Source organism: Carcharhinus amblyrhynchos, chromosome 1 (assembly GCF_965287045.1).
Source record: "Carcharhinus amblyrhynchos chromosome 1, sCarAmb.v2.hapA, whole genome shotgun sequence".
Taxonomy (NCBI): domain Eukaryota; kingdom Metazoa; phylum Chordata; class Chondrichthyes; order Carcharhiniformes; family Carcharhinidae; genus Carcharhinus; species Carcharhinus amblyrhynchos.
Genome location: NC_137324.1, coordinates 61,231,522 through 61,344,789, shown reverse-complemented (window position 1 = coordinate 61,344,789; position 113,268 = coordinate 61,231,522). Strand labels below are relative to the sequence as shown.

Genomic DNA, 113,268 nt, shown 5'->3' with positions numbered 1-113,268 from the left:
TTTAGCAGTCCTCAACTCCTCCAGCCAAAGAGAATTGGAAAATAATTTGATTTGATTTATTAATGTCACATATATTAATATACAGTGAAAAGTATTGTTTCTTGCATGCTATACCAAGAAAACATACCGTTCATAGAGAAGGAAATGAGAGAATGCAGAATATTACAGTCGTAGATAGGGGTGTAGAGAAAGATCAACTTAATGCAAGGTAAGTCCATTCAAAAGTCTGACAGCAGCAGGGAAGAAGCTTTTCTTGAGTCGGTTGGTACATGACCTCAGACTTTTGTATCTGTATAGGAAGAAGGTGGAAGAGAGAATGTTCATGGTGCATGGGGTCCTTAATTATGCTGGCTGCTTTGCCGAGGCACTGGGAAGTGTAGACAGATTCAATAGATGGGAGGCTGGTTTGTGTGGTAGATTGGGCTACATTCACAATCTTTTGTAGTTCCTTGCGGTCTTGGGCAGAGCAGGAGCAATACCAAGTTGTGATACAACCAGAAAGAATGCTTCGTATGGTGCATCTATAAGCATTGGTGAGTCGTAGCTGACATGTCAAATTTCCTTTATCTTCTGAGAAAGTAGAGGCATTGGTGGGCTTTTTTAACAATAGTGTTGGCATGGAGGGACCAGGACAGGTTGTTGGTGATCTGGACACCTAAAAACTTGAAGCTCTCAACCCTTTCTACTTCAATGATAGTCTGAACTTTCACTAATCCATAACTTGGTTCTCTGAGCAGCCAGGGAAACAGTTCAGCCAGGCCTATGATTTATCTACCTTCAAAAGTTCCACATCCTTTAAATATTCCTTCCTTAGTATGTTTATCCTATTCAGTATTCCACACTCCTCCCTAATTACAATGCCTTTTGTGAAGACAGATGCAAACGGTTTATTGAGAATCATGTTAATGTTGTATGCACAGGTTCCCTTTCTGATTTGAACAGACCCTCCTTACTCCTTTGTTATCCTATTCTTCTTTAAGTATGGAAAATTCTTTTCCTTGAAAGAGTTCCATGGAATCACTTGCATCCACCTGAGAGAGTAGATGGTGCTTTAGCTTAACATTTCATCAAAAGACAACAGAACTGGAGTGTCGGCCTGGACTTTCTGTATTAGGCTCTGGAGTGGGACTTGAATCCTTAACTTTATGAGTAAAACCACTAAGCTGCATAGCTTTATGAGCTAAATGTGTTTAATTACACTTTTCCTTTTGGCTAAGATCAAGTGTAGTGTCAACATGCTGTGCTTGGTTGAAGTCGTTAGGTTACATTTCTGCTTCATTTGAAGCAATTTTTAAAAGCAGCATCTAGGCCTTTTGGCTAAGATGCAAATGAGATCAAGCCTTGGAGTAGGAGCTATGCCTACTCCAATCAGCTTGGATCATGTAGATCAAGCCCAAGACAGGAGGTGAGAGCCCTGTCTTGTCAGCTTGGATTGGGAATGTCTCAACCTGTTGAGACTCTGAATTGAACTTGATTGGATTGAATTGGAATTAAAAAAAAATGATGCTCACTGAGACAATGTTATTATAACTTTACAAAATACCAATAAAATATTGAAAGTATAACACATTAGTATATACTTTGTTTAAGTATCAAATTACGGTATGGATGCAAAATAATTCTTTCAAAATATTGGATTTTTGCAAGGAACTTGAAATTGATTTCAGCATGTATGTACCTATTTGGAGCAATTAGACCTTGCAGCCTTAAAGATTGTGGTTCTACTTCATAAGCAGAAGGATACAATAGAATGTTCTGTCCTTATAAAGTAGTTCAATTTATCATAAAATATGTCAATGCGATCAGTTGCAGTATATTTGCTCTCTCTCTGGCAACTATCTGAAGTAGAAGCAAACTGTTTGCAACCTTGGTGTCGTATTTGTTTTTGCATAGAACTCATAACCAATTCTGGAATCTTCTGCACCCCACCTTTGGCAGACGTGCTTTCAGTTGCCTAGGCCCTTAATTCTAGGATTCTCTCTTTAAACCTCTTCACCTATTCAACAACAACTTGAATTTATATAACTCCTCTGACATTATAAAGTACAGTAAGAAGTCTCACAACACCAGGTTAAAGTCCAACAGGTTTATTTGGCAGCACAAGCTTTTGGAGCACTGCCCTTCATCAGGTGACCAATGCCAGCATCTCTACGCTATAAGATACCACAAGAAGTTTAACAGAAGTGTTGTTAAGCAAAATTTCATACTGAGTCACAGAACGCGATATTAAGTCAGAAAATCTAATATATTTATTTATTAGTGTCACAAGGAGCCTTACATAAATACTGCAATGAAGGTACTGTGAAAATCCCCTAGTCACTATACTCCGGCACCTGTTTGGGTATACTGAGGGAGAAGTTAGCATGGCCATTGCACCTAACCAGCACATCTTTCGGAGTCTAGGAAGAAACTGGAGCACCCGGAGCAAACTCACACAGACACAATGGGAACATACAGACTCTGCACAGATAGTGACCCAAGCCGGGAACTGAACGCAGGACCCTGGCATTGCGAGGCAGCGGTGCTAACTACGGTGCCACTGTGCCGTCCAATAGTCACAAAGGTTGATTTTAAGGAGCATCTTAAAGGACTGAAGAAAGGTAAAGAGCTGGAGCGGCTTAAGGAGGGAATCCCAAAACTTAGGGGAATGGTAGCTGCGGACAATAGTGAGCAATTCAAATCAGGGATGCATGCATTATGAAAGAAAGCGATATCTTAGAGGCTTTTCAAGGCTGGAGGAAATTATTATAATATTAGAATGAAGGCATTGCTCACCTAAGACCACTGTCATTCAGTGGGCACAGCGTTACAGGTGGATGGGACTTGGGGCAAGTAAGGACATAGGCAGCAGAGTTTTAGGTGACTTCAAGCTTACAGAGAATAGAAGAACATGGAACATTGGCAGAATTGCATTGGAATAGTCAAGTATTGAGGTAACAGAGGTATTAATGATATTTTAACAGCAGAAGAACTAAAATAGAGTGGAGTCTGGTGATGTTAGAAGTTAGAAATAGGTCACTTTGCTGAATGAACTAATATATGATCGAAAACTCATATCACACCAAGATTGCAAACTGTCTGGTTCAACTCAGATGGTTGCTCAAAAGAAGAATGAAATCATTAGCTAGGATACACAGTTTGGAGCAGGCTTTGGTCTTCCCAAAATTTAATCAGAGGACATGTCTGCTCATCCACTACTGTATGTCAGCACTGACAACAGCCTGAGAACTTAGAGGCAATAGGGGACTTGAGGAAGATGATGATGAAATAGAGCTGACTGCATCAATGTATACATGGAAACATTATCCTCCTTTATTTAGAATTTTTTACAAGTTTGGATCCTATTCACTCAATGCATGCAAATGTTGGCATGTGTATCAGTTTCTCAGTTGTTCATTCAATATTGATTGAACATAGGCCTCGATATTCTGCCACACAAATGCACAACTTAAGAATAGGTTCAATTTTAAAATTTCTTTGGTAGGAGAAGATAAATATCTTGCAAAATATTTACAATCTACTGTTGTTTTCATATGAAGAGAAAAACGTCACATATCTTAGTTCTTCCTGTGAAGTTAATAGCTTATTTCCATCTTACCAAATGGCAATCACATCATTTTCATTGTATGAGAGGGAACCCAGTAACTAAATGATTTCTAATTTAGGTACAGACAAATATATGCAAGTGTGCATTTGAGAGGTAGCTAAATAAATACTTGATATAGAAAGGAATTTGATGTTTAGTTGATGGGGTTAGATGAAGGTGGAATGAAACTCATGTGATGCATAATAAAATGGCCTCACCTAGAGAAATCTATTTAGGACTGTTATTTGACAACTGAAGAAGGGTATTACATAATAAATCAGAATATTTATTGCCTTTCAATGATTCATGTTCGTCCTTTTGCCAAGTAAGTAGTTTGTCTTAATATCAAAATGCTGAAGTTATGCATATACTGGAAATATGTGTAAATTGTAAGAAAGGTCTGAATGCTCCAAATGCAAAGATTTTTGTAGATCATAGCATGTGGCTTGGTTATATATATGATAAACTTGCCTGGATGAGTGCAGCTCCTACAACACTCAAGAAGCTTGATATTATCCAGGACAAAGCAGCCAGCTTGATTGGCATCCAATCTGCAAATGTTCGCTCTTTTCACCACCCATGAACAGTGGCAGCAGTGTGTACCATCACTGCAGGATCTCACCAAGGCTCCTTAGACAGCACCATCCAAACCAATGGCTACTATCATCTAAAAGGACAAGAATAGCAAATACCTGGGAACACCACCTGGGAGTTCTGCTCCAAGACACTCAGTACCCTGACTTGGAAATATATCTTCTTCACTGATGAAGAAGATATATTTCTTCACTGTTGCTGGGTCAAAATTCTGGAACTCCTTTCCTATCAGCACTGTGGGTGTACATACATTACAGGAACTGCAGTGGTTCAGGAAGAAGTTCACCACCACCTTTTCAAGAGCAATTAGGGATGGACAATAAATGCTCATCTAGCCACTGACACCTACATTCCTCGCATGAATAAAAAAAAGTACAATATATATCCAGTGGGTACATGTTCTGAGAGAAGTTGCACCGAGAAAGAGAAGAAGTGAGGTTCCCCAAATATATAAATAGGAGACAAATGTAAATACTTGAACACTTGCTCCAAAATTGCAGAGAGTAGCATATACAGTTCCTGTTTCCTACTTGTATCTCATTTCACAAATAACATTAAATAAGAACCTTCTTAATATTGCAGAAAATGTGTATTTCCTTTTTGATCATTTGAAAACTTTATTTCTTTTAATGGAATAAGTCATATGGGGAAACAGCATAAAGAGGAATCTCTCATGGATATTTTTAATTGTTTATTCATTATCTATTTACAAATCCACGTTATTACTTTTTATATACATTACACATTTACATGATAGAAAAAGTACAAAACTATATATTTAGATGAATTTAAATTTGTCATGTTCGAAAATATAAAATTGCATCTGCAACATAATATTTTAAGCAAAATGAAAAACCTGAACTGTTTGCATTGTATTAAAGCCTTTAGAGAAACAAACCACTAAAGTCAATCAGATTACACACGGCCAGAAAATGATCTGCCACACAGCTGCAGAGCATTTCAAGTTGACAACAAGTTCCAAACGCAGCACATTTGGTCAGTTATATGGCACGCTGTAAACAATATCTGAAGCTTTATTTACATCAATGTGTAACATATTCCAATAAATAAATAGACAAGGTAAAACATGCAGATAATATAACTAAAAATTTGTAGTAAAAAAAATGACCAGCCACATTTACAGCTACCACAATGCAATTTACAGTTTGCTGGAAAATGTGTACTTTACAAGCATCATACGTCACAATAAATTAACGATAACACTGCTCTCTTGATGAATATATTTCCAAAACAGGTATAGTTAACCAATTTTATGCATAAATTATAAAACATGACAGTATAAATAAAAATCTACTAAACTCAACTATGTATACTTCTTTAAAATAAATAAGCGTACACTTATTTACAAATAAGTACAGCGACTCCTTCCTCTTCCAACAGGTGAAGGAAATTACCAAATCGAAAATGTAGATTTAGGAAAAGTGTTATTTTCTTGCTCGTCTTCTTCATCTTCATCTTCTTCAGTTATGGCTAAGGGGGAATATATGGTAGCTGTTGTATAAATAAGGATCACAACAGCGCAGAACCTCAGTGCATGTTTTCAATCTCTCTGGATAGCCACAATAGTTTTTGATATGGCATAAGAATGAAGTTTGTGACATTTGTTATCATGAAATAACTTTACGTAATACCATTATTGCAGTGAGTTCTGAAGAATCAGTGAAATGGCTTTATGGCAAATTCCTGGAATCACATAAAAGTGTTCTTGTGTTCTAACATTTATGTTGTATTCAACCGTTGCATTCCTCAGTGCTATTGAATTAAACCACGGACTATTTTAATAGCTTTAAGGTCCAGAACAACAGTGGTGAAGCCTTTGGATGATCGCTACTGATAAGATGGCATTAACTTCAAAAGGCATAGATATTTCAATCTATTACTATTATGGTATTTTAATCCCTCACAATATCTTCCTTCTCTCAATGTGAATAGCATTCACTTCAGGTCACATGGTACTGTTGTTCAAGATAGCTTTCACTATTTATTAACTTTAATATTTATTTAGATTTGAATCCAATATATAACTACATCACATTTTTAAGTCATCCTGTCCTAATTTTAAGTGAAATGGTGATACTCTGAAGCCTAGTTATGTCATCTTCACACCACCATCACTGGATCCTCAACAAAATATACTCCCTCAGGAAGTAAGCACATGGTGCTTCCAAATAAAAGCAGAATTGTATAAAACAGAGTTGCTTTGCTACACCAATATTGGCAGCATTTAATAAGCCTACCTATATTGGAAATGGAGGTATGGGTAATTCTGGGCAATGAACCCACAGGAATGGAAGACTGAGATTGCCAGAATGTGCAAATATGCTTTATCTGCTCCACAGAGGAAGGTAAATACCTCTACTGCTGCCATCACATATCTCATGGCAAATTCCCAACCCACTTAAATGAAAAGTCCTTTTCAATGATTCCAGTGGGATGAGGGCTAGATTTATCCTGCTACCAATGTGTGGCAAAATCTGAAACACATTTATCATTAACAAATTTATTATCTGACTACACTTAGAACACACAGCACATCTTCCACCACTGTCCCAATAGCAGCATGGAAGATCTGCAAATTCTCAAGTTGACGGATATAAATTGCGAGATTTTATTTGGTACTGCCAAATGTGTGGTGAGCTAATAAAGTTAAATCTTTCATAGAGAAATATGGCACAAACAGCGAATCTTATTTTTGGGCTAAAAGTTACTTACAATTGCACGATCCTGTATGTTTGATCTCCAGGAGGGTGCCAGAGGAACAGGCTGAACTTTTCATTGCACACTCATTGGGGTAGGTGGTGTTATCAGTGGCACAGACTGGCTCGTCCGAGCGTCCACCCTGACACACATTGCAAATTGCACACCGACCCCTGCCGAGCCGGCTGTCCCACAGACACTTCTTTCCAGAGCTACATTGTATATCATCACACGATTTGGCTTCTGAAAAAAGGAGAACCCAAAATACATTTGTAAAGAGAATAGTCCCTTCAGTCATTAACAACGCCGATTTGGAGCTGACAATCAATTCATTTCTGCAATCAACTGAAACTCATGAATGGTGATAATTTGAAAGTCAGAATTCAAATCTATATTAGCTATTGATGTAACTCACATATTTATCATTTAGATTTTGACATCTTGGGCCTTAATAAATACAACAGCTATAATGTTTGGTGTTTGTAATTGGCGTGTAAATACAGAAAACACACTCAAAGATGTCCATCATGTGCTGGTATGCCAAATTATTTTTTAAATAGCTGTAATTAAATAGTTTTACTTTGTTTCATGACTTAAGAGGCAGCATGGTGGCACAATGGTTAGCACTGCTGCCTCACAGTACCAGATTCCCAAGTTCAATTCTGGCTTCAGGTCACTGTCTGTGTGGAGATTGCATGTTCTTCCCATGTCTGCATGGGTTTCCTCTGGGTGCTCTGGTTTCCCCTCCACAGTCCAAAGATGTGTGGGTTTGGTTGATCGGCCATGCTAAATTGGCCCTAGTGTCAGGGGGACTAGTGGGGTAAATGTGTGCAGTTATGGGACTAGGGTCTGGGTGGGATTGCTACAGACTCAATGGGCTGAATGGCCTTCTGTACTATAGGGATTCTAAGATTCTTAAGTCAACATTTGAAAGCATCTTCTAGAAATACATTTTAAATTAAAAAGCATGAGTCGAATTGCATCAATATGTAATCCAATATCAGAGCTATACCTTTGCTCCTATTGTAAGGTGAGCAAATGCACAGTCCACCACTGGGGTTGAATTTTTAATCTGGCAGCTGGGTATTGAAGCATTGGGAAAAGACTGAATCAACCAGACATATAGCACATAGCAATAAACACGTTAACCTCTGAAAACCTCGAGGAAAGATGAAGTCCCTCGACTTTTCCTTTCTTCCTAGGACAATAGGATGGGAGGAATCATGCCTCTCAGCGCTAAACTATTTTAAAAACGAATGGGAAATTAGAAGTTCAACATCCTTGAGTTTCTTGCGATTGCAAGAATTTTAGTTACAGTTCAGCAGCCCATAAATAAAAAGGAGCTTGGAAATAAAAAAAATTTTGCAGGCTTGACAACTTCATTTCTCAGCTTTAAGAACAGGTTCAAAAGATACAATGAACAAATTGGGCTGATTAATAAAGATGATCTTTTCTCTATCTAGTGATTTAAGCAATATCAATGTACTGTATAAGCCATAAATCTGAACATCCGAAAGTGCTTTGTTAGGTCTGATTTGGACATTTATCCATTACACCCTAATTATACTGACAAAAAAGGGAAACTCCTCCCACATTGTATTTGCACTGGTTTCCTGACTGCATGATGTTATGCAGTTTATACTTTGTACGGTCTGGGGTACGTACTTATACATTTCCCTTCATATGCCACTCCAATGGATCTGCCCATCAAGCAGGTGGCCCGTCTGATATGGCAGGCGCTGGCGTACGTGATCCCATCATTGCCGCACAGATACTGTTCGGGGCTCGAAGGTTCAGGGCATATCCTCGGGTTACACATAACACAATAGGCGCTGTTCGTCTGATCTACCACACACACAGAGCTGCCTGGACATAAGACATCCCTGCACGTTTCTGTAAAACAGAGACACCAGCAAAAATGTGAAACGGGCACCTGTTGAAAGCAATCGTTGGCAATATAAATTGGCTGATCTTTGTGAGGCCCGAGCTTGTCTTCATATAAATGCAGATTTATTTTAAATTTGTAATATATCTTTGATAGGCATGAACTTCAACAATTAAGATATCCTGGTAAAATAGTCAAATCCATACATTTCCCAATTGCAGGCAAATACTTAAGACAATTTGCTTTAAAATCAACAATGTAGAGGAAAATACTTCTTAACACAACTTAATTTAAAATGAAAGTGTAATATTCAAAAACAGACACTGCAATTGAATTTGTAACTTCGCGCTGGGGGAGATTGGAATGCAAACATTTTTAATGGAACGCCCCACTTCCTCTGAAGGTTCTCGCTATAAGCATGTACTTGTTGCACACGTACTTCTGCATTTGCCTTGGTATTGGACCTCCAGTTCGGGATGTCCTTTGCATCTCGCCTTCAGAAGGACACATTCATCTTTGTATGTTTTCCCATCGCTCCCACAAACGGAACCCTTCCACGTGACGTTCGAGCAGTCGGGTGCACAGACACATCGAGGTTTATTCTTCTTGTTCATTTTGCACCTTTTACCTGGCCCACAATCGACGTTATCGCAAGTTTCTATCACAAGAAAGAAACACACATACAATTTCCTGGACTCTGCTTCCAAGCATCAATTAAACATTCGGAATTTCAGGGTAAATTGTCACATGAACTGAATGCATAATCATCACATGACAGAGGTTTTGTCGTTTTATATAGTTTTCTTCCCCCAGAAGTTTAATTAAAGGTTTGCTAAAACCGCGCAGACTCAGTCGCCATCTTAATAAAGCCGCCCAGTGAAGCCGTGACATTCAACCGATTCTCTCTGAAACTATCCATAGTTTGATGAGTCGAGACTGAGAGCGCAGTTAGCGAAATCAGGGCACATTGGAATGTTTTAGCATGCGATTTGCAGGACTGAATGAAAAGGCGAATACAAACAATTTCGATTCGAAAAGACTGGGTGGAACCTGTACCTTTGCAAGGCGTGCAACCAGGGGCTCCGCCGTTAAAGATGATCCATCGGAAAAGGGTACTGGATGGCACATCATCTTCTGTCCACGCCGTGCTCAACCTGCCGCTTTTGCAGCATTCTTCCCGACTGACCCCGGTCATGTACAGGACCTGGCACTTGCCATTCTTGGCTTGCTGTAACCAGCAGTTCCCAGCTGCAACACACATAGTCATATCAGTGTCAGTTTCACGGATCCAGACACAACACGTGAACTTTGTATTGACGTTACAAGAGTGTTTACTTCAAGTACTCTGTCTCAGTCTGCGCCAACGGCTGAAGCTGAAATTAATCGACATTTCCCCGAAACAGTCTTCCTCGTCGTGGACAGTACCCAGGTTGCCCGAAATGTACATTTTGTGAACCCATAAACCATTTGTGTGTGTGTGTTTGGCGACGCGGGGGGAGGGGGCGGCGTTATTTTGAATAAGGCTTTATCATGCTCGCTAAGTTATTTGGCTCTGCCCCAAGACAGCGCAATCTGAAGTATTGTAAACGCGTGCAGTGGAACAAAAAAAACACAGCCAGCCACAACTCACCCTTCCAACGAAACAACAGAGTGCAAAATCCGCAATAAATACATAAACGTGTGGCGTGCTACTTGTCTTAGACATTTGCGAAAATAATCTGTAGTTGACAGTTTGACAAGCATCTGTATTTAGCCACGCTAACTAGAGCGCCGATTCTCTGTAAACCGTTTCCCGTTGATTTTTGTATCTATTCACAGTCACTCAGGAATAGAAACATAGGCTATTTTTCTGTACTACTAACTCGTTCCAGAAATGCCTGAACTCTGCTGCCTCTTCTGGAGGGTCTAGACTCCTAGTTGGTACCGCCTGATATAAATCTATATATATATCGAGTGCTCAGTTACATGGAGGACATTTATTTTAGTTAGCAGTATAGAACAGGCTAATTGGAAAACACACGTGGCAATTATTTCCACTGGAGCAAGTAATTATACCAGCCTCTAAATCTTGCTTCGTTTGCATAGCGGCATAGTGTCCCACGTCGATCCGGCATTACATGTCGATTCATTTGAAACATCAATGAGGCGTTCTGTCTATATGTAACTTTCCTTTGATCCTAGAGATCGCTATAACACCTAGAGCCACAGGATCAAAGCACGGTTCATTTATTTCCTAACTAGCTCCATGAATTGCTAACAGGGAAGGCTAATTGCTCCCTAGACTTAATTCTGCACCACAGTGTTCTTGGAAATGTGAATAAAGTACAGAAACACGTGTGCGCAATGCAACTTGCCACATCGGATTTTGACCTGAAAACTTTTGCTCAGAAGCAAGCGATAGAAAGCGTGGTGCTGCCTGAATCAGCTTTGGGCTCTTTCAGTATCTTCTCCCCCAGAAGATAACATGCAAGGCATGAAAACATGAAACCAACAGTCACATCCACAAACGTAGAGACATCAGGCAACACGTCCCCAAACCGCTTTAACTTACCCTGCACTCGTTGGTCTCCAATAGTGAGGAAGATAAAAAGTGAAAGTGTCAGAAACACAGCCCTGCTATTTAGCATCCTTAGCATTGTCGCACTCAGTTTCCCGCTGGTCTAAGTACTGATCTGAGAGCACCAGTCAAGTCCGATCGCTGTGTTGAATGAACGTCAATCTGTGAATGCACTCACTCTTAAATATTTTGGCTCAAAGGGGTCTTGGCTGGTCTGTTTGGTGGGCGGTCTTCTGATGGCATGGTGATGTGTTTGGCAGGATGGGGGAGGAGGAAGTGATCAAAAATGTTAAGGTGGACGGAAACTTAATCAGGTGACATTTCGCCGCCTCCCTCTAAACTTTTCCGCCGAAATCTCAGGCAATATCGCAAAGACAAAATATACGTTTATGTGAAACAGAGCAGCCCGGTTCCAGGTCACAGTGTCAATTTCTTTGCAGTCGACAAGATTGCACACATTGGGGTGGACGAAAATATCCTTACTGCTATTATTAGGCATCTGAAGGCTGCTTTGGGATTTTCTTCCATTATCGGGTCACCTTTGTCCTACACCTACAATGCAGCAAATATTCATAAACTGCTGAACCTGTAAGCAACTTATATCCACAAAACACTGTAAAAACTAAAAATCATTTGTGGACGAATATAACCGCCCCATTATGTACAGGGAAATACAAAAAGATGGCAAAATAATGGGATCCAGCCTTTCTAGTCCAATTCCACCGGTAAAGCAACGACTCCCCCACCCCCAATTTCCCATAACCTGTACATGTCAATGTCGATATTTCCTCCAATGTCTACTATCAAGAAGGGTAGATTATAGGGGGGAGGGGGGAATGATTTTCATAACTCCGTTTAAAAAAACACACGGAGAAACATTGAAGTGTTCGGTTACAGACCGGTGTTCAAAGTTTGGATTCTCCGTTTATACCGCTGATGTCTTGCCATTTGAGCATTTCGGGAAAATACATCATTGTAATAAAGAATATAGTGCACAAACAGAATGAAAATCAAGGGCATTGACACCGCGGTGTGTGCATTCAGCCACGAGGTATTAGAGGAGCATTTCGATTTAATACCCAAATCTGGCAAAGTTACACGTCTATTACTGGAGCAGACTTCGCACGTCTATGAAATGCCGTAGGGCGGTCTCGTATTCTCCATTTAGGAGATTGTGACATCGAAAGTCGGGTTTTAGAATTGCTCAATGAAGTGACTCCTGGCAGCGAGAGTAAGTACGTAGGCGGTCTGTCGCCACCTATCACAGGGAATACGCTTGCTTGTTTAATTGTCGCTTTGGCGCAATCACGTTTTGTCCGAAACCTCCCTCCAAGAAAAGATAAAACGCACGGTCCGGCTTTGATGGTAATCAGCCTGAATACCCAGGAATAATCAGGCAACTTTTTTTAGTTTTGATAGGTGTGCCCATTTCACTGGAAATAACTCCGCGATAACAGACATTTTCCACCAGCTGAGGGATACAGTGGTAATCCTTTAATAAAGACTTATTACAATAGGCTCTTAAGGTCTCTGTAATAATCGCCAGAAATGCAATCGCTCTAATATTAGAAGAGACAGTTGTTTGGGTGCTTCAGATTGGTCGTAGTATTTCACGCTATTTAGCGTTCAAAATAGACATCACAATAAAGGCCATGTTATTACGCAGTAGGAAAATTAACTTAAACAAAAGACGTGAATTATTTTCGTTTTCAATGCCGCGAAACTGTGCTTTGTAAATCCACCCTGGGCTGTTATTCCACAGAATGACAATTGAGATCTGATATATAAAAAATCTAATGCAGCCCCCTAACGATTGGAACAAGGTAACTGCAGCTCATTGGTGATCTCCAGTTTGTCTGGCAGTTTGTCATAGCGACTAAAGAGACTTTCCCTTCTCGCCAAATCTGTGTTTTGTTGGTTGAATTAGGAACAACGAAAAAATGCTTTAATGTCTTTTTATGTTTTCGTACCACTACGCTGGCAGCGGAGGCTTGGGTTTTGAGAAGAGACCAGCAAAACAACGAAGAAGTATGTATATGAAGTCTGGACCGACCCATGATTCCTAAATCAAACTTAAGATCAATAAGTAGCAACATTAGGCAGACACAGGAAATATCATGACGCTCATATTTAGCTTTTTTAAAATAAAGCCGTCGCTAGTACCAATAATAAACTATTTAAACTGCTATTGTACCTTGTGTTTCTTGACAATGTCGTTCACATTATTAGTTTCTGAAACAGTCCCCTTCTGCCAGGAATTGCACGTATTCGCTTTCTTCTTTGTTTTAAATACAAATCAGTATTGCATTAGCTATTCAATTTTGATACTGGGACAAAAATATTTATTGCAGTTTTGAAGAGGAAGAACAACAAACCAGACATAGCACTGATATCCACGGCGAGGAATACCGATTGCTGAATCGGCAAATTAAAGCAATTTACATCCGCAAAAACACAGGACGGTAAAGGAAGTTTTTTCAAAACAATACCTGGACATGAAAGTAAAGGGGTAATAATGGGAGACTAACTGGGGATTATGGGAGAACTGGATAGAAAATCAATAATGGCAACAAAAACAAGATTGAGTCACGAAAATCATGCGACAGGAAAGGGAAATAAAGGAAATAGAACATAACGAAGCGAGATAATATCAGGAGATAAAATACCGGGAGAGAAAAGGAAACGGCGAGGACAGAAACTTAGAAAGATGAGAAAGAGGAGACTGTGAAATGCAGTTCCTGCACAGGTCCGGTGAAAAACTAAAGTGAGACCTCTGCAGGACAAAAGTTGCATGTGCTCACTCACGTTCCTGATGTGGCTGACAGTTACTTCCAGAACCCGGCAGGTACTTGAAGTAACTTTTCTGAATGTTAATGATTTACATGATGCACCCGAACAATCAGGAATTTTCAGTCAACGTGATCATTTCATACAACTAGCAATATTTTAATATGGCAATCCAAAGCTTCAAGGCAATCCATTATTTCAATCCTAAAGATATCTTGATAAACGCATAGTTCCAGCACAATATTTAAAAACAATTAATGCGCAGTCCAGAGGTATTCATAACTCTACATCCGGTGCCTTGTATCTGTGGATAATAAATCATTCCGCATGCCGAATGAGTTTTCTTTCTTGTGCAATTCGATTTTGTTTTGATACGAAAACGGTATAATTTATCAATGTATTAACCATCTAAGTTAAAGTATATAAATCTACCCACAGATGCTCAAATACAATCAAGCAACATAAGCCTAATCAATGCTGATAACATGAGTTCCTATCCATGCGCAACACAGTTTCGTTCATGCCAAGATCCCAATACTACATATTTTATCCATTCTTATTCGTCGTCAACTTTAAACAAATTCGCCTTATTCGGCCGTGCGTTGTTATTTAACTACTAATTTGATGCATAGAAATAACATTCTATCAACAATGAGAAGTTTTGGCATTTAATCATTGGATAGTATTTAAAATTGAATTGAAAGCAACGATTTTGTTTTGTCTGTCTCTCGGAGGTAAACGCAAAACGTGTCAGTTTGTGTTCGTCGAAAGCCAATGACTTGAAAGATTGCAGGGAGATCTTTATTCATATATATTCACAATGAAACATTTCTTACTCAATATTGAATCATCCATTAAAAAAAAGCAAAACGCAAATATCAGAAACGGTTCATAAATACAGGAAATGTCGGAAAAAAACACGGCAGGTCAGTTCGCATCTGCAAAAACGGTTCTTGTGTGTGAGTGAGAGAGATCGGTCCTGACATCGGAATCTTTTCGTTTTACAGATATTGACAGGTATGAAATGACTAATGTTTGTTTTTGCGTACCTGAATTGTCCTGTAATGGCAAAGTGAGAATGTATGAAATGAACATGTCCATGAAGATTTCAAACAGGGTATCAAACAATTGATTTTGCCTGATCTGGAGAAGGAATAAGTATTATAACTAAAAGTGACGCACTTGTCTGATATTAATGAATGGTCACCAGTCGAAAAATGATACGGCTCTTGGAAAGCACCCCACCCAGTACATTTATTTCAACTTCAGCGTGAAGATGTAATTTAATTCACTCAGATGCAGAATAAATTAGCAGTGCTGCAAATTACAAATTCTTTGGTCTAACATCCAATTTTATTGAATTTGTCGTCTTCCAGACTCAGAAGCATCCCAAAAGAGTCAATAGTTAGGTACATAAAAACTTTATTTAGTTCTTGAAAACATATTATTGAACGTTCACAGCTTATGTAAAAGCGTTGGTGATTAGTGCGCATCGAGAGGATCACTACATTTCCTACTTTCAAATATCTTATTAAGGATTCTTTTTAAAACAGAAAACGGACAAACAGAATTGATAGCGTTAGGTTCAGCGAGTATTTTTAAAAATTCTGGTCTAAATTGGAATTTATTACATTCCATTCATTAATGCGATCAGTAGAATACTCAGGTGCATTAAAGGGGAAAGGTAAGACTACCGTTTTGTGAATTATCAGTAGTCCTGACTGTTTAATATGACCATTGTCAATAGATAAGGTTGACCGAAAGCCCAACAGAAATTGTATTATTTTGCTATATGCAAAAAAAATGTAAAATATATTAACCGAGCAACACAGTTTAATTTTATTTAGTGCCTGTATTGTTCTATTTATTAAGTTAACAATTCAACAATGCTGACTTTAATGTGTAAATGAATACAATCACTAACTTTATATTTGTCATTAATTGACTTTAGTGCCACAGATTCTGAGTCCTCCAGTTGAAATACAATAACTGCATCTGCAAGAGCAGAAATGTGATTTGGTAGCAATTGATGAGGGAAGTCAGGACCTAAAGGAACTGATTGGCCATTGTCTAGCTGTTAACAGAAAACTGGATATAGTTTTCTGGTAGCCTTCAGTTTTTACAATTATGATCCTTTCAATTGCTTCATAAGCATATGCGCTCTCATTCCTATGCATTTCCACTGAAATGCTATGTACTTACAATGCCACAGAAACTAATAACGTCAACTTTTATTTGATAGCCCTCCTTGGGCGCCTTAAAGGCGCTATATGAATTCAAGTTGCTGCTTTTATTAATCCTCGATACATTTCTTGGCCCCCTGTCTTTAAGAATCATCATTTTTTTAATGTGTGATATTTAAAACAGCGATTATGACTTCAGCGAAGATACAAGCGAACGGTCCATTAAATCATGGAGCCAAGGCTCCATCAGTGGCTTCAGCAAACAGATCATGAACATTGCCGGAACGCAACACACCAATTATGCAATAGATCAATCAGATGGAAGGAAAGCAACCCAGACCAGGCTCATCAGATATACAAAGGTTCGACTGCAACACAGACGATATAGACCTTATTGCAATCACACATAAAGGAAGCCATCGGCTTGGGCAGTTGGTTTCATGGAACGCAATCACTGGTACAATCGAAGAATCCTGCTTAATGATGAAATAAATAGACATTCAGCCAATTTAGCGCAATAATCTTCATAATGAGCAAAATGATCGCTCCACATACACTAGGCATCGCCCCTTTCCCGTCACATGGAAAAATTGATCGAATCTCGGAATACAACCAGTAAATTTCACCTGTAATCCCACATTATAAAAACAAAACTTGATTTTTTTTTCATTCATTATAAACCAGTGATCTTGCATGTAATTATTATCATCGAAGGGTTGGCTTTTCAGTGTTTTTGATGGGAGGTGAGATGGAGGAAAAGAAACTTAATACTTAGCCTTGCTTTATTCAAATATATACAAAGACATTACAAATACATATATAATACTGCAGCTACAGAACCTGTCACGGACCTAATCGTTTACCACTCAGGTACTCATTCAATATTACTCTTACAATCGCTTGGTAATATAAAACTTGAAAATTACTGACAAGAGAGACATGTTGCTGAAGCGTTGAACCTTAAACTCATCAGGACAAATACAAGAATGCCAAATTTCAGATCGTCACAATAATTTATTCTCCAGGTGAAAAGTATGCTCGTTGGTTGGAAAGTTGATTTCAATTGGCCAAAGTGTTGCCATGGCAAAAGCAACTAGGAACTATAAACTCCCAAGTTTCTATGCCATTCAAATGTGCAAGGCTTGAACATATTTCTTTGTTTGTACAAAACAAGTTCCTGTTTAATATATGTTGTTTCTAACAAGGATAAATGAACTACATTATGAGCAGAATTGATTATCTTAGTTATTGCAGCCATTAACACACTCAAAATTTTTAAGTAAGTGCTGTCAAAATTGCAGAATCACACAATTGAACAACATTGTCAATGAATTTCAATGCCAGTTTAATGCCAGATACATAAACCATATATTCCAGTCATTGGCTGATTGAATCAAACAGTATGTTCTTTCTTCAGTTCATAGAAAGCAGAGTACAGACTGTATTCAACCAGGCTATGCTTTCAAAATCCAAACAAAACATCTACTGTTCGATGTGATTGTGCAATTGGGAATTACTTACTGAAAAACCCTGAGTGTGATAATAGCTAAACCAGCAATGTGCTAAAGATAATCATTTGCTCTCATAGTATGGCTCATTTATGTTCACTAGAAGGAATATACATTCACACACAGGGGCCTCTTTTTGTGCAAATAAAATAAATATATTCAAGCCTTGCACCTTTTTTTGAATCACTGGGGACCTTGAGAAGCCTATTGTTGCCTTGGCAATGTTCTCCATGGCAATGCCTCCACCAATCAGAGTTGACTTGCCAACTGATCAGCATCCTTTCTCCTGAAGTATAAATTGTAATTATCAGAAATTTGGCATTCTTGCATTTGTCCTGATGAGTGCACGATGAAAAACTTTAGCAGCGTGTCTCTCTTTTCGGCAGCATTGCTCTTATTTACAAAGAGAAATAAGCTATCAGAAAGCATCTCAATATTACAAAAGTGACCATTGTGACACACACAAATCTGACCTAAACTAACATTTTCAAAAACTCGAACTTGAAGCTCAAGTTGGAATCATCTGTGAAATGCCAAGTAGGGAAATACGGTTAAGCGACTAAATGGTACAGGACGTACAACACAAGGCACTTTATTTAATTTTTAATTATTAATTAGTCACAAGTAGGCTTACATTAACACTGCAAAGAAGTTACTGTGAAAAATCCCCTAGTCGCCACACTCTGGCGCCTGCTCGGGTACACTGAGGGAGAATTTAGCACTTGAACTGCGATCAATGCTTTACCATTCAAAATCATCGTCAACGGTCAAGCATTCTCGCTACCTGACGGATATTTTGCACTACGATGGGATTCTAGCATTAGCACTGTAAAAGGTAATCCAATAAATGTTTCACTGACGTGTAGAACTGTCGCGTTCTTGAAGCACAGGAAGCCTCTTTGCGCCATGCCAAGCGCACTGTGACATATTTGCGTTTAATGCACTACAACACACACACTTCGGCTATGGCGCTGACATCTATTTGACCTTTTCATTGATAGTGTATTAATATTTGTTGATCGTAACTAATTGCCGTCTCCCCGAGAGCATTCTTGTCCATGACACAGCAGCTAGATGAGTTTCACTCTGTTGATACTGCCAGCGCCATTGATGAACCAGTTCCATTGTCATAGATGAACTTTTCCCAAATAAACGGAATAATTAGGTTATAAAGTCAAATTCATGCATAACAATGCCACCAATGGAATGTAAAAATGTTGGATTAACAAACGTAACGGTGACCAATGTAACCCTGTCAAAGGTTCTTTTTTTAAAAAAATCACCAAAGATACCCATATAGTGTGAAGGGCTTCACTTTACCACAGTAAGTCAGGTGAAGATCATGTCAAAGGCGAGTTCGGTCTGCTGGAACGTAGACTTCGTAGCGATTTTCTCAAGGAGCTGTAAGATCTTTCAAGTTTCATTTTGGCTGTGGTGTGGTACTGCCGGAGTTTCCACTTGCGAAACGCTTTCTGGATGGTCAAGGCAGCCTTGAACTCCTTTCGAATCATCAAGGTGGTTGTGATCGTCTCCATGGTGCTACGGATGGGGAATACCTTCATGGACATTTTAAAAACTTCCCCACTCAGCTTAGTGAGGGGCTCTGACTCTGTCACTTTCCCAACGATCACCGCACTGAGAGCTTCCAGCACGTCCAGACAGTGCAGCATGTTGCCGTTGGTCAGCGGGAGGTTGAGGGCTGCTATTTTCACCGCGTTGGGCTTTGGTATTCGCAGAGGGGATTTGAGTTCATTGAGGAAATCAGAGAGCTGATCATATGTGATGAACTGTGTCGCCTTCACGTCGTAGTTACTCCAGACCTCGTAAAACATGTCGACATCTTCATCAGTCACTCCAGCCAGTTCTTGCTCCTGGGCTTCATGGAAGTTTTCTAAGATGACAGCCACGTACATGTTGATGATGACGATATAGGCGACCACGATGTACGAGGTCATGTAAGTGAATGACACAAACTGGCGCTGCACAGGAGAGTTGATCATCACGTGGAGAATCTCATTCCAGGCGGCGGCTGTGGTCAGCCTGAACAGAAGCATCATGCTGTTCCCAAAGGTTTCGAAATTCACCATGTCGTTTATTGGGGAGTGTCTGGGAAGGTCCCGGAACAAACTCATCCCCAAGATGGAATAGATGAACATGACCAGGCCCAGGAGCAGTCCAATGTTGAAGAGAGCCGGGATCGATATCACCAACGTGAACAGCAGCTTGCGAATCCCCTTTAAAGACCTGACCAATCTCAACAATCGCGCCAGTCTTACAATCCGGAACACTCGTAAAATAGTGGGTGAAACGCCTTGCTTTTTGGATGCGGATGAGTCCAACAAAATTCCTGAAGGAATGAGCACAGCAAAATTATCAGTACAAAAGACAGGGCGGTTAAACACCCAGTTATCTTAAACACCCACTTGAGTTCTCAATCCGCATTACATTAGAGTTGACTCCATCCGAACAAACCGATCCCCCAAATTAACATCCTGGTCGAAGAGTGGCGCGCACACACACAAATATAGTTTACGGATGCAAGCTGCTCTTCCTTATCTTTGGACTGTTAAATTGAGAAAAAAATGGATGCACATTCTGCAGCTGTCTAACAGAGCGATTGTAATGTTGAAAACAAAAGTTTTTTTTTAGCGAAAACCCCCAGTTCCTAGATGACCCTGCATTAAAAAGACGCACAAACTAATCAGCCGAATGTGAACCAGTTCAGGACAGCAGAGCGCCTTCGGAATTTGCAATATTGAACATTGGTTAGTGGAACTAAAACGAAGAAAACCATATCTGAGGATTTTTGTTGCGGGGTGCAGTTGAAAAACGTTATTTTTGAAAAAGAAGCGCTTCCAACAGTTTTGTTCTTAACGTTTTTAAGATATCGCTTGTTAAATGATTGTTAGTCGCACTGTACAATACCACACTTTTTCACTTCATTATCCGCCGCCCAATATCCTTCAGCTGACTATTCATCCTGCTGTTTCATGAAATGACTCTGCATTTGTAATTGACTTTACTTCATTCCAACATAATGCATCTTACTAAAATCATTTGCGAATATATAAACACTACAATGAATCATGGACGTGTTTTCATGTCTTTATAATCCTATTTTTATATTGGATGTAATTCTAAACATAATGCCATGATGTGAAATAAAGACTTTTAAACAGTATTCACACTGGAGTAAATTTCAAATGTCACAGAAAGTGGTTAACTGTTTCGATGAAGAATCACATTGGACTCGAAACGTTAACTGGGTTTCTTTCTCCACATTTGCTCCCAGACCTGCTGAGCATTTTCCCAACACTTTTCGTTTTTATTTCAGATTTCCAAGATCCATAATATTTTGCTTTTATAATAACTACTCTGTTCCCTTAAATTTTTTTGCTTTGTAGAGAGATATAATGAGGACCAGTACAAAGACTAAAGTTAATTCCTTGCACACTACAGAGTGATCATATCCACCTGTGTTATTATGAAAATAGATTTATCTTCTTAAAAATCGCACATATCTTAATAATTATTAACATTACACCAACTGCCCATCTGATGAGTCAAACATATTCACAGTTAATTTCATATCATTACATATATAACCAAGGCTAGAATCAAAGTTTTCATCTTATCTACTAAAACATCAAAGCAAACTTCTTTCATGTCTTAAAAAGGCTGTTAGTTACATTATTGCTTTGAATTTGTTTATGATGAAAGATGGATGTAATATGCTTTTGACGTGGGGGAAATGATACAAGTTCTAAAAATTAGGACTGAATAGAATTATTTGAAAGTTTTCTTTATTTTAGAGCACTTCACTTCTGTAATTGCAGTATAAATTTTTTTGTAGCTTTTATAGAGGATTGGTCAAAAGCAGAAATAGATTGTTATGGGTTATTGGGAGTACTCAAAATTTGATTAACAAAAGACCACACCAAAAATTGTAACAGGAAAGGAATAGCATATTTAAGACCTCAATATCAATGACACCCAAGATTGCTGAGAGTGACTGGTGAGGATATTAGTGAGGCACTAACAACAATTATAATTGAAATCAAAGGTTAATGTGGTGATAAATCAATAGGTTAATGTGCTGACTAATTAGGCATAAGCAGTTACATATATCCATTGGTCTTACTTCATTTCTATGTAAAATAATGGAATTGATTTGTAGGAGGATTCCTAAGGACTTTCTGTACTACAACAACCTGGCAAACAACAGGTACCATGGCTTTAGGTGGGGAAACTGCAGACTGACTAAATGCCCTGATTTGTCAGGAATTAACAATCCAAAACAAAGATGGTAAATTTACAGTGCACCTAGACATTAAGAAAGTAGTTATTAAATGTACATATGAGACATTATTTATTAAGATCAAAGTTGTAGGAATTCAGTGAAAGATTTGCATTTATATAACACAATTTTTGTTTCAAGATGCCCCAACATGTTATAAGTCAGTTAAACACTTTTGAATTGTAGCTGCTGTTGTCTAATAAGAAACATTGCAGCTGATTTATTCATTCATGAGATGTGGGAGTAGCTGATAAAGCCAGCACTTGTTGCCCATCTTAATTGCTCTTGAAAAGAGCTGCTGCTGTCCTCATGGTGCAGGAACACCCAAAATGTAGTTGGGAAGAGAGTTCCAGGGTTTTGACCCAGCAAAAGTGAAGGAGGCAGATAATCTGTTTTCAAGATATTAGCTGAGGGGTAAATATTGGCCAGGACAACAGGGCCAATTCTTCCCCGATTCTTCTTCGAAAGGTCGGGTAGATAACAATGATTATTGGTTAGGACAGTCATATTGCCTGCAGATACATACTGACTAAAGTGTGGCAAGAGTCATTGTTAGGATCACTAGTATTTTTAATTTCCAGCAATGAATTGAGCTTTTAAACTGTGCAAATTGGTTAAACTTGCAAATACCACTGCTGCTCCAAACTAGGATGGGTAGTAGTGTCAAAACAATAAATTTTAAAGGGATTAAGGGATATAGGGGAATGGTGGGGGCGGGGTGGTCAGAATATTGAATTCAATTATCAGCCAAGATCAAAATGAATGGCAAAGTAGGCAGAATGGCCTACTCCAGCTTCTGGTTTCTATGTTAATTTGGAGTATTAAATAGTTAACATTGGTCATCTTGACACTATAGGTCAGTATCTATTCTTGCATCTTTTTCTTCCTGTTGGGAATAATGGATCCAGCCAATAGGCAACTTAGCTAGCACTGCTGGATTGCATTCTGCCTACTGAAATGAATTTGTCGGATTGTATTGCAGTTATTGTAAATTGACACTTCCTGTAAGACTGCCTGAGGAACAATAAAAAATGGGTCAGAGACAGGATCCATCCCCTAACCACTGTACTGTAGCACCTACTTTACATGCTGCAAGCAACAACCCTGGGATATCTGCCATGGGAATCAGAATTAGAACAGACAGCACGGAGCAAAAGATTCAACATGATTGAGGAAGAGCAGCAAGATGTTGAACAACAGCAATTTCTTATGTCTTCAATGCATGGCCCTCCCAAGTGCCAAGTATGAACCCACAATCTGTACCCTCACATTGGCCTTTAGCTGCAATGCAGAACTTCAACTCCACCTGAGGTACATAGCTCCTCAATGGCACCTGCAGGGAAATTCCTTTAACAAAGTACATAAACACAGCAGAGGCTCTCTCAAGAACACCATATAATGCTCCAGAAATCTTTGGCTCCAGAATGGCCAAGTGTTACGTGAAAAATTTTTGATCAGTTCTTTATCATTGTTAACTTGGAAATTGATTTATTAAGGGACTAAGGGATTATAGCGCCAATATTTAATATCTGGATGACGCTTCATCAGAGTTGTACTCTTTTGAGCTCTGACGAAGGATCATCCAGACTCAAAATGTTGGCTCGATTGTCTCTCCACAAATGCTGTCAGCCTTGCTGAGTTTCTCCAGCAATTTTTGTTTTTGTTTCAGATTTCAGTATCTGTAGTATTTTGCCTCTACCTCAGAAATTATGTTCATTATAAGCTGTTGAATTTCATTAATTCATCCAAATTGTTTATTATTCTCCAAGCGAAGTCAGCAGGTGTTATAACAATGAACAGGAATGATGTCATGAAGTTGAGGCATGGGTGCAATGGGGCTTGATTTTGGAACAATATTCAAAATTTTATTTGATTTACAATTTTTGATTGCTATTATGAAGATTTTCGTGATTGGGAATCATTGTAGTGCAAATAATGTTCAAGGATTAGACCCAATCAGACCTCATCCAGCTAAGGTCCGCTTCAATTGAACGATACAGAAAATGTTAAGTGATTGATTGTAATTTACAAAATTATCAACATCCATCTTTCAATGCAATATGAGAGGTGCAAGGAGTACTTTATCATTTCAATTTTATGCTTCTAACAAAGAGCCCTGCCCTCCAGTAGTATCTGCAAGAATTATAGGCATTAGTGCACATGAATTTGCAACCATTTAAATGGATGGGCAGAAAATTAGTCTTGCAATGTGACTAAATTTGCTCCCAACAGGCAAAACTCCTGCTAAGAACATGATTCAAAAATTAATTCTATAATATGACCATTATAGTGGTGCAAATTTATGTTTTAATTGATCAGGTTATTTTTCTTCAAATAAAGTTGCCTTTAATCTACAACATTAACAATCCTATTTTGCATCATGCAAAACAAAAATAATGCCATTTGAAGAAAACATCTGTGGCCAGCTTTTTAAAAATGTTTTACTCAATCCTTAAAGTTACAAAGCCAATACTCAGAATGGACCAGGTAAACTCAAATCCATTTCTTGCTCCAAAAACCAAATTCAAAATCCAATTAAATCCAACTCATGGTCCCGTAGGAGAGACAAATAAAATCCAAGCTGACAAGATAAAGCATTGCACCCCATCTTGGGCTTGATCCAGTGATGCTTGATCATGAAAGATAGCTCCCTGCACATTACAGAATACTCAATGCATGGAAGTGGCTACTCAATGCAAGGTTTCAAGACAAGCCCTTCCAATATTATTGTGAAACTAACACTTTACAAAATTAATCTTGCAAATAACTAACAAGATTCAATAGTTTTCCCCCTGCTTTTAGAAAAAGACAAACTTTGCTCATTTAAACAAATTAATCATGAAGAAACTGCCTTCAATGTTATTTGCATATTTGGTGCGGAGGGGATGTAGATCCATCCTATGTCAATCTTCATGGATTGATTTTAGGTTTCTAGTTGCTTGTTTCAGCTAGTACTGTACTTGAGTCTGTCTCCTCTAAGTTGTTTCTCCTTCCCTCCCCTAAGCAATCTTTCCCTAAAAGCGATTTTTATGAAATCAAAAGGAACAAGAGTAAATTGGGACTTACCTACAAGGGATAGAACGACGACTAGGAAATCAAAGACATTCCAAGCTTGAGTGAAATAGTATTGGCGTTGGCCTAATAGTTTTAAAATAGCTTCAACTGTAAATATTGCTGCAAATATTAGGTTGAACCAATTTAAAACTAAGGCGAACAATTTCGTCTGCCCATAATGATCACAAGCCATCACCAGCACATTCATTGTTATTAAAGCAATGGTTATTGGTTCAAACCATTTATGGCTCACCAGCCTGTAGAACCTGTAAAGTATCTTATTCTAGGGAAGAGAAATAAACAAAAATGAACAAAATATCACATGAATGTATGTTATATATTTATAACAATTTTTGGTTTGTAATAATTGCAATCTAATTAAATTTTATCTGACATTAGATCAAGAACAAAGAAAAATTCACAAGCAAGTAAAAGGCAATTTTTCCATCTGATAATACTCTTTTCTGCTCTGTACAGGAAAGTAAATTTATTCATTCACGAGTACTCGGCCTAGAGATAGGTTCTTGGTTGATTGTCTGCTGATGCTTTATTCTGAGTGATTGTCTTTGCAGTTTTTGTCAGTGATGGTTTGCCATTGCTTTCCATTCTTAGGGGCAGGGAAAGGAGACAGATCCCCAAGTCCATCCCTGCTAAAATGGGAAATGAACCACTGCTGTTGCCAGTATTTTGAATGATGCACTAGCCATTTAGCCATTGAGCTAAATTACTTGCTTTTCTTGATAAGAATGTAAATGAAGTAGACCTTGGTGTACAGTGCACAATTTCAAAGTTTGCAGATGATACAAAATTCAGAAGTATTGTGAACTATGAGGACAATAGTGTAGAATTTCAAAAAGACATAGATAAGGTGGTGAGATGTATGGCTAGGTGGCAGATGAAGTTCAATTTGAAGAACTGTGAAATTATTAATTTTGATGGAAAGAACAAGCAGAGACAATACAACATAAAGGAGGTGCAGGAGCAAAGGAACATGGATGCATATATGTATAAGTTATTAAAGGTGGCAGGACAGGTTGAGTGCTTGTATGGTAAAGCATACAGTATCCTGCATTAGATTAATCGGGGCATAGAGCACAAGAGCAAAGCAGTTATGTTGAACTTGCATAAGTGATTAGTTAAGTCTCAGCTCGAATACTGTGTCCAGTTCTGGGTACCATACGTCAGAAAGGATTGTGAAGGCATTGGAGAGAATTCAGAAAAGATTCCTGAGAATTGTTTCTGGATCGAGGAACTTTAGCAATGAAGATAGATTGGGGAAGTTAAGATCATTTTCCTTAAAGAAAGAAGAGATTTGATAGAGGTATTCAAAATCATGAGGAGTTGGAACACAATAGATAGGAAGAAACTATTTCCGTTTGTGACATGATTGAGAACCATAGGGCACAGATTTAAAGTAATGAGTAAAAAAAAAGCCCGTGTGAGGAAAACCTTTTCATGCAGCAAGTGGTTAAGGTCGGGAATGCTCTACTTGGGAGTATGGTGGAGACAGTTTCAACTGAATAATGCAGATGGGAATTTAACTCCTATCTAAAAAGAAAGAATGTGCAGAGTTACGAGGAGAAGGCAAGAAAATTGAACTAGGTGTGTTGCTCATTTGAAGAACTGGTGCAGACATGGTTGGCCAAGTTGCCTCTTTTTGCATTGATTTCTTCACAGGTAGTTTCAGGCCATTAGTGTTTACATCAATGCCCAGTCTGGGCTAAAGATTCTTTGATTGATACCTGAGTTTGGCACAAAAGACATTAGTTGAGATTGTGATAGGAATCAGTACCACTCACTCTTTGTGATCCTCCTACAATGGTCTAGAATTTTCAGGTATGGTTTATATTGGTTAGTCTACAGCCAAATTCTAAACAGCTGATCTAAGCCAGAAACTCTACAGTAGCATTTCAGCACATGAAAAGGGAACATCCATGTTCATGGTTCAATAAATGTGAAGAAATATTTATGGAGATGTGCCATTATTGTTTTGATAAGTCAAATAATATACATTTTATTATTCTATGTGAAATAACATTCTGTTCATTTATAATCTGAGTGTTGGTTTGGTGGTCCTGTAGATTTTGTATTCAATTTATCTATCAAAGAATTATGTGATAGTATGTGATATATTCCAATTCTTTGTCACAGTGATTACTATTTGTAGCAGACCTAGCTGAAACAATTAAAAGGATGACGCAGAAATGCCACCCAGCAGGCATTGTATCACAAGATAACAGTTATCATAAAATCATAGCATCACTGAATCCCTACAGTGCGGAACGAGGCCATTTGGCCTGTTGAGTCTGCTCTGACTCTCTGACAGAACATATTACCCAGGCCCTCTCTCCCGCTCTCCCCCTGGAAACCCATGCATTTTACCATAGCTGATCCATCCAACCTACACATCTTGGGACATTAAGGGCCAACTTACCATGACCAATCACTTAACCTGCACATCTTCGGAATGCGGGAGTAAACTGGAGCACCCAGAGGAACTCACACAGACATGGGGAGAAAGTGCAAACTCCACACTGACAGTGACCCAAAGTCAGATTTGAATCAGCATCCCTGGCACTGTGAGGCAGCAGTGCTAACCATTGGGTCACCCTGCTGCCCTTGGGTACTTGGTTCTTGGATTCTTCTGAACATAATGCCATAACTTTATGTGAAGGTTCTTCTGGTGTTCAATGTGGCTTTGTCAGAAACTTGAGAAATTTCCAAAGAATGTTAATACATTTATGCCATTTCTCAAAAGTTTCTGCAGTCATTCACCAAAGTTAAGCTTCACAGCTGGGAGAATACCCACAACAATTCCATCCCAATATACTCAGAAACATTACCCATATTGCCAAATAGAACATTTGTTTGTATTAATTAATTTAAAAGTTTCTTTGGTAGTACAGACCTTGAGTATTACTGAGAAAAGGCACTTTGTCAAAGCTTTTCATTTTTCATTCTTCAGGACAGTCGCCAGAACATCAATGTCATGGGAAAAAATAATTATATGAGAACAGAGTGCTGATTGGTTGGCAAGTGGATACCAATCGGCAGAGGCATTGCATAGAATTAATGGTGACTGACAGTTAACTGCCAAGCATTGCCTGAAACAGTAAACCAGGTAGCTTGAATTAAATTTTTAAACAATGCTTGGCAATTAACCATCAATCACCAGTAATTGGTACATTTTTCATGGCAATGTCTCTACCAATCAGCATTCACTTGCTACCCAATTAGCACATTCTTCTCATTTAGTATAAAGTAGTAGTTTTTCCTGACACTGGTATTCATGTGATTGTCCTGATGAATGCAACACAAAAACCTTCAATAAAATGTATTTTTTCAATGGTATTCATAGTTTCTTTAATTTGGTATCTTTCCACAGTTCAATAGTGCTCATTTCCTCTTATAACTGATGTAAAACTCTACATATTTCATTGACATAATAATCTTGAGGCTAAATATTTGCATGACAAGCAACTATGCCAGGTATGTGCCTCACAGGTGCCAGCACTAGGCAATGATAGACTTCGTAGGAGTTTGTCTCATTAACATTGGAAACTCCAGAACAAGGTTGGAACCCAGCATACCTAGTTCTTGACTTAATTCACAACCCTTCAATTCCACTAATGTTGGACCAATGGTGTGCTGAGTCTTGGAACTAGAGAATAGAAATTGGTATGCACTGTGCCCGCTTTTCATATCAATTCAGCAGTGGGTCTGCCAGTGACCAACATTAGCAGATGTTCTTCCTATTACAAGGTTCATGGGAGTGGATGCCTAAAACTGACAATTGTATATTAACAGAATAATACTTGCTGAAGAACATCTTAGACAAGTTATTCATTGATATTCCTCAGCAGATCAGTAATGTTGTTCCTAAGAAACATCTTCCTGTGGAGCCAGGAGCTGGTGGAACATTCAATCACAAACTTACTGGTAGACTGCCAATGAAGAAGGCACTCTGAAAATGGTTTCTTCAGTCAGATGAACTGTTTGTGGATTTGCAACTAGCATCAGCTGCTCTTCAGGCCTGAAGACTATTTTTCATCAGTGCTGAGTTTCTTGCTACTTGCAAAACTGAGCCTGGATTAATTTCTATCCCAGCAAGTGTATCATTATTGTGTGATAGGCAAACACAATATTTCATAGGCTTTGGGTTTTAACACTAGGTAATGTGGGAAGTCAGGAGCCAGTGAACATTGTTTTCTGGAAATTTAGACCATAATGGTAACATCATTTTGTTGTCAGTACCCCCATAGAGTTACTGTGGGTTAGCACAAGTAAGCTATACCTCTGATCAGGGAAAACAATCTTGTCTGCATTCTTAAATATTTGTTCAGGACATTGCTGCATTAGTTCTTCACCATTACCCATCTTCTGGGTGCTTCATCAATGATATTGTTTCTATCATAAGGTTGAAGTAGGGTGGATCACAATTCTACACTGTTTCATCCCTTTCAGAACTTTATCCAATAATGAAACAGCCAATGCAGTAGGACACAAACAAGTGACAGGTAGCATTCATGCCAGGCAGTGAATATCTCCAACAAGAGACTCAACTACTTTCCTGTCATCCTTAATGGAACTGCCAACACCAAGTCTGTCACCATCAGTGGTTGCTACTGATCAGTAGCTTAACTGGATCAGCTTTATCAACAACATGGCTATAAGAGTAGGTTAAAGACGGCATACTTTGTGACAAGCAATACACAAGTGATCTCTCCCCCTTCAAAGCCAAACAACATTAAATAAATCGGCAGGAATGCAGTGAAATACTTATTCAACTTGATAGGGACAGCTGTAAAATACTTGAGAATCTTGCCACCAACCAGGACAATGTAGTCTTCTTGAATGTTGCAGCATGTACTATCCACAGTTTCCAAACCGTGGATCGTGACCTCTAATGAGGCTGTGGGAGGAGCAATTGAGGTCATGACTCTCCCTCTTCTGAGGCAGCAATGATCATTGTGGAGACAAAGTTAGGCCCCACAGAATATATGATAATTATTCTCAGCCCAGTGATCTGTTCTTTGATGAGAACAAATATTCATCTCTAGGAAGCCACACACATGGTTACTTTGGTCTTTGGTTTGATCTATTTCTATTGATAATTATATTTCTAAATGGTACAATTTTAAAGAGGGTGCAGGTTTCCCTGTTCCTACACCTTTAAAATTGTCTTGTTTAGAACTTATAATTGTCTTGTTCAGGAACAGGGAAACCTGTGTTGGTGTATGTGCACAAATGTTTAAAGGTGGCAGGACAAGCTGAGGAAAAAAAACGTATGTGGTCCTTGACTTTATTATTTTTTATTCATTCATGGGACACGGGCATTGCTGGCTGGCCAGCATTTATTGTCCATCCCTAGTTGCCTGAGGGCAGTTGAGAGTCAATCACATTGCTAGAATCTGTCATCAAAAAAGAAATAGCGAGGCACCTAGAAAAGAATGGTTTGATCGAGCAGACGCAGCACGGATTCGTTAAGGGGAAGTCGTGTTTGACAAATTTATTGGATTTCTATGAGGATGTGGCTGGTGTGGTAGACAGAGGGGAACCAGTGGATGTGGTGTTTTTGGATTTCCAAAAGGCGTTTGATAAGGTGACTCATAAAAGGTTGCTATAGAAGGTTAGGGTGCACGGAGTTGGGGGTAAGGTGTTAGCATGGACAGAGGATTGGTTGTCTAATAGGAAGCAGAGAGTTGGTATCAATGGGTGCTATTCTGGTTGGCGGTTGGTGACTAATGGAGTGCCACAGGGATCGGTGCTGGGGCCTCAACTATTTACCATTTATATAGATGATCTGGAGGAGTGGGCTGAGTGTAGGGTGACGAAATTTGCTGATGACATGAAGATGAGTGGAAAAGCGAATTGCGTGGAGGGTGTGGAAAGTCTGCAGAGGGATCTGGATAGGCTGAGCAAGTGGGCGAGGACCTGGCAGATGGAGTATAATATTAGCAAGTGTGAGGTTATCCACTTTGGCAGAAATAATAGTAGGAGGGATTATTATTTAAAAGGCGAAAAGCTGCAGCGTGCTACAGGACAGAGGGATCTGGGGGTCCTTGTGCATGAATCGCAAAAACCCAGTCTGCAGGTGCAGCAGGTGATCAAGAAGGCGAATGGAATATTGGCCTTTGTAGCGAGGGGGATAGAATATAAAAGTAGGGAGGTCTTGCTGCAACTGTACAGGGCACTAGTGAGGCCGCAGCTAGAGTACTGTGCGCAGTTTTGGTCGCTGCACTTGCGCAAGGATATATTGGCCTTGGAGGGAGTGCAGAGGAGGTTCACTAGGCTGATACCGGAGATGAGGGGGTTGGACTGTGAAGAGAGACTAAATAGACTGGGCCTGTACTCGTTAGAGTTTAGAAGGATGAGGGAGGATCTTATAGAGACGTATAATATAATGAAAGGGATGGATAGGTTAGAGGTAGAGAGATTCTTCCCGCTTAGAAAGGATAGCAAGACTAGAGGGCACAGCCTCAAGATAAGGGGGGTGCAGTTTAGATCGGAGTTGAGGAGGAACTTCTTCACTCAAAGGGTGGTGAATCTCTGGAATTTTCTGCCCGTTGAAGTGGTGGAGACTACCTCGCTAAATATATTTAAGTCACGGGTAGATAAGTTTTTGATAGACAAGGGAATTAAGGGTTATGGGGAGAAAGCGGGAAAGTGGAACTGATCCACTTCAGATCAGCCATGATCTTATTGAATGGCGGGGCAGGCTCGAGGGGCTAGATGGCCTACTCCTGCTCCTATTTCTTATGTTCTTATGTTCTTACATTGCTGTGGCTCTAGAGTCACATGTAGGCCAGACCAGGTAAGGATGGTAGATCCCCTTTCCTAAACAACATTAGTGAACCAGATGGGCTTTTCTGACAATGGTTTCATGATCATCAGTAGATTCTTAATTCAAGATATATTTTATTGAATTCAAATTCCACCATCTGTCGTGGCAGGATTCAAATCCTGGTTCCAGAACATTCGCTAATTTTCTGGATTAATTGCGATATTACCACTAGGCCAGTGCCTCCCCATTTGAGGCATGAAGTACAAAGGCAAGGAGATTATAAAACCTTTATAAAACACTGGTTAGCGTCCAATAGAGTAGTCACAGGGCTTAATTGGGCTGATATGTTTCCAAGTCAGAAATCTGCCTCCAGACGGAAACGACTTCAAATGAAGATTTTCATGTGGGTGATCCCTAATTAGCGTAGAGAAAGGTTTCCTGTCCAATTAAAGGTGATGGGCAAGCTCTTAAATTAGGGGGGCTAATCAGAGACCTCATAGCTTCACTGGAGCACTTAGCTGCTGCTCAAGGTAAGTAAAAGCTCTGGTGAGGAAACCATCCTCCAATGTTAAATATTTCAGGGGAAATTCAATACAAGGGTTGTGCTGAGAGTTTTCCATTGAATATTACATTTCTTGTGGGAAACGATATAAGCTACAAAAATTGTAAGTGAAAAATGGTTAAGGAGTGACCTTGCTCGCATGAAAGAAATGTTAGAGTGAAGGAAATCTCCAAGAGTTAATGGGCTGATGTAACTTATTATTTATCTGATAGTTTCACAAAAAAGGTTACTGGGGCCCTAGAAGAGAGGCATCACACAGTAGAATACTTAATGTATAAAATTTGCAAAAATACATTCTTATTTATTAAGTTTTGTTTAAAAAACACTAGTAGCAAATCTGTTAATTGTATAAAATAAGGGTAAACAGGTGGAGGGCATTTATTATCTGAGCAGATGCAGAGGCATTTATTGATTCTGGGGTAGGATGAAAAAGGAGGCAGAGTTTGGTAACAGTCTGCTTCATCCTGAAACAGTGGCTGTGGAGCAGCACGGTAGCACAATGGTTAGCACTGCTGCTTCACAGTTCCAGGAACCTGGATTTGATTCCTGGCTTGAGTCACTGTCTGTGTGGAGTTTGCACATTCTCCTTATGCCTGCGTGGGTTTCCTCCGGGTGCTCCGGTTTCCTCCCACAGTCCAAAGATGTGCAGGTTAGATTGATTGGCCATGCTAAAAATTGCCCTCAGTGTCCTGAGATGCGTAGGTTAGAGGGATTAGTGGGTAAATATGTGGGGATATGGGGGTAAGATCTGGATGGGATTGTGGTCAGTGCAGATTTCACGGGCTGAATGGCCCCTTTCTGCACTGTAGGGTTTCTATGGTTCTATGGTAAAATTCATGGCTAAGAGTACGAATTTGTAGTGGGGTTCAAAGAGAATGTGAATTTTAAAGTTAATTTCACTGCACGCATTTACATGTCCTTTACCACACTTTGACTAAATTCAATTTGGATGACTTTGCAATGCAGTAATATAGTTGACATTGATATCAAGTTAAAATTGATTAAATTGATGCAGACTATTCTGTATTACTTGTCTATAAATGAAAAAGATAAGATCAGATGGACCTCCTACCAAGACCTAAGCAGGAGCTTATAAAGTCAGATAAATAATAATCAAATCACAACATTTTCATGCGTGAAAATAGAGAAGAATATTGGGCAATTTTTGTAAATGTCAGTTATAGACCAATCAAAAGTCATTTAAATTGAAAACATCTCAGGATTTGATCATTACCAGACGCTGTGGATAGAATGCTAAGATTCTTTGAAATATGGTCCAATATGCCTCAATTCTGCTTGGGTACAGAAACTGAGCTACTAGTTTGGTTAGGCTAACTTTATGTGTCCTCAAGTAACATTTTCCATAAATTGAAAATCTGAAATAAAAACTGAAAGTGCTGGAAATATTCTGCATTTTTCTGTTTTATTTCAGATTTCCAGTATCCTCAGTAAGAAGTACTTTGCTTTTGTAACAGAAAACCTGAATTAGACTCTTGTCACTTTTTCATACAATTAATGTAGACAACTGGAATAGCGACAAATACTTTAATCTGAAAAAAATTATAATGGGATACATAAAATTATTAAATAGTTAAAAAGAAATAGTTAAAATTCTGAATTGCTTCATGAGAGGAGCCAATTGAATACTATATTCAGGGTCAAATTATGGTATTAGCAAAATGCTGTTCTACATGGAGGTCATGATATTAGCTTGAAATTCCAAAGAAAATCCAATGAGCCTCTCAGGTTACAATTTAAGGGATCACTTTAATTTATTACAACTGTTTGCTTAATACTGAGGAGATGAGACAAAATTGTCTTGAAGCTGGGTGGAGGGATGATACTGTTGCAGAGGGTATTTGTTTTCCATTTCCTCTTATTTTATTTTTTTTCTTGGCTGTGGTGTTCTTTTTCAATGGATCTCGTCTTATTTTCTAGTGATCAAACCTTTTGCTGATACTTACTAAAAACTTCTCATTGTTTCTTCAGCTAATCCAGCTATGGAAACTGGCACTGATAACTCAGTCATACTTGATGGGAATGTGCTTGATATAAAAACATTGTAGGGGACACTCTCCAGGATCTACCACAACATCTTTATTAGAAACACTGTTGGGATGGTGTAAATGGAAGATTTTAGCTATGCTTGCTATTTCTCCAATGGTTCTGCGAATCCCCAGCCAAAGTTAGTGCAAAAGACCCGTTGAATCCCCATGGAAATTCCTAATGTACATGCTTGTAGAAGGAGGCTAACTTGAAAAAAAAAGGGCTGTTGCTATTTTCTGACCGTTCTTGTTGTAATGAGGTATAACATTTTGCGTGGTCTCAGAAGGGGATTGAAATGAAAGGTTTGAAGTTGCCAGACCATCTGATTATTAAGGCAATTATTGCAGCAGTGCTGAGGAAATAAAGAAAATGCTCTTATTTGTTTACGACAACCATGGGACTTGGATACAAATAAAGTACTTTTCTGTATTTGATAAATGAGGAAGCAAAGGATCTGTGTAACGTATTTCTATACACTGAGAGAGAGGAGAACTGGAATCTGAAGGCATTACTGGGAAATCTTTTGCACAGAGAAGAATAAAGTATGTGAATAATGTATGTTATATGTTTACTATCAGGTTTTAATCTCAAGGAGAAAGAACTGGCCAATGTGCAACAGATTTGGTGCCAAGTCTTTTGAGTAAAGATCCCTGTAGTCAGCGCCAATAGAGAGAGAATCTTAGTTGGGATAAAATTTGCTGTTATGAGACATTTTACTGGGATAAGACTTGATTGAGTCAGAGCCAGATTACTAAGGAAAAATAGCTCAGATCTGCAGGAAGCAGATATGTTTAGTTCAGCAGAAGGCAATAAAAGAGAGCAAAAAGAATTATGCAATACTAGCAAATTATAAATAATGAGTGGAACAGAGATATCGCTTTCAACAGCGGAACAAATCAGGCATCAGAGTGAAAATAATATTTTGAATTGTAAAAATGAAGCTAAATTGCATTAAATAGGCAACAGCCAAATATTCATATGATGTGATAAAAATGATGAGGCAAAGTAAATTATCCTTATGTGTGAAGAAAAGAGCCAAAAAAAATCATACTTTGAAAAAGCTGTCTGAGAATGAAAATGAAATAGGTGATGGTGCCAGGTGAGTAATGTTGTCAAAAACATGAGACATTAGACAGGTGATGATGTCAGGCAATAGATGATGTCAGAAGGCAATGACATCAGACAAGCAATATTATCATGTGCCTGGCAATAATACCAGCTTGGCAATCACATTAGTCTGGCGATAATGCCAGACAAATGAAACGTCAAACAGATCAAAGATACAATGTGTCAGACAGTTGATGACATTAAATGGACAGCATGAACTACTTGCTTCAAATTAGAGACCTGAAGCCAATGTAATTCCTACCTGCCACTTGTCAGGATACAAGAATCAAGGTACAAAATTATGCAAACTTATTACAAAGTTGGTGGAATAGTTTGACACTGGTGTCAAGCTAATAGGGAAATGTAATGTGGTGTATGAAAGATAAAGACAAATAAAAAAGTCTAGAATTTCAATTATGGAACAGTGAGTACAGCCAGCCTTTGCACATTGTACATGCCAACAGGGCCGATCAAAAGAATATTGCAGTCAATAAGTCTATAAAAATGACAGAGAAGTATGCTCTTACTGTGTGTGACAGGAAAGCAAACATGATTAACCCAAACAAAAGTTGGTTGAATCAGAGCCAGATAACCAAGAAAGAAGAGTTTAGATAACAGATATCTGCAGTGCAGCAGAAGCCAGTAGGACACAGCTAGATCACTTATTCAATCCCAGCAACATTATAAGTAATGTGAGTGGGATAGAGATGACTCTTTAAACAGGGAAACAAATTATAATTAGTTGGTCAAAATCAGATTACGAGTTGTAGAAATTGAGGTAAATTGCATCAAGTACCCAGCCTATGACCAAGTGTGTCTACGTTGTGAAAGAATTAAAATAATTTTGCTAAATTATGACAAAGCAAAGGAAAATACCCTTATGAATTAAGGAATGGATCAAAAGAAATTTACAGCAGTCTAAGAGTAAGTATGTGACAAGCAATGAACAGGAGGTGATCTGAGACAAAGGTGATGTTAAATGGACGGTTGAGCACAAATGCCAACCAAGCATTTGCCCAACAAATAGTGTCATATGAGCTTTGTGATAAAATTCATTATGAGCCAGATGTAACAGAGAAACTTAAAGTGAAGTATACAAGGCAATGGGTTAGGAATATGGCAATGGTATTTAAGTTACATAGTGAATGAATCTGAAATAGCCTGACCTTCAAAGAAAAGGGAATATCATCTAAAACATTAAGGAAATAGTGTCACAGTTGTCAAAACTATAATCTTTTGGCATGCTTGATATAACGTTTTGCTATGGGCAAGTGCAATTAGATGAAGACACATCAAAGTTGTACTTGTTAATCCTTTTGGCAGATATGTCCGTTGGGATCATTTCAACTGTGGAAATTATTTAACACATCATGACACAGGTGTGGCATGACACCGGAGGAGTGGATGTTATAATTGATAATATCCTGGTTTAGGGAAAGAATGAATAGAAACATGACAACATGGAAAATGTCCTCAAGCTAAATATGAACAAGTGCATGTCTAAAGTAATATAAGCCAGACACACTGAACAGATATTAACAAGAAATGGATTAAAAATAAGTGGAAGCAATCAAATACGTGAGAAAATCAAGCAACTAGATCTACAATGGTGTATATTGCATAGTGAAATGGTTTAGTAAGTTCCTGCCTAACGTGTCAGGTTAAAACTGCAAATAAATCTTCATGAAAAAGACAACTGATGACAATGAATGGAAGTACATGATGGGCTCTTTCAAAAGTTTCATTGCTTTTGTTCACAATCTAGTGCTGAAGTATGAAATAGTGCCGAAACCAATAACCATTATCATTTATGTTTCCAGTTCAGGTGGAACCTCAAACCATGGAGAGAAATTGGTTATTGCATCCTGATTTTGAGAGGGAAAATAGAAATTGGGGACCAATTTGAAGGCACAGCCTCCTGCACCCAGTTCTCCAATCCTGGTAGTATGCTGGGTATCAAAATGGTAGCCTGTGACCTTAGGATGCCCAGGGAGCCCACCTAAAATTTCCATTAGGCCCTATGAACAGGCTGGTCAGAGAAAGTGGTTACAAAGGCACACAAGATTTTTGGTTTTACTAATAGAGGCTTAGAATCCAGAAGTAAGGAAATGATGATTTTTTTCAAAATAAAACACTGGTTCAGTCTCAGCTAGAATCTTGTGTCTAATTGTGGGCATTTCACTTTAGTAAAGATGTAAAGGCTTTGGAGAGGGTACAAAGAAGATGTACAAGAATGATTCCAGGAATGAGTGGTTTTAGTTCCACGGATAATTTGGAGAAGCTGGTGTTCTTCTGAGAGAAGAGAAGGAGATTTGATAGAGGTGTTTAAATTCATGAGGGATCTAAACCTGTGCTTCCCAAATGCTTTCAACATGTGACTCCTTTTTAATGCCTCAGACTTTGTGTGATCTCAGCTTGGTGTGTGCGTTTGAGAGTTGTTCAGTGGTGGAGGTGAAAGGAGTTGAGTGTGCTCCATCTCCCTTCCCCTCCTTCAACCTCTGTTTTCCCCGGCTTCACTCCTTCCATTCCCCATCTCCCTCATGGTAGAAGTTGATGAAAAGGCAGAGTTTTGCCAAAAAAGTAACAAACACCAATCTATTCACAGGCTTTCTTTGCAGCAGAAATTGAGCCTCAGAGAACGGGTGATTAGGCAACACCCACCAAGAGGAAAAAAAAGCACAAGGATTTCAGCTGCTCAGCTGTCAGCGTTCAGTGTGAACTCCATGGCAGCTTCAGGGCTCGTGACCATAAAATCTCATCTCATGACTCGAGCGGGGGCTGCAACCTAGAGTCTGGGAAGCTTTGACCTCAACAGAGTCAATAAGGTCAAGAAACAGAGGGCACCATTTTAAGATGTTTGGCAACATGAGTAAAAACTATTTCACACGATGATTAAATCTGGAAAGCACAGTTTGAGTATGTGGTGGAGACAGATTCAGTAACGGTTTTCAAGAGGAAATTTGATAAGAACTTGAAGAAGAAAATGTTGTTGGGCTATGAAGAAAAGGCTGGGAAGTGGAACTAGCTAAATTACCCTGTACTGTACGATCCTAACACCTGCTTTAGCACTCTGCTGTCTGCTTCGACAGAAACTGAGCTCGTCTTAAAGCACAAATGCTGCATCCAGTGCAGAATGTAGTGTTACAGTCATAGTTAGAGTGTAGAAAAAGATCAATTTAATGCAAGCTGGGTCCACTCAAAAGTCTGATGGCAGCAGGGAAAAAGCTGTTTTTGAGTCGGTTGGTATGTGACCTCAGACTTTTGTACCCTTTCCCCGACAGAAGAAGATGGAAGAGAGAAGGTCCGGGGTGCATGGGGTCCTTCATTATGCTGGCTGCTTTGCCGAGGCAGCAGGAAGTGCAAAAACAGGGTCAATGGATGGGAGGCTGGTTTGCATGATGGATTGGGCTACATTCATGGCCTTTTGTAGTTTCTTCAGGTCTTGGGCAAAGCAGAAGCTATATCAAGCTGTGATACAACCAGAAAGAATGCTTTCTATGGTTCATCTGTAAAGGTTGGTGAGAGTCGTAGCTGGCATGTCAAATTTCCTTTGTCTTCTGAGCAAGTAGAGGCACTGTGCAATTTACAGCAGAGGTCAGAGCTAGAACTGTATATTAGGCAATTTTCTCCCCAGGGATCAGATGTTTCAATAGTCTAATAGAGGTTGACAGCTCTGGCTCTTTGATCTATGCTGCCAATTATACAATATTGACTTACACCAGATAATGAAGTTACAAGTATTTACAGATTCTGTGATTGATATTTTAAAACATCTAGATGATTGACACTTTTATTTGCCTGTACTAAAAAGGAGATTCTTCTAAGGGACTGGAAAGTTATCAATGAATGACTTTTCTAAAGCATTATTCGAACACATCCCATTTTCAGTGTAGGGTTCATTGGTTTTATGCAATGTATAATGGGTGAATGAACATGTAAGCATCATGGGAGCATGAGGAAGGCAGGGGTTGTACCTGGACTTGGATGGTGGACATGAGGAAGACACTGTTCAACTTTCAAAATTTTCCTTTATGTAGACTGTGGCCTATGAAGCCTCTGAGGTGTGCAGGTCAGGAGTGAAGGATGCAAACTCGTGATCTGAGCCAGCCTGCACCCTTAAAATCAGAAACCCCGGGAATGAGGTTGAGAATCCTGGAATTGGGTGCTGGCTGACATTTTCATCCAAGGAGTCTCCCCAATGCCATGAAAATTCAGCCCTTAAATTCTGCTCCCAGACTTGCTGAATCTTTTTGGCATTTTCTGCGTTAAACTGGGGCAAGGCCAATTTTGATGGTATCAGGCAGGAACTTTCAAAAATTAATTGGGGGTGTCTGTGGGAAGGCAAAGGGATGTCCAGTAAGTGGGAGGCTTTCAAAAGTGTGTTAACCAGGGTTCAGGCTAAGCACATTCCTCTTAGAGTGAAGGGTAAGGCTGGTAGAAGTAGGGAACCCTGGATGACTTGGATATCGAGGCCCTGGTCAAGAAGAAGAAGGAGGCACATGACATGCATAGGCAGCTGAGGTCAAGTGAATCCTTTGAAGAGGATAGTGAACGTAGTCAGTTGAAGGAGAAATCAGGAGGGCAAAAATAGGGCACGAGATTGTATTGGCAGATAAGGCAAAGGAGAATCCAAAGAACTTCTACAAATACAAAAAGGGCAAAAGAGTAACAAGGGAGAAAGTAGGGTCTCTTAAGGATCAACAAGGTCAACTATGTGCAGATCCACAAGAGATGGGTGAGATCCTAAATGAGTATTTCTCATCAGTATTTACTGCTGAGAAAAACATGGATGTTAGGAACTTGGGGGAATAAATAGTGATGTCTTGAGGAATGTACATATTACAGAGAAGGTGGTGTTGGAATTCTTAAAGGGCATCAAAGTAGATAAATCCCCGGGATCTGATGACATATATCTCAGGACACTATGGGAGGCTAGGGAGGAAATTGCGGATCCCGTAGCAGAGATATTTGAATCGATAATCACAGGTGAGGTGCCTGAAGATTGGAGGGTGGCAAATATTGTGCCTTTGTTTGAAAAGGGCTTCAAGGAAAAACTTGGGAACTACAGGCTGATGAGCCTCACATCTGTGGTGGGTAAGCTGTTGGAAGGTATTTTGAGAGACAGGGTCTACAGGCATTTAGAGATGCAAGGGCTGATTAGGGACAGTCAGCATGGCTTTGTAATGGAAAACCATGTCTCACAAATTTGATTGAGTTTTTTGAAGGGGTAACCAAGAAGATTGATGAGGGCAGTGCAGTTGATGTTGTCTACATGGACTTCAGCAAGGCCTTTGACGAGGTACTGCATGGTAAGTTGTTGCATAAGGTTGAATCTCATGGGATCCAGGGGGAAGTAGCTAAATGGATACAAAATTGGCTTGATGACGGAAGCCAGAGGGTGGTTGTAGAGGGTTGTTTTTCAAACTGGAAGCCTGTGATCAGCTGTGTGCCTCAGGGATTGGTGCTGGGTCCACTATTATTTGTCATTTATATTAATGATTTGGATGAGAATAGAGAAGGCATGGTTGGTAAGTTTGCCATTGATGGCAGCAAGATTGATAGCATAGTGGACAGTGAAGGTTACCTCGGATTGCAACCGAACCTTAATCAATTGGGCCAGTGGGTTAATGAACGGCAAATAGAGTTTAACTTAGATAAACGTGAGGTGATGCACTTTGGTAGATTGAACCAGGGCATGACTTAGTCAGTTAATTGTAGGGCATTGGGGAGAATTACAGAGCAAAGAGATCTAGGGGTACAGGTTCATAACTCCTTGAAATCAGAGTCACAGATAGACAGACTGGTGAAGAAGGAATTCAGCGTGCTTGGTTTCATTGGTCAGAACACTAAATACAGGAGTTGGGATGTCTTGTTGAAGTTGTACAAGACATTGGTAATACTGTGTATACTCTATTATAGAAAGGGTATTATTAAACTAGAAAGAGTGCAGAAAAGATTTACTAGGATGTTACTGGGACTTGATGTTTTGAGTTAAGAGGAGAGGCTGGATAGACTGGGACTTGTATCTCCGGAGCATAGGAGGCTGAGGGGTGATCCTGTAGAGGTCTACAAAATAATAAGGGGCATAGATCAGCTAGATAGTCAATATCTTTTCCCAAAGATAGGGGAGTCTGAAACTAGACAGCATAGGTTTAATGTGAGAGGGGAGAAATACAAAAATGTCCGGAGGGACAATTTTTTCACACAGAGGGTGGTGAGTGTCTGCAACAAGCTGCCAGACATAGTAGTAGAGGCAGGTACAATTTAGTCTTTTAAAAAGCATTTAGACAGTTACATGGGTAGGATGGGTATAGACGGATATGGGCCAAACATGGGCAATTGGGACTAGCTTATGGGTTTAAAAAATAAGGGTGGCATGGACAAGTTGGGCCGAAAGGCCTGTTTCCATGCTGTAAATTTCTATGACTCTATGACTCTATTTCAGGTTTCCAGCAATCACTGTATTTTGATTTTGATTTTAGCTGTACATGTTATGAATTTGACATTTTAGCTGATATTTTCCAGGTGGTTATTTTTGAAAAATGTATTTGGAATGCTCTGCTGTAACACTCAAAAAACATTTAGTTGTTAAGGAAGTGTAATTGGCTCACTCTGGTGATGTCAGCCAGGAAGATCCCCATGGAGTGTGCTCACTGCCCAATATTGATATTGATGTTATTTGCCTGTTTCCATGCTGGATGAATGCATTTTTTTTTCAATTAAGTTTGCTGAAAAAATTTGCCAGATTTGTAAAAAGAAATCTCAGAGGAAACCAGGTATTGCTTAATTTGGATTTGAACCATAAATCATGTTGTTTTTCTTTAATTGGCTGCTGCTCTGGCAAGGCAGTTTCCAATTTATTTCTCCTTGTAAACAAATGTAAAAATGGGTGCTGGTCTGTGCACATTGACCTCCCTCCACCACCAACTCACAGCAGCAGCATTGTGTATCACTTACAGGATCTACTGCAGGAATTCACCTACCCTCCTGAGGCAGCACCTTCCAAACTCTCAACCATTATCATCTAGAAGGACAAGGGCAGCAGACACATGGGAACACTACCTCTGGAAATACCCCCCTTGCCACTCACAGTCTGGACTTTGAAATATATCGCCATTTCTTCACTGCTGCTGGGTCAAAATCCTGGAACTTGCTTCTTGACAGCACTGTGGGTGTACCTGCACCGCATGGTCTGCAGCGGTTCATGAAGGCAACTCACCATTACTTTCTCAAAGGTAATTAGGGATGAGCAATAAATATGCCAAAGGCCGCAACACCCACAGCCCATGAATGAATAAAGAAACCTGGTTATACTGAGCCAAAATTGTGTTTGCGGTGCGAGAATGCAGCAGGCCTAAACATAACTACAAGGAAAGATACAAATATACTAATGATTTACAAGTTGTTTTATATTTTATGTATTGGAGTGCTTGGCAAAATGGTTGGTGGTAGAAAGAAGGAAGCTGGAGCAATGGCCTGGCCCTCCAATGATCAGAATGAAGTTGCAGAAATAATGGTCCAGAGTTAGTTGGATTGAGCATCTTTGCATTGTATTTGTTAAATTTTCCTTCTCATCCTTTGTGCTGAAAATTGCTGGAAGTGTGAGACTAATGGGGCACTGGAAACCCTGGTGATTGATGGTACCAACAGTTTATTTCCTTAACAAATGAGGTTTAAGGATAGAAAAAGAAATAGAGAAATGACAGCAAAAAGTATTTGGAATTTAATCAGGTTCTGAAGGAGAAATAAAGAAAGGGAAAGAAATACAAACAATTCTTTGCTTTGGAAAAAGGTGGGTCAGTCAGCATTGGTGGAGAGAAACTGAAGTTTCAGGTTGAGTGACCTTTCATCAGAAATTCAAAATTCCAGCATCTGCAATATTTTTGTAAAGGGAAAAAATATTGATTGATAGAGAAGAGAACAAGAATGAAACTCTATTATTTAAATTGTTTCTATCATGGGGTGGAGACACTCAGAGGCACTGTACCAGCACTAACTCTCCATGGTGAGTTTACTTTTCATTTTCCTGTGCAAAGGCAGCCACTTGCAAAAGTTCAAGTAGAAAATGAGGGTGAGCTGTTGTTTTTGCAAGAATAATGACAGTGGCGCATTTTGATCTGTGACTTGCAATTGACATGGTATCTCTTCCTTGCCAAGTTGTTGGATGATTCACAGAGGAATAACTGGGGGTACTATTAAACTCACCAAGATGTTGGCAACAGGTTCTGAGCCAATGTTTCTGAGGCATGCTCTGGAAGCTTCCAATGGAACCAGCAATAGTTTGCTATCTTCTGGGGCAGATGGGGCAAGTGGAGTTAATGCAGGAAGTACACATCTCTGCATGAATGCTACAATGCCTGTCTTAAGGGCACGCAGGTCCACTTCTTTTTCTGTAAATACATACTTAGTGGAATTTATTTGCACAAAATTATAGAACAATTGTTCTATTGTGCCAAGTTCTTTTTTTTGTGTATACGCATGGTCAGTCTCGTGGCCAGAATGAATACAGTAGAATGAAAAGTAATGGATATATTCTATGCACCTCATCACACAAGGATTTTTCAAAATATTAACTGATAAAATATATCAGTTAATATTGTATCATGCAAGCTACTCCATTATCACTTCATGGTTTTTTATGGCTGTGATTTACTACTGGAGTTGTTGCTAAGTCTCTGAAAAGGAATAATTTTCACTGAAAATATCCCTTTAACATTACAGCTCTCAGTTGCTTTTATTCTACACTTTGGGATGATAGTACTCATAATCAAAATATAAACATAACCGTTTGCACAGACTAACCAATAGCAGTAATTCAGTAGCAAGATTCTTTTCCTGACAAATAAGATATTTATAAGATATCATGCACAAGTTAAACAGGATTAGAAGGTTTTGTTAATCGTGCATTTGTTTTAAAGTTCCATTCTCTGCATGATCGAGGAACTTTGTCTTTGATAAACTGATGGTGGAAATTAAGAAGCTTGACGCTTGGCAGAAATGAGATGGTAATACAACAAAATTATATTGAGGAGTTACTGCTCCATGCCTGCTGTTGCTATGCTGGTTATAATATTCCCAGTAATGGAGTATTGCCATTGTTGGTCCATTTCAAATCCATATTGGGGTGTCCTGCAATGCACTTGGGAACCCATCTGCCATTTTGGAATAGCACTGAAGGGAGCATAGAAGACCTATGCACCATTCAGCTTGCACCCTGGTTGAAGAAGAGTCAGGAGTTACGTTTGCGCTTATTTTTGTTAGGCTAGGAGTAGCTGCAGTACTCCTCCGATCTCCTCCTCAAAGTCCACTTAGGCCACAGTTGCTGTCAACCCCTTCCAAGACCGATCCCTTTCACCACTTGCTTCCCAGTCTGACACCTAGAATCACTCAGGATCAAAATCTAATTCAGATACACAGGAATTAGTAAAGCAATAAAGCAACAGTTTGATGAATATGGGAATCAAATATATAATTTGCGGAGATTTATTGTAACTACAAAATTACAGGATTTCATTAATACTTAATGGCTATAAAATAGTCAAGTTTGGTGGAATAAAGGCATTTTGTCCATACTTTTATGAAACAAATTTTGTTATTAAAGTGTACCTTGGGAGTTGGAATTTTCTTAACTGGTTTAGTCTTAAATAGACGCTTAAGTGTGCCATAAAATCTCCTTTGATCTTCAGTTAGAACTGTAACTAGGGCTCCTTCTTTTCGTGACTGCAACAAAAGGAAAGGGAAATTCAGAAATGCATAAACTAAGACAAAATCTTTACTTATCGCATCACAGATTTTCAGCTGTGATTGCAGCATTTTAACAAAATATTGTCTGCTTTTTGTGAGACGCGCAATTTCTGTTGTGTTTTCTTTGATTTATCAGTACTCCCTATGAGACTATCATTGACAAATAAATAAATGCCTGTTTTCAATTACTGAATCATATAGGACAACCCTCCATTTAACCAATTCCAGCATCAACATAAATAAACAAACATTGAAAATATGCAGATGAGTTGTCTCAGCTAAATAACATGTACATTTTAATCATTGTAGTTAGGAAGTTCAGGTTTGAATTCAAAGGAGGAGAATAACTGTAGAACTGACTATGATTTGACATGGGCAAGTCTTGTGTCTCTGGGTGATCATGTTTGTTTTTGTGGCTCATTAACACCGTGGAAATGGCATGTATTACAAAGGCTACTAGGGAGGAAACACAGAAGTTATTTTCCATCTGATTTGGGAAGGTGCTCAGACAGTAGATGTGTAGAAATGTGGTGGCAATTAATTCCTCCAAATTTAAGGATCTCTTTGATTTTCATGAATGTAACAACAGCGGCGGAGGGGGGGGTGCGGGGGGGTGTTGGTTGGAGAAGGGTTCTGCCACTTTTAAGAGCCCAGGGGCCTGTCAAATGCTAGGTTCATAAGTTCATCAATTCATAAGATATAGGAGCAGAATTAGGCCATTCGATCTATCAAGTCTGCTCCGCCATTCAATCATAGTTGAAATTTTCCTCATCCCTATTTTCCTGCCTTCTCTCCATAACCCTTCAGCCCATCACCAATTAAAAATCTGTCTAATTCCTCTTTAAATTTACTCAGCATCCACCGCACTTTGGGGTAGCAAATTCCTCAGATTCACAACCCTCTGGGAGAAGTAGTTTCCCCTCAACTCGTTTTAAATTTGAAACCCCTGACCCTAAGGCTATGACCTCTTGTCCTTGAATGCCTCACAAGAGGATGCATTTGCTCCACATCTACTTTATCCATATCTTTTATCATCTTGTATATCTCAATTTTAGCTTCCCTTATTCTTCTAAATTCCAGAGAGTCTAGTCCTAAACTGTTTATACCACAATGCATGCATAACATCTGGCAGAGGATAAGACCTCAGCAAGAGTTGAGGTAGGAGTGGATTTATAAGGCCCACATACTTTGAAAATTAGGTACATTATGTCTTATAAAGGCCCTTGTAGTTTGATTTTAAAATTGCTGGGGGTTCTTTGGCTTCCATGAACCTTTGGGTCAGGTGCAGTTATTTTAAAAATATTTTACTTTAACTTTGTTGACAGGCACCAGATCTTTTACTGCAGATAATTCTTTGAGTTGGGTATGCTCAGAGGAAAAGGGGAGCAGCAGAAGGATTGCCTGAGCGACAGTAAACTCCAGTTTCAGAAACATTGATAGAGATACGCCTTTCGAATGATAGCTGCCAGCATACTTACAAATGGCACCATAATGAGAACCCCTGTCAAAACTCTATGCTGTTAAGTTCTTCACAAGCATCCTCATCACCAAACATTGCACATCGCATAAGACAAAGGCAAATAATAGTGATGAGAGGCGAGCATTGCTTGTTTGATCGTGAGATGCCACCTACTACTTTTGCAGGCTCTGCTAAATCCCACCGGGAATGATGGTGGTAACCAATCCTCTCAACATCGAATTTTTCACTGAGCCAAGCTTTTGGATCAGTTGCAAGGAGATTAGAGGCTACCCATGCAGCAATAAAATCTCTAATTCACTTAACAGCTATCAATCTGCAGGAGTAACATTACCATTCAGCTGTGAAAGTTAAAATTAATTCCCAAAGTTTTCCATTTTACTGTTCAAAATACACATTATTTGTGTATTTTGGACTTATTAAAAATGAATGTCTCCACATTAATAGATGCAGAAGTGATTAGAGAAAGAAACAGGCTTTTTTTTAAAGTATGGTCCTTTGGGTTCTCTAATGTACAGGCAGGCGAGGAGGGACTGACTGTAGGGGTTGTCACAGCTAGAAAACCTTGAAATGCAGGGAATTCTAATTGATGGGCCTTGTTTAAACTTCTCGTCTCCATTTCTTGATCAACACACAGCCAGCTTGAAAGACTGGCTGGCTGCCATAGAGAAGAGCAAGTCATTATGGGGGTTGCAGGGAGAGATAGCAAAGGATTTGGGAAGATCAAAGGAATTACAGAGCTACATTATGGCACGCAACAAATGGTAATAGTGGATCATGAAATGAATGGGAAGTTGAAAACTTGAAAAATTTTGGGAATTTGGGACAAAGGAGGAAGATGGTGTATTTTCTTGGCTTTAACACTTGCAGTTGTTTGCGTTGCTTGAGATAGTAAATATTTCTAATTTTGTCAGTGTTTTAATATTCTATACAAGTTAATATGTAAAAAACCCTTTAAATTGACTGATGATGATTATCTAAAGTAGTAAATTAACTTTCCTGGTCCTTTTTGACCTGTCCTTGCCAATGTATGGTTCTTCCACACTCATTCACCCAGTGTACATTAGGCACAGAATCAATGAACCTTGTAGTACAATGGCATATGAGGAACTGTTTAAAAAAAAGTCACAAATCTTGTTTTGAAGAAACAATGGCTGTTCCGATAATCCGCTGAGATCTATGAGCCATGAGTTGGGGAGGAGCAGATCCAACTGCACAAAAATTGCAGGAGGCTAGGAGATGCCTTTCTCTCTCAAAGATCAGGAGTGTCAGGTGCAGGATCACTACCGGCACCCTAGAACAGGTCCCATCTGCCAGTTTTAAATGATTGTGGGGTCATAGTGAATCCAGGCCAGAGATTTTGCCATTTTCTCTATCCGCTTTACCTCTTCTTCCTCCTTTTAACATGCTCTGTAAAACATACTTCTGTGATCAAGATTTGGTTCAACTTTGCTAATATTTCCTTTTGTGGCTCAGTGGTAAGTTTTCAAGTTTTGTTTGGTAATTACTTCTGTGAATCAGCTTGAGAGGTTTTAATATGTTAAAGGCTCGACCCAAAATGATGTTTAAGAAGGGTGCCAGGCAAAAGGCGGGGAATTATAGGCCTGTTAGTTTAACGTCTGTTGTAGGTAAAATGTTAGAATCTGTCATTAAGGAGGAAATTGCGAGGCATCTTGAGGGGAACTGCTTGATAGAGCAGACGCAGCACCGTTTCGTTAAAGGGAAGTCGTGTCTGACAAATTTACTGGAGTTCTATGAGGATGTGTCTAGGGCGGTGGATAGAGGAGAGCCGGTGGATGTGGTCTTTCTAGATTTTCAGAAGGCGTTTGACAAAGTACCTCACAAGAGGTTATTGCAGAAGGTCGAGGGACATGGAGTTGGGGGTAGGGTGTTAGCGTGGATAGAGGACTGGTTGTCAAATAGGAGGCAGAGAGTGGGGGTTAATGGGTGCTATTCAGATTGGCGGATGGTGACTAGTGGAGTGCCCCAGGGGTCGGTGCTGGGGCCTCAGCTTTTTACCATTTATATAGATGATCTGGAGGAGGGAACCGAGTGTAGGGTGTCGAAATTTGCTGATGACACCAAAATTGGTGGAAAGGCAAATTGTGCGGAGGGTGGGGAGAGTCTACAGAAGGATCTAGATAGGCTGGGCGAATGGGCCAGGAACTGGCAAATGGAATTTAATGTTGGTAAGTGCGAGGTGGTCCACTTTGGTAGGAATAATGGTAGGAAGGATTATTACTTACGTGGAGAAAAACTGCAGCAGGCGACGGTGCAGAGGGACCTCGGGGTCCTTGTGCATGAGTCGCAAAAACCCAGCTTGCAGGTGCAGCAGGTGGTCAGGAAGGCGAATGGGATGCTGGCTTTCATCGCGAGGGGGATTGAATATAAAAGTAGGGAGGTCTTGCTGCGGCTGTATAGGGCATTGGTGAGGCCGCAGCTGGAGTACTGTGTGCAGTTTTGGGCGCCGTACTTATGCAAGGATATTTTAGCCTTGGAGGGAGTGCAGAGGAGGTTTACTAGGCTGATTCCGGAGTTGAGGGGGTTGAGCTATGAGGAGAGGCTGAATAGATTAGGCTTGTACTCGTTAGAGTTTAGAAGAATGAGGGGAGATCTCATTGAGATGTATAAGATGATGAATGGGATGGATAGGATAGAAGTGGAGAGACTCTTCCCGCTCAGAAAGGATAGTAGGACTAGGGGGCATAGCCTCAAGATAAAGGGGGGGCGGTTTAGAACAGAGTTGAGGAGGAACTTCTTCACTCAAAGGGTGGTGAATCTCTGGAATTCTCTGCCCGTTGAAGTGGTGGAGGCTGCCTCGCTAAATATTTTTAAGACGCGGGTTGATGGGTTTTTGATGAGAGAGGGGATTAAGGGTTATGGGGAGAGGGCGGGAATGTGGAACTGAGCCACGACAGATCAGCCATGATCTTATTGAATGGCGGGGCAGGCTCGAAGGGCTAGTTGGCCTACTCCTGCTCCTATTTCTTATGTTTCTTATGTTTCTTATGTTTGTTGCATAATGTGGAACAACAACGTCAAGGATCCAAGCACTGACCCTTGCAGGGTTCAATTCAGTACTTCTCCAGTCTCACATTAAACTTCTCATGTGTCCTCATTAGTTCCTAGCATTTAACCAACTTCTTATCTGCTTCCATATTTTAGCCTGGAATCCTGTGGCTTTTAATTTAATTAGCTGTTTTTGATGTGAAACTTCATTGAAAATTTTCTGCAAGTCTAACCAATTACAGATCATCCCATTCTACTTTATCTGTAGAATGCTCTGAAAAATAAAGACATTTTATCAGGCAAATCTTTGTGTGGTAAATTCATGGTCACTGGTTCTGATTTAGGATTGAAACCCCATGCTTTATTACAGCATATTTTACCCCTGCACCGAGACTGAATTATTTGCTTTCAATAACAATTACTCTTTCAGAAACAATTAAGTATTCACTGCTGTCTAGTATACAAATTTGTGCTACTTCTCATAACAAATAGAATAAACAGTTTAAGGAAAAAGTAAGATACTTGGGCCAGAAGCTACAGTAAAAATAATAGTGCAACTAATGGCCCTTGCTGTTATCTACAAATTAGACAGTGACTTCAGAGGAGAGAAGATGTGTGGCCAAAAGAAAAACTTGGAAGTTGGTGCTCACGATGCTCCATTCCACCATTAGCTGCCTAAAATGGACACAGTAAAAAGTCTGACAACACCAGGTTTTAGTCCAACGTATTTATTTGATAATATTCTCACAAGCTTTCGAGGGGACAGCCTCTTTTTTTACTGTGTTTACGCCAGTCCACCGCCGGCATACCCACATCATAAAATGGACACCTCAGTGACTGCTTCATCACCCAAATGTATTAAATGTTATGTAGTTCCCAAGCTTGCATGGCAATGGGCTGAATGGCCTGCTCCTGCTGCTAGTTTCTATGTGATGGACTAAACTTACGACAGAAAGTTGGAGCTTGTCTATTTCGCAGAGTGCAGCAAGGAACCCAGTGCAAGCTTGGAGTTTGGTAAATGAAAGCAAAATCATTAAAGTCTCAGAGAATGGTAAGCTGCTCTCCCCTTTCAGAGGGAGAGCTGACTGGTAGTGATTTAATCCGAGTGTCACCACATTAGAGGCAAGGGGCAAGATTGTGAAGGCAAGGCCTCTATGAATAACCCCAACAGGTATGGAAATTGAGCCCGTGCTGTTGGAGCTGCTCCGCATCACTAACCAGCTGTCCAGCTAACTGAGCATTGGTAAAAGGGGGAAGTGTTTGTTCCCCTTCACTTTCTCTATATTTTTCACACTTTAAGATTGGTTGGGAAGGAGCCAACTGTTTGATGTGAATCTGGTAAATCAGTAAGTTCTATTCTAACCCTAAGATATAAAACAGTACTCAACTTGGAAGTAAAGTTAAAAAATATATAAGAAGGACCATTAATAAGTAAATAATTTAATTAAGTAATTATTTAAAGTACACTTGAATGGAAGACAGTTGTTGCAGTGTCAAGGCTGCAACACGTGGGAGCTCTTGGATAACATTGTGATCCAGGGCAAACAAGTCTGTATTACGTGTTTGCAGCTTGAGGAACTTCAGCTCAGAGTGGCTGAGCTGTGGACACTGCAACACATCAAGGATAGAGGGAGTTACCTGCATGCTTTGTTTTAGGAGGTGGTCACACACCTTAGGATAGCGGCTTCTGGTTTGGAAAGTGGTCCAGCACAGGAAGGTGTGACTGTAGCTGACCCAAAGGGCAGGAGGCAAAAGTGGCAGCCTCTTCAATCGGCCAACAGATTTAAGGTTGTTTGATTGAGCTACAGGGCGGATAAGCTGACTGACCATGGCACTGTGGTATGGGAATCCATTCAAAATGGTAGTAGGGGACATAATAGTGAGGGGGATTGAGACTGTTCTCTATAGCAGGGTGCGAGAGTCTCAATGGTTGTGTTGTCTGCCTGGTGCCAGGGTTTGAGATATCTGTTCAGAACTGGAGAGAAACTTGCACTGGTGGGGAGAGGATGCAGAAGTCCATGTAGGTACCAATGATATAGGCAGGATGAAGATAGAGTTCTTGCATAGTCAGTATGAGGAGCTAGGCAATAAAATAAGGGGGTCAATGGGTGCTATTCGGATTGGCGGATGGTGACTAGTGGAGTGCCCCAGGGGTCGGTGCTGGGGCCTCAGCTATTTACCATTTATATAGATGATCTGGAGGAGGGAACCGAGTGTAGGGTGTCGAAATTTGCTGATGACACCAAGACTGGGGGAACGGCAAATTGTGCGGAGGGTGTGGAGAGTCTGCAGAAGGATCTAGATAGGCTGGGCGAATGGGCCAGGAAATGGCAAATGGAATTTAATGTTGGCAAGTGTGAGGTGGTCCACTTTGGTAGGAATAATGGTAGGAAGGATTATTACTTACGTGGAGAAAAACTGCAGCAGGCGACGGTGCAGAAGGACCTCGGGGTCCTTGTGCATGAGTCGCAAAAACCCAGCTTGCAGGTGCAGCAGGTGGTCAGGAAGGCGAATGGGATGCTGGCCTTCATAGCGAGGGGGATTGAATATAAAAGTAGGGAGGTCTTGCTGCGGCTGTATAGGGCATTGGTGAGGCCGCAGCTGGAGTACTGTGTGCAGTTTTGGGCGCCGTACTTACGCAAGGATATTTTGGCCTTGGAGGGAGTGCAGAGGAGGTTTACTAGGCTGATGCCGGAGTTGAGGGGGTTGAGCTATGAGGAGAGGCTGAATAAACTAGGCTTGTACTCGTTAGAGTTTAAAAGAATGAGGGGAGATCTCATTGAGACGTATAAGATGATGAATGGGATGGATAGGATAGAGGTGGAGAGACTCTTCCCACTCAGAAAGGATAGCAGGACTAGGGGGCATAGCCTCAAGATAAAGGGGGGGCGGTTTAGAACAGAGTTGAGGAGGAACTTCTTCACTCAAAGGGTGGTGAATCTCTGGAATTCTCTGCCCGTTGAAGTGGTGGAGGCTGCCTCGCTAAATATTTTTAAGACGCGGGTTGATGGGTTTTTGATGAGAGAGGGGATTAAGGGTTATGGGGAGAGGGCGGGAATGTGGAACTGAGCCATGACAGATCAGCCATGATCTTATTGAATGGCGGGGCAGGCTCGAAGGGCTAGTTGGCCTGCTCCTGCTCCTATTTCTTATGTTCTTATGTTCTTATTATGTAATTAAGAAACAGAACCTCAAAGGTAATAGTTTCTGGATTATTGCCTGAGCCATGTGCAAATTGGCAAAGGACAAATAAGATTAGAGTAATGAATGTGGGGCTGAGATTGGTGCGGGAGAAATGGGTTCCATTCCATGGGGCACTGACACCAATACTAGGAAAAGTGGGATCTGTACCGTTGGGATAGTCTACACCTGAACCATGCTGGAGCTAATGTTTTAGCGAGCTATATAACCAGGGAAGTAGAGAGAATTTTAAACTAAATAGTGGGGGCACAATTAAGCAACTTGCACTGCAAAATGCCAGAAAAATTAAATGACCATGGGCAAGACTGAAAAACAACGGGTCACTCTTGTTCCTGGGCAAATGTAAATTATAGACTAATCTTATATAAATATAATTGTTTCTCTCAGCAAAAGGCAAGTAATTTGATGCAATCCTGCTGCTTCACATTACTTTAAAATCTAATGGGAACAAGTGTAAGGAGTCTCTGTAATTGTTTGGTACAACTTAGAAAACTCATTAGAAGCCATTTGCTCTTTTAATTAAGAAAGTTAAGATTTGATTTTTAAAAATGAAGTATTTTTTTTACCACCTCCTTGCTAGAGGGACCTCGAGGTCCTTGTGCATGAGTCGCAAAAACCCAGCTTGCAGGTGCAGCAGGTGGTCAGGAAGGCAAATGGGATGCTGGCCTTCATAGCGAGGGGGATTGAATATAAAAGTAGGGAGGTCTTGCTGCGACTGTATAGGGCATTGGTGAGGCCGCAGCTGGAGTACTGTGTGCAGTTTTGGGCGCCGTACTTACGCAAGGATATTTTGGCCTTGGAGGGAGTGCAGAGGAGGTTTACTAGGCTGATGCCGGAGTTGAGGGGGTTGAGCTATGAGGAGAGGCTGAATAAACTAGGCTTGTACTCGTTAGAGTTTAGAAGAATGAGGGGAGATCTCATTGAGACGTATAACATGATGAATGGGATGGATAGGATAGAGGTAGAGAGACTCTTCCCACTCAGAAAGGACAGTAGGACTAGGGGGCACAGCCTCAAGATAAAGGGGGTGCGGTTTAGAACGGAGTTGAGGAAGAACTTCTTCACTCAAAGGGTGGTGAATCTCTGGAATTCTCTGCCCGTTGAAGTGGCGGAGGCTACCTTGCTAAATATTTTTAAGACGCGGGTTGATGGGTTTTTGATAAGAGAGGGGATTAAGGGTTATGGGGAGAGGGTGGGAATGTGGAACAGAGACACGACAGATCAGCCATGATCTTATTGAATGGCGGGGCAGGCTCGAAGGGCCAGATGGCCTACTCCTGCTCCTATTCCTTATGTTCTTATGTTCTAAAATGCATAATTCTAAGACACAAAAAAAAACAAAATGGCTGATGGTAACCCTCTGAAGCTGACTGGCATATTTTGGTATCACTTAGTCTGATCAAACAGAGTGGGACTGTGGGGGGTGTGTGTGGAGTGCAGGGAGAGGAAGAGAAACTGTACCATTTTTTATGTAGGTACTTTATAGATACAGTAATCATTATTTTATCCACAAATAAAACAATTATCAATCTTCCAAACAATTGAAAAATAAAAATTTCCTCATTAACAACGTTTTGCAATACTCACCCTTTTGTGCATGGTGTTAAAGTTATCAATAATTATACCAATGAAAAGATTTAGAGTGAAGAATGTTCCGATGACAATGAAAGCTACGAAGTAGAAGAGGCTGTATGGATTTGCGCCCATTTCAGGCTGAAGATCAATCTGCAGAAGACATTACAAATGTTAGCATTTATTGCCCAGTGAAATTGTTAAGATTTATATTGCCATGATTAAGAAACTTCAAATTTTCAATTCATTTCTTCTAAAATGGCAAACTATTGATGACCCTAGTTAATGGCAATCATTAATTGGTTCATATAGAGATTGCTACTCATTGGTTTCGGTTACATGATCAGATTGTAATTAAGTTGCATCTTTGAAGATAAATTCCAAAATTTTTTAATGTAAAATTTTCTCCATTGTCTCATATTAGGAATTACTTTTGAAAGATAAATAATGTTTCCAAGGGCTTGTCTGGAGATTGCAGAGGCTAATTTTTCAGTCCGGGGTTGGAAATTTGATGCTGCAATAATTTCCATGTCTCAACAGGTATTGCATCTATGTCGGTCAGGTGGCACAATCATCATACTGGGAGAAGTGCTGGAGTAGTGGTAATGTCAGTGACCTAGTAACCCAGAGGCCCTTGCTAATGCTCTGGGGACATGGGTTTCAATCTCACCATGGCAACTGTGGAATTTAAATTCAGGCAATTAATGGGGAAATAGAAAGCCAGTCTTGGTAATAATGACCATGAATCGATTATTGTAAAAATCCACCTGATTCACTAATGTCTGTTCGGAAGGAAAAATGCCATACTTATCCCATCTGGCCCACATAGAATCATAGAACCATAGAACACTACAGTGCAGAAAGAGGCCCTTCGGCCTATCGAGTCTGCACCGACCACAATCCCACCTAGGCCAGACCCCCATATCCCTACATATTTTACCTGCTAATCCCTCTAACCTAAGCATCTCAGGACACTAAGGGGCAATTTAGCATGGCCAATCAACTTAACCCGCACATCTTTGGACTGTGGGAGTAAACTGGAACACCCGGAGGAAACCCACGCAGACATGAGGAGAATGTGCCTCCAGACCCACAGCAATGTGGCTGACTCTTAACTGCCCTCAGTTGTATCAACTACTATGAAGTCTACAAAAAATAATGAAACAAATGGATCACCCAACATTGACCTAGGCACCAGAAATGACAATGGCAAATCCAGCCCTGTTGACCCTGCAAAATCCTTCTTAATAAAATCTGGGGGCTTGTGCCAAAATTGGGAGAGCTGCTTCAAGTGACCATATTAGGTCAAGCAACAGTCTGACATAGTCAATCTCGTGAATCATAACTTACAGACAATGTTCCAGGCACCACCATTACCATCCCTGGGTATGTCCTATCCCTCCAACAGGGTAGACCCAACAGAAGTGGTGGCACAGCGGTAAACAGTTGAGGGAAGTTGCTCTGGAACTCCTCAATATTGACTCTAAGCTCCATGAGGTCTTATGGCATCAGGTCAACATGAGTGAAGAAACTTTCTTCTGATTATTAATACCACCCTCTCTCAGCTGAATCAGTACTTCTGCATGTACTCTAACTTTGTTTATTAAGTTCCTGTTGAAAGCCTTCTGAAAATCCAAATACACTTCATCCATTGCTTCTATGCTACAAGTAATATCCTCAAAAAACTTCAATAGGTTATTCAAACATGATTTTGCTTTTATAAATCCATGTTGGCTCTGCCCAGTGATATCATTATTTTCTCAGTGTCCAGCTATCACATCCTTCATAAGAGATTCTGATAGGTTTGTAGTTACTTGTTTTCTCTTTCCCTCCTTTCTTAAAAAGTGGGATTCTACTTCCTACTTTCCTGTGTGCAGGAAACTTTTCGGGATCTGTAGAATTTTGAAAGAAAACCATTGCATCCACTATCTCTATCACCACCTCCTTCAATACTCTGGCATGTAAGTCATCTGCTCTGGGGATTTATCAACATTCAACCCCATTAATTTTTCAAGTACTATATTTTTTAATACTAGTCTCATTCAGTTCCTCATTTTCACAAGTCCCGTGGGTTCTCCATTAATTCTGAGAGATTTATTGTATTTTGATGAAGACAAATGCAAAGTAATTGTTTAGTTTCTGTGCCATTTCCCTACTCGCCATTATAAATTCTCATGTTCCCGCCTGCAATTTCATTTGTCTTTGCAAATCTTTTCCATTTCACATACTTAAATAAAGTTCACAATCTATCTGCATATTGCTAGCTAGCTTGCATTCATATTTTCTTTTCCATTTCTTTATCAATTCCTTGGTTCTTCCTTGCTGGATTATTTTTCTGGCAACCTTATAAGCCTCTTCCTTTAATTTAATGCAATCTTGAATTTATTTTTATCAGCATGGTTGATTCACATTTTCTGTTGGATGTTTGTGTGCTAGAGGATATGTAGATTTGTTGCAAATCATGTAATAATTCTTTAAATGTTAGCCATTGTCTATCCACTAACAAATCTTCTCAATACATTTGCCCAATCCATCATAGTTAACTTGCCCTTCATACTTTCATGGTTTCACTTGTTTAGATTAAAGACTCCAGTTTCAGAAAGAATTATAGCACTTTTGAGCTTAATGTAGAATCGTTTCCTATTATGGTCACTATTTCCAAAAGGGCCCTTTATAATATGGTTTTAATTAGCCCTTTCTCATTAACCAATATTAAATCTAAAATGGACTGATTCCTAGTTGGTCCTTTAATGTGCTGTTCTAGGAATCCATCTCGTATACACTTCAGGAAAGCACTCCAACAGCACTAGTGTTAATTAGATTTACCCACTCCATGGGAGCAATTCTGCAGTGCAGTGGGCTGGGAGACTCAAACAGAGGCTGTTTAGTGACTTCCTGCTGGGTGCCATGGCTTCCGCAGTCTCCGGATACTGGATTTCTGGCACCATCAGCTCTGCATCAGAAATTGGCACGGAGCTGTACAATGTTCTTAAATTTGAATTTACATCTAATTGGTGGGCCTGAGATTGAAGTCTCCGGGCCTGCTAGAGTCTTTTCTCCCCCCTCCCCAGCTGGTGTTTCACCCCAGGGGTTAACGTTTGCAGAGAGCTGACGTCTGGACCCCACTGGAGTGAGGGGAGGCCATGGAGGCCCCAGGAGGTTGGGGTGAGACGGTTGCCCCCTATGTATTGCCAGGTTGGTAGTGCCAGTCTAGTCCCTGACACAGCCCAAGCGGCAAAGTGGCAATTCCCAGGGGGCATGTTGGCACTGCCCACTGGACATCAGAGGGGATGGGGCCTATGGGGGCAGGGCCTCTGGAGAGGGGGGGTTGTGGTTAGATCGGTGGGAGGGAGGGGGAGGTCCAGCTATAAACTCTGCACTTGGCAGTGACCGAGGGAGAGAGGCCAGTGATTGGGGCTGAACATCTGGGTGGGTGGGGGGGTTGGAGTTTGGAACTACTGAGGCTGGGGGAGTCAAGACTGGCCTGGACGCGTCCATGAGGCCAGGAATCGGGCCGTGGGGGGATGTCGCACAGCCAGTGATGCGAGGTTGCGGTGATTGGGAGGCCAGCAGCGTGCGCAGGTGCTGATCTTGGAGCTGTCAGACAGGTGCATGTGCAGTGGCCTGCTCAGCGCTATGCTGCTAGCCTGTCCAGCAGGAATAGGCCTCACCCACTCATTCTCCACAAGATTCACACAAGGGTTCTCTGCGCATCACAAAGCGTTGAAAATCCCGCTGAAAAAACCAGTGGGATTTACTCCAGTTTTTATGTGAATTTGTCACTTAGAATATTTTTGGGAGAATCCCACCTCCACATGTCTCCTATGATTACTGTATTACCCATGTTACAAGCACCTCTAACTTCCTGATTTATACCTTGGCCAGTATTACTACTACATTTGGTGGCCTCTAAACAACTCTATTTGACTGCTTAGGTTAGCAACTCAGCACATCTTGTCTCGTTGTCCTGATGTCCCAATAAGTTGTGTCTCTGTGCCCTTACACAGATTATTTTTAATAGCTTTTCTTGTAAACCTCTCAAGGTCAAGTGTAATGGCAAGATATGACGACATGCCTAACAAATTTAATGCATGTCTTTGAGGAAATTATTATTTTGCTGACACAGAAATTTGTGGATATGTTTAGCTTTCATCGAGGCTTGATTAAACTCTTCGAATTTCACACTTGAGACATATCAAGATCCCACTTCAGTGGATACAGCTGGTAATTCAAATGGTCAGCTGGCTGTGTAAACCACACATGTGTGAACACTGGCTCAACTCCAGACCTGTGCCGTGAAAATAAATTATGGATTGTTTGGGTGTGGGACTTTGGATTTCTGGGATTTCACCACAGTAGAAGAGCCTCTCCATGGAATTGTGTCACATGAATAATTAGTCCTCAAAAAAGGAATAAGAACGTAAGAACATAAGAAATAGGAGCAGGAGTAGGCCGTCTAGCCCTTCGAGCCTGCCCCACCATTCAATAAGATCATGGCTGATCTGAAGTGGCTCAGTTCCACTTTCCTGCTTTCTCCCCATAACCCTTAATTCCCTTGTCTGTCAAAAACCTGTCTACCCGTATCTTAAATATATTTAGCGAGGTAGCCTCCACCACTTCAACAGGCAGAGAATTCCAGAGATTCACCACCCTTTGAGTGAAGAAGTTCCTCCTCAACTCCGTTCTAAACTGCCCCCCCGCCTTATCTTGAGGCTGTGCCCTCTAGTCCTGCTGCCCTTTCTGAGCGGGAAGAATCTCTCTACCTCTACCCTATCCATCCCTTTCATTATCTTATATGACGCTATAAGATCCCCCCTCATCCTTCTAAACTCCAATGAATACAGACCCAGTCTATTTAGTCTCTCTTCATAGTCTAACCCCATCATCTCTGGTCTCAGCCTAGTGAACCTTCTCTGCACTACCTCCAAGGCCAAAATATCCTTGCGCAAATGCGGCGACCAAAACTGCACACAGTACTCCAGCTGCGGCCTCACCAGTGCCCTGTACAGTTGCAGCAAGACCTCCCTGCTTTTATATTCTATCCCCCTCGCTATAAAGACCAGCATCCCATTCACCTTCTTGATCACCTGCTGCACCTGCAGACTGGGTTTTTGCGACTCATGCACAAGGACCCCCAGGTCCCTCTGCACTGTAGCATGCTGCAGCTTTTCGCCCTTTAAATAGTAATCCCTCCTACTATTATTTCTGCCAAAGTGGATAACCTCACACTTGCTAACATTGTACTCCATCTGCCAGGTCCTCGCCCACTTGCTCAGCCTATCCAGATCCCTCTACAGACTTTCCACACCCTCCGCACAATTTGCTTTTCCACTCATCTTTGTGTCATCAGCAAATAGCCTACACTCAGCCCCCTCCTCCAGATCATCTATGTAAATGGTAAATAGCTGAGGCCCCAGCACCGATCCCTGCGGCACTTCACTATTCACCAACCACCAATCAGAATAGCACCCATTGATACCAACTCTCTGCCTCCTATTAGACAGCCAATCCTCTATCCACGCTAACACCTTACCCCCAGCTCCATGCCCCCTAACCTTCTGAAGCAACCTTTTGTGCGGCACCTTATCAAACGCCTTTTGAAAATCTAACGTCTTTTGAATAGGATGCAAGTTTGTGAACTAGACTGAAAGCCAGATATAGCCAGTATCATGTGGATTAAGGATAAGTTCCAAAGAGGTTTTGCATTCATATTGGACTTGAAACATTAACTTTGTTCTTTCTCTCTCTACTGATGCTGCCAGACCTGCAGAGTTTTCCCAACATTTATTTCAGATTTCCAGCATGCGCAGTTTTTTACTTTAACTTATGCCAAGGATTAATGTTGCACCTTTGCTATTCATACAATGTATATAATTGGGAATAAAGCTCTCAATCAAGTTTTCAGATGACACCAAATTGGAAAAGTAAATCCGAATGATAAGAAAGTGGCAAATCCAAAACAGTGGAATCCATCGAGGTTAAGCTTTTGGCTGGATGAGTGGCAAATGGCTCTTAATAACGTCAAACCCAACATGATGCCAAGGAACAAAAACAGCCAATGGAAATACAAACTCAGTGTGACAGGACACACAAAAAAATTAACCTACCCCACGTGTATCAGCAGCATTTGCCATAATTTCTAACCAACCCTCAAATGTTGCCTGTAATCAAAAAAAGTACAAAATGATTGTGGTTAACATGAATCTTGTTCAGCAAGTGAATATTATAACTGAAAATAATTTTAAACATATAACTGAATTTCATTATCAAAGTGATTCTACTGATGGAAGATCATTGACTTGAAACATGAATTTCTTTAAAATCTGTACAATCTTTACAGTGCAGAAGAAGCCACTTGGCCCATCGAGTCTGCACTGACTGTCTAACGGTGGATTTTACCCAGGCCCTTTCCCCCACCAATCCCTGTAACCTCACACATTTGTCATGGCTAATCCATTTAACCTACACATCATAGGACACTGGAGGGCAATTTAGCATGGCCAACTTGTCTCACCAGCACATCTTTGGAATGTGGGAGGAAACCAGGAGGAAACACACTCAGACATTGGGAAAATGTGCACACTCCATAAGATTGAAATTGAACCTGGGTCTCTGAGGAAGCAGGGCTAACCACTGTGCCACCACGTATAAACGCTGCCTGGCCTGCTGAATATTTCTAGTACATTCTGCTTTAATTTCAGATTTTCAGCATCTGCAGTAGTTTGCTTTCGTAATTCTTTTGTACTGTAGTTTTTTGAAATGATAATGCATCTGTAGAATGCTTTGTTTTTCTCTGACTACGTTCTGATAAGTTGCTCATGCCCCCCCAGGTTCAGTTAGTCATTACATGTCGTCCTGCTGTAAGCTGCGGATAAGTAATGTGTACTGCCTGCTCCTTGTGTAAAGTATGCTTTAATAATGTCTCAGTCAAAATGCAATAAGGTAAAGCTAACAGTCCAAAAGCAGCCCTTTTGGAATCAAGCAGTTAAAGAAAATGATTAAACTCAGCTTCCTTTAGTCTTTTTTCCACTTGGATTGCTTGTTTTCAGTCTAGGGCTGGGACCTATCGCCTAGTCCAAAGATAGACTTTGACAGAATTGAACATACTTCATAGAGGTTTCAACTAGGCTTCAAAGACTCTTCCCAGGGTAATGTAAAATGTAGCAAATCTCACAAATTTCAAATATGTGTCCAGTTTACATTTTGCAAATTTTCAGACGGGTCACTCAAACCCAGACTGCCCAGTCCAAAACTGAATGGGGCACAACTGCATCTCGGAATGTTTGAAACAAAGCAACAAAAAAAAGCTACAGTTTCCAACAATGGCATTGCTTAGACTTATTTGGAGATACTTTTTTTTTATATAATCCAATTTGTTCCCATGGGGAGATGATTTACATGGGAGTACACATTCTTGTTCTATTTACCAACAGCATGAAGAAGGAAAAATAATGCAAAGCAGCAGTAACCTCATAAGGAACAGAGTACAATAATGAGAGGATTAATTGGATTAGAACCCCTCCCAGCAATTAAAAAACAAAGTGAATGATTAATAAAAGTAATTACTCTTGGAATTGGAGCAGGGTAATTGGTTGATTAATGCAGAGTTGATGTTCAAAAGAAAGTGAATTTTAAAAATGTGTTCTCATGGTTCAGTTATGTGGCACTCATTGTACTAATATTACTGGGGTCAGATTTTCGCTATCGAGGCAGGTAGCTTGTGCTGAGAAATTTCTCAACACAAACTCCAGGGAGGTGTAGGGGGAATGGAATCCAGCCCACTGATCCCAAAGCATTTCTTCGTTGAACTAAATGACCAAGTGGTATTATTTTCTAGCCTACAACAAATGGCTTGTAAACTAAAGCAGTGCAACAAAGGGATTTTATAACACTGACTGACAACCTCAGTGTATTTTCATGTTTAAAGAGTGGGACATTAAAAAAACTTCAGATCATTGCACTTAAACATACCTTATCTGCCCTTCAAGAACATTTACATCTGTATTGCTGAAGCACAACTTAAGCGCGAGCTGTGCAAGTCCAGAGTCACCAGCGCAACAACTACAGTGTTTACACAAGTCTGTCCAATATGTGCCAGGACGTTCCGTGCCCAAATTGGCCTGATCAGTCATCTTCGGACACACTGCAACCTGCCTCTAAATGACTAATGGTGTTGAGGTCCTCATCGATGACGATGGATGAACAACACATCTGTAGCACAAATTTAATATTCCCACACTGCAGACAAAGGGTCTATTGAACTCACCACCAAGTTCAAATGGCTCTGTGTGAGTCATCCTCTACCCACTTCCCCCATGGCAAAAGTTGGCTGTTGGAAATAGGTGTGGGAGTTCTGCATCTAATATTGCCTTCCAGTTTTAGAGGTTTACGGAGTCTGCCCAACTCCACAGAAATCTGACCCTATGGGTTCCCAACTTTCCAAATTGCTCTGCAGTCTCCATGAGTTGAAGGCTATCCTCCAGGACACTGCTTCAAGCAACACAGAATGAAAAAAAAACACAGTGGCAAAGGAGTTTTTTTTTCCACATTTTCTTTAGTCATAAAAATATTGGACATGGAGTAAAAAGACTGGTTTACTGATAGTCATTAATCATCTCATCAGGTGATGAAGCGATTATTTGCTTTCTAATTGGCTGGCAAAATTGATGCACTGTCAACATGGATGCCTTGGGTGATTAATGGCAAGAAAGTGGGAGAAGGATGTTTAGAGGCAGTAGGTCTTGTCATGAATCCCACCAGGAATATGTCTCACCAAAGTTGGAAACCTAACTGACACAGATGCTGTAACTGTGGTTTGAAGTCGCTTATCTGAGGTTGATCTGGATCAGTTTGACTCATTCCTTTTCCCAAAAATGTCATGGTATTGTGTACATCCATCTAAACAGGCAGAAGGACCTCGGTTCAAAGGCAATGCCTAAGACGATAGAGCACTCCATCTTTACAGACCCAGAACAGGAGGATGAGGGCTGGTTAGCTCCAGTGGCTAGGTGGCTAGAGTGTGGCTCAGAATAATGTCAATGGTATGGGCTCAAGTCTCATTCCAGCTGAGGTGGACTTGGGTCCTGCTTCCCTGCCCTACTGCATGAAAAACAGCTCAAGATAAAGCACCAGCAGGCAAGGAGCCAGGACAATGACCTGCCTTTGGGCAGAGTACACAATGATTTCCTTTTCACATTAGATTTAAAGCTAATTGAAAATAAGGTTCAATAAAATTAACAATTGGGTTATATAATGGCACAGTAGTTAGCACTGCTGCCTCACAGCGCCAGGGACCTGCTTTTAATTCTGGCATGGGACCGCTGTCTGTATGGAGTTTGCATGTTCTCCCCATGTCTGTGTGGGTTTTCTCCCCGTGCTACAGTTTCCTCCCACAATCTAAAGATGTGCAGGTTAGGTTGATTGACCATGTTAAATTGCCCTTAGATTCAGGGGGATTAGCAGGGTAAATGTGTGGGGTTATGGGGTTAGGTCCCGGTTAGGATTATTGTTGATGCATCTCGATGGGACAAATTGGGATTCTATTAATTTCAGCAACACCCTGGAGTGACATCCTTAATGATTTCTCCTAAATTTTGCCCTTCTATAAATGTATGTACTAATACCGGAAAGGAAATTTGTGAATAGCTTCCATATTTTCCCATGCATTGTCATATGAAAAAACCTCATTATTCATTTACAGTTGATATAAATTCCTCTCACAAAGCTTTCTTAAATTATATTGAAATACAGAACATCTTGAGGCAGAGAGTGGGGGTCAACGGGTGCTATTCGGATTGGCGGATGGTGACTAGTGGAGTGCCCCAGGGGTTGGTGCTGGGGCCTCAGCTTTTTACCATTTATATAGATGATCTGGAGGAGGGAACCGAGTGTAGGGTGTCGAAATTTGCTGATGACACCAAGACTGGGGGAACGGCAAATTGTGCGGAGGGTGTGGAGAGTCTGCAGAAGGATCTAGATAGGCTGGGCGAATGGGCCAGGAAATGGCAAATGGAATTTAATGTTGGCAAGTGTGAGGTGGTCCACTTTGGTAGGAAGAATGGTAGGAAGGATTATTACTTACGTGGCGAAAAACTGCAGCAGGCGACGGTGCAGAGGGACCTCGGGGTCCTTGTGCATGAGTCGCAAAAACCCAGCTTGCAGGTGCAGCAGGTGGTCAGGAAGGCGAATGGGATGCTGGCCTTCATAGCGAGGGGGATTGAATATAAAAGTAGGGAGGTCTTGCTGCAGCTGTATAGGGCATTGGTGAGGCCGCAGCTGGAGTACTGTGTGCAGTTTTGGGCGCCGCACCTGCGCAAAGATATTTTGGCCTTGGAGGGAGTGCAGAGGAGGTTTACTAGGCTGATACCGGAGTTGAGGGGGTTGAACTATGAGGAGAGGCTGAATAAACTAGGCTTGTACTCGTTAGAGTTTAGAAGAATGAGGGGAGATCTCATTGAGACGTATAAGATGATGAATGGGATGGATAGGATAGAGGTGGAGAGACTCTTCCCGCTCAAAAAAGACAGTAGGACTAGGGGGCACAGCCTCAAGATAAAGGGGGGGCGGTTTAGAACGGAGTTGAGGAGGAACTTCTTCACTCAAAGGGTGGTGAATCTCTGGAATTCTCTGCCCGTTGAAGTGGTGGAGGCTGCCTCGCTAAATATTTTTAAGATGCGGGTTGATGGGTTTTTGATAAGAGAGGGGATTAAGGGTTATGGGGAGAGGGCGGGAAAGTGGAACTGAGCCAGACAGATCAGCCATGATCTTATTGAATGGCGGGGCAGGCTCGAAGGGCTAGATGGCCTACTCCTGCTCCTATTTCTTATGTTCTTATGTTCTTATGCTCAGATTAAAGAGCCTTAGCAAATGCGTTTTGCTTACTTACCACCTGCAGGAGAGCCATGTAAGCTGCGAGTACGTTATCAAAGTTAATCTTGGGGTTGACCCACTTGTACCCGATATCTTGATATGCAATACATTCTGATCGATTATTTACAATACTAATGGGAAGACGCTCATTATTTTCATCCACACATTGAAAGAAAGTTCCACCAAAGATCTGAACACCAACAATGCCAAATATCAGCCAGAATACAAGACATACGAACATGACATTAGAAATTGATGGTATTGAAGCAACCAAAGCGTTAACAACAAGCTGCAAGACAAAAGAGAGACAATAAATTGTACATCCTGCAAACTGAACAAATATAGAGTAGTTTGACAGTTAATTCTCATTATATAAAATTAACAAAGGTATTATTTATTGATTCAGGAGATGTCAGTGTTGTGGGTTAGGCACATCCTGAATTGCCCTAACAGGAAAAGTTATAATAATGGGCTGTAACTCCTACTGGAGTGGCAATTGAGTCAGATTGCCATTTCACTTGTAATTACTCACCTTGAAATACAGTGGCTCCTATTTTTTCCCACCTTCCGGCTCAAGCTGGGTGGAATCACTCACAAAATCTTATGTTTAAGGTGGGGCTGCTTTAACTGGTAGTGTTTTGTTACAAGAGTTGACTTGTCTGGGAAAATGTGCAGCTCAAATGCTGGGATTTTAGGATAATAACTGATCTTAGCTCAGAATATGTTACTTGGTAGAGGTAATGGATCTCTTGTTTACTTGTGTTCTCCTAGGATTTTAGACTAGGAATGCGGAGTCATGTGAGTTTTTGATTAGGTTGATTGACAGGGTTCTAGTCATATAGTTAATAGGAGGAGCTAAGCTTGCAGGAAAGAACAGTTTCCTTTTCATTTTAAAAAGTGAGGGGCATTTGCTGCCTGGAGCTGATGTCTCTCTCTCCAACTGCTTTCTGAAAGCTCCAAGATTGTTAACCTAAGCCAAAGCAAGTATGCCTGTGTTTTGCTAACTAATTTTAAAAGGGGTTTAAGCCTATAAGAGAAATATTGCAGCTAACAGTGATAGGTTAGCAGTTAAGAATCACATCGTCTCACGTTTAAGCATTATTCAACTGTTAAAGGTGAAGCTAATTTTTTTGTTGTAGTTAAACTGCATTGTTAAATAAAATTTGTTTTTATAAAGGCTTTCCAGTGTGTCAGTAGAATCACACCTGGGGGTTTCTTGAGTGTAGCGATGAGGAGATGGAGGTTGTTTACATATTGTGTAGCGGTTTGGGGAGATCAATAGTAGTTATCCAGAAGTTAACAGTGTTTTTTTTTATTCATTCATAGGACATGAGCGTCTCTGGCTGGCCAGCATTTATTGCCCATCCCTAGTTGCCCTTGGGAAGGTGGCAGTGAGCTGCCTACTTCAATCATTGCAGTCCATGTGCTCTGGGTTGACCCACAATGCTGCTATGGAGGGAATTGCAGGATTTTGACCCAGCAACTGCAAAGAAATGGCAGTATATTTCCAAGTCAGGACTATGAGTGGCTTGGAGGGGAACCTGCAGTGGTCATGTTCCCATTTATCTGCTGCCCTTGTCCTTCTAGATGGAAGTGGTCACAGGTTTGGAAGGTGCTGCTGAAGGATCTTTGGTGAATTGCTGCAGTGCATCTTGTAGATAGTACACACTACTGCTATTGAGCGTCAGTCGTGGACGGAGTGGATGTTTGTAGATGTGGTGCCAATCAAGCGGGCTGCTTTGTCCTGGATGATGTCAAGCTTCTTGAGTGTTGTTGGAGCTGCATCCATCCAGGCAAGTGGGAAGTATTTCATCACACTCCTAACTTGTGCCTTGTTGATGGTTGATAGGATCTGGGGAGTCAGGAGGTGAGTTACTCGCCACAGTATTCCTAGCCTCTAGTCTGCCCTTGTAGCCACTGTACTAATGCGGTGAGTCCAGTTGAGTTCCTGATCAATGGTAACTCCAAGGAATTTTTTTGGGTAACTATTGCTGTAAGACAGTCAGAACCATCCGAAATTCATGATTTAAATCTAATTTTTGGATTGTTTAGAGTGCAAGATAATTGCCCGTAGCAAATTTGAACTTTCCAGGTTACTGTCATGCAATCCTTTTTGTTGAGTGGGGTGGGGCTGCTCCCCAGCATGTTCTTGGGGTAATTCCCAGATACATGGTTCAAGTGCTCATAAGTTATGGGCCAATGTTATTCAAGCATTTTACTCAGCAGTACTACATGTGCACCTTTTGAAGTTCAAATATGTATCACAGAATTAGTAAGTGTATTAAAAAAGATTTATAATTTGACAATGAGACAATTTTCACAAATACTTTGATATGAAATTGGATATAAATATGAGATAAACTTCTACATTTGTCAAGCCAAATTAAATGGATACCAGGGTCCATTTAAATTCCTTCCCTTAGCAGAAACTAGCCAGAACTGGAGTTAAGATTCAAAGGGAAAATTTATTGCTCTATTGTCCCTCATGGACACTGTAACGCAGATGTTTTCTTGGCCATGAGGTTGGTGAAAAAAGGAGCCAGAAGCTGTTTATAAGTCTACTGAGCAAAGAAGCAGCCATAGACCATCTGCCACTCAACCTCTACCTACCCAGCCATATCCTCCCTCACTTCAACATTCACCCTTTCCCCCCTGCTCAACAACCCTGAGAAATCCACTCAGCTATGATATTAATTGTTCTAACTTTTTTTTGTTTTTATTCCTATTCAATCAAACCAAGTCCAATTTAGAGTCTCAACAAATTGAGACTTTTCCGACCCAAGCTGACAAGACAGGGCTCTCACCTCCTGTCTTGGGTTTGATCTACATGATCCAAGCTGCAACATGTGAATTTTCCAATAGAGACAGAGGTGCAAGTAGGGTCTGACAGAGAAGATAAGACACAGCAAAGGGCAGTCTCTTGTTGCAGAGGCTGTGGGCTCAGTTCTTTGCTGAGTTAGTCACCTGCACTGGAGGAATGCTGAATGGGCATCAGACTTATAATGAGATACTGAAGACTATCCTAAAGGGAAAGATGACAATGCCCAATATTGGAGATGAATCAACACACCACAGTGCTACCAAGTCACGTAGGTAACCTAACGTAATTTAGTTGTGAATGGTGGAAATATGAAGGAGCAGCTTTCATCCTCAATACCTTGCCATTTGCATGCACCCAGGTCCTTTGGAATTCAGCTTGCATTTGCAAAGATTATGCAATTTATGTCCCAAATTCTGGCCATCTCCATCAAAATTACACCACTCTTACCTCAAAAGGATTGCAGATTTCAAGCCTGTCACAGTTTCCCAATATTTGATTTAGTTTAAACTATTAAAGCCAGACTCTGAAACATTTTTTTCAAATGTAACATGGTTTATATTGTTACCTAATATAGGGGTATTGTGGAAATTTAATCAATTGAATATAATACTTACCAACATAGAGTAATGGTATAGCCTCTTGTCTGGCTAAGTCAACATTATTCAGCTGAACACTGAATTCATGGTCAACTGGGTTTTATAAGAGGAATCTAAGCTCCCATAATACCTGTCTAAGTCCAATTAATGAATCATCAATACCTGCTCAAAACACTGCCGCTCAAGCACCAGATTACCAAACCAGTCTCGACTAAGCCCATGCAGTAGCAGTGACTATTCTCCTCGGCGAAATGGTGACCTTGATATTTAGCCCCCATGATAATGGGTGGATGAGAGCTGGTGTGGGGGGCTTAAACCATCAAATGCAGAAAATGCCTGCCACACATGCACCTAAGAACATAAGAAATAGGAGCAGGAGTAGGCCATCTAGCCCTTCGAGCCTGCCTGCCATTCAATAAGATCATGGCTGATCTGAAGTGAATCAGTTCCACATATGATTTGATTTGATTTATTATTGTCATATGTATTAACTTCCAGTGAAAAGTATTGTTTCTTGTGCACCATACAAAGTATACCATTCATAGAGAAGGAAACGCGAGAGTGCGGCACATAGTGTTACAGTCATAGCTAAGGTGTAGATAAAGATCAATTTAATGCAAGGTAAGTCCATTCAAAAGTCTGACAGCAGCAGGGAAGACGCTGTTCTTGAGACGGTTGGTATGTGACTTCAGACTTCTGTGTCTTTTTCCTGACAGAAGAAGGTGGAAGAGAGTGCATGGGGTCCTTAATTATGCTGGTTGCTTTGCCACGGCAGCGGGAAGTATAGACAGAGTCAATGGATGGGACGCTATATCTGAGGATATTGGGAGGCCTGAGTGTCACACAAGTCAGCAGCTTAATCCGGGATAGTCAGCAAGGTTTCATGAGGGGTAAGTTCTGCCTCACAAATTTGATTGAATTCTTTGAGGAGGTAAATAAGTGTGTAGACTAAGGTAGAGCAGTTGATGTTGTATACATGGATTTTATTAAGGCATTTGATAAGGTTCCCCATGGTAGGCTCATGAAGAAAGTAAGGAGGTTTGGGATAGAAGGAAATTTGGCCGATTGGATAAGTAACTGGTTGTCTCATAGAAGACAGAGGTGGTGGTGGAGGGAAAATTTTCAGACTGGAGGCTAGTTACCTGCGGTGTACCACAGGGATCAGTGCTGGGTCCTCTGCTATTTGTGATTTTTATCAATGACTTGGAAGAGGGGGCTGAAGGGTGGGTTGGTCAACTGTGCAGCCAATTCCAGCAATATTCCAACACAAATTTGAGACTGTTGCTAATCTGTGCCTATATTTTTGGGCTTACATAACATATATGTATATATCAAATCAAACTGCCTCATATAAAAACAACATACATAATGTAAGCCCAAAAATGAAGGCACAGATTAGCAAGAGTCTCAGATTTATTGCATGATATCAAATGCAACTGCCCCATATAGCGTGCAAATAGAAACTCTATGGCTCAGTTAGGGGACTCGTAAGCATTGTGATGGGTTTTCAATCATGCCTGATATCACAATGACCAAAATTAAATCAAAAGGAATAAAGCTTAAAGTGAATTATGGCCAACCTCATAATTATTTGCATTTACTATACATTCATATTCCAACTCCATTGGAATGAAGACAGCAAATCTCCAAATCTCACAAAAGACAATGGCCTGCTGAGGCATGTGAAAGACCCTGCATCTCCTGTTCTGTTGACAAGGCATCTATGGCAATCATCAGGGTTATTCAACTGTTGGAGATAGACCACCAAGACTAATTGCTTGGACAATGGGCTTTGTTTTAAAATAGCTTTCCAGACATGAGCTAATTAATGAGTTGATCAAGTTACAAGGACTATACAATTGTGGCTAGGGAAAATGGTCACATGACCTTTGTGTGTTTTAAGCACATGCTCCCTGTGCAGAACCAACTTGTAAATTTTGGGTCCTGCCTGATATTGTTGCCTCCCTCTCCATCTGATAGAGATTTCAAAGAAAGAATTCAATTCCATGACTGTGTCTCTTGAACAGCAACCAACTCAATCATCTATATCTTTAGATCAGAAATAGTGAGACCATCAAATTTGGCCTGAAGCCAGCTGAGTCACAAAACTATGAACTGTATACCCTTGTTTTTATCCCCACCCACCCCTAGACTGTAATTTGACAAATCAATCTTTCCTTGCTCTATAATCTGTATTCGTGTGTATGTGAAAGTCAGTACTTTTTTTATTCATTCGTGAGACATGGGTGTTGCTGGCCAGCATTTTCTGCCCATCCCTAGTTGCCCTTGGGGGGTAGTTGCTCAGAGTCAAGCACATTGCTGAAGCTCTGGAGTCACATACAGACCGACTGTGTAAGGACGGCAGATTTCCTTCACTAAAGGACATTAGTGAACTAGATGGGTTTTTCCCGACAATCAACAATAGTTTCATGGTCATCAAGAGATTCTTAATTCCAGATTTCTTTTTTATTGAATTCAAATTCCAGCATCTGCCATGGTGGGATTCGAACCCGGACCCTAGAACATTAGCTGAGTTTCTAGATTAATAGTCTAGTGATAATACCACGAGGCAATCACCTCTTTTACTTCTTTTTATTCATTCATGGTACATGGGTGTCGCTAGCTGTCCAGCATTTATTGCTTTGTCCTTGGTTGCCCTTGAGAAGTTGTGGTAAGCTGCCTTCTTGAAACACTGCAGTCCATGTGCTGTGGGTTGACCCACACAATATTGTTGGGGACGGAATTTCTTGGATTGATTTACGTATAATTAAGCTAACCTCAAGAAAATGAGCAGGAATTTATGGCCTCGCTCATCCTGAAATTGTAAATTTTCGCCCGAGGTCAACGGACCTTACCATGTTCCAGACCCTCACCCGCTCCGATTCCCATGGCGGGCAGGACGGTAAAACTCCAGCCAATATGTCTGATTGGCCCTTTTACGATCACAGCACAAACTATTAAGTACTCACTGAATTGGTGAGTATAACCACATCAAATGAAAAGCCTGTTGTGCTCAAATGAGGAGACGGGAAAGGAGGGGAGACATTCAATCTCTCCTCACCTGGTCAGGACATATTTCAATGTACAGAAGAAAGATTTATTTTTCTTTTGTTTTGAAATTGAAAAATGTGCTATGATTTTGCCAGAGACAGCAACAAAGCAAATTCTCTACTGTAATATTTTTCTTTTGTACTCCTAAAGTGCTCTGATTTATTCCATATTTTTGGGCTAGTGATGTCATTAATCCAATGTGATGAAACTAGTGGGGAAATAATTTAATTTCCATTCTTAAGGGCCCACAGGAGTGCTATAAACTCCTGCCTATCTCCCACAGAGCCAAGCAACACAAATCAATTGTCAAGTTTGGAACAGCTTTTGCACAGCCAACAAAGAGAAAATTACTTCATGTCCCTGAGCTGGATTTATTTCCCTGTAAATTAAATTTTTAAAATTGTTTTCTGAGGAATATACATGGCAGAACATTTGCTACAAAACATCTGGATTTTGTATATTCTTTAATGCTTACTCCCAAAGCTGAATTTGAATCTTGAACCTTGGAGATGATGAACATATTTTTATATCAACTTTTGCAACACCCAGTTCTTCTTTGATTCGAAAGATTGAATAATTTGCTTATGAACAAGAAGTTGCTTATCTTTGCTTAGCTGCGGTGAGACTGTAATTTGCTCAGGTGCTGAAGCTACAGGCTGAATTTTCCTGGCTCCGCAGTGGCTGGCTTGGAAGCAGGAGCAGAAAAATAAGTGTGTCGCATTGGGATGGCTTCCTGACACATTCCTGCTGCCAGGCATGTTTCCAGAGTGACCTGAGAATGGACCAGCTGCCCACCTCATGCAAGGGGCAGCCAATTTTCATGTTTAAGACTGCAAGTGGTTGAGTGTGGCATGGTGGCACAGTGGTTAGCACTGCTGCGTCACAGCGCCAGGGACGTGGGTTTGATTTCTGGCTTGGGTCACTGTCTGTATGGAGTCTGCATGTTCTCCCTGTGTCTGTGTGTGTTTTGTCTGAGTGCTGCAGTTTCCTCGCACAGTGCGAAAGACGTACTGGCTGATTGCATTGGTCATGCTAAGTTTTTCCCCAGTGTACCTGACAACGAGGAGATTTTCACAATAACTTCATTGCAGTGCTAATAGAGCCTACTTGTGACACTAATAAATAAGCTTTAAACATTTTTGCAGTGCCGCTGTCATTTTGTCAGCAGTGGAGCAGCTACCACACCATGTGTGCAAGCAATTGGCTTTATGGAGATGGCCTTAATGTGCCAAGTCCCTTGGAGTCAAAGGCTTCATGCCCCAAAAAGGCAGCCACTGATAGGAAAGGCTGTACCTGCAGCCCAAATGCAGACGGGGTTAACCAACTTTACAATCATCATACTTTCCTTTTAGCTGTGAAAGTGGCTGCATTTTGAGGTTCCCTGTCAAAGATGTAACATACCTCAGCAATGGCCACCTTTCTTGGTGGGACTGCCAAGGATCCAGAGCTGCCACTCCTCTGATTGGGCTGCAGCATTGGTCATCAATTAGCAATTTGCTTCCTGGAATATCACTGAACTGGTCCCATCCATGACAAGAGTAGTATTGGGACTCTCATCTTGTGCTGACAAGTCTGAGATCCCAAAGTCAGCTGAAAAATCTACCTCAAATATTTTATACACCTTCTGATGCCTATTATAGATTTACACTGGAATTTATCCTTCCTCAATTCCTGAAATTATTTAGATAATCACTTTTCTCCAACCTTTAGAACATCTGTTAACATAACTTTGCAAAGCACTACTTTTTAAGTGGTATCTGCGCAAAATATAAATTCATAAAAATGAACGAGGAAAATAAAAGTCAATCATAATGCATTTTTTATATTGATCCTTTCATACTCTAAGACCCTCGCCTGCTACTTTATTAAAGGTGCAAGACACTGAAATTCCATTATATGTCTTCTGTTATTGAAGTCAAGTTCCCTGATGCCATCTCACATTGTAAGGACAGGATCATTAGTAAGGTCAGGGCATGCATATCATTGGTATCTATCCCAGCAGAAGCCTATAATGTTGATGCAGCTGTACGCCAGCCCAAGAACTGCCTCACAGGAACACAGCAACCACGACTCTGTTTCCCCAAAAGAGCTCTTGAGTTTCCATGCAAGGTAATGGAGCTCTTCCTTGGTCGATTATCTGCTCCTTCCATCATTCCAGGGTCTTTAGTCTACCCAAGGTTTTCTCAACAAGTGTAAGCACAGTAGGGCCTATTGGAGAACAAAGTAGATGAAAATTCCTGGGAGAGACTGGGAGCTCTCCCAAACAAGCACCATTGAAATAGATGAAACCAAGTGTTGATTCATCCAAAGGTCCCCTTAGTGGAACTATACATCATTGGGATTGAACCCTGGTAGAAGTGGGTTCATCCGTGTCTCATTCATCATCCCTCCAGCATCTTGGGCCCCAAGAATCTAGCAGTGGGAAAATGGCAGAACAGCAGTGGTTGTAAGCCAACTTTTGCAAATGCACATTTTTGATGGTACAAAACAAATTGGTACCAGGCATAGCAGCATCTCACTGATAGTATAAATATAGTCTTCATTTGGAAATGTGGCAGGAGGTCTCACAAAAATGTCTGTGGTTTAATGACAAGTACAAATGTAAGGCAAAAATATTCCTTCAAAACAGAGCTTGCCCACAAGGGATAGTTGAAGTTGAAACAAAATGTGATGGTGCTTACTGACACAGAAATGCTAACAAGAATGCAGCAAGTGATGTGTTAGGAGAGAATATAGAAGGACTACGCAAATTGAATCCATATGTGCCATGAAGACAGATTGAACATACTGCAAGAAGGAACGTTCCAAGTTTAACATATTGTATTCCAAACACCGTTTTCTTTAAGGAAAGAAAGAGAAAGGCTGCATTTATAAAGTACATTTTACAATCTCAGAATGTACAAAGTAAACAAGATACCTCTGAAGTGTAGTCACTATTATTACATAGAGAAACACAGCAGTTCGATTTTTTCATAGCAAGGACCCAAGAACACCAGACAAAACGACCAAATAGCATTTACAAAAATAAACTGTTAGTTGAGGAATAAATATTGGCCAAGTTGTGAGATTGTGTCTGAAATTCAACACCTCAGATAGAAGATAAATCAACCCCAGTGTCGTAATTGCGTCTCAGCCGAGAGTTTGTGCTGGAGATTCTGGAGTGGAGCTCTATGACCCTCTGTTTTGTCAATAATTATTGCTACCAATGAACCAAACCTGACATAACTCTTTTGTAATGGCAGAGTAGAGGGTGGGAGCACAGCAGCAATCAACGTACCCAAAATTATTCAGGTTTAATGATGAAAGAAGGTTGATTTTGTGGTGCTGTGGAGGAGGGGGTTCAGACATTGTAATAACAGAAAAATGTTCATTCTAATTAGGTTTTCTATAATGTGCATGTTATTCTACAGAAGCACATATTGATTCCCATAACTACACAATAATGGTAATGCAGTACCTAAGTCTAAAAGTGGTCTTGTGTTCTCATATCATACTCTCTTGTCACAAATCAAGCAGAATTCAACCAAGGAATATCATAGTATAATAGCACTTTGCAAACTTACAAAAGTTAACAAGAAATTATGAAAGATGTTGATGGGGATGAGCACTTTTGTTTATAAATTTGTTTTATTATTTTTTATTAGCATCACAAGTAGGCTTACATTAACACTGCACTGAAGTTACTGTGAAAACCTCCTAGTCGCCACACTCCGGCACCTATTCAGGTACCTTGAAAGAGGATTTATCATGGCCAATGCAACTAACCAACATGTCCTTTGAACTGTGGGAGGAAAACTGGAGCACCCGGAGGAAACCCATGCAGACAAGGGGAGAACAAGTAAACTCCGACAAACAGTGATTCAAGACGTTAACTGGAAATTTAATTGGACCAGGCACGTAAGTACTATGGCTGCAAGGGCAGGTTTAGAGGTTTGTAATTTTTGGGTCTTCCTGACTCCGCAAAGCCTGTTCACCATATACAAGGCACTAGTCAGGAGTGGGATGGAATAATCTCCACATGTCTGCATGAGCCAAGCTCCAAAAATATGCATGAGGTTAAAACACATCCAGGACATGATAGGCACGTTAAAGATTCAATCCATCCACTGTTGGTGCTCAGCAATGTATACTATCTACAAACTACACTGTGGCAACTTGCCATGGCTCTTTCCACAGCACCTGATGCTGATCTTGAGCTGACCCTCTTCAGGGTTCTCACTGGGGACAGCTATCTGAACATTGCATTTAGAGTCATAGAGGTTTACAGCATGGAAACAGGTCCTTTGGCCCAACTTGTCCGTGCCACTCTTTTTATTTTAAACCCCTAAGCTAGTCCCAATTGCTCACATTTGGCCCATATCCCCATCTTACCCTTGTAACTGTCTAAACGCTTTTTAAAAGACAAAATTGTACCTGTCTCTACTACTACCTCTGGCAGCTTGTCTTAGACACTCTCCATCCTCTGTGTGAAAAAATTGCCCTTTGGATCCTTTTATATCTTTCCCCTCTCATCTTAAACCTATGCCCTCTAGTTTTAGACTCCTCTACTTTTGGGAAAAGATATTGACTATGTAGCTGATTTATGCCCCTCATTATTTTATAGACCTCAAAAAGATCATCCTTCAGCCTCCTATGCTTCAGACAAAAAAGTCCCAGTCTATCCAGCCTCTCCTTATAACTCGAACTGCCAAGTTCTGGTAACATCCTAGTAAATAATTCAACCAGCTCTCTGCCAACAACAGCAGATCTTCGATCAAGTCTGTCAGCTGTGGTACTGTCCGTTAGGTTGAAGATGCTTCTCTTGAAGACATGCAAAGTAGTTTTAAGTATTGTTAACAGGTATTGGTATTAGGCCCACGTTTAGGCGTACAACCATGAAAGTGGTTACACATCGAAATTATGTGATTGAACAAGAACTATAGGCCAGCTGTAATCTATATTTAGGGAAGTCTTAGCAATGCAGTTAGAAAGTCATAGTGCAGTCAAACAAAATAAACATGGGTTTTTGGAAGGGAAATTGTATTTGACAAATCTATTTGTGTTTTTTGAGGATGTAACTAATGAAGTAGACGTAGCATGCTTGGATTTGCAAAAGGTATTCAATAAGTTACCAAACAAAAGATTAAAATGAGTGAAACGTATTAGTTGGGATACAGCATTGGTTAGCAGACAGGAAGAGAATACACAGGGCATTTACAAATTGGTAGGCTGTATGGTGTGTTGCAAGGATCAGTGCTGAGGCCTCCGCTATCTACAATCTATGTTCATAACTTAGATGAAGAAACAATGAGTAATAGAGCAAAGTTTGCAAACACCAATATAAAACTAGGTGCGAATGAAAATTGTGAGGGGTAAATTGCAAAGGGATATAAACAAGTTAATTGAGTGTGGACATGAGTATTGTGTGAGGAAGTGTGAAGTTATTTAATATGGCAGTAAGAATGAAAAAAAACTTTAATAGGTGTGAAATTTCTCAATGTTGATGTTTATAAAGAATTGGGTGTACTCACACAAGGAACATAGAAAGTTAGCATTAGCAAAATACCTCAGATGCTGGAAACTCAGCAGGTCTGGGAGCCTTTGTAAGGGGAGAAAGCAGAGTTAACGTGTTGAGTCCTTTAACTCTACGGCAGAATTGAAGGGAGGGACAATGTATTAGAGCTGTGAGAATTGCAACAAAAAGTAGCAATTTTAAGAACAAATGATGGATGACTAGATGTGGGAGGGGGAAGGGGAAGTATTTAGTAAAGCAAGTATTTAGGAAAGCAAATGGTATGTTGACCTTTAATGAGAGAGGGATGGATTACAAGAATAAGGAAATCATTTCATCTTCAGTGATGATGATGCTCCAATTAATATTTTCTTCTCAATTATCTTAATCTTGTCCACAAAAGCCTTCTGCACTTCATTGAAGTCACTGACTTCAATACCTTTCATTTCCGGTTCAGAACATATACTATACATAAGTTAAAAATACTAATCCGTGGTTAAACAAATGAAAAACATCTTTTAAACTGAAGGATGTTATGGGGAAACATTATTTTTCAACACGGTTGCTCTGCTGTGGAATGATAGTTTGCTGACATTTGATCATGATTTCACATATGGGAAGAAGATTTCTCTCTTTGCTATTTGTAGTGTAATTGTAAACACATGTATAAAGAATGCATTTATGATTTTGTTACAAGTAGCAAAGAGACAAATCTTCTCCCAGTGTGAATGATCAATTTCAGCCATTCCATTGTGAAAATGGTATTGGCCACTTAATCACACTTTGATTTGATTTATGTATTATGTCACATGTATTAGTATACAGTGAAAGTATTGTTCTTGTGCACTATATAGACAAAGCATACTGTAGATAAAGCAGGAAAGGAGCGGAGAATGTAGTGTTACAGTCATAGTTAGAGTGTAGAGAAAAATCAACATAATGCAAGGTAGGTCGATTCAAAAGTCTGATGGAGGCAGGGAAGAAGCTATTTTTGAGTCGGTTGGTCTCAGACTTTTGTATCTTTTTCCTGATGGAAGAAAGTGGAAGAGAGTGTGTCCAGGGTGTGCGTGGTCCTTGATTATGCTGACTGCTTTTCTGAGGCAACGGAAAGCATAGACAGAGTCAATGGACTCTGGAGTGATGGACTGGACTTTGTTCACAATCCTTTATAATTTCTTGCAGTTTTGGACAGATTAGGAGCCATACCAAGCTGTGATACAACCAGAAAGAATGCTTTCTATGGTGCATCTGTAGAGATTGCTGACAGTTGTAGCAGACATACCAAATTTCCTTAGTCTCCTGAGAAAGTAGAGGCACTGGGGGCTTTCTTAACTATAGTATTGGCATTGGAGGGACTAGGATAGGTTGTTGGTGATCTGGGCACCTACAAACTTGAAGTTTTTGACCATTTTAACTTCAAATCCATTAATGTACACAGGGGCATGCCCACCACACATGGGGATAGAGAAAATCAGGAATATTAAGCAATCCAAAACAATCTTGTGATAATCATGGAGAACGTGGAAACTACTTAAAGAGTACATTTATTGAAAAGTCAAGTTATGAAAAATCACTTTAAAGTACATCAGTTCAATTGGGATAATGAACAAGAAAGTTCAACATTTCCTTCAAAATCTTGATTTGAATATCGGTAATTGACTACTTTACCGGTATGGGTATTGGGGTAGAATTTCCTGTGGTGGGGGTGCTGGGGGGTGTAATCAGGAAGTTGCACTTGAAATCACAAGCATTTATGCATTCATTTTTACCAATTTCTATTTACACTCTGATTCCCTATCAATTTCAGAATTGGCAGAATGTAAAAATGGGAATTAATAAGCTAAAATCAGCAGACAAAATTGGGGCCAGGGTTAACTTACTAAATTTAAACCAAGTGTTCCTTCATTTATGAAAATTACAATTTCATGCCACCTAATTAACTTTCATGTATATTAGGTACAGTCTGTTCAATGTTTCATACATTGTCATAAAAATATATTCAATGAAAATACAGGAGTTGGGAGGGCCTGCAAATGGTGGCTCATCTGTATGGACCTCTACACTTGAAAGAGGATAGTGAGGACATTCATTGTGGGCAAATCACCTTGTTCAGTGTTTGCCACTGATTCAGCAAATTTTGGACCTCACAAGTCCCATTACTACCCTCCAATAAATACTCACAGCTGTGCATGTATGAGGGACCTACTAGTAGCGCTATTCAAAGGCATCATATTGAGGTCTCCATGTGAGATACATTTGTTGGGGTATATTTAGTATAGTGAGCTCCTTTATTGGAAGAGCAGCCATATGTTGTTGGAGTCAAAAGGGAATGATGTTGGATTTTTCCAAGAAGTTGGGTGGAGTTTGGAGACCTGTGAGCAGAAAGCTTGTTATCACTCATTGGATTTTAGTTGTAGGTCCTCTTGAGCTGCTGCAGGACAGGGAGATGAAGTACAGGTGACAGAGACGGGAAGCTGCACACAGAGGGTGGAGGAAGATGACCCTCAATTGGATACCATGAACACCAATAGTCTTCAAGGAGCACCACCTACCCCAGCCAGGGGAAATCTGAAATGGCTACAATTCACCAAGAAGATGGTGATTGATTGTTCTACCTCCTCTAACCAGACCTGCAGCTGGGTGAGGATGGTGCTGCCAATGGCTGTCAAGATCACTGTGATTATAATTTCTGAGCCTCAGGTTCCTTCCAGTGTGGAGCTGGCAACAGCATCTACATCTCACCATGTATCGTTGCATAACAGAGGTTATAGAAACTTGTAAACCAGTCTTTTCCCACACAGATGGAGTGGTCGGACCCTGCAGGTGTCAGGGTAGCAGGATTCCCAATATTCCAGGGAGCCACCAAGGGCATTTCTATGACTCTGTGAGGGAGATGTACCAAAGACAAAAGGGGATCCATTGTATTCATGTGCATTTGGTGTGCGATCATGTTGGTTTGATGCTAACTGTTATGAGCTTCAAGTTTTACTGACAGTCTATGAGGGATTTTAACAAATATGAGATTCCAGGACCTCTTCTTTTACACAAATAGCCATGTCCCTGAAATTTGACATAAAATCACCGCCAAGGCAGACTGATGAACTGAGCTCCCTTGATGCTGCATTTTGGTATTACAGGTTTTGGTTTGAAATTTCAGTAAAATGAGTTAGCATTAGAGAGAACATTGCTGGGAAAGTGGGTGGCCTACAAGATGGCCAGACTGAATATAAGAAAGACTTGCTTAAACACAAGGAGAGAGGAACAAACACAATTTTACTGCCTTGCCTGCCCCGAAGCTCACAGAACAGAATTCTCCATTGGCCTCAGGCGGGATTTTACAAGCCTCGCCTGAGCAAGGGCATAAAATCCTGGTCAGGGAGTAGAACATAGAACATAGAACACTACAGCACAAACAGGCCCTTTGGCCCACGAGTTGCGCCGATCACATCAACACCTACCAATCCATAGACCTATCTATAACCCCCAATCCCACTAAATCCCATATACTCATCCAGAAGTCTTTTAAAAGACCCCAGCGAGTTCGCCTCCACCACCACTGACGGCAGCCGATTCCATTCACTCACCACCCTCTGAGTGAAAAACTTACCCCAACATCACTTCTGTACTTGCCTCCCCGCACCTTAAATCTGTGTCCTCTCGTAGCGACCATTTCAACCCAGGGAAATAGCCTCTGAGAATCCACCCTATCTATTCCTCTCAACATTTTATAAACCTCTATCAGGTCACCTCTCAACCTTCGTCTCTCCAGGGAGAAGAGTCCCAGCTCCCTCAACCTGTCTTCATAAGGCATGCCTCCCAATCCAGGCAACATCCTTGTAAATCTCCTCTGCACCCTTTCAATAGCTTCTACGTCCTTCCTATAGTGAGGCAACCAGAAGTAGTGACGATCATTATAAGAATGGTTCAAAGATAAAAATAATGCCAAGGATAAAGGCTGGAATTTTCTGGCCTCACCACAACAGAGGCAGGACCAGAAAATGAAGTGATCCAACCCAAAGTCCATTGAGTTTGTGGGTCTGGAAGCTCATTAACTGAGTTTGTTAACAAGCCAGTTGACAGATATATTACGCTGCCTACACCATAGTGCAATTGCTGAAGGCAAGTGGGTGGGTGGAGATTCTGCTTTTCACCACATCAGATGAAAAAATGGGAAGGAGGGTACATATTTGGCAGGGGGTGGGGGGCAGATGCACCCCATCAATATGATACATTTACTTTGTGTCTACTCCCTTGCCCCCACCAGTCTCCAAGACCTGACCCCCCCTCCTACTGCACATCCCACCTTTCCCTAGGGTGCCCTTCACCTCTCCACCCAAAAAGCCCAGACTCACCTCACTCCGGGATCCATGCTGTATTCTTTATGGGAGATGCCACCACTGAATTCTGGCACAGCTGGAATTGCTAGCAGTCTGTTTGCTGGCAGCTCTTGAGAGCAAAACTTCTTGTCCCTAAGGAGCAAAAGTCCCACTCTCTGCTTGTGAAATCTGGCCAGCTTATGACTGACTTTTCTAACTGGAGGCGGAGTTTGGTGAGCAATATGCCCTCCCAGTAAAAAAAAAATCACTCTGAGAGGAAATGCCTTGGTTCAATGTTGGCAATTCTGGTTTGGAATCAGAAAAAACATTGATTCAAGCCTCTCTCCAGAGACTTGATGATATAACTTATGTTGATTCTTTAGTGCAGTACCTAACTTTACTAGGACTGAATATTAGGTGTGGTGTATAATGGGTGACCAATGCAATACTGATCAGTATAAATTCCTGCATGTTAAATAACTTCTATACATTATGTAAATTATGTGGAAAACCTATATAAAACTTTATACAAGGTTGACTAAAATAAAATTAGACATTACCAACCCTCATTCCTTCCCAACGAGAAATGGCTCTCAAAGGCCTCAAAGCACGCAGTGTTCGGAGCGATCGCAGTGATTTGAAGGCTTGAATGCTGTTGCCTAACATACTGAGCCACCCTATCTGTACGAAAAAAAGTCAAAATTGATGCTGCAAATTAATTATTTTGCATGATTATTTAAACATAGGTGAAACATAGAAAATATTTTCTACTATTTTTCAACCTATTTCTAATTTTTAAAACTTTTTGGAATTTCATCAAAAGCACTTTTTCTAACAAGTGAGGTAGATGATTCAATATGTAGATGGCCCAACTAGAGAGGGGGCAAAACTTGACCTCCTCTTGGGAAATAAGGAAAGGCAGGTGACAGAAGTGTTAGTGAGTGATCACTTTGGGACCAGTGGCCATAATTCTATTGGTTTTAAGATAGCTATGGTGAATGATAAGTTTGGCCCAAAAATTCTAAATGGGGGCAAGGCCAATTTTGATGGTATCAGGCAGGAACTTTCAGAAGTTAACTAGGGGAGTCTGTGGGAAGGCAAAGGGACATCTGGTAAGTGGCAGGCTTTCAAAAGTGTGTTAACCAGGACTCAGGGTAAACACATTCCTCTTAAGGTGAAGGGCAAGGCTGGCAGGAGCCAGGAACTCTGGATGGCTCGGGACATTGAGGCCCTGCTCAAGAAGAAGAAAGAGGCACATGACATGCATAGGCAGCTGGACCAAGTGAATTCCTTGAAGAGTATAGGGCGTGTAGGAATACAGTTAAAAGAGAAATCAGGAGGGCAAAAAGGGGACACAAAATCGTTTTGGCAGGTAAAGCAAAGGAGAATCCAAAGAGCTTCTACAAATACATAAGGAGCAAAAGAGTAACAAGGGAGAGAATAGGGCCTCTTAAGGATCAACAAGGTCATCTATGTGTGCGAATCCACAAGAGATGGGCGAGATCCTAAATGAATATTTCTCATCAGTTTACTGTTGAGAAAAGCATGGATGTTAGGGAACTTGGGGAAATAAATAGTGATGTCTTGAGGAAAGTAAATATTGCAGAGAAGCGCATCAAGGTAGATAACTCCCCGGGACATGTTGAGGTATATCTCAGGACGTTGTGGGAAGCTAGGGAGGAAATTGCGGGTCCCCTAGCCGAGATATTTGAATCATGGGGTAAGGTGCCTGAAGATTGGAGAGTGGCAAATGTTGTGCCTTTGTTTAAAAAGGGCTGCAGGGAAAAGCCTGGGGACTACAGGCTGATGAGCCTCACATCTGTGCTGTTGGCAGGTGTTTTGAGAGACATGATCTACAGGCATTTAGAGATGCAAGGACTGATTAGGGACAGTCAGTATGGTTTTGTGAGTGAAAAATCATGTCTCACAAATTTGATTGAGTTTTTTGAAGGGGTAACCAGGAAGGTAGATAAGAGCAGTGCAGTTGATGTTGTCTACATGGACTTCAGCAAGGCCTTTGACAAGGTGCCACATGGTAGGTTATTGCATAAAGTTAAATCTTACTGGATCCAGGGTGAGGTATCTAAATGGATACAAAATTGGCTTCTTCACAGAAGCCAGAGAGTAGTTGTAGAAAGTTGTTTTTCAAACTGGAGGCCTGTGGCTAGCTGTGTGCCTCAGGGATCAGTGCTGGGCCCACTGTTATTTGTCATTTATATTAATGATTTGGATGAGAATATAGAGGGCATGGTTAGTAAGTTTGCAGACAACTCCAAAATTGGTGGCATAGTGAACAGTGAAGAAAGTTATCTCCAATTGCAACGGGATCTTGATCAATTGGGCCAGTGGGATGACGAATGGCAGATGGAGTTTAATTTAGATAAATGCGAGGTGATGCATTTCGGTAGATTGAACCAGGGCAGGACTTAATCAGTTTATGGTAGGATATTGGAGAGAGTTACAGAACAAAGAGATCTAGGAGTACATGTTCATCGGTCCTTGAAAGTGGAGTCTCAGGTAGACAGAGTGGTGAAGAAGGCATTCTCATGCTTGGTTTCATCGGTCAGAACATTGAATACAGGAGTTGGGACGTCTTGTTGAAGTTGTACAAGTCATTGGTAAGGCCACACTTGGAATACTGTGTGCAATTCTGGTCACTCTATTATAGAAAGGATATTATTAAATTAGAAAGAGTGCAGAAAAATGGAATGCTACCTGGACTTGATGGATTGAGTTATAAGGAGAGGCTGAAAAGACTGGGATTTTTTCCTCTGGAGCGTAGGAGGCTGAGGGGTGATCTTATAGACGTCTATAAAACAAGGTAGATAGTCAATATCTTTTCCTAAAGGTAGGGGAGTCTAAAACCAGAGAGTATAGGTTTAAGTTGAGAGGGGACAGATACATAAGTGTCCAGATGGGCAATTTTTTCACATGGAGGGTGGTGAGCGTCTGGAACAAGCTGCCAGAGGTAGTAGTAGAGGCAGGTACAATTTTTTCTTTTAAAAAACATTGAGATAGTTACATGGGTACGATGGATATAGAGGGATATGGGCCAAAAGTGGGCAACTGGGACTAGCTTAGGGGTTTAAAAACAAAGGGCAGCATGGACAAGTTGGGCTGAAGGGCCTGTTTCCATGCTGTAAACCTCTATGACTCTATGACTGTATGAGTATAGGTAGAGCTGAGTAATGGAGTTTAACTCATGTCATTGCCATGCAGTGTGGAGTTCCGAGTAGATCTGTGTGAGTTTACAATATTTCCAACTTCCAAATGCCTCCAATTTCTGTTTTGTACAATGTTGCCATCTGTTGATTTGTGAACCTTCTTGATGCTGCAAGATGCTCTTATTATGAATAAATAAATTAGGAGCAGAAGGAGGTCATTCAGCCCCTCAAGCCTGCACCACCTTTTCAAAAGATCACGGCTAATACGATTGTAACTTCAATCTCACATTCCTGCCGGCCGCTGAATTTGAACATACTCTCCACTCAGTTTTTTTGCAACTATCAGAAACTGTGTACAGTGAAAAAGAAGCTTCCCGTCCATAGGAACAATGAGACAAGCTGTGATGCTATCACGACTCACCCAATAAATGGCTGGAGAACGAAAAAAAAGATCTGGGACAGGGCTGTCTGTTCTTTTCACTCAAGAATGGAGGCAATTAAAGAGGAAGTGAAATTGTTTAAAATTCAAAGGGCATTTTCCCATCTTGAACTTTGCTTCAATGTTTTTGTGTTGAGTTGTGTTTTGTAATGCAATGGTGAATTTTTTTATGGTGAAATGTAACTCTGAGAGGCTGTGGGACAGCCATGTGTAGCACAATCATGTGGTGTAAGCTTTCATATGTGAGTTCTGATAGTCTGATAACAGGCTATCTTAACAGGTGCTAGCACAGCTGAATCCGATTTTGTCCTCTTCTGACACTAACAAACATGCACGTTCCAGTTGGGGTCACGGGATGGTGAGTGAAGTGTCGGAATACTAACTGATCTTTTTCCTTCCTCTTGTTAGCCTTGGAGTGCTGATGCTAATCATAGCAACCCCACAAAATTATGCATCTTTGTCATTTAATGGTTATTTTCACAGGCAGACTTTAGGGTATACAAGATAGAAAGATTTTGCTCGAAACCTTGCTGCACCTTGGATTAATATACTTTAATACTGTATGCCAGGAAGTGCAGAATCTTCAAGTTTACTGTTGTGACTTCAATGCAGTGAGTTTCTGATTTTGCTCATCCCACTAACAAGAGGCACAAACTAGAGATCCCTTCAGGGACGGAGAGAAAATTGGTGGGCAAGTTACCTTGTTCAGTTTCTCTCTGTCTTCTAAAGGCTGTTTTTCAGCCAGGAAATTATGCATGGTACTGGGGAACTTTCAAAAAGGCAAAGGGATAGTTGTAATCACAGAGGGTTACACATAAAGAAAGTGAGGAAAAACAAGATTTTCTGAAGGATGTTTCTAATCAAAATAATTTGTCTGGTCTTTAAAATTCTGTTTACTTTCTGTAAGACATCTGTCTGCAATGTGATAATTCATTGTTGTAACTCTGCAACTAATCCACAGATGTGTGTCAGGTGTTTTGTGCGGAGATGTTACTTCAGGCAATTCCCATACAGCTTACATTTGTTAAAAAAAACACATTGTCTTTTGAACTCTAACGTCTTCTGAATAAACAGCTATGCTACATGTTGTGAAATGATGTACAGATGCTATCTCATAATTGCAAGACTGAGAATAGAATCAAACGGCATTTTTACTAACAAAATTAAAACAAGTTTAAGATTTTAAAAAAATTCCCATAAAGAACTTCATACTGAAATAATTAACAGAAACTTACCACAACAAGAAAGAAATCCAGTAAGGTCCAGACATTTGTAAAGTAGTCAGTAAGACCAAGGCCGAGCACCTTGACAATCATTTCAAAATTGAAGAAGAAGGCATAAAAGTAATCCAGGTACTGCAGTGCCAGCTGGACCTTTGCATCATTTTGCAAGTACTTATCATCTAAAGTCTATAAAGAAATATTTCAAAAACATAAGGTAGATAAGATGCAATTCATTCAATATAGAGATAGTTAGGATATTTGAATATCTTCTTTTGATACAGCGATTGGAGTTTACATGGGACTACACTTTACTCAAATACAGTGCTTTACATTTCTTGAACCTCTGAGGTGGCCAATTTGGATTTAGTCCACCTTTAGCTCTTGATATTGTCTCGGTAAAGGAGATGAAGTGTATGCCAGGAATCACCATCCTGAGGATTGTTAAGGCCATGATTGACTGTTAAATCATCTACTAACTCTTATTTAGAAGGCTGCAAGTCATTTTATTGCCTAACAATTCAATTAACAAACTCTTCTAGCAGCAACTTGTTGAGCAGGAATAACATAGTTGTTACTGGGGTTTTGCAGTGCTGCTTAAAGCCATACTCAGCTTTCCATGTTCACATGCTGCAGGAAACAGGCTGTTTTTGAAGAAGACTTTTGGGAGATTTGCTGGGGCACTTTTGTCAGGATTTTACAAGCACTCTATCAACAGTTTCTCTGAAATACTCTCAGGACTTCATGTAAAGAGACTGCTGTGTTACTCGACCTTACTGGAGACCTCGAAGAAATCATCAGGAGAACCAGAGTGTTTGGTCCTAGGGATGCTGCTAGGGATCTCCATTTATCTGGGAAATGGGAATGGGGAGGCCAGGCAGAGCAGCACCAGTTGTTGCAGAAAGGAGGAACATGGGGGACTGGAAAACAAGTGGAAAGGATGATGTCACAAATTGTGGCTCATGTTAGTATCTTACAATGGTTAATATTTTAGAATTCTGTATCTCTTATTATGGGACCACAAGGCTGAGCGACATACATACGCTGCAGACATCAGAAAAAGTAAGAAGGAGATAAAATTACAGAAAATGCCTAGAAAAGTAGAATTATGCTATTCCAATGAGGATAGATTTATTTAGTCTTTCATTAATCTTTGAATTTCACAATTCAGTTGAACGAAATGGGGGAGAAATTGTTGAAAATTATAATACAGAAAATGATTAAGTACTTAATTAAGAGACCATGTTAAATTGAAAGGAAACATATCTTTATGGGATTCTAAAATACAAAGAGAAGTCTTTCAGCAATGTCATGGATTCATTAGAAACAATGCATTGAAGAGAGTGGGGAATGTTTTCAAATTTAGCTCCGATTTTGCTTTAATGGAAGTGTGTATAATAGGCTTAACGCACTGATGGAGCAGTGAATCAACATACATTTCTATTGTGCATTTGAGTCTACATCTACAATGTATTATTGATGCAGCTGCAGTTAAAATCCATATAATTTGCCTGATCTATGTTACGAAATAAAGGTCAGAACACAGTTGGTCTCGGATGTAATCCAATTTCCAAATGCCAGCACAAATGGGTATTATTCAAAGACAGTTCAAGTTTGTTAGCCACGAACAGTGATTGTCTGGGTAGCTGTTATACTTAACAGCTGCAGCTTGTTGTCTTCCTTCAGGATTCAAAAACAGGGGAGAGACTGCAAGAGAAGAGCCACCATACATATACATATGTATAGTTACATCTGTACAGACAGTTGTAGAATCTGCTTGTAATCCTTGTAACACAAAACTGTTGCTTTGATGTGTATTTTCAAAGGAGGCAGTCACATCTGATTGTATTATCACAATTCAGTCAACAAGCAAAATAGAATTAATTTGGACCAGAGAACTTCTAGGTTTCTATCTTAATTGAGTCAATCTATATATTTTGAATGGACTTTGGGGGAGACAGTGATCTGATAATATTGTCACCAGACTAGTAATCCAGAAAGCCCCAGGGCAATGTTTTGGGAACCCAGGTTTGAATCCCACTACACAGATGGTGAAATTTAAATTCAACAACAATTTGGAATTAATCGTCTAATGATGACTATGACACCATTGTTTATTGTTGTAAAAATCCATCTATCTTACTAATGTCCTTTAGGGAAAGAAAGCTGCCATCCTTACTTGGTTTGGCCTACATGTGACTTCAGATTCATCAAATGCCCTCAGTTCAAGGACAATTGGGAATGGGCAATAAATGCTGGCCCAGTTGGCAATGTCCACATCCCATGAATGGGAACAAAGAGTAGTTGTTTATAGATGGTTTTACAGACTGAAGTGGCATTCTCCAGGGTTTGACCCTTGCTTTTCTTGGTGTAAAAGCACAATTTCGAAACTTGCAGACAACAGGAAACGTGCAACTATTATGAACTGTAAGGAAGGTAGTATAGAACTTCAAAAGAATGTGGATGGATTTGCGGAAAATGTGCGGACGAGTGGCAGATGAAATTTAATATTGAGAAATGTGAGCTGAAAGAGTGCAGAGAGACAATACAGATAAAAGGTTTAATCTGAAAGGGAGTGCAGGAGCAGAGGGACCTGTGAGTATATGTTCACAAATCTTTGAAGTTGGCAGGACAGAGGTTAATAAAGTATTCACCATCCTGGACTTTAAACACAAATTACAGGCAAGGAAATAATATTAGATTTATACAAAACACTGATTTCCTTCAACTGGAATATTGTGTCCAGTTTTGGGCAACGCCTTCTGGAAGGATGTGATAGTTGATAGATGAAGAAATAAATTGGAGAAGCTGGGACTGTTCTACATGGAGAAGGGAAAGTTGAGAGGAGATTTGATTGAAGTCTCAAATCATTAGGGGTCTGGACAGAATAAACAGGGAGAAGATAGTGCCATTTGTGAAAGGACAAGAAGCAGAGGGCACAGATTTAAGGTAATTAGCAAAGAAAACATTGGCGACATGAAGTAAAACTTCTTCACAGAGTCAGTAGTTAAGATTTGGGGTGCACAGCCTGAGAGTGTGGTGGAGGCAGGTTCAATCAAGACATTCAAGAGGGGATTGGATTGTTACCTGAAAAGGAGAAATGTTAGCGGCTATGGCAGCAAGGTGGGGCAGTGGCCCCCAAAGCTCATTCCCTGTGAATTGCTCCTGCAAAGGACTGGCACCAACACAATAGGCTGAATGACCTCCTTCTTTGTTGGTACCACTCAAGGGAGAACATTATGTTCTCAACACACATTGGAAATAGTTTCTGAACAAATGGTTCATTTTTCCTGCGTGTTACATAATTATCATAATTTCACAAAAAAGACTAAATGCCATGGAAACTAAATATATGCAAAGTCTTGGCATACATGAAATCAACTCACAACATTAATTGTAGCTCCGAGGGCAGGATTTTCCAGCCGCGCTTGCCCCAAAATTGGAAAATTCTGCCCAATGACAATGGATCTTTGCATAGACCCCCCCATGCATGCCTGCTACGATTCTCATGGCATGTGGGACAGGAAAACTCCCCCCACAAAAATTGTACATTATAATTATTACCTGGGTTGAAGCTAAATAAGGATTTCTGGGTTTTTATACATTCCAACAATCATGTCTTTGAGCAAGCAGTTGGATTTGGTGACAGATAGCCAAGGCCTGGTTACCAGATAAAATCAAACATGGAGCAGCACCAGATCTTGACAAGGGCATTGATTGTTATGGCTTTGTGACCGCTTGTGTTGAGGTTGAGCACAGCAATAGATTTTCTTTCAATCGATATTAGTACTTACCAGTGTTATTGTACTCAAAAGTATGACAAAGAGTACACTCCCATCAAACACACGGTTATTCACCACCTTGAACATCAGAGTCCTGAGTCCCAGGAAAAGTTCTCCCACGAATGTAGTTTTAAGAGAATGACAACAAGTGCACCTTTCTGTGCACATGGTCGGCAAGCAGGGTTGCATTATTTTGACTTCTGTTTTGTTTTCATCATCTTCCCCGGTTTCTTCTTCAGTTGAGGTCACATGTTTATCATCCTCGGTTTTATGCTCTTCATTAACATGCTTATCATTTGACTGCTTTGCTATTTCTGGATTACTCATGTTCACAGCTGGTCGATGAAACTCGCTCTCCGCATCCTGTCGCACTTCCTCCACTGTCTCTAGCTAATACAGTAAAGAGTTAAGGTTGACAACTTTATCCAAAAGAAAGTACGATTGCAAAAATGATGAATATTACACGTCAACTTGTCCAGCTATACATGACTATGCAATAGGCAGGATCTACATTCACAGAGTTTAACAATGAGCTTTAGCCAAATTAATACACAGAAGGTCCCTGGGAATGACCAGCATGCTTGCAAGCCTCTGTGGGGAGAGTAACAGGTGGGGGAATTTAGTGCCCCCAGCAACAGTTGATCATGAAATGAGGTGGGAATGGCTGGACAAATGTGGTTATGTGATGGCCTGGCCAGTAAGTGTGATGAGGGCACAGTGCCAGGCCAAGGTGGCAGCAGGGTGGGTGGGAAGGCACCAAATCAGCTGTCAGCTGCTACAGTCGGAGGTCTGGGCAGCTGAACATACCTACCTTACGTGGCAGGTTTAGTATTTCAGAGGCTGAAGAAATCCAATTCCTGACCAAACTGCCGGATTCATCCCTATTCATCCTGATCTGTGAACAGCCTCAGGAAAGGAGAGACCATCGGACACACGGCTCAGCGCAGGAGAAGGGAGGCCCCACAGTTCAGCCACTTTTCCCTCCTGGATCTCCTTCGGACTACCTGGGAAGAAGGGGAGCTGCTCTTCCCCAGCAGTCCAGGCAGTGGGATACCCTGCCACTTGAGCAAGGAAGCCTGGATGGAGATTTCAGTGCAGGGAAGCAGTGGTGGGGCCCACAGTCACATCTGGGTGCAATGTGGAAAGTGGTTCCATGCCTTCTTCCACACTGCCAAGGTGAATATAACAGAATCATTAGAATGAGGTCAACAAAAAATGTGTCACAGCAAGGAGCAGGAGCAGGAATGTGGACGAAAGAAGTGCACAGTACAACAGAAAATGCACCATGTGGGCTATATATTACAGCGCATGCCTCCATCATTGTACAAATGTAGTTGGAATGCAGATATGGATGGTGTGCTTTTTTTAAAATTCATTTACAGAATGTGGGCATCACTGGATGGGCCAGCATTTATTGCCCAACTAAATGTTCTCTATTTCTGAAAACATTTTTGAGAGTCAACCACATTGCTGTGGATCTGGAATCACATGTAGTCCAGACCAGGTAAGGACAGCAGATTTCCTTCCCTAAAGGACATCTGTGAAACAGATGGGTTTTTACAATTGACATTGGTTTCATGGTCACAGAATTCCTACAGTCCAGAAAGAGGCCATTAGGTCCACCTAGTCTGCACCTACTCTCCGACAGAGCATCTTACCCAGGCCTAGCCATGTAACCCCATGTATTTACCCTGCTAATTTACCCTAACTTATTCATATCGGCACAATGTTGCATGGCAATTCACCTAACCCACACATCTTTGGACTGTAGGAGGAAACCAGAGTACCTGGAGGAAACCCGCGGAGACACGGGGAGAACATGCAAACTGCACACAATCACCCAAGGGTGGAATTGAACTTGGATCCCTGGCACTGTGAGGCAGCAATGCTAACCACTGTGCCACCGTGCTGCCCAAAGTCATCATTAGATTTTTAATTCCAGATTCTTATTGAATTCAAATTTCAACATCCGCTGTAGTGGAATTCGAATCCAGATCCTAAGAACATTACCCCAGGTCCCTGGACAATACCACCATGTCACCACCTGAATCTGGTGTGAATGAGGATCTCACAGGTCTCCCTTGTGTGACTTTCCATTGATCTTGCATCTGATGCACGATTCCCAAACTACTGACCTACCTGCTCTGATCCTTCCTCTCCATCCTCTTCATCATATGAGCAGTGGGGATCCTGCAGGTCTATTTTTGGCAAAGTCACATTCTCTTGTGGCACAAAGTTATGTAATGCACAGTAGATGTCTAAAATCCTGAAGATCCTGTGAGGTGCATATTGTAGATCTCCACCAGAGTGGTCCAGGCAGCTGACCCTCATTTTTAACAAGTTGATGCTCCGCCCAATAGTGGCCCTTGTTGATACATTATAGTAATCCTCAGCTCGATCTCAAGGGTGCCTCACTGGGGTCATCATTTAGGTCTTAGGCAGACAGTCCCTATTGACCAGAATATCTCTATCCAGTTGTGTGAAAGGCTTGAGGAGCTGTGGCAAATAAGACCATAGAACATAGGAGCAGAAGTGGACCATTCAGCTTATTGAGTCTGCTCTGCCCTACATGACTGATCTGATGTGATAATTCTCAACACTTTCCCACCTTCTGCCCAAAACCCTTGATTTCCCTTACTGATTAAAACTCTGTCTATCTCAGCCTTGAACATACCCAATCTCTACAGCCTGCTGCAGTAAATGGGAGCTCCCTGGGAACAGAACATACACCTGTAGAGTGTGTCTCCTGTGGCCACACATCAATTGCACATCAATGAAGTGAAGCCTTTGCTGTCGATAAATGCAGCACACTAATCCCAGTGAGCTCTGAGTGCCATGTGTCTACTCAGCAACCCTCTGGTCTTGTGGGAAACACACAATTGTCCCAACGCCCAAGGATCATTCCACCTGACTCTATGGATCCATTCTCATCTCTTTAATTAATCAGCTTTTTGAGGTGGTGATGTGTGGCTGCCTGTGAAATGCTGCCCACGTTCTCCATGGAGTCCAGGAAGGAGATGCTGAAGAGATTTAATGCCATTATCTCTCGCAAAGCCACAGGCATTAGCTTCTCTCTGAGTCCCAGGCTTGGCAATGTTTCTCAGACACCTGCAGAATGATGGGGTGAGACCTGTAGACTCTGGGACATGCCGATGATCTTTGTCTGGCTGGCCCTTGGTTTGCTGCTAACTGTCCTTTGTGTCTGGTCCAGCTGAGCCTTTTGATGACCTTCTGCCAGATGTGTCTCTGGAGCCAATTCCATCAATCTACTCTGCTGCTTCTCCTCCACCTGGGGCCCACAGGGTGGATGAGATTCACATTACCTCCAGAAGCTCAACAGATGTCAGAGCATGGGAAAGCATGTGTCCAGAAATTGCTCAACTTGCAACAAAAACTTGGCGCAGTGGTCCATTTTCCACAGCTGCCAAAATCCAGCAACCAGTCTGATCATCAACGTCACTGAGATTGCTCCCTGCTCCAAGAAATCTCCCTCCACGATATCATCCTCACCCTCCCCGGGATCACACTCAACCCCACCCCCCGAGATCCCCCTTACCCCTCTCCCGAGATCACCTCATCACCGCTCCCCCCAAGATCACCAGCCCCAAGATCACCATCACACCCCCAAGATCAACCTCCCTGAGATCACCCTCACCCCCCTGAGACCACCCTCACCCTTCCGAAGATCACTCTCTCTGAAATCATCCCACCGAGATCACTCCCCCGAGATCACCCTCAATCCCCCGAGACCACCCTCACCCTTTCGGAGATCACCCTCACCCTTCCCAAGATCACCCTCCCCGAAATCACCCTCGCCCCCCCCCCCCACCCCCCGCCCCGAGATCCCCACCCGAGATCACCCTTACCCCCCTCTTCCGAGATCACCCTCACCTTCCCTGGGATCACCCGCACCCTTCCCGAGATCACACAGTCCTCCCTAAGAGAATCCTGTCCTCCATTAGGTCACATTGCCCTCCCTGATGTCTCCCTTACACCCCTCAACCTCCCCAAAATTATCCACAATCTCCCTACATTGACCCCTGTCCTACCTGTAGTGAAACTCGTCTTCCCTTGTCCATCCCATATTGACTTTGCCTTGATCATGAACCCACCCTCCTGCAAACATTGAGTCCACAAACTCTGCTACCCCTGAACTGAAACTTTCTAACCCCATTATGACCACTGATACTCCAAACCATGTTGTACGCCCCTTCCCCCCACTCCCGGCCCTCAAACCCCTCCTCGCCTCTATCCTGAGGAGCAGGAAACCTACCTCTTTTTAGGTTGCAATCTCTGTTGGAACTTTCCCTGCCTGACCAGGGCCAAGCCTATCAACCACCTTTGCAGGAAATCTGTTATTATTAAATGTATGCTGAGAGCCCATAAATCCTCCTTCACATCTTGGAGACCCCATCCCAGTAAATGTTGGTGTCATAGGAGTTTACAGCATGGAAACAGGCCCTTTGGCCCAACTTGTCTGGTTTATTACACTAAGCTAGTCCCAACTGCCCGCATTTGGTCCATATCCTTCAATACCCATTTTATTCACGTAACTGTTCACATGCTTTTTAAAAGACAAAATTGTATTTGCCTCTGGCAGCTCATTCCAGGCACTCAGTACCCTCTGTGTGAAAAAATTGCCCCTCTGGACCCTTTTGTATCTTTCCCCTCTCACTTTAAACCTATGCCCTCTGGTTTTAGTCTTCCCTACCTTTGGGAAAAGATGTTGACTATCTACCATGTAGACCTCTATAAGATCACTCCTAAGCCTCCTATGCTCCAGGAAAAAAGTCCCAGTTTATCCAACCTCTCCTTATAACTCAAACCATCAAGTCCTGGTAGCATCCTAGTAAATCTTTTCTGCACTCTTTCTAGTTTAATAATATCCTTTCCTTAAAAGTGTGACCAGAACTGTACACAGTATTCCAAGTGTGGCCTTACCAATGTCTTGTACAACTTCAACAAGATGTCCCAACTCCTAAATTCAATGTCTGATCAATGAAACCAAGCATGCCAAATGCCTTCTTCACCAAACATCCCACTAATATTTGTTTCTCCACAGATGGAACCTTACTTGACAAATGTTCGCGGTGTTTGCTATTTTATTTCAGATTTCTAGCATTGTGTTTACTATATTTATACTTGTGCTGAGGTCTGACCATGTGCAGGCCAAATAATATTAATATGTATATCCTTCATTGTTACTTGGTAATGCTATTGCAGGCTTTGTAGCTCTTGGTAATTAAGACATGATTATTTGTAGTTCTTGGTTGTGAAGCAATTGAAACAATGGCATTTAAAAAGATTAACAATTCCAGTAAACTTGTTGGACAGCATAGAGGAAACAGGTTGGCAGATGCTCACTGGCGAAGGATAAGGCCTAACCTTTCACCCTATCCCAATAAGTATACTGCTACTCTCTTACTCTTCTTTCTAAAACAGTCATGTCCTTGTAAACAAAGGCTCCAACATCCATGATTTCATCTTCAAGGAATGCACACCATCCAGGACCAAACCAAAATCTGGTGCACAGCTGCTAGTTCCTTTCTTCTCAACAATGTTGCCCTGCCCTGGATTCCTATCCCCAATTTAACCTAGGCTGCAGCACAGCACGCATCACCAAATCCTACCTCAGTCTCTCTCCCTACTCCCTTGGCTGCCTTCCACATTTGAACATCCTTTCACAATATAGCAATTGGGCATGTCCTCTAGAAAAGAATTCTCATGCCTACAGTGCTCACACCCTTGCTTGGAATTTCTAAATTGCCATTGCTGATAATTGTCCTCGTGAATGCAATATTGGGTATTGCCTGCAGCATAAATTGCAAGCCTGTGTTCCACTGTTTTCAGCATGACTCCTATTAACCTGAGTGCTGAATTGGCTTGGTAGGGATACAACTGATTGCAACATCACCATTCTGTGTTGGTTGGACACTTATCAGGCAGGTCTGAAAAACTGCTTCTTGTCCATAGGAAAGGCAATCATAAAGCTTTTCTTATGACTGCCAGATATGTTTTATTTTACATCAGGAAATACGATAATATATTTCATAAAGCAATATGAAGACGGGATTTGATAGAATAATGACTTTGTTGCTGGATTAAATAATCCAGAGGCTTGGACAAGTATTCCAGAGAACATGAACATTTGAGAGTTTAAATTCAGTTCAGAGAACTAAAATCGCCATCCTTATCGAGGGCAGCACAGTGGTGCAGTGATTAGCACTGATGCCTCACAGTGCCAAGGATTCCAGCCTCAGGTCACTGTCTGTGTGGAGTTTGCACATTCTCCCTGTGTCTGTATAGATTTTCTTTGGGTGCTCTGCTTTCCTCCCACAGTTTGAAAGATATGCTGGTTAGGTGCATTGGCCAAGCTAAATTCTCCCTTGGTGTACCCAAAGAGGCACCGGAGTGTGGTGGCTAGGGTATTTTCACAGTACCTATATTGCTGGGTTAATGTAAGCCTACTTATAACATTAATAAATCAACTTACCCTACCTGGTCTGTATGTGACTCTAGTTCCACACACATGTGGTTGATTCTTAACTGCACTCTGAAAATGATCCAGCAACTTAGCTGTATTAAACAACCACAAAGGATCCAATAAAAATGCTCACTGCAACTTTCTCAGGACAAATAGGGGCATGTAATAAATCTCAGTGAGGTCCACATCCCGAGAATGAGTAAAAAATTCGATATTTTGTAAAATAGCAATGTTTATATAGAGATGTGGGATAAGCAACAAGCGGTGGGCTCGAGGAGGAGTTCTTGGAATGCTGCCGGGATAGTTTCCTGGAACAGTGTGTGTTGGAGCCGATGAGGGAGCGAGCTATCTTGGATCTGGTGTTATGTAATGAGGCGGGTAGAATTAGGGACCTTGCGGTGAAGGATCCTCTTGGGGACAGCGATCATTGTACGGTGGAGTTTCTGGTGCAGATGGAGGAGGAGAAAGTGGGTTCCCGGATGCGCGTCTTTTGTTTGAACAGAGGGGAGTACGGTAGGATGAGAGAAGAATTGGCGAATGTGGACTGGGGGAGTGCGTTGGAAGGTAGGTCTGCTGAGGAGCAGTGGAGGATCTTTAAGGAGATCTTTCTTGGTGCTCAGCAGAAATTTATTCCGATGGTCAAAAAGGACCATAGGAGGAGAGGTAATAAGCCGTGGATAACGAAGGAGGTGAAGGAAAGTGTTAAATTAAAAGCGGAGGCGTTTAGAGCAGCTAAGAGTAGTGGGCGAGAAGACGATTGGGAGAGGTTTAAATGTCAACAAAGATTGACAAAGAAGTTGATAAAGAAGGTTAGGAGAAAGTACGAAGCTGGGCTAGCGCTTAATATAAAAAAGGATAGCAGAGTTTTTATAAATATATAAAAAGGAAGAGGCTGGCTAGGGTGAATGTTGGTCCCTTAGAGGATGAGAGGGGGGACTTAGTGGTAGGGGATGGGGATATGGCTGAGGTCTTAAATAACTTTTTTGTTTCTGTCTTCACGGAGGAGGACGTGAATAATTTGCCAGGTGTTAGAGATGGAAAGGTGGTAGGACTGGAGGGTCTTAATGACATTACTGTTATTAGGGAGGCGGTGCTCAACAGACTGGAGGGGCTGATTGTGGACAAGTCGCCAGGACCGGATGGAATGCATCCGAGGGTTCTGAAAGAAATGGTGGAGGTGATAGTGGATGCCTTGGTGGTTATTTTCCAGACATCGCTGGATTCCGGGGAAGTGCCAGAAGATTGGAAAACGGCTCATGTTACGCTGTTGTTTAAGAAGGGTGCCAGGCAAAAGGCAGGGAATTATAGGCCGGTTAGTTTAACGTCGGTTGTAGGTAAAATGTTAGAATCCGTCATCAAGGAGGAAATAGTGAGGCATCTTGAGAGAAAGTGCTTGCTAGAGCAGACACAGCACGGTTTCGTTAAAGGGAAGTCGTGTCTGACAAATTTACTGGAGCTCTATGAGGATGTGTCTAGGGCGGTGGATAGAGGAGAGCCGGTGGATGTGGTCTTTCTTGATTTTCAGAGGCGTTTGACAAGGTACCTCACAAGAGGTTATTGCAGAAGGTCAAGGGACATGGAGTTGGGGGTAGGGTGTTAGCGTGGATAGAGGATTGGTTGTCAAATAGGAGGCAGAGAGTGGGGGTCAATGGGTGCTATTCGGATTGGCGGATGGTGACTAGTGGAGTGCCCCAGGGGTTGGTGCTGGGGCCTCAGCTATTTACCATTTATATAGATGATCTGGAGGAGGGAACCGAGTGTAGGGTGTCAAACTTTGCTGATGACACCAAGATTGGTGGAACGGCAAATTGTGCGGAGGGTGTGGAGAGTCTGCAGAAGGATCTAGATAGGCTGGGCGAATGGGCCAGGAAATGGCAAATGGAATTTAGTGTTGGCAAGTGCGAGGTGGTCCACTTTGGTAGGAATAATGGTAGGAAGGACTATTACTTAAGTGGCGAAAAACTGCAGCAGGCGACAGTGCAGAGGGACCTCGGGGTCCTTGTGCATGAGTCGCAAAAACCCAGCTTGCAGGTGCAGCAGGTGGTCAGGAAGGCGAATGGGATGCTGGCCTTCATAGCAAGGGGGATTGAATATAAAAGTAGGGAGGTCTTGCTGCGGCTGTATAGGGCATTGGTGAGGCCGCAGCTGGAGTACTGTGTGCAGTTTTGGGCGCCGTACTTACGCAAGGATATTTTGGCCTTGGAGAGAGTGCAGAGGAGGTTTACTAGGCTGATGCCGGAGTTGAGGGGGTTGAGCTATGAGGAGAGGCTGAATAAACTAGGCTTGTACTCGTTAGAGTTTAGAAGAATGAGGGTAGATCTCATTGAGACGTATAAGATGATGAATGGGATGGATAGGATAGAGGTGGAGAGACTCTTCCCGCTCAGAAAGGACAGTAGGACTAGGGGGCACAGCCTCAAGATAAAGGGGGGGGTGGTTTAGAACAGAGTTGAGGAGGAACTTCTTCACTCAAAGGGTGGTAAATGTCTGGAATTCTCTGCCCGTTGAAGTGGTGGAGGCTACCTCGCTAAATATTTTTAAGACGCGGGTTGATGGGTTTTTGATAAGAGAGGGGATTAAGGGTTATGGGGAGAGGGCGGGAATGTGGAACTGAGCCACGACAGATCAGCCATGATCTTATTGAATGGCAGGGCAGGCTCGAAGGGCTAGATGGCCTACTCCTGCTCTTATTTCTTATGTTCTTATGTTCTTATGTTTAGTTGACCAGGTTTATAGGTAAATCTTAATAGTATAGCCCATTAATAATTGATTGCTTATAAATATTTTTATATGTCTACGCATATAGTTACTTAGAGAGAAATTTAAAATATGACAAATAAGTAGCACGCAATTCATTCTGGCACCTTTAATCTCAAAACTATGTCAAGAATCTCACGTACAAAATGTCTGCACATTTGCTTATCAAGCAAGTGTAACTGCACTTCCAAAGTCATTCATTGCATTGAAAAGTTTTGGGATATTTCTCTAAAGCTGTTAGGAAAACAAAGGTAGTTTTAAGGGATTTATATTTATGTTGGTAAACATTAGAAGTAAGGTATGATTTTAAATGCGTTTAATTTAATGTTTTTGTGCCTGGAAGGGTAAGACCTATAGTTAGGTTCATGCTGGACAAAGGTGTTTGTATGTGTGGTGGTTGATTAAGTTCCAACTGTGTTTCCAGGGTGCTTAGAAAGGGCTACAATGTGAAAAGTATAGAAACCAGTAAGAGCTTTGCTTAACAACAGACGGCCACCTTCCTTTGTTCTTAATTTTAACTGAAAGCTAGAGCAGTTGGATATATGTAGAAAGGGTGAAGGCAATTCTCACAGGTCTGCTTGGATCAGTTAGTTTTGAACTTCTCTCTCAGCTTTGCTATAAGAAAAATAAAATTCCTGGAGGAATGGTTATGTAAAGAGCAGCTAATGAAGGAAACTAGAGGAGTTTCCAAGAAGTTTGGAGTTAACGAAACAAAGGAAACTGGGAAGCAGAACGGCTTACTATTCTGAAAAGTTACAGAGTGTTGAAAAAGTAGTGGCTTGTCAGAGACCGGAAAGGTATCTGCAATGGTGCTAAGGTTTGTGAGAGATTATGACCATTTGCGAGACAGTATTTGAACTAATTGTGAAAATTGGTGGTTGGATCTCAGAGTGTGTAAAAGCTTTTAAGACAAAGAAATCTTAGATGGGTTAATGTAAACCCTGGACTAGATTTGCTGGTAGAAGTTGAGCGGAAGCTCTGTTGAAAAGAGTCATTTGGAAAGCATGGATTTCAGAATGCACAATGCTAATGGAAAGCATTATTGTGACTAAATATTTGAAATTGTGGTTTTGGGAGTGGAGTTTATAAACTCTCACTAGACAATCATTTGGGGTGATTCTGTGGAGAAATCCACTGACACTAACTTGGGTTTAGAAAGGAGCGTGTATTTGACCACAGTCATCTTGTGTGCTTAAAAAGGGACTTTGTCTGTTAATGAGACCATTGAAGCTTAAGGTGTACTTTGTAATCCATGTTATATATGTGTAATTGTTAAGCTTGGGCGGGGGTGGGGAGTGGGGGTTGGGGTTGGGGGCGTGGGGGAAATAAAGGAATATTGTATTATAATCCAATTTTTTCATATTAAATGAATGTTTTTCCTGTTGTTAAAACTAATTCGAGGTCCTGTGGCTCTGTTCCTCCACATTTTATAAAAAATTAAAAGTTAGGAGGCGGAATTTTCTGGCCGCGTGTACCTGAAGATTGGAAATTCATGCCCGAGATCAACAGTGCTTTAAATGATCCACTGATTTTTCTGTCACAACTGCTTTGATTCACACGTTGGGCGGATTGGAAATTTGCAGCCAAGATCTTTTGAGCCAGGGTTCCATTCTGGGATCTTCCCACCCAGTTATAACACCAATTGGAATCGTATTAAAACACGATATGGTCTTGCCAATTTTATCTTAAAGGTTTGTTCCACAATGTTTAAATTAATTGAAATATAGTGGCACTGAAATTTCAGTCTAGAATGAGGATGGATTGATTATCTGCAGCGAGGATTTAGAATGGAACTCGGTTCCACAAGGATGCAGTTTTATCCATTTTCAGATCGGGTGACGTGGAAGATGGGTGGATCTTCTATTCCTCCCACAATGTCAGGGGTTGCTGCCATTATACCATTTAAAAACCTCAACAGAACTCAGGCCACCTGGGTCACTTTAGGGAATTTCGAAGGGCTTTCCAAGACTAAGATGATTAATTATCTACTGCTCAGAGGAAACTGAAGACTTTTTTTAATATTTGTTTTGGAAGGGCCTTACAGGCTTAGATTGGTTTGGAAATGGAGAGCATGAAATTGACATCAGCCTTGCAATTTGCAACGAAGACTGTGGGCTACTGCCCAAATCAGTTCTGCCACTGCCCCTCTGATGAAACTGTACAGAGGAATTTTGGGCCCAGTGATTATAATACTAGATACTAAATCCATGGAACGTGTAGGGTTGCATTCATGTGTTACCATCAAGACTGCTGATCCATTTTCATACTTCCGTCCACTGCAGGTTGGATCACACATTGCGCTGACCGTAGGCACTTCATTTTCACCTACTGGAGGGAGTCCACTGCCATGGGAGAATGTGAGCAACGCCGCAGGCTCAACAGTGCTCAATGATGTTATTTCATTTGGCTCATCTGCAAGAAAGGATAGCTTCAAACACAAAACTTGTTGTGGTCTATCAGATTTGAAATTGTTGTAACAGAAGTAACATTTGAAAAATCAGCTGTCTGAATGATTTGCGCTTCGTGAATTTTCTGTCAATTTAAAATAGCATTGCACTATTATTTGTATAAGGCCTCTATGCAGTCGGTGAACTGAATGCTGAGTGAAACACTTCAGGGGTGAATTTTGCTGGACAGACTTGAAACTGGGAGTGCTTCAGATCCGACTTTTAGTCCCGTTTTAGTCCCCCCAGTATACACTCTGCCTGCAGAATTTTGAGTGTGTCAGATTTGTGCTGCAGAAGCCACTGTGCAGGGCTTAACGTGTCCAAAAGCCTGCAGAGGGAGGTAGTGCATATGTGAAGATCTCTGATGTTGCACATACATATTAGCAGTAGCAGGGGTCTGTCAAAAAAGAGAGAGCTGTCAGGTCCCTGCTACTGCAGGCTGCCTGAAGCAGCTCCCCCACCCTGTAGTCATGGGGAGCCACATCCAGACGTACAGCCCCTGCCACCACTCCCCAAACCCTCAATGATTGTGGACGGCAGAGTGGAGTGGACCTCCTGTCCCTCCCTACCCCCACCAATCCCTGCAGAGTGGCAGCAGGCCCCCTCCCCCATTAGCCCCTCTCCTCATCAGCCCCAATTGGTGCTATTGCTAATATGTATGTGCAGCATCACAGATCTTCACATATGCACTACCTCCCAGGTACCAGGGTGGCACTGCCACTCTGGCAGTGCCCAAGAACCCACCCCTTGCCTTCGGTCTCCCTGGATGGCCTCAATGGCCTTCGGGTCCACCGACAAGGCCAAGTCGACTCCATGTTCTTGGGGAACAAAGCTCTTCCTTGCTGGCGCAAACCTTTCCTGGAGAGGTCATAAAGGGGAGCAAAGCCCGGATGACTGAGTGCCGGGCTTGGTAAGCAGATGCAATAGATTTAAATATATTAACTTGCCTCTCATCCATTTCCAAAACAGTGAAACGCAATGCTAAAATCATCCTCTTTGTTTCATTTCACTAAAAATAGATTCAGATTTGCTGTACTGTATACTGAATTTTTAAGAGGGACGAATTCTTAAAGTAAATGAGGTTATCACCTCAGTATTAACGGGGAGGTGAAAGGGCACATGGAAGACCACTGGTAGATAGAGAACCAGACATGAGCATGAGAGTGAAGGCCTTGTTGATGTCAATCTCATTTCAATAATTCTGTACAGATACCCACAGATTGATTGCCTGGCTGGTAGGAGGTCGAGCAGCGGGCTCAGGCCATGATCAGGAGGCTGCAATCATGAGGGTGGGGCAGTTGAAGAGACAAAAAGTGTTTCCTTGAGAGGCTGACAATGGGAGAGTCCCTCCTTAATCACAAGCAAAGTTCTAAAACATATCCAGGGCTCCTGTGAACGGTATTGCTCAGTCAAGCAGCTAACACTGTGGGAGTCCCCATGTTGAGGTTTCATCACGGGATGACCTTTACATGTTTAATCCTGCCCTGCCTGCTTTCGATAGGGGCCTCATCCAGCACACGGACTACCTGGGAAAGTGATAGGCTGGCCTTAGGTTGTTTGATTCCAATATTTTAAACCCTGACCAGCTTCTTCCTGTGGTGAAGGGTCAGTAAGGTGGCAGAAGCCAGTTTAAAATTGATGTCTATATGTTAGAAAATTCCTGAAAATAATTTAATGTCGGGACGCATACAACTATTAACGCTTTGTTACATTATTTCAGTTGACATGTTTGATATCAATAGTTTTTAATAATTGATTTTGTGTGTAATTTCTATCTCAAATTCATTAATTGTTCCCAGCATTCTATCCAGTTATCCACCAACTATCTAGCTACTACTATTAATTCATAACCAGCCAATCATAATGGAGTTATAATGTTATAATAATGTACTAATTGCATTTCATTCAAGAAACATATCTGTAGCCCTAAGGCTGAATGGCAGTATGACATTACATTGAAAAATTCATATATGTTATAGGAAAAAGTTAATTTCTAATCATGCTTCACAAGTCACCATTTTTTGACAAGTAATAGCGTATTCTTATTGGTAACTTTAGTGACTTAATTTTGACATTCTTCAAATGGTTATTCTCAATGCTAACTTTCATTTTAAAATTAACCTTCAAGCAATTTTAGATGGCAAATTGCAGATGCATCACTGATACACATAGGTTTGCGCTCTTGGAGTTATGTCAATCATGTGTAACAGCAGGCTTGAAGACATTCAGGGAAACACTGCAATGGAGAAAGGGTCTGCATTTTCTGAACCAGACTGCACAGCAACGAGAGAATACAAATGAAGTAATTGACAAAACGGCCAGAGGCAACATACAGAAATATTTCTTTTCACATACTAAGTTGCTATAATCTCCCTGAAAGTTTGGTGGAAGCAGATTGTGGAGTAACTTTCAAAAAGGAATTGGATTAATGCTTGAAGGAAAAACTACAGGGCTATGGGGAGACAGCAAGATTTGGGACTAAGTGGACAATTCTGTCAAAGAATGAGCATTAGTACGAAGGGCTGGATAGCCTACTTTTGTGCTCTATCATTCTAGGCTAATGTTCATTTTTTTGCTATAACATCTTGATATAGTTCTCAATGTTTACTAAGAATTTAAAAGGATATATTACAAAAAATACTAAATGTGAACATATTAGGTGAAATCTTCAGACTATAAGCAATTATGGTTGATTTTATTGGCTCCAGTTGTAAGAAATTCCTCTGTGATTTCAACTGAGGGGTTCAGTAAATATTTCTATTGAATTAATGGAGATAGGAATGCAAACAAATTAGAACAAATTAGATAATTCACACATGCAACCAACTGTAATTTCTAACCAATTGTATGATAATTAAAAATATACTTGTAATACTTCCTCATATATCAAAGAATTTGTTTAGCAGTGAAAAAAATATATTTTGTTTTATGCTTATATGCTGATATGGAAAGCTTGCATACCCTTACTCATCTGTTGTCTACTAGTGCAGTCAGACAAAGGAACTTCATTAGAAGCATGAGTGTTTTCTGCTTCTGAGACATCATTTTGCTCGTCTGGCTCTATTTTACCCGAAGCTGTTCTATTTGGTTTTCGGCATTTTAACATAGCTAGCATGTTCTTCATATAATCTTTATACGGAATTTTCTTTTCTTCCTTTGTGTTTGCAGTTAGTGTATCCCCAGAAAAGAAATTGAGGAGAAGAGCCAAGAACAAGTTTAACACCTGCAGAACAGTATTGAAGAATTTAAAATCATTATTAGTGGACACAATGACAAAAGTAAAATCTCCGAATGTGTCTTAATGATGATTCAGGCACATTACAGTTTTAAAAGTGCAACTAATGACACAGTGGTTTTGATTTCATCCCATCTTTCCTCCTGCTACTATTCCCACAATTGTAGAAAATAAACAGGTTAATGACAATAATACCCTAGCTGGATTGTCAGAACAAGAGTCCAATAGATGGAAAATAGGCATCCAAATTATCCAACACTACTTTTGTGCATCTCCTGAAGTTAATAGAATGTTATAATTTATTATGAGGAGAATTGAGTGCAAAAGTAGTGAGGTTATGCTTTAATTATACTGAGCATTAGTGGGACCACCAGTGTATTATGTACAGGTATTGGTTTCCTTACTTAAGGAAGGATGTAAATCTTTTAGAAGCAGTTCAGAAAAAGTTTACGAGACAATGCCTGGAAAGAGCGAATTGTCTTATGAGGAAAGATACAACAGGCTAGGCTTATATCCACTGGAGTTTAGAAGAGTAAGAGGTGACTTGATTAAAACACATTATTTCTACATGATTAGCGTGTTAAAGTGTTGAATTTTGCCTTCCCTATGATAATGGATTTGCCAGCAAGGGAGTGGAGAAAATGGGAGCAAGCCGATTGAGGACTGTGAGCAATGCATTCCAGCCCCTAGGGAACTTTCCTTAAGAATCAGATTGGCTGCCCACTTGTTGGATGAGGGGTCTTGGTTGGGTGGATAAGGAGAGGATGTTTCCTCTTGTGGGAAAATCTAGAACCAGGGGTCACTGTTTAAGAATAATCATTTAAGATAGAGATGAGGTGTAATGTTCTCTCAGAGGATTGTGAGTCTTTGGAACTTTCTTTCAGAAAAGGTGGTGGATGCAGAGTTTTTGAACATACTTAAGGCAGAGGTGGCTAGATTTCTGATAAACAAAGGGGTGATGGGCTTTTGGGAGTGGGCAGGATGCAGCTTTGAGATTATCAAATCAGCCATGATCTTATTAAATGGCAAAGAATGCTGAAGGGGCTGTATGTCTGACACATGCCCCTTGTTTGTATGTTCATGTGCTCTGTGAGCTGTATGTTACTTGGCAGCCTTTGCATAAATGGCAAATTATATCTTAATTATTTAATTTGTTGTTCATTCTTTATCAAATAAAATTACTCATTGGTTCAAACTTAGCACACCAGTGGTAGATGCTAATGTGCTGGTCTACTGCTTTAAATTTATTTTAAAATACTAATAATTTCTTAAGAATATTATACTAAGAAACAATAGTTCAACACAATCTGAAACCATAAATTATATATTCTTACCAGAAAATTTCCAGCTATATATGTTAGCAGGAACAGTGGGAGACAAAAGTACATCTTTGAGCAGCGCATACAGTCGTACAAGGGTTCTATCCATTCCCCACATAAAATTCGAAACACCATTATAAAGGAATTGTAAAAGCCTCTGAAATTCCATCTTGGAACTCTGTTGCCTTCAAATGCTGCCTACAACAGAACATAACTTCAAATGAAAAACATGGGACAACGTGAAACAAAACAGATGATTATTGCAAAGTATAATGGAATACTCATTCCATGAGTGAGAAAGATGTCCTACATATTTTATGTTGAAGCCACAAAATGGGTTACAAACTATTTTATCACCTATGGAAAACACACAGCTATTAATATTTTCTATTCTGTTAACAATTGCTATTAATCAAAGAATAACTCTTGGTAATATTAGTGGACCTCAATGTTAGTAAAATGAAGGAGGTAGTCATCGACTCCAGGAAGCATATTGGAGGACATCCACTTGTCTACATCAACAGTAATGAAATGGAAAGGTTGAGATGGTCTGGGTGTCCAGATCACTAACAACCTATTCTGGTCCACCCATGCCGATGCTATAGTTAAGAAAGCCCACAATGCCTCTACTTTGTCAGGAGGCTAGGGGAACTATGGGCAGAATTTTATCAGCATGTCCACCCAAGGTTCATATGACCATGCCTAAGGCCAACCTTGCCTGCCCCTGGAATAGGGACGGAAGTGCCAGTAAAATTCTAGCCTATGGCTCTCACCAACTTTTCCAGATGCACCATAGAAAGCATCATTCTCTACACCCTGGCTATCACTGTAACACTACATCTACACACTCTACTTTCCTTCTCTAGATACGGTATGCTTTGTCTGTATAACGCTCAAGAGGCAATAGTTTTCACTGTACACGAATACATGTGACAATAATAAATCAAATAAAAAAACAAATAAACATAAAACTGTTTTATGTAACATCCCTCAACCCTTTATTTTGCTGGAGATGTTGGCTGGTATTCTTCAGCTGTTCATGTCTTGCTGCTGCTGCCAGAATCAGAACAATCACTGAGTTTAACAAACAACCAAAACAAGTAAAACTTTATGAAGTACTTACTTTATTTTCATAATCATGGCCAACAAGTTGCATTCCTATTACAGTGAATATATAAATGACAATGATGACTATAAGTGTCAGATTTCCCATCTCTTTCAATGATTTGAATATAATGTTGATCAATGTGTTTAATGTTTTCCAGTTCTTTGCTAGTTTGAAGACTCTAAGCTGTTATTAAAAGAAAGCAAAATGATTTACAATGGTTAGAATTTTAAGATGACTCACAGTGTAACAAGGATAAAAACATTTGATACAATTAGAATTTATTTTAATTCATCCGATTCTGTTAATTAAACAGTACTCTTTAGGATTTTCACAGCTTCCCATGAATCATGTGACCTGAAAACTTGCCGAGGGTATGTCATGCATGTTATATTTTAGTACTAAACTTTCAAAATGCAACACAAATGACATCCCCATTCAGAAGCGACATCTTGATGAGGGTAGTATTGGCAAGTAATGACAAAGAACTGAAAGAGAGCAAACATGCCTGCATGCTTCATCTGCCTTAAAGAAAATAGAGCTGGCCATCATGGGAACAATCGCTGCTGAGACCATAGTTACTAGCGAGGCTGAAGGGGGATTCATGGTGAGGGTATCTGCATATTTAAGCTTCCTTCTATCTTCAGACTTCACCATCCCACAGCTGCTGTCAATGTCTATGCCTGCAATAATGACCTTCTCCTCTCCCCTCACCACAACCCAAGCATTTGTCCTTTTTCATTTTGGATACCCAAGAACTGGAGCCTTTGCAGCAATGGAGGAAGAGGGTGACAACAGCATTTCAGAGGATAGGACAGAGGAAGGATTGTGATAAGAAGACTGGCACAAATGCATGGATCCAGGGTGGAAAGAAAGGATAGTACAGATATCAGCTCACTGGAGCTTAATGTTGCACGTTAGTTGCGCTGTCAAGAGAAACAAATGCGGACTTTGATACAGGAAAGCTGGTGGGTTTAAACACCTTGCTGGAAACACTGCCCTCAATGTCAAAGGGTATGGAGCAGCTGGCACAAGCTGGCATTTTCCAACCTGGAATGGGTCATATCCATCAGCACAACTGTGGGACCCAAAATTCTGCAACACCTGACAGCATACATCTCAACCTGTATTGCAGTACCAGCTGTTTTCATGAAAAGTCTGAGTGCTCCAGTGAAAGTTCAGGCTTCTGTTTGAGTGGTCAGATGATTGCCACCATGGCTGTGGATGCATGTGGCAAAAAATGCTTCCAAGTCACAGCACTCAAATAATGTGGTCTCCGACAGATTACCACGATTGTTGAGGAAGAATTGCAATGACTCCATGGAGTAAGAACCTGCTATTTTCTCTCAGGAGGACAGCAGGCATGCTCCACCCTGGCTGATCCACCAGTGTCAGGGTGGTGGAGGGCATCGGGGGGATTAGGGGATAATGGACTGAGTAATGTTGTGGGTGGGGATGGGGCAACGTCTGTGGGAGCCAGGGGGAGGCGTTATCCGGTCCAGGAGGGATGTGGCAGAGGAGCAGCTTTCTATCATTTTCTTTCTGTGCATGTCGAGTTGGAGGTGCCGATCGGAGCTGCAGGGTTTTGGGTGTGTTAAGCCCCACCCACAGGCTTGTGCAGTGTGATTCAGACTCATTCATATTTTTGCAGACAGAGTGCATATGGGGGCGCTACAGAATGGGTCTAAAATTCAGATCTGAAACACTCACAAGTCTGCCCAGCTCTTAAAATCAAAATGGTAAAATAGGGTTCAAAAGGTAAAATTACAAGACAGTCCCATAAAAGTCCAGATGATTGGTCATCTTGTTGGATCTATTGGTCTTGTAAGCAGCCCACCTTGTGTATGGTCTCCTCAGAGACTTAAAGCTCCCTGAGTTTCCTCAACCTGCTGCTGTTTCTCCTCCTTTGGCTCCTCTTCCACTAACCAGAATAGAGAGACCTGGATGAATCCCATCTTCTGCAATGTACAATGCCCTCTTTCTGGGATTGTAACATATAATTTAAAACACAGAAACAGAACATTTGGTACAAAGTGGTGGTACTTAAGCTCCACATGAGACTTTGCTTACTATCCTTCATTTAACTCTTCCAATATAACCTTCTACCCCTTTCTCTCTTATTTACTTATCTATCTTCTCATTCAAGATATCTATGCTTGTGACCTCAATTGCTGTTTGTCAAAACACATTCCAAATTTCAATGATTCTCCGTATAAAGATGTTTCTCCTGAATTATTTATTGTATTAGCATTAGTGACTATCTTATACATATGGGCCCTAGTTTTGAAGTCAAAATAGTTCTTGTATGTCATCTAACCAAATCTTTTAATTATTTGAAAGATTGTTCCCCTCAGCCTTCATTTTTGTTTTACAGAGAGCACCCCAGTTAATCAGTCCCTCATGATAGGTATTACCCATTTAGTTCTGGTTTTATTCTTGTAATTCTTTTTGCTATTGCTGTTCTCCTCTCATTAGGCAGAATGAGTTGAAATAGCTTGATTCTTTTCCTCTTCCCAACTAATTTCAGAAACTGACTGAAATTTTTCACCAAGTTCCTTCAAAATTTATTAGCTACAGCAAACTGAATGAAAATAAACGGTCGACCAGAAATTATCATGGAAAAGCAAAAATATATTTGCTTTATCCAGATGCTATTAATATCATGGTTGTAACTTTACAGGTCAGGCGTCTGTCCAATGTAAATTAAACAGTTGGAGAGGATGAATGTTTTAAGGAGATTTTCCAAATAGAATTGAAATTATGCATGGTTTTCTCCTCTGCCAAATACTTAGCATGAACTGTCTTTTTCGGGTCATGTTGTCTGACTATTTTTTGAAAATCAAAGTTACAATGTTATTGTAATATGGTTAACCTTGTTTTTGTAATTTTGAGTTGTTTTCCCTCATCTTTTTTACTGAAGTGGTAGCTATGTGAAGACGAAAATGAACTAAAAATAGAAGCTGATATAAAAAGCAGAAAATAATGGGATACACAGCGGGTTCATTGCCAAATGAAAAGAAAAAGAAACAAATGTTTTCATGGTAACTCTGAGGCTTGCCTGTCTTGTCAGCTTGGATCTGTAATGTCTCACTGGTTGAGACTTTGAATTGGACTTTGATTGGATTGGATTGGATATGGCTAAAACAAAGTGTATGCTCCTGATGCCAGAACTCTGGAGAGTTTGAGCAAGTATGTTTCCTATGATTTCTCATTCACAATTGACTCTTCTAATCACCATCTTTATATAAGTTTGCTAAAATATTGGTTCTGTCTGCATCTCCTTTGATTGACATACTACAGGAATATGGTAACCATCTTAGAACTAAAAAAAAACTTCAGCTTCTCCTATTCCCACAAAAATAATTTAAAACTATTGGCCTTTGGTTGCATTGCCAGTCAAGCTGGTCAGATCATAAACTGCACTCATTCCAACCACCTGTGTCCAGTTTATGTCATTGCATAATTAAAGCGAATGGGATTGGCAGAGTCTCTGCAGATCTGGAATCCCTGCTTTCCAACTCTCTGTTGGAGTCTGAATAGTATTGGCAGAGTATGTTTGAACCAACTACCTTACTATCCAGCTATGTTCAGTTTATTTGGCCTTCTTAACAAGCCACAAAAGATCCATTCCTATGGCTGTTGGGTTTAAATACAGATAGTGACGAAGCCCTCAAACAGCCATTGGGATGAACCAGGTGATCCAAGGATTGGATTTAGAGATTTCACTGTTCAATCTGAATAATGGGCATCCGGTGAGGTTGGACAGCTCATGCGACCAAAGTGAAAGCCAGCGCGTTCAGGAGGGGAGAAGAAAAAGATGGCTTCCTGTGTAAAGTTTTGTCAACAAGATCTAGATTGCATGTAGCCTATCAATATAATTGCATTGATATATGCCATGAAACTCACAATAGTTACCTAACCAAACAGAGAGATTAGAAATATATGATTAAATTATATTCATAGATGAATGTTAAAGCATTTTCAATACTATAGCTATTGTAGCAGAACAAATGAATGAACTTTTGATGGAGATAAATGGAAAGTACTTACCATCCTCAGAGATCGTATCATGGAAAGTTTAAGTGTCGGAATATTTATTGTGGAAAGTACCCATTCTAAGCAAGTCAGCAGAACAATAATAAAATCAAATGCATTCCATCCATTTCTCAAATAGGGCATAGGATTTAGTGCAATCACCTTCAAAATAGCTTCTATTATAAAAATAATCGATAAAACCTGTATTAAACGAGAAACAATTATTGAGAATGAGTAACAAATCTAAAAATAAGAGCTGCAATGGAGGGTTAAACTTTTAATCAAGCTTAACTAAATAGAAACTTAGAATAAATGCTGTGAATGATTTATGTTGGTACCAAATTCTTGTCTCCACTATTTTAGTAAAAGTTTGGTAAATAAATATATTGCTCCCATTTGTTTTCAGAAATTCTTACATTATTATATTTCCAACTTACAATAGTTTAACAGTGAGATAAGTATTCCACTGAATTGCCCAATTATAATATCCTGATGTATGTGGGCTAGAAATTGATCCATGCTGTATTTTGACCAGAGGTTTTGTGTTTTCTGACCTTCCTGTACCCGTTGTGGTGGAGGTAGACAGCAGGCAGGTTTGGTACAAGGCTGTAGGTATTCCACATTTACTCAACTGCAGTGCTGGTTTGAGAAGGGCTCAGGCTGCTGGCTTCCTGTTAACATATGGTGCAGCCTCTGCGCTCTAATTCTTTAAGAGAGTTAGTCCTCTTATAGATAAGGGTAGGGCAAAGGGAAGGCTTTTAAACTAATCAAACCAATTATCTATGGAGGTAAAGAGGAGGAGCAAAGTCATGGTTTTATGGGAGAGGAAGGCTCTCAAGGACGATACTCAGAAGGGATTGAGAGCAAATTACCAGGGAGATCAGTTCTCAGAGATTGGACCCAAGAAGCAGATAGAGTAACCACAATTAGTTGAATGACCCCACTTGGTGCTTCAGTCAATAAATGCACCTTCCCATGACATTTCCTACTCACTGCATTACCAAACTCTCACATTGTTCAATACACCTCATCCCAGTGACTCACCCATTAACAGTCTATGGCACTGAGGACTCTTAACACCTAGAAACTCCATTTCACTCTCACAGCCGCTGTAATGATACCAGCTTCATATTCAGCTCTGTTTGCCTCCACATACTCCAGCTGTGACAGGTACATCACCCAAACACACTGTAACATAATAACTGACATTCTTCTCTCTCTCTGTCAGGTTTCCATTATAGGCAAATGCCCTTGCCAGTGTCGAATATTGTCCGGGCCATTCCAGAAAGCAGCTAAAGGCACAGCACATCTCACTCAGAGGGCCTCCAACTTCTTTTTTTACCATCTGCAGTAGCACAACATATCCTGGACATTTAAAAAACTGAACTTGGAGTATTGCCAGTGTAATTTCTCCCTGATAAAATATATTTGCACAATTTTAGTACTCTTGACTTAAAATATTTTGT

At 40.8% G+C, this 113,268-nt stretch overlaps 2 protein-coding genes across 4 annotated transcripts; both read right to left on the bottom strand.

Moving 5' to 3' along the window:
* Window positions 1-4,900: 4,900 nt before the first annotated feature.
* LOC145340977 (follistatin-A-like) lies at window positions 4,901-13,678 on the bottom strand. 3 transcript variants are annotated; one of them, XM_080185622.1, is made up of 6 exons: window positions 13,535-13,678; window positions 9,840-10,031; window positions 9,223-9,441; window positions 8,564-8,791; window positions 6,914-7,141; window positions 4,901-5,671 (listed from the first exon to the last, which is right to left on the bottom strand). In XM_080185622.1, exons 2-6 carry the CDS (start codon window positions 9,976-9,978, stop codon window positions 5,592-5,594), a joined length of 894 nt encoding a protein of 297 aa, XP_080041748.1. In that variant the 5' UTR covers window positions 9,979-10,031; window positions 13,535-13,678; the 3' UTR covers window positions 4,901-5,591. The 3 variants fall into 3 exon arrangements, with proteins under 3 accessions (XP_080041748.1, XP_080041737.1, XP_080041756.1); XM_080185611.1 differs by lacking the exon at window positions 13,535-13,678 and adding an exon at window positions 11,335-11,556; XM_080185630.1 differs by lacking the exon at window positions 13,535-13,678 and adding an exon at window positions 10,414-10,475.
* Window positions 13,679-19,158: 5,480 nt separating this feature from the next.
* LOC145335533 (sodium channel protein type 9 subunit alpha-like) lies at window positions 19,159-112,978 on the bottom strand. Its single transcript, XM_080183763.1, has 15 exons — window positions 112,907-112,978; window positions 111,818-112,003; window positions 107,786-107,953; window positions 106,678-106,860; window positions 105,070-105,331; window positions 101,901-102,073; window positions 90,433-90,810; window positions 86,654-86,827; window positions 82,380-82,496; window positions 65,557-65,829; window positions 60,779-60,832; window positions 54,683-54,824; window positions 45,275-45,378; window positions 25,182-25,452; window positions 19,159-20,165 (listed from the first exon to the last, which is right to left on the bottom strand). Exons 1-15 carry the CDS (start codon window positions 112,976-112,978, stop codon window positions 19,159-19,161), a joined length of 3,564 nt encoding a protein of 1,187 aa, XP_080039889.1.
* Between the last annotated feature and the right edge of the window lie 290 nt (window positions 112,979-113,268).

Excerpts from the sequence above, each read along its gene's own strand:
- LOC145340977 (XM_080185611.1), bottom strand. The coding sequence starts at position 11,419 with ATGCTAAGGATGCTAAATAGCAGGGCTGTGTTTCTGACACTTTCACTT. Across the intron at positions 10,032-11,334 it reads TGGAGACCAACGAGTGCAGG|CTGGGAACTGCTGGTTACAG; the intron begins GTAAGTTAAAGC and ends TGTGTGTTGCAG. Across the intron at positions 5,672-6,913 it reads ACATACAGGATCGTGCAATT|CCATAACTGAAGAAGATGAA; the intron begins GTAAGTAACTTT and ends ATTCCCCCTTAG.
- LOC145335533 (XM_080183763.1), bottom strand. The coding sequence starts at position 112,978 with ATGTACCTGTCACAGCTGGAGTATGTGGAGGCAAACAGAGCTGAATAT. Across the intron at positions 102,074-105,069 it reads TAGACAACAGATGAGTAAGG|ATGAGCCAAATGAAATAACA; the intron begins GTATGCAAGCTT and ends CCTTTCTTGCAG. Across the intron at positions 86,828-90,432 it reads TTTTGAGTACAATAACACTG|ACTTTAGATGATAAGTACTT; the intron begins GTAAGTACTAAT and ends ATTTCTTTATAG.